Source organism: Myodes glareolus, chromosome 27 (genome assembly GCF_982192425.1).
Source record: "Myodes glareolus chromosome 27, mMyoGla1.1, whole genome shotgun sequence".
In the NCBI taxonomy this organism is placed as follows: domain Eukaryota; kingdom Metazoa; phylum Chordata; class Mammalia; order Rodentia; family Cricetidae; genus Myodes; species Myodes glareolus.
Window position 1 is genome coordinate 44558817 of NC_142052.1, and position 106213 is coordinate 44665029.

General features: G+C 42.5%; 1 protein-coding gene across 1 annotated transcript; it reads left to right on the forward strand.

The window, feature by feature from the left end:
* The first annotated feature begins 18620 nt into the window (after positions 1-18620).
* On the forward strand, positions 18621-97876 carry Fam117b (family with sequence similarity 117 member B). Its single transcript, XM_048428783.3, has 8 exons — positions 18621-19353; positions 54849-55000; positions 61839-61931; positions 66744-66857; positions 84309-84452; positions 85895-86120; positions 89736-89856; positions 94025-97876. The coding sequence occupies exons 1-8, from the start codon at positions 18762-18764 to the stop codon at positions 94341-94343; spliced, it is 1761 nt and encodes a 586-aa protein (XP_048284740.3). The 5' UTR covers positions 18621-18761; the 3' UTR covers positions 94344-97876.
* The last annotated feature ends 8337 nt before the right edge of the window (positions 97877-106213 follow it).

Below are 106213 nucleotides of genomic sequence, written 5' to 3' on the forward strand. Positions count from 1 at the left end.
AAATAATCCAATAAAAAATGGGGTACAGACCTAAACAGAGAACTCTCAATGGAGGAATCTAAAATGGCTGAAAGGCACTTAAGGAAATGCTCAACATCCTTAGTCATCAGAAAAATGCAAATCAAAACAACTCTGAGATTCCATCTTACACCTGTAAGAATGGCCAAGCTCAAAAACACTGACGACAACTTATGCAGGAGAGGTTGTGGGGAAAAGGGAGCACTCCTGCATTGCTGGTGGGAATGCAAGCTGGTACAACCCCTTTGGATGTCAGTATGGCGATTTCTCAGAAAATTAGGAAACAATTTTCCTCAAGACCTAATAATACCACTTTTGGGTATATATCCAAAGGATGCTCAATCGTGCCACAAGGACATGTGCTCAATTTTGTTCATAGCAGCTTTGTTTGTCAGAGCCAGAACCCTAAAACAACCTAAATGCCCCTTAACTGAAGAATGAATAAGGAAAATGTGATACATTTATACAATGGAGTACTACAAAGCAGAAAAAAATATCGACAGTTTGAAATTTGCAGGCAAATGGATGGATCTAGAAAACATCATATTGAGTGAGGTAACCCAGACCCAGAAAGACAATTATCACATGTACTCACTCATAAGTGGCTTTTAGACATAAAGCAAAGAAAACCAGCCTACAATTCACAATCCCAGAGAACCTAGACAACAAAGAGGACCTTAAGAGAGACATACATAGATCTAATCTACATGGGAAGTAGAAAAAGACAAGATCTCCTGAGTAAACTGGGAGCATGGGGACCATGGGGAAGGGTTGAAGGGGAGGGGAGAGAAAGGGAGGGGAGCAGAGAAAAATGTAGAGCTCAATAAAATCAATAAAGCAAATTAAATTAAAAAAGAACATAAAAAAGATGGACAGGCTGAGTTAAAAAAAATAAAAAGGCATAATGATTTAAGAAAGCCCTGTAGTCTAGAAAGACAAATGGCAGAAACTAAAAAAAGTACATGATAAATTAAATGTGAAAAGAGCCGTGAGTGGAGAGAAAGGACAAGGTTGACCCATGGAGGTAATGACGCACACCCGGCCACAGCTAAGGCACATGGATTCGATACTGGGGGCTCCTGAACTTGGATGACATGCATTTATCTATGGAAGGGCCCCTACCTCCTGTGTGGAGACCACCAAGGGAAGATCAGCGTCCCAGCCTAAGTCAGAATAGCAGCTGTGGGGATGAAGCAAGGATCCACGAAGCCTGGGCCAGAGAGGCCAACATCCACAGAGTGCGAACTCTGTGAGGAGCTTAAGGGAATCCTGTGAGAGGCTGAGCAGCTGGCTCCAGATTCTGTGGTAAGTAAGGCAATGGCGTTGAACCCAGGCACTGCGGCTCCAAAGCCGCTTGTTACTATGCCAGACTGCCCATCTGAAGACAAAGGGCATGGGTGGAGAACCACAAGAGCATAGAGGTTGCGACCTCTAGACTCAGGCTTCCTGAAGGTTTCTGACGTATCCTATATACTCATGGACAGTCCAGTTAAAAATAGACCTCTCCTTTTCCACCTCCATAAAAATGGTAAAAACAGTGACCGTGTGGGATTGCTGTGATGCCCAGAGAGTGGAATGCAAGTGTTCAATAAATGTTAACTACCCACGGGACGGTCAGCATCGTCCTGTGTCTTAGAGGCGGGAGTCCGGGCAGGTGTGGTGGTGCTTGTCTGGGCTCCCAGCCCTCAGGAGGCACCAAAGGGCCGGAAGTTCAGGGCCATTCTCAGCTACATGCTGAGTCTGAGAGCAGCCTACCACCTCCCGAAACAAGCACACCCCAAACATATGCATGTGTAACATATCTGTGTGTTATGTATATGTGTACGTATGTATGTATCCAACAGTAAAATGAGCGATCGCCATCATTTATAGGTCGGAGGACCACAAGGTTTCTACTCCATTGGTCTCTCTAAAGAGCTTTAGGAAAGGCCATTATATCCATGCTTAATAACCACTTGGGGGGGGTGCACGCCTCCCAGCACTCGGGAGGCAGAGGCAGGGGAATTTCTGTGAGTTCAAGGCCAGCCTGGTCTACAAGAAATAGTTCCAGGACAGGCTCCAAAACTACAGAGAAACCCTGTCTTGAAAAACCAAAACAACAACAACAACAACAACAACAACAATTACTTAAGGGCTGGATCAAACAAAGTCCTTACTTTAGGTTTCAGTAACAGGGAGGAATCAACAGACTCCAAACTCATAGCAGTCCTCCTGCCTCAGTCTCCTGAGTGCTGGAATCATGGGTGTGGAGCACCACCAGCTTCAGCTGTGTTTTTTATCTCTAACATGCAATCAGTTTTGTTTGCTCTCACATCAGTGATCTGAGTCGCCCCAGTGGGTACCGTGGCTTAGGTAATTCTCTCAGCTGACAATGAGCGGCATAAATGGGAGCTAAGGTATACACTAACCCTAGCTCATCTAACAGGGGGTGGAGATTTGGCACTCTGCCCTTTGAATTCATTCTGCCTTCTGATGAAGTGATATTAAATGAAGACAATCCATGGCCTAGACATGGTGGCATACCTTGTCCTCACAGCAGGGGCAGGAAGATTGCCACAAGATCAAGGCCAGCCTGGTCTATATATCTGGTTCCAAGCCAGCCAGGGCTGCATAGTGAAAGTCTTTTTAAAAAAACAAAACACATAGTTCTAATCATTATCGATGTAATTACATTAGTGCTCTGAATATCACACATACTTATTGATGATGTGAAGAACACGGTATATGATAGAAGCCCAAATGTTGTTGAACCGCACATTTGCTAACACACAGCATTTAACTGCACAGCAAAACATCTACAGGGTAAAAGGATCAGGGAGGAGGGATGAATTAGGTGCTTGCTTTAAGCTTGAATGTGTTTTCTTGCTTCTGCTTCCCACTGTTAAGTGGTCCCAGCTCCCATTTGGCAACGGCGAAACAATTGCTATAGTGCAGCGATGACGGGTGTCTGGGAGCTCTCGTTGAGTGGCTGCTACAGAATTTGAAAGGGCAAGGCGTATTTATTTCACAGACTAGTCCTCAGCTTTCTCCATCAAACTGTCGCCATAGAGACGCAGAACTTAAAGACTGCCTTCTAATCATTTTGGAAGCGAAATGTCTATTTCTGGCTGAGGCTTGGCCTCTCTGGAGTTTATAAAGAATTTCTTACTGTCTGCTATGTGGTGTGGAATTTAAGACAAATCTGGAGCAACCCTTTGGGGGTGAGATGAGTAGCCGTTTTTTAAAAAGGAAAAACCCACTCACTGGTTGGGTGAGGTTGGCCAGGCCAGCTATGGCCTGGATGAAATTCAGCTACAAACTTCCTCAGGCCTGGTGCCTACTTCCCTCTCGTGACCTCCCGGGCAAACATCGCCCTGAGGGCAGATCCCTGGAAGCAGTTCAGTCATAAACTCAGATATCAGTTACCAAAGGTCATGTGGTTTAAGGAACTTTTTTAGTTGTTAATCCCATAGGTCCATACAGATAAATACAACAAAGCACTTCTCTGTAGGTTTCCTTTTTTTATTTTTGCCTCTGCCACAGTACCAATGAAATGTCCTCTTGTTCCGATGATAATCTAATGTTTTCTAGAAAGATAAAGAATTTGGCCTTTCAAATAACTGATGCTAACACTAATTCCAAAGCTAAGCAGGATACATGAAAAAACAGAATTTATTTCAGTCGATTTTTGCCTCTTGGAACTCTGATTCTGTAAGCTAGCACTTCAACCGGGCGGTGGTGGCGCACGCCTTTAATCCCAGCACTCGGGAGGCAGAGGCAGGCGGATCTCTGTGAATTTGAGGCCAGCCTGGTTTACAAGAGCTAGTTCCAGAACAGGCTCCAAAGCCACAGAGAAACCTTGTCTCAAAAAAACCAAAAAGAACAAAAAACAAACAAACAAACAAAAAGTTTATAAATAGTGTTCTTTTGGTTCTCTTCAACCACACTAAACTTTTCCTGTAGATGCTTCCAAAACTGCACTGGAACCCACCAGTTTTGAAAACGCATACCCGTGGGAGCCACAATTTCCTCACAAGGAATTTCTTCCAGAAGAATATTCACATCAAGTTTAGTCCACCTTGAGGGCTTGAGGGGCTCAGCCTAATTCCTGCACTCGGTTCCCAGAACACTAGGCAGGAAGTTGGAAGGAGGGTCCTTTAGTGAAGCAGAGGGATCCTATGACTCCCTGATTCCGAAGCGAAGGCCCAGGAGGCTAAGCACACCTGAGCATTCAGCATTAACACCAGCTATTGTGTGAGTGTCGCTTGACATTTGAGGAATGTGTTTATCAGGGAAGCAGATACCAAAACAAAGGAATTCTGAGAAAGGGACAACAAGGCAGAAAGATCCGTGACAGCAGCGGAATACCAGAAGAGACTAACTGGGAGCTGGGAGCTCCGTGGGGTGGGTAAGGCCACCAAGTCTGACCGCCTGAGTTCATTCCCCAGGTCTCTTGTGGTGGAACTGACATACACACACGTGCACAAAGTAAGTAAATCAACAGACAAATGTAACGACTCCACCCGGTCAAACATTGCAAAAACAAAGTAAATGGGGGTTTTCAGGAGCTGGAGGGAGTGGGATGGGGCGTTTCAGTGTTGCAGTGATTGTTCTGGAGAGGGTTGTATAGATAGATAGTCGTGCAAAACAGCGCGGAACTATGGATAAGGTGTCCTGGGCGTCAAAGCCACAGCCCTACACAGGCTGGGCAAACATTCTCTCACTGAGCTATCTCCTTTGCCCTAATGTAATATATTTTATATTATAAATATATGCATTACAAATATAAACATTACATATATCAAATATACACAACAAATTATGTATATGTGCACACGTATATACATACATACAAATTACACACATACAAACACACACACACACACACACATATATATATATATATATATATATATATATATATATATATATATATTACATGGACATTCCTCAGAAGGGGACTCAAGAGGTAACACATTGCTGGAAAGTAGAGAACACAAAGTCACTGTTATGAACTGGAAAAGAGGCAGCTGGAGAAGATAATGGAGAAGCAGATGACATCAGAGTTCCAGCAGCAGACCCAGTCCCGCCCACATGGCTCAGATAGAGAATTTTGTGAAGGGTCTCCTTACAGAGCTATGAGCTGGAAGGATTGAGGGAACAACCGAGAGTCGTGTAGTGTCCAGCAACTAACGACAAGGGGAAACCATTGCATCTCAGCACTGAAGGGCCAGAGGGGAATGGGTTGTGTAGACCGAGTCCAGTCAGAGGGAAGGGGTTGTGTAGACCGAGTCCAGTCAGAGGGAAGGGGTTGTGTAAACCGAGTCCAGTCAGAGGGAAGGGGTCCTGTAGATCGAGTCCAGTCAGAGGGAAGGGATCCTGTAGATCGAGTTCAGTCAGAGGGAAGGGGCCGTGTAGATCGAGTCCAGTCAGAGGGAAGGGGTCCTGTAGATCGAGTCCAGTCAGAGGGAAGGGGTTGTGTAGACCGAGTCCAGTCAGAGGGAAGGGGTCATGTAGACTGAGTCCAGTCAGAGGGAAGGGATCCTGTAGATCGAGTTCAGTCAGAGGGAAGGGGTCGTGTAGATCGAGTCCAGTCAGAGGGAAGGAATCCTGTAGATCGAGTCCAGTCAGAGGGAAGGAATCCTGTAGATCGAGTCCAGTCAGAGGGAAGGGGTCGTGTAGACCGAGTCCAGTCAGAAGGCAGTCTTTGTATTGGTGACAAAATCTCGGACCAGAAGCAACTGAAGGAAGAAAGGGTTTATTTTGACTCATGACCCAAGGCGACCCGTGCCATCATGGAGGATGACAGCAGAAGCAGGAGGTGGCCAACTGCATTGCATCCACAGTCAGGAAGCAAAGTGTCGTGAACATTACTACTGATTTTAGCTTTCTCCTTTGGACCCAATGTGTGTGGTGCCACACACATTCAGAGTGAACTAAACCTAGGCAATTGCACATGGGCATGCCCAGAGGCTAACCTGATTATATAACCCTCCAAAGGCCTGCTCAAAGGCCATTCTGGAGACTCTCACATTGACCGTATAGGGCTCCCCAGCCTCTTGCTTTGAGATGAAGTTAGGGCCTGTCGATGTGACCGACACCAGGAAGAATGGCTGGACTAGTCAGAAAACAGCAGGCAAGGCAGGGGATATGATAGTCTGTAGTCCACAGGGTCATTTGCAGGACAGGGAAGGGCAGTATGTGACAGGAAATAAATTATCAAAGAATAATACAATAACATTTTCCCACCAGGAAAACATCTGGTGTTCATCCCAGAAAATTAACGAAAAAGAAAGTCATATATAAGGCGTAACATAAATGTCTAAAAAGAGTTAACAAAGGAAAGATACTAAAAACTTGCAGGGAGGACAAAAAAGATTATACATTGATCAGAAATGGGAACAGCATTGGATTAATCAATAGCAACTAAGGATTCTGTGTGGCAGGGGAGCCGTTCCTTCAACTGTCTGAGAAACATTATTTCCAAACCAAATCAATCAGATGCAGGCAGAACAAAGACGTCTGCAAACATTCAGTGCCTTCAAACTTTGACCTGCAAGTTCTTTCTTAGGAATCAATTACAGAACAAAGATGCAAACAGATAGACAAGCAAGGACGGTCCTGGGCTGGGGAAGAACAGGATACAGGCTCAGCCAAGAAACGAAGGGAAGTCCAGGCTGACAGCTGTGCAGATGTCCTAGAACATGGGGTGGGGAGGCTCCGGTAGGATGCCCTGAGGAAAAAACAAGCCACTAATCATTTTCAGAAGGTTCAACAATTCTTGAGGGATTTTGAGGGCAATAAAAACAAAGCATATGTCTATTTTTAAAACTTAGCTATCCTTCCCCCTATGTCCCCTGTGATGGAGGACATGATCCAGGGTTGCTCAGGTGCCAGGCAAGTGTCCTGCTATTTTCCCACATTCCCAGGCCCAAATCAACCTTGTAGCTGTATTTGGTTTTCTTTTTTTCTGAAGATTTATTTCTCTGTGTGTGTGTGCCTGCGTGTGTTGTATGTGTGTTGTGTGTGTCTTTGTGTGTCCGTATGTGTTGTGTGTGTGCGTGTGTGTCTGTGTGTGTGTCTTGCATGCATGCACACGAGTGACGGTATCTGCGGAGGTCAGAAGAGCTGGTAGAGCTGCAGAAGGTTGTGAGCCAGACTCTGCTCTGTTGAGAATCACACTTGTAAGAACGAAAGTGTGTAAGGAGAGGGCAAAGATTGAATTCAAGTTTCAGGCAAGCCCTCCCCCCCCTCCCCCGGCCTAAGAGATGTTAGGCAAGTATTATACCTGAGAATCACAGCTCCACCCCCAGTTTCTTTATGCCACAAGGAGGTCACATGTTTGTCTTGTCAAGTTTTCAAAAAGTGGTTTTTCTGAACTGGGGTAACAGCTCATGGCAAAAACAATTTGGTTTTAGATTCTAACACTTGTGGGTTGGTGTGAGAAGTCCTTTTGTATATGTGTTGCTTTTATTGGTTAATAAATAAGGAAGCTGCTTTCGGCCAATGGCTTAGCAGAATATAGCCAGGCTGGAAAAGATCTATACAGAGAACAGGCAGAGTCAAAGAGGCGCCATGTAGCCACCAGAGGGGAAAGATGTTAGCTGCCAGCTGGAACCTTGCCAGTAGACCACGAGCCTTGTGGTAAAATATAAAATAATGGAAATGGGTTAATTCTAGATGTAAGAGCTAGCTAGCAATATGCTTAAGCTATTGGCCAAACCGTATTGCAAACAGTATAGTTTCTATGTGGTTATTTTGGGGCTGAGCAGCTGGGAACAAAGAAGCGGCCTCCTACAACAGTGGGTTTTGCTGCAGTGAATGACGCATTGCTTAATGCTTCATTCCATTTGCAGGAAACTGAGCACTTGAGCACCAGCCACACACCATGGACGAGGCATGAGGCCGCAGGAGCGAACGAAGCAGACAAGCGCTCACGTTGTAATGTTTCTTAACACTCAGTGTGTGTTGGCCACTGTGCTGAGGCAGGAGAATGGTAGCCGAGCTCGTGAGTGCTCTCAATTGCTCACAGAGCTTCCAATAGGATGCCCAGATGTGAGTTTTCTCCAGTTGTCTTTTCGATGACTTTCTGCTCCTCTGCAAGTCAGGTGGATTCCCAGTATGAAAGTAACAGCAAAGGCACTGATGATAAATACAAAACAGGGGCTGGAGAGATGGCTCAGATGTTAAGAACATTGACTGCTCCTCCTGAGGTCTCAAGTTCAATTCCCAGCAACCACATGGTGGCTCACAGTCATCTATAATGAGATCTGGTGCCCTTTTCTGGCATGCAAACATACATGGAAGGAATGTTGTATACATAATAAATAAATCTTTAAAAAGAATAAATAAATACAAAACAACCGAACAGAAAAGACAGCCAATTCTTTCAGCGTCACAGTTGCTGGTCAGGGTCAGCTGGCAGAGACGTAGAATGGTGAGTGTAGAGAGCCGTGTGATGCCATGCCTTACAGGTGGTGCTGATTCCCACCTTCCACCTTTCCAACGGTGAATGCTCTCAGATGTGTAACAACTCCATATATGGTTAACACTAAGATCTGGCTTGCTTCCGCGTTTCTGGACCTATCTGCGTCTCCCATGTGGCTTGATGGGGTTGGCTACCCAGAGGTTATTTAAGCTGTAGACTGGATTTTCCCCGGTGGGAGAGGTTGAGAAGGGGCGAGAGGTTGCGAGAGGTAACGAAAGGACAGGACGCAGTTAAGAAGAGTCCGGTGTTGCATCTTCATTGCTGATAAGGCGGACGCGACAGTGAGGGCAGAAAGGATGTGTTTAGCAAACACATGAAGTTATTCAGAGAGCAAAATGAACCACTAGAGGAGGGAGCCAATGAAAGAGAAGCCAGGGTCACACGTGGCACAAGGGTTAAAGTTTAAGGAGAGGAGAGATTAGCTGGGCACAGTGGTGCACACCTTTACTTCCAGCACTCAGGAGGCTGAGGCAGGAGGATCTCTGAGAGTTTGGGGCCAACACCTGGTCTACAGAGTGAGTTCCAGGACAGCCCAGGGCCGTTACACAGAGAAACCCTGTCTGGAAAAAAAAACAAACAAACAGACAAGTCTAGGTTGTGATAAGAATGGATAACTTTGAGATATGTATTGTGAGTCATGCAAAGAAATACCCCTTTGTGCTCACACATTTCAGTAAATGTCAGGTTGCTTTTTGTTTCTATTTTTGGTGTCTGTTGTTGCTTTCAACAACAATCTAATAACAGAAATTATATATTCTGCTCATTTAGGCAACAGTTTTATTCCAAAGGAACCACAGTATTTAGAATATAATCTGATTTACTGGCATGTGCCTGTAATCCCAGGACTCTGAGGGCTGAATCAGGAGGATCAAGAGTTTTAGGGCAGTAGGCTTCGGAGTTAGCCCAGTAGTTAAAGCCCTTCCCATGCAAATGTGAGGGCTAGAATTTGGATTCCCAGAACCCACTTAAATACTGGGTGGATGTGTTGACGTGCCTATAATTCCAGAACTCAGAAGGTGGAGATGAGGGATCCTCAGGGCAAACTGGGTAGCTAAACTAGCCTTATCTATCTTGAGTTCTCCACTGAGAGATTCTGCCTCAGTGAATAGGTGGAGAGCTGTTGAGAAGATTCCCAACACCATCCTCTTGCCTCTACACACCTGGGCATAAGCGGACATGAGCTCTCACTTATACTTGCCCACACATATATAAGCAAAAATGTTTATATATATATATATATATATTTTATTTTTTAAAATATTTATTAATTTATTATGTATACAATATTCTGTCTGTGTGTCTACCTGCAGGCCAGAAGAGGGCATCAGATCTCATTTCAGATGGTTGTGAGCCACCATGTGGTTGCTGGGAATTGAACTCAGGACCTTTGGAAGACCAGGCAATGCTCTTAACTGCTGAGCCATCTCTCCAGCCCTATATACACATTTTAAAAAGAATAAAAGGAGCTGGGCAGTGGTGGAACACGCCTTTAATCAGATCTCTGTGAGTTCAAGGCCAGCCTGGTCTACAAGAGCTAGTTCCAGGGCAGGTTCAAAAGCTACAGAGAAACCCTGTCTCTAAAAGTCAAAAACAAAACAAAACAGAACAGAGCACCCCCCCTCAAAGCCTAAAGGCCTGGGTTACATAATGAGTTTGAGGCCAACCTAGACTACATAGCAAGGCCCTGTCTCAAAAGACAAAACAAGCATATTAAAGGAATTAAGTTTGAATTCCTTACTAGGGTATACAAACTTCTTCCCAGTCTTCCCTCTGAAGCACCCTCACCCTCCAGACACTGGCCTTCTTCAGCAGCTTCTGCTGCTGCCTCCTCCTCCTCTTTTTTTTTCCAATTTATTTATTTTCATTTTATGTTTATTGGTGTTTTGCCCTGGGTGTCAGATCTCCTGGAACTGGAGTTACAGACAGTTGTGAGCTGCCATGTGGGTGCTGGGAATTGAACCTAGGTCCTCTGAAAGAGCAGCCAGTGCTCTTAACCGCTGAGCTATTTCTCCTGCTCTTCTTTTGGTTTTTTTTTTTTTTTTTTGAGACAGGGTTTCTCTGAGTAGCCCTGGTTGTCCTGGAACTCACTGTGTGTCCTAGGCTGGCCTCAAACTCAGAGATCAATTAAGACTGGACAGGTGACAAGAGGGTAGAGCATCTCCAAGCAGAGGAAACAGTAAGTGTGAAGGTCTCAGGATGAGGGTACCCAGAATTTGGGGAAATGAAAGAACATCGGTGTGTCTGGAACCTACTGAGGAAGAGTTAGGCAGAGAGGGGCCAGGACAGGTGTGGAATGTCTCAGCATTGGTCGGCATCTGAAGAGAGACAGAAAGCTGTGTGGTGGAGTGAGCTGGTTTTGTATGGGTTTTTTTCTCCTTGTTTTGTGGTGCTGGGCATGAGACCTGGAGTCTGAATATGGGAGACGAGTGCTCTATCTCTGAGCGATTCAACCTCAGCCTCAAGCGTGTATGTGTATGGTGTCATGCTTTGTAGTTCAAGTTGGCCTCAAATTCACGATCCGCCTGCCTTTGCCTCCTTAGCTCTGGGATTGCAGGCTTGCATGCATCACTCTTTTAGGGTTTTCAAAAACCACACTAACAAGCTGGGAATGGTGGCACACGCCCTTAATCTCAGCGCTTGGGAGGCAGAGGTGGGTGGATCTCTGTGAGTTTTCCTCGAATCCTCAAGGCTCAATGGCTTGTCACTCTGCTCCTGAAATAGGGAAAGTACCCCAGGATCCGTGCAGGCTGTCCTACAGAACGGGTTCTTGAACAGTCAAAGCTACACAACAGAGAGATTGCCTCAAACAAACAAAATAAGAAAATGGAAAGGAAGACACACGAACAACGTGGGTAGGTGGAGGGGACAAACTGTGGGAAGGGTAGGAAATTTGGAGAAGCGGGGTGCTTGGAAAAGTAGCCATGGCAGAGATTGTCTAGGAACACTGGCTAGGTGAACTCAGGGTAACAGGTCTATTTAAAGGGGTGGAAGTTTAGAGACTGTCCCTTTCACATGAGTTTCAGGAAGTCAGATAATAAGGCAAAACGGCTTCCTGGTTTTCTCGTAGGCTAGAAACGTAGACCTAAGATGACCGCTGGAGTTTTGTTTCAGACCACCGAGTGTCATTTACTGCAAGGGGAGCTATCTAACGGCGGGCGAGTGTCCAGGAGCAGATGAGCCCTGTGTGGCCTGGGTTGGAGACAGATGCAAGATCTACAGGAGAGGTTGGGCAGGCAGCTAAACAGCTGTCAGTGTGATGAACTGTTTGAATCTAGGCACAGATATCACTGTTCCGACTGAGAGGCCCAATGGACCGGTCCTGAGGTTCTTCCCTTCAGGATCAGAGTGCACAAGCCATTGAGCCCTGAGGATCTAAGAGAAACTACCAGTCAGGATTTCAGTAGAGATCACTGATCAGCAGTTTAAGCTCGATAACCTTCCTCTTAAATAGGAAATCAGAATTCCATATTTCTTGGAGAAAATAACACCCAATAAATCCTACCTTAAAAATTTTATTCTATTATCATGTATGTATGTATGTATGTATTTATGTTTTCAAGACAGGGTTTCTCTGTGTGGTCCTGGCTGTCCTGGAACTTGCACTCTTGACCAGGTTGGCTTTGAACTCATAGAGATCCACCTGCCTCTGCCTTCCGAGTGCTGAGAACAAAGGTGTGCGACACCACCGCCCTGCATATTTTTCCTTCTAGTATTTTATGTGCATATTTTTGCATTGTTGTATATAATGTACAGAAAATTTTCATTTCTTCCATTTTCTTTTATTTTTTTCCCCTTTTATTTATTTCTCCCATTTTAAAATGGAAAGAACCTATGGTCATACTGATCAATTTAGTGGTATATAAGTTCTGTTCAATCACTTTTTAGAAACACTTGTAGAAGGATGGAAATGGTTCTAACGAAATTAAAGGAGTTTTAGAAACTACAGAAAAAAAATAAAACTCATAAAAACCCATTTCGATCTGAAGATTTTTGTGGAGAAACCTAGTATTTTGAGAGTTCTGAGCGACTCTCCCAGGACAGCGTCAGAGGTCCCAGAGACCTCCAAGTGATAGCAGCGGCTTCCAGCAGTGGCTTCCAGAAGCTATCTTAAGAAGTTCCTCTGGGAACAAGCACCTGTGCCCCAGCCAGTATACACCGCCATTCTCGATACAAGATACCTGGCCGCTGCAGCGACCACTGGAACCTTGGCCTCACTATTCCTAGAGGAACAATCACCAGAACCGTGGCACTGCCTCAACCTGGAGGAGTGACCACCGGAGCTGTGGCCCCACCTGCACCTTGAGGCGCAACCATCTGAGCTTTGGGTCATCTTGCTCCTGTAGGAGCCATCATTGGAGGTTGTGTTCTACTTACACCTGAAGGAGCATTCAACAGAGCCACAGCCCCAACTACACCAAGTGGAGGAAGAGAGACTCCCTGAAACACAGGTTCCACCTCTTCCAGTTGGAGGAAGAGATGGGTAGATAACAAGAATACACTCAACAACATAAAAAGCGATATGGCACCACCAGACACTAGTGGTTCTACAACAAGACCTGAACACCCCAACACAGATGAAGCAGAAGAAAACAACCTTAAAAATCACTTTACGAAGATGGTTGAGGCCCTTAAAGAGGAAATGAAAAATTCCCTTAAAGAAGTGGAGGAAAAGACAAACAAAAAAAAATTGAAAGAAATCAACAAATTTCTTAAAACCAAGAAAAAGCAGTCAAACAGGTGAAGGAAATGATTCAAGACTTGAAAACGGAAACAGGGGCAAAAAAGAAAACACAAACCAAGGGAATTCTGAAAGTGAAAAATTTGGGTAAACACTCAGGACGCACAAATGCACGCATAAACATCAGAATACAAGAGATGGAAGAAAGAATCTCAGGCATTGAAGATACTGTTGGGACCATTTGGAGTCCTGGCCTCCAGCTGCTCTTCCCTGCTAGAGATCTTTACTTTCCTTCTGATTTGAGTTACTAAAGGCTGTGTCAAAGTTGTTTACCAGCACATGTTCACGAGCATGTGTTGCCTTGGCCTTGAGGATCAGAGGATAAGGTTTTCACCTGTTGGTCCACCTGACTGTGTTGGGTATTTAAGCCTCCGTGGTGCTATTCAATGAGGGGCTTCTTACCAGTGACTAGAGGTCCCTGTCTCTGTGTCTTTGTGTGTTTCAATCTCTAGCCCCTTGCCCAAGGCTCGTGAACTGTATGGTAACGCATAGAGCACAGACAGGCATTGTGTGTTGCAGATACCATAGAGGAAATAGATTCTTTGGTTAAAGAAAATGTTAAATCCAACAAATGCTTAACACAAAATATCCAGGAAATCTGGGATACCATGAAAAGACCAAACTTAAGAATAATAGGAATAGAAGAAGTCCAACTCAAAGACACAGAAACTATATTCAACAAAAAAAATCATAGAAAAAAAAAACTTTTCCAACCTAAAGAAGGACACACCTATGAAAGTACAAGAAACTTACAGAACACCAAATAGACGAGACCAAAAAAAAGTCCCCTTGTCACATAATAATCAAAACATTAAACATTCAGAATAAAGAAAAAATATTAAGAACTGCAAGGGTAAAAGGCCAAGTAACATAAAGGCAAACCTATTAGAACTACATCCTACTTCTCGATGGAAATAATGAAAAGCCAGGCATTATGTAGATACGAAGAGACCACGGTTGCCAGCCCAGAATACTATACCCAGCAAAACCTTCAATCACCATAGATGGAGAAAATAAGATATTCATGACAAACCAGATTTAAACAATACCTCTCCACAAAGCCAGCCCTACAGAAAGTGCTAGAAGGAAAACTCCAATCCCAATCAAGTCAGCTACATCCACAAAACCACAGGCAATATATGATCTCACAGCAACAAATCCCAAAGAAGGGAAATGCATCACACAATGCCACCACTAACAACAAAAATATAAATAGCAGGGACTAGCAATCACTGGTCATTAATATCCCTTAATATAAATAGACTCAATTGGCCTATAAAAAGACACAGGCTAACAGATTGGATACAAAAATAGTTCCATCCTTCTGCTGCATATAAGAAACACACCTCAACCTTAAAGACCTACATTGTCTGAGAGTAAAGGGTTGGGAAAAGATTTTGCAATCAAATGGACCTAAGAAACAAGCTGTTATAGCTATCCTACTATGTAACAAAATAGACTTCAAACTAAAATCAATCAAAAGAGATAAAGAAGGACATTTCATATTCATCACAGGAAAAAATCTACCAAGAGGAAATCTCAATTTAGAACATCTATTCTCCAAATGTAAGGGTATCCACATGTGTAAAAGAAACATTACTAAAGCTTAAATATCACACATCAAGCCTCACATACTAATAGTGGGAGGCTCCAACACCAACTCTCACTACTGGTCAGGACTGACAGACAGCAACTTAACAGAGAAATAAGGGAACTAACAGATGCCATGACTCAAATGGACTTAACAGACATCTATAGAACATTCCACCCAAACACAAAAGAATATACCTTCTTCTCAGTACCTCATGGAGCCTTCTTAAAAATTGACCATATACTTGGTAATGCTCTTAATGGCTGAGCCATCTATCCAGCTTGATCACATACTCAGTAACAAAGCAAACCTCAGTGGATACAAAAAAAAAAAAAAGAAGAATTGGAATAACCCGCTGTATCTTATTGGATCACCATGGCTTAAAGTTAGAATTCAACAGCAACACTAATTTCAGAAAGCCCACAAACACATGGAAATTGAACAATACTCAACTGAATCAACACTGGGTCAAGGAAGAAATAAAGAAAAATTAAAGACTTCCCAAAATTCAATGAAAATGAAGTTAAAATATACCCAAACTTATGGGTTACAATGAAAGCAGTGCTAAAACGAAAGTTCATAGCATTAAATGCCTCTATACAGAATCTGGAAAAAGTCCACACTAGTGAATTAACAGAACAACTGAAAGATCTAGAACAAAAAGAAGCAGACTCACCCAGAAGGAGTAGATGGTGGGAAACAATCAAATTGAGGACTGAAATCAATAAAATAGAAACAAAGAAAACAATACAAAGAATCAATGAGACAAGGAGTTGGTTCTTTGAGAAAATTAACAAGCTTGACAAACTTTTATCTAAATTAACCAAAAGGCAGAGAAAGAATAGCCAAATTAACAAAATCGGAAATGAAAAGAGGGACATAAGAGCCACTGAGGAAATACAGATAATCATCAGGTCATATTTCAAAAACTTGTACTCCACAAACTTGGAAAATTGAAAGGAAATGGACAATTTCATGGGTAAGTACCACAGACCAAAATTAAATCAAGACCAGATAAACAAATTAAATAGACTATAACCCATAAGGAAATAGAAACCCGGATATCAATCCACATATCTTCGAACACCTGATCTTTGATAAAGAAGCAAAAAATATCAAATGGAAAAAAGAAAGCATATTTAACAAGTGATGCTGGCATAACTGGATATCAACATGTAGAAGAATGAAAATAGACCCATATCTATCACCATGCACAAAACTCAAGTCCAAATGGATCAAAGACCTCAACATAAAGCCAGCCACACTGAACCTTATAGAAGAGAAAGTGGGAAGTCCATTTGAACACATTGGCACAGGGAACCACTTCCTAAATATAACCCCAGTAGCACATTGAGAGAAACAATTAATAAATGGAACCTCCTGAAACTGAAAAGCTTCTGTAAAGCAAAGGACACAGTTAACAAGACAAAACAACAGCCTACAGAATAGGAAAAGATCTTCATCAATCCCACATCAGAAAGAGGACTGATCTCCAAAATATATAAAGAATCCAAGAAACTAGACATCAAACTACCAAATAATCCAATTATAAAGTGGGCTACAGATCTAAACAGAGAACTCTCAACAGAAGAATTTGAAATGGCCAAAAGACACCTAAGAAAATGCTCAACATCCTTAGTCATCAGGGAAATGCAAATCAAAACAACTCTGAGAAACCATCTGACACCTGTCAGAATGGTTAAGATCAAAACCACTGATGACAACTTATGCTGGAGGGGTTGTGGGGTAAAGGGAACACTCCTCCATTGCTGGTGAGAGTGCAAACTGGTACAGCCCCTTGGGATATCAGTGTGGCGATTTCTCAGAAAATTAGGAATCAATCTACCTCAAGACCCAGCAATACCACTTTTGGGTTTCTACCCAAAGGAGGCTCAATCATACCACTAGGATTTGTGCTCGACTATGTTCCTAGCAGCATTATTCGTAATAGCCAGAACCTGGAAACAACCCAAATGCTCCTCACCCTAAGAATGAATAAAGAAAATGTGTTACATTTACACAGTGGAGTATGGCTCAGCGTTAAAAAGCAATGGCATGCCTGATGGTGGTGGCGCACACCTTTAATCCCCACACTCATGAGGCAGAGGCAGGTGGATCTCTGTGAGTTTGAGGCCAGCCTGGTCTACAAGAACTAGTTCTAGGACAGCTGGGGTTGTTATACAGAGAAACCCTGTCTCGAACCCTCCCAACCCAAATCAAACCAAGCAAGCAACCAACCAACCAAACAAACAAAACCCAAAAAAATAATGGTATCTTTAAATTTGCAGGCAAATGGATTGACTAGAAAAAAACCTCCTGAGTGAGGTAACCCAGACCCAGAAAGACAAATATAGTATGTACTCAGTCATAGGTGAAACCAGACAGAAAGCAAAGCATAATCGGCCTACAGTGCACAAACGGAGAGATGCTAGAACTCTCTTCCAGAAACACTGGGCAGAGTTCCTGGCGTACAGAGGAGGTGAGGGAGGAGCGACAATATGAACAAAGGGGACAAGACCATGATGGGGAAACCCACAGATTCAGCTGACCCAAGCTAGTGGGAGATCACTGACTTCAGACTGACAAATGGGGAATCTGCATAGGACCTGCATTTTAGTTTAGACCTTCTTGTCTTTCAGAGCCCTTATGAAAACTATGGAGACTTATTTTCCCCACCAGAATAAACTAAGGGCGGTAGATGGGCCAATGAAACGGCTCAGCCTGATCACATAAGTTTGACCCCCTGGACCGCCATGCTGGAAGAGAACAGGCTGTCCTCTGACCACATGCACGCACGCGCATACACACATACCAAATGCATAAATGTAATAAACAAAACATGGGTGATGGACCTAGCTGTTTCAAATAGTTTGGAGCAAACAGAGGCCTAAGCACTTTATAAACTTGCAGGGTAATAGCCATCTTTTTCAGGTACAAGGGAACTCTGAACTAATTGATTAAATGCTTGATTACTTGAAATCTATATAGGAGGGTAGTTAGCAGCACCATTTGATAACTGAACTCCACAATACCATCTAAAGTGTATTCTAATCTGCAAATGTAATCTTTCTGAGATTTGGATCTTTGTACAGCTAAAAACAAACAAACCAACAAAAAACAGTAAGGATGTAAAATGCCAGTAAGACTAAATTTCTTATATTTTCTAGCCCTGCCTATAGGTAGATGGAATTAGGATAGAACCAAAAAAAAAAAAAAAATTGGGGCCCCAAAGATACGTGCGTACGTGTGAACTCACAGCTCGAACTGCGGTAAGGAAATGAGTTAGACGGGGAAAGGCTCGGATCAGAGCCGACCATCCCCGGGGACGCCGCGGTCCCGGACAGCCCGTCCCTCTGGCCATATTCCAGCCTCGGGTCCCAGGGGCTTCCTCCAGCGGGAAGCAGGGACGCGCGTGTCCGGGCGCGCGCCTACGCGTGCACTCACGTGTGTATACACACACACACACACATATACACACGCGCACGCACACACACACACATACACACACACACGCGCGCGCGCGCGCTCGCACGCACGCAAGCACGCCCGTCCGCCCTCCACCTCCCGCCACGGCCGGCTTCCTCCGCCGCCCGAACCCTCGGGGGCGGGCCTCTTTCTCTTTAAAGAGCCGACGCAGCCTCGGGAGCCGAGCGGCGCGCAGCCAATGAGCGAGGCCGAGCGGCTCGAGCGCGCTGACGCAGCACCAATCAGCGGCGGCGGGGGGCGGGGACGCCGGAGGCGACACTATTGTTGATGAGGAGCCGCGGCGGCGGCTGCACCATCTCGTCGCTGGCCGCTGCTGCCCGCGCGCCCCCCGTCCCCGAAGTCAGGCTTCGTCACCCGCCGGCTCAGGCCTTCCCTCGGGCCCCGCGCAGCCGCTCCCCGCCGCCCAACACCCTCCCCACGGCGCTCGCGGGCCGCTTTCTCCGGGGCGGGGAGGGGGGACCATGTCCCAGCGGGTGAGGCGCAATGGGTCTCCCACGCCCGCGGGCGCCCTCGCGGGTGGCGCGGTCGGCCCGGCCGGGGGCCCCGGGAGCCGCCTGCAGCCCATGAGGGCGACCGTGCCTTTCCAGTTGAAGCAGCAGCAGCAGCAACATGGCAGCCCCACGCGGGGTGGCGGCGGCAACAACGGCGGCAACAACGGCGGCGGCGGAGGCGCTTCAGGCCCCTCGGGTGGCGGCGGCCCGCGCACCGCCTCGCGCAGCACCAGCCCCACGCGCGGCGGCGGCAGCGGGAGCGCGACCGCGCGCACCAGCCCCACCGTGGCCACGCAGACGGGCGCGTCCGCGACGTCCACGCGCGGTACCAGCCCCACGCGCGGCACGGCGCCTGCGGCCCGAAGCAGTCCTCCGCGACCGCAGCCGCCTCCGCCCCTGCTGGGCACCGTGTCGTCGCCCAGCTCCTCGCCCACCCACCTGTGGCCTGGCGAGGTGAGTGCGGCCCCACCCCCCGCCCGCGTCCGCCACCGGAGGAGGTCCCCAGAGCAGGGCCGGCCCTCGGCGGAGAAGAGGAGCCCCAGCGCCCCGGTGTGCAAAGCAGGTACGTGGAGGGCAGGGGTCCCGGGGCGCGGAGCGTGGACTGCAGCAGAGCTCCATCGGGGCGGGGCTGGGCGTGCAGTCCGCCACCCCTGCGTCGTGTCCGCGCGGGTCGCCGCGGTAGAGGTGGTGCTGCCGCTAACCTTGGGCCTGAGCCCATTTGTGGAAATCATAAACCCTGGGATCTGGCCTTGCGCCTTCGCTTCTGCTCACACTCACTCGAGGGTGAGGCTAGGGCTGGTCTGTCACTTTTGTTTTAGTGACGTGGTTAAGGCTTGCAAATAGCCCGTGAGTGCTGCTCAGTGTTTTCTGTTCCAGAAAACAGTTTCGGATCTGGAGGACTGAGTGCCACGGCGAAGGCGGATTTGGACCATTGAAGAGTTGTGCAGCTGGGAGTGGTTTTTGCGTTTCATAAGACTTAATGAGTAGCAAGAAGGGAGAAGTTAAGCAAGATTGCTTTGGGGTGTGTGCATAGGTATATGTATATATATGTATGTGCATATACCTATGCTCACATGCAGTTATATATATATGTAAATGATAAATAGCTAGCCTGAGGGTCTGGGTGTCTTTCTGAGATAATGGTTTTATTTCTCTCGTATTGAAACAGAGTCTCTCTTGCCCTGGCTGGCTTGGAACTCGCTGTGTAGCCTATGCTGGCCTTGATCAGTCTGCCTCTGCCTCTTTAGTGCTGGGATTAAAGGTACCCGTAATGACTGGCCCCGTCTTGTTGATTGTACCTGACAGTTTTCTTGGGGAAGATTCTGGATGGAGGCCTTGGTTTCCAGTGGAGTCAGTTCAGAAAGGGTAATTCAAAGGAATATTTAAAATAATTGGGAGTTTCAGGAGATTAATACCCATTTCCTAACTAAGTCAATAAGATGAAGTGATTTAAGAAATATAGAATAATGTGACTCTTTTGTACTTTTTATCATGAAAGGCTTAAAAGTTTTATTATATTTTATTTTGTGTGTGCATGTGCGCACATTTCCATGGCCTATGAGTGGAGGTCAGAGGATAGTTTAGAGGTGTGGAGTCTTTCCTTCCTTGATGTGGGGTCCAGGGCATCTGACTCTGGTTTCAGGCTTGATGGCAAGCGCCGTCACCTGATGAGCCATTTCACCAGGCCTGTGAAGGATTTTAGACAATACCTCTTTAAGAAAGATTGCCCAGAAAAATGTTAGGTAGTGTTTTCTGATTAGAACCAAAGAAGAGTTCTAAACCTTTGGGAATACAAAATGCTTCCGGGTGTTTTTTTATTTTTGTTTTTGAAACTGGGTCTCCTGTAGGGTCAACCGGCCTGGAACTCACTGTGTAGAGAGGCTGGCCTCACCAACTGCCTCTGCCTCCTGGAAGCTGGGATTAAAGGGGGCACTGCTTTACCTAGCCACAAATTGTTTCAAAAAAACATTGTTAAGAGGACTCTCGCGGTTGCAGTAATGGGCAAGTGGTTTTCATGCAGGACCTCATTTTAGCTTTCTCATTGGCCTCTGTACAAGTTGAGAACAAGTGGTGGCAGATGAGATTTGACTCAGCTTGTACTCCACAAAGAACATGCCTTCAAATTATATCAAGGACCTTCTAATACATAAGAGAACGTCTGGGAAATGCATTGCACACCAAAATTACATGTATGTAGTTATTGAATCTGCTGAACAAGATTCCTGCAGTCTGCCTTTGAGTTTCTGGAGCCAGGATAGCACATCTAGTATGTACTGCTTAAGTGGGCAGTAGATGTGGAGGAAGAGGCAGGGTCCTTCAAACTGATAACAAGATATGTCGCTCTTTCAACAAGTGTATCCTGAGTAGAACTCAGGTCAAATAGTCAAAATGTGAAGGAGAGTGCCCCTTTCTGTTGATTTCTAGGAGGCTTTATTTCTAGGGTTCCAGGCTCTTTATGTGCTCATTCTTATTTTCCAAAGCTCCCCCCCCCACCCAACAACCAAAACCCCAGAAAAACGAGTAGTTAACTCTTTAGGTGTGAGGGATATTGCTTGTTGTTAGGTCTTTCAGTCTTACTCAAGCGTGGATGTCCGATGGCTTCTTTTTGGGATATATTCTTGTTACTCTCTAGTTACATCTGTTCAAAATGGAGAGGATGTTTTCAGTTCAGCTTTTTGTAGCACAGACTGTTATGATTAAATCATTCGATGGTTTATATGACTGAATCTAGAAAGAGACACCGTGGTTACCAGATCCCTTTTTGATAAGAGTACCACCAGTTTGCAGGCTTCATGAAATGTAAAAGTTCTTATTGTAGAAACGAAGATGCCTTCTTTATGTAGGTCGGTCACCCCATGCGACTCAAGTGCTTGAGTTCATCTCCATGAGGTTGCTCGTTTCTGGGTGTTTTACGGGTGAGCAAACTGTCCCATCTGCACCAGAGTTCCTAAGTTGGAGACCTTGGGATCTCCAGCTGGTTGATTCTCTGGAATATCTGATCCAGAATATCTTTCTCTTGACTATGATGAGGGCACCCAAGCACTCATTGATGGTAGCTATTTAAATGGCCGACTCAGGGCCTGCTGTTTTCTTAGCAAAGTGGTTTGTCTGGGTAGGCTACTTTCAGAAGGTAAGTAGGCAGCAGGGCTAATGGTGAAGTTGATTTGTGCTTTCCCTTTTACTTGACTTTATCTTATTTGTCATAGGAACAGTTACGATAAGCTTTGAGTAGACACCGGCTTTTGTATCTGTGTTCAGTCACTTATGATCATGTGGTATGGACAAGTGAATAACATGTTAGTGATAGAGTCCATGTTGTAAAATTTTTTTACATTGTATATGTGTGTTGTGTGTATGTGTTGGTACATACATGATAGGGTCACGTATGTGATGGTCCAGGTGGCATTCTGCTGGAGTATGTCCACTTTTTCTACCCTTGGTTCCAGAGGATTGAACTCGGATCATCAGGCGTGGTTATTTACCTGCTGAGCCATCTCACTAGCTTTAGTTTTATTTAAAAATTTTAATTATATTTTATTTTATTTTATTCTGTGTGTGTTCATCCACATGGATGCCAGGGTTCATGTTGCATTTATCTAATTATTCTTTATCAATAAATAGTCAGAAGTCAGATATTGGGATAAGAACTTGAATGACCAGAGAAGTCACAGAGAAACTACCAGTGACCTATGTCTTCAGTTCATCCAAAAAAGACAGAGATCCTCTCTAAAGATTACTTCCTTAACGTAAAGATGAAAAATAAAAAAAAAAGATTACTTCCTTATTCCTGTCTCTGTCCTCAGTCCTCCAGAACCTTTATGGTTAATTTTGCTCAGCTAGTGGCTTCCTCCACCCTCTGATTCAAAGCAAACTTTATTGTCAGAATGCGATCAAAATATCACGCAACAGGTTCATGTGTGGAGATCAGAGGACAGCCTTCAACCTTCGGGAGCTGATTCTCTATTTCCACCCTGAGGATCTCAGGGATCAAACTCACATTGTTAGGCTTGGTGGCAGGCATCTTTACCTGCTTAGCCATCTCTGTCCCCCTTTTTTATTTTTAATTGACTAATAATTGTTTATGAGATGCAGTTTTCTATACATAGATCCTTTTTTTCCCTGAGACAGGTTTTTTTATTTATTTATTTTTTAAAGCTTTGGAACATGTTCTGGAACTAGCTCCTGAATTCTGGGATTAAAGGCCTGCATCACACTCTGTTTTGGAAACTTAAGCTTACTGTAGTAGCCTTAGAAAGTGTCTGCTGCATTGTCACAGCAATACAATCATGCCATGGTTAACTGTATGTAGTTACGATTTAACACTGCATCCTCATTGTTATTTACATTTCTCTTGAGAATAGAGCCATGCTTGCTTGCTGTTTGCATGTGTAGGCTTTGACAAATGTTACCTTTTAATAATAGGTTTATGTGTGTTTTACAGTGGTGATAAAGCAGACTATTTTAGACACTTTTAGGCAATAGTTAAAATATGGATGCACATATTTTATGCATTTATGATATGAGCTAGCATTTAAACTTTTTCTAGGTTATGCAGTGTTTCTATGTGCTTTTTCAAATTTTTGCAGTCTCCACCAAAATCCTTATGTCAGTGGAGCGGAGCAGTTCAGGCCTGTGCTCCTGCATGTCAGCTGCACAGTACTAATAGCTGTGCCACCTATGAGTCTCTGCCATCTGGCTGTCCTTGTGTCCTTTGTGACAAATTGGTAATAAGTTCTGTAAACACTCTAGACTATTACTAAACCTTAGAAGGTGTTCCTGGGAACTTGTGGTCTGTAGTCGTTTGGTCAGAAGGCCAGGACTTGCATCTGAAGAGGAGGGGACAGTCTTCTGAGGTCAAGCTCTTATTATGCCTTAAATGTTAATGTCCCCATATGCTCCTGAACTTTAGGAGAGAGTTACCTTGAGTGGGTCCTTTGTGTTGTGTCTTACCCTGATCTCCTCCTGTAATCCGTTTTCTCTGCTTGTTGACTGCCATGGTATGGAATACTGTGCTCTGCCATGCCCTCCTTGCCATAATTAGGATTGTTATCTCTGAAACTGGGAGCTAAAACAAGTATTTCCTTCAGTTCTTTCTGTCAGGTATTTTTTTGCTACAATGGTAGGAAAAGAAACTTCGACAGGCCTGAAGCTGTGGCTGGTATCTGTCCTAGCTCAGGGTAGTTAGAATCAGAATTGGACTCTTAAATTTCCATTTGGTGACCAGAGAATTGGTTGGTGCTTGAAAACACCCCAGGGTGCTTGTTAAAAGTCAGTATTGCTGCACACACTCCTTTAATCCCAGCGCACACTCCTTTAATCCCAGCGCTCGGGAGGCAGAAGCCAGAGGATCTCTGTGAGTTCAAGGCCAGCTTGGTCTACAGAGCAAGTTCCAGGATTGACTCCATAGCTACTGAGAAACCCTGTCTTGAAAAACAAACCCAAAAAACAACAACAAGAAAAGAGTCAGCGTCTAGGTCTAATTTTAGGTCTTGAAAGTCCCTCCTAGTATTGCAGAAGTCTTCAGAGATGTGGCTTGAAAACTGGGGAGGGGGGAATCAGTTTAGTATTTATGTGATTTTTGTGCTGTGACTGATATGTTGTTGATAACAAGATGTGTATTGTTTTGTTGTTTTTGTTTTTTGAAACAGGATTTTCTCTGTATAGTCCTGGCTGTCCTGGAACCCCCTCTCTCTGTAGACCAGGCTGGCCTTGAACTCAGAGATCCTCCTGCCTTTGCTTCCTAAGTACTGGGCTTAAAGGCATGAACCACTACACTGGGTTTAAACCATTTTTTTTTAAAGATGTGTATTCTTTTACATTATGTGCCTCATGTGAATATGCCTTGTGTGAGTGTGATCATTAATTGGGGTGGGAAAGTGCCAAGAAAAGATGTACTTCCCTAAAAAGATGCATATTTTAAATTGTGTGTACATATATGTGTGTATGCATTCTTGTGTCAACATGAAGTAGGTGCCTGGGAGGTCAGAATAGGATGTTGGATCCCCCAGAGCTGGCGCTACGTGTGAGTGTGAGCAGCATGGTGTGGGTGCTGGGATCTCAGTGCATCTTCTGGAAGATGTGCTTCTAGTCTTGAGCCGTCTTTGCAGCGCCAGGAGATGCACTTCTTTGCACCAGTAGGCATACTCAAGTAGAACACCAAAGCTCCTTATTTGTGGCAAGTTTGAAGTCTGTTTTGTAGTACTTGGTGTAATAACTCTGAAAATTCAGCATTTCTCTAACATTTGGAGGATAGTTGCTGATTTCACACCTTCAGGGGAATCCTTTTGGCTTGTAATGTATTTTTTATAATTAAAGATGAAGCATCGTAAAACATATTAGTTCGACATTTTGGCTTGTGTAATTTTCACTTAAGTTCAGTTTTGCATATTTGGTTGAACTAACTACTCTGTTACTATGGAGTACAAACATATATATATAAAAAACCAAACTAAAATCCTTTACAGACAACAGCTAAAAACAAAACAAAAACCACAGTGTTCCAGAGATTCAAATTAACCAGGCAGGACAGGAGCATGAAACATAAGTATGTCTGTATAATGATTGCTCTTGTTTAGAGTGAATAATTCTTCAAGCATGGGTGTAGAAGTTCTCTCCGGGGAGGTGGCTTTTGATGACTGGGAAGGGAGAAACTGTACTTGGCAGTTGTCTTAGAGCAGTGACAGCACATGCCATGCTTAGTCTTGTGTCCCTTAAAGTAGACAATCTAGGGGGATATTGGAGTAGGAGAAGAGTAGAAGACGTATTTCAGAATATCCCTGAGTAGAATAATAGGAACTATTTCAATTTGGACTAAAATGAATCAGAATATTTTCCATAGTTAATAATACTTGTTCTGGAGCCAGACTGCCATGGTTCACATCCTGCCATTGAGATTTACTGACTAGCTCTTAAGCTTAGGTTAAGTTCACTGCCTGCAAAAAGGAATGCTCCATAATACTACATAATACTTAACTATAATAGAGGATTGTCATTAGAATACAATTCTTGTAATCTGGGTGTGGTGGTGCCAGCAATCAGGAGGAAGAGGAAGGAGGATCTCTGAGTTCTCATAGGGAGTTCCAGGACAGCCAAGACTACATAGTGAGACTTTGCCTCACAAACAAAAACTTACTAAAAAATCTTGGTTAAATGACAATAGGGTATAAGTCCTCTTAGTGTTAAGTATTTCCGTATAATCTTTGCCATCTTATCAAGGTAAATGTTAATTTATTATTTATGTTCTTAGACTAAGGTATGGGTTATAGTGTAGGTTTAGGATGAATAAAGTAAGATTTGAGATGGGAGACTATGGAGGTTAGTAATTTACAGAGGTATTGAACACCTGAATTGAGATGTGGGACTGGCACCCGTGGGAATGATCAGCGACCATTTGATGTGGTAGCGCATTGGATGTAGGGATTGAGAAAAGGAGTTGAGAATGGTAGTGGAATTGATTCTACGAATTGGTAGACAGTGGGGAAGCAAATTTGGAGTAGAGAAACAAGCTGAACTCTTAGACATCTTTTGTGCCTTCTGGAAATCTATGTACTTTTTTATAATGTGGCTAATAACACTTTTAGAACTCAAGAATGAAGTTTGAAAGAAGGGGGGGTAAAAGGGGGCTGGAGAGATGACCCAGAGGTTAAGAGTACGGACTGCTCTTCCAGAGGTCCGGAGTTCAGTTCCCACATGGTGACTCACAGTCGTCTGTAATGAGATCTGGTGCCCTCTTCTGGCATGCAGGCATACATACAGACAGAACACTGTGTACATAACAAATAAATCTTAAGAAAAAAAGCGCTTGGGAGGCAGGCAGATCTCTGTGAGTTTGAGGCCAGCCTGGTCTACAAGAGCTAGTTCCAGAACAGGCTCCAGAGCTTCAGAGAAACCCTGTCTTGAAAAACACACACACACACACACACAAAGGGAGGGGGTAAGAAATTGGGACTCAACTCATATCAATTCAGAATGCATCCATTAAACACTTTTTGCTAAATGTTTGCATGTGGACACACCTAAAAGGGTCAGTTGCTGGAGTGTATGTGATGATGGAGAAAACAAGCATATCAGGGAGTTTTGTTTTTGTTTGTGACAACTTGGCCTTGAATTACCAACCCTAGGTTCCTCATCACTGGAGATTGCAGGTGTGCCAGAGAGGAACTCTGAGAACTCAATAGGAGGAGAAATAGATTAGTACTGAGAAAGTACAAGAAAGCCTGCCTTTAAGGGAGGAGGCAGTGTTAAAGATTCGTTTAGATTCTGTGAAGAGAACAGTTAGTCTGCGTTGATAGAACAGGCTTTTGAATTGGCATGTCGGTCAGTTGATGATGGCTGAAAGTGTGACTGTCAGCACGCTGGCCACAGATCAGATCAGAGTAGTGTTTGTTATTTTTGTTGTTACTGTGTCAGAACACCACAACATGTTAAGAACAGGTTTATTTTTGTTTTCTTTTTCTGGTTGTATGATCCACCCCCTTGTTTTTTGGTTCATAGTTTGAGGGTACGATTCGTTGTGGTGGGGAAATTTTATGGTCTCAGGAGTATGAGGAAGCCGGTCACCTTGTGTCGTCACGAAGCACAGACAGACAAGAATAGTCCCTGATGCGCAACCCCTTTTCTCCTTTTTATTTAATTCAGGATCCCAGCCTATAGAATGACGATGCTTATATTTAGAGTGGGTCTTTCTACTTCAGTTAACTGGGTCTAGAAACTCCCTCATAGACACGCCCAGAGTTTATTTCCTGAGTGATTCTAGAGCCAAGTCAACTATACTGTCATGAATCTACCCTTTCAGTCTGCTACCCAGATACCACTTTTAAGACATAATCCTCCCACCCCTTATTCCCATAGGCTCATGGCCATCTCATAATGTAAAACAAATTCCACCTCACTTCCAGAGTCCCCATAGTCTTCCAAAAGACTGTCCAGAAGTGTCCAGAAGTGTTAAGTGCAGAACATTTTCTGAGATGCAGCAGCCTCCCCTCCCTCCCTCTCTCCCTCCCTCCCTCTCTCCCTCCCTCCCTCTCTCCCTCTCTCCCTCTTTCCATCTATCCATTTCTTTATTGGCTTTTCGAGACAGGGTTTCTCTGTGTAGCTCTGACTGTCCTGGAACTCGTTCCTCTGCCTCTCAAGTGCTGGAATTAAAGGTGTGCACCTGGCTCCCCACACTCATAAATCTTTAATGTCTGCAAAACCGGTAGCATGTTCATGGCACTCTTGAGTTCTGCTTGAACCCCCTTGCATTAACTTTTGACAGTATCACAGACTGACTCTGGGGAAACACTTCCCAGGACACCTCTTCTTCAGTAGCATTCTCAGTTTAGGCACTCAGTGAACGACGTCACAAGATGGAACCATCAGTGGGTAGAGTCTCTCCGGCAGGGCACCTTTCCTGATATCCCAGGTGGCTAGCATCATTTCTTTTTAGTGGGGCTTAAGCTCTTCAACAAGACAGCTGCTTACAAAACTGCCTTGTCTGTAACTTTGTATGCTCACTCTTTTTCTTGCCAAATTGTGTATTTTCTCATCTTTCCGCTATGCCTGTTGCTCCCTTTCACTGTAGACCTGAATGAGTAGGGAGTAGTGACAGCTGTGGCAGACAGCCTGAATGCCACTCAGGTTCTTAGGACATGGTCAGAGTGCAGCTAGTTTTTTTGCCGACACACCACCTGAACACACTCTAGCCCAAATTCTAGTAGAGTCCTCCCTCTCCTTTGAAACCTTGTGAGCCTGGCCCTCCTTGCCCATGCTTATCTGAGTATTGTCTCTCAGGTTCCCACCAGAATGGCCGATTGGGGCTTTCTGCTTAGAATTTGGAAGTCTTTCGGCCCAAGGTTCTAAACTCTTCCCCATTCCTCCTCAAACAGTTCACAGACCTAAGAGCCAGAGTCAGGTTTACCAAGGACCTTCCACTGCTCCCCGCACCCCTGCCCCAGTCTTTGTGTCACGCCCCTGTCTTAGTCGCTGGCCTGGGACAGAATCCCTGACGGACGCAGTTTAAGGGTGGGGTTGTCTGTCTCACAGTGGAGGTACAGAAGCAGTGCTGGTGGCAGGAGGGTCAAGCGGATGGTGAGATGGGCCTGCTTTAAAGGAGAAAGGTAAGTGGAATGGTGTGGCCCTCAGTTGGGGTCGATCTTCCCACCCCAGTTAACATAGTCTAGACCCTGTCTCATAGTGCGCTCGCTCACTGGCTAGTTAACAGTGGGTATTAACCAGTTAACAGTGGGTATTAACCAGTTAACAGTGGGTATTAACCGTCTTACGTTGCTCTGATGTCAGTGGAAGGAAGCAGCTGAGCAAAGGGTTGTGTTAGGAGGGTCCATTTATTCCAGTATACAGGGAAAAGTGCAGGTTATGGGAAGATGGCCCTGAAAGATGGACAGGTGTTGGCTCCAGCACCTCGTCTGGAAGTCTCAGAAACCACTGACAACGCCTCTTTTTTCTGCTAAAGAGGGAAATGGGTGTGGTTCAAGATGACAGATAGCAATAGAAGGGAAGGAAGTTGAGAAAGGCAGCAACTTCTGTCTTTAAACTACTGGGGTGGGTACCATGCTCGTCTTAATGCTATGTTTTAAAATTAACTTTTTAATCAGACTACTTGTAAATAATTAAAAATTACAAAAGCAGTATACTTGTAATCAATCTCTTATTTGTTCACCCCTGCAGCCCTTAGAACAATAATTTTCAACTCTTAGCACTTTTTCTATGATTAATATTCATATATGCATACAATGTGCTGATCAAGTCTGCCTCCCATTTCCTCTTCTTGCGGCTTGTTTTTGGTACTTATTTATTGCTGCTTTAAGGTTTTTTTTCCCCTCAGTCTTATTTATTGTAATGATTTATTCCTACAGAAATTTCAGGCTTACCAGTGGTCTCAGTTAGGGCTTTATTGCTGTGAAGAGATGCCACGACCACAGCAACTCTTCTAGAGAAAAACGTTTCATTGGGGCTACCTTATATTTCAGAGGTTTAGTGCATTATCATTATGGTGGGAAGCATGTCAGCGTGCAGGCAGACATGGTGTTGGAGAGAAGCTAAGAGTTCTGCATCCAGATCCACAGGCAGCAGGAGAGAGTGCTACACTTGGCTCGTCTTGAACATCTGAGACCTCAAAGCCCACCCCCCTGACACACACTTCTCCAACAATGCCACACCTACACCTACTTCAATAATGACACACCTTCTAATGATGCGACTCCCGCTGAGCCTGTGGGGCCGTTTTCTCTCAAACCACCACACCAGTAGTTGTTACTCATTATTGATGTTTAAATCCGACTATGTAAGTACTGTTTGTATTGGATCCTTGTGGTGTGCTATAGTTGTATTTTCTTCCTTGATAATGTTTTATATTCCTTTTTGCTTGCTTGCTTTTGGGACAAGGTTTCTCTGTAACAATTGCCTTGGCTATCCCAGAACTCACTTTGTAGACCAGGCTGGCCTCAAACTCACAGAGATCCACCTGCCTCTGCCTTCCAAGTGCTGGGATTAAAGGCTAGCGCCACCACAACCCTGCTTTTTGTTAGTTTGTTTTAGGTTTATATTCCTTGAGGTGAAGATTGCTTTGTTTTTTTGTCATTTTCTGTGCATTTTAACATAAATTTATTCTGAGACTTTTGATAATGGAAACTTTCAAATATTTAAAAATATATCAGGTTTGCACCTGTCTTAGTCACTGTTCTGTTGTGAAGTGACATCATGACCAAGGCAACCTATAAAAGAAAGCATTAAATTGGGGCCTTGCTTACAGTTTCAGAGGCTTAGTCCATTGTCATCGTGTCAGGGAGCATGGCAGTAGGCAGGAGGTAGCTGAGAGCTGCATTTGATCTGCAAGAGAGAGAGTCTGGCATGGGCTTTTGAAACCTCAGCACCCACTCCCAGACACACACTTTTTCCAGCAAGGTCACACCTTGCAGTCCTTCTCAAATACTGCCATCCTCTGATGATTAAGCATTCATATGTATGAGCCTGTGGGGGGTCATTCTTATTCAAACCACACCACCACATCACAGCACTCATTCTGTTCTAAGCTGACCTGCGGGTCTGCTCTATGACATGGTTGTTATCCCAGAACTTCCCTGAGAACTCTCATTGTATATTCTGTTTCGATACTCTTAATTTTGGCCAATACTGCAGTTGCAGGTGTCTACCACCAGTCACGGTTTGTACATTGTTGGTGATCAAACTCAGAGCTTTGTGCGTGCTAGCAAGCACTCTCAGTTGATTTACCCTCCGAGCCCTCGAATGCTCTTTCACATTAAAGTTTTGCTGTGCATGCATTGAGCTAAATCTCTATCTCTACCTGTAGCTTATTAAAAGTGTGATTTTTTTTTTTTTTTTGGTGTTTTTTTGAGACAGGGCTTCTCTTTGGAGCCTGTCCTGGAACTAGCTCTTGTAGACCAGGCTGGCCTCAAACTCACAGAGATCCGCCTGCCTTTGCCTCCTGAGTGCGGGATTAAAGGCATGTGTCACCACTGCCTGGCTAGAAGAGTGATATTTTTAGTTGGCCTATTTTTATTTGTGAGCGTAAAGTAATATTTTTGGGTGGGGGGATAAAAAGTGTTTTTGGAGCCCTTGCCTTCCGAGAGCTAACTATAATTGTGCAGTTTAACTGCTTGCCAAAATGTCTCCCTCTCCTTTCTTCCACCCCCTTTCTTTCTTTGCAGTTATATGAGTATGTTAACGTCTAAATAGTAAAGAATACAAGAAGCATTTACTGATGTTTGATTTCCAGATCATATCATAGAAATCCAGTTGACCATTGTTATAAAAAACAACTTTGTGTATTTCTGCATTTGTATAAATGTGATTGCTACATAAATTGATTACAGACTAAAGATGATGGTGAACATTTTCATCATTTTCTACCTTTTTTCTAATTACAAAAAAGGAGTTGCAGTGTAATGTTTTCCTACACGCCATTGTATATGTTCACATTTCACCCTTCTCCCAGATAATTTGCCTTCTGCTTTCACTGTGCATATTTCCCAGTAACACTCACACCCGCGTTTTTGAGACAAGGTCTCAGCATTCCCAGACCTCAGACTTACTGTATGGCTAAGGATGGTCTTGAACTCCTTGTCCTTCGGCCTCCGCCTTCTAGTGCTGGGATTATAGGTGTGTGCACTACGTTTATGTGCTAGGAAGGCCTCCACCAACCGAGCTACACCTCCAGCCCACTCCCCACTTTTAAGACAGGGTCTCAAGTAGCCTAGGCTAGCCTTGAACTTACTAGGTAGCCTTTGCTTCCCAAGTGCTGAGATTACATGTGTGCATCACCATGCCCAGTGTTATTACCCCCTCTTATACGTTCTTCCTGACTCTTTACAGCTTTCTCTTTCTCTAGTCTCCTTTCTGCTTTTGTGTCTTGCATGTATGTATGTGTGTGTATATATGTACCATGTTTGTATGAATAATGTAAGTGTGGTATTTTTTCTGATCTGGTTTTTTTTTTTTTGGCTTAATGTCTTTTCTCTAGTTCAGTCTATTTTCTGAATGTCATAATTTCATTCTTAATAACTGGATGAAATTCCACTTTGCTTATGTGCCACATTTTCTTCATGTCCAAGTGGTGGTGATCATCTAGGCTGATAATACTTAGTTACTGTGAAGATTGTAGCAAAAAAAAGGATGTGCACATCTCTGGGGAGCTGATTTAAAATCCTTTGGTTATGTGTCAAGGAATGGTGTACCTCTGTGATATGGTAGTTTTATTTTTATCATTTTGAGGACTCTCTTTATTTCAATAGTGACCCCACCAGTTCAGGTTTTCAGCCGGCAGTGTGTAAGGGTTCTTCTTTACCCACATCTTTACCAGCTTTTGGAGCCTGTCCAGGCTAGCCTCTGCCTCCTGAGTGATGGGATTAAAGGCGTTCATTGCCATTGCCCTGCTCTGTTCATCAATTCTTATAACTATTTCCTGTGCTATTGAAATCTTTTCCAGAAAGTCTTGCCAATGCTTGTAATCCTTAAATGTCTCCCTGTGTTTTCTTCTAGCCGTTTTGGAGCTTTGGGTCTTCTATTAAGGACTTACTGATTTTGTTGTATGTGTGTTTTATTTCTCTGAATTTTATTAGTGTCTGTCTTTTGATTAGATTGGCTAGTGATTGCAAATTTTATTTTTTTCAAAGAACCAACTCTCATTGGCTCTGTATTCTTTGAGTCTCCATTTTGTTAATTCCCAGCATGGCCTTCCTTTTTTTTGCTGCCTAATGCTCTCAGACTTGGTTTATCATTTTTTTAAACCTAGATAGAGGTACATCTTTATGATATTTGTTTGCATTCTGCTGGATTTTTAGTGTAAGGGCTCATAGTAATAAACGATCCTATTAGAAGTGTATTAGCTATATTCCAAGGGTTCTGCTAAGATGCACTTGTACTTTTTATTTGATTGTAGGAATTTAAAATTTTCATCCTGATTTTCTCAGTAACTCACTGGTCATTCTAGAGTGTATTGTTTAGGCTCTTGAATAGCTGTCTAGTTTTTGTAGTTTGTCCTTTGAGTTTTATCCTACTATGGTCCAGGACTTGTCCATATTGGGTTTCATGGTCTGAGTCGATGGGGATGACTAACTGATGACAGAAGACTGGAACCTTGGGTATGACAGTAACACAAGCATCTAGGACTGCCCAGGATAGGAAGAGCTGGAGAACCGCCATAGACAGGCTGCCCATGCATGCTTGAGCACCGCTGGGGCATAAATGATGATGGTGCTCTAATAAGGTACAAGAAAAAGATGTAGATTCTTTTGTATTTGTTAAAACTTATTTTGTGATCTGAGGTGTGGTCTAGCTTAGAAAAGTTTCCATGGGCTATGGAGAAGAGTGCATTCTACTTTCGTTGAGGGAGTACTACATAGATAGTTAGGTTCATTTGATCTGTGGTGAATTCAACTTTGAAGTTTGTTGATGATTTTGTTTGTTCGAATACCCAGTTGAAGACAACTTGGGTATCAAAATAATTATAAATTACTGCATTAGTATCTGTTAGACTTTTAATGCCCATTAGTGTTTGTTATATTTAATTAGGAGCCCTAGTATCTGGCACATGTAAATTTATATTTTTTTATTTATTATAATATACAGTGACTTTCATCTCTGATTAATTTTGTTTTGAAGTTGCCTTTTCATAGAAGGGTAGTTCTGTCAGGTTGCCTCCACCTCCCAAGTGCTGGGATTAAAGGTGTGTGCCACCATTGCCCAGCTAGATAGTTTTTGATCTTGTCAGGCATTCTACATGCTTTGTTGATGAGTTAAGACTATTTGCTTTTTAAAGCTCTTGGGACATATTTATTTCTGTAATTGGTTTCTTAGCTGGGTTCTTTTCTTTCTCCCTGATTTATAGGGATTTGCTTGTACTATGTTGGAAATGATTATATTAGTTCTCACTTGTTCATCTGTTCCTCTCTCTTCTGTGCTCTTCAAGACTGAGTAGTATTCTTTCCAGGATCTCCAGCAGTACTGGCTTTCATGGTCACGAACTGCTTTAGCTTGTTCTTGTCATGAAATGTCCCTACTCCCAGTTTAAAGATTCGTTTATTGTATGCATCACAGGAAATCAGAGGATAACTTGCAGGAATCTTTCTTTACTTTCATCATAGGGGTCCTAGGGTCAATCTCAGGTTGTCATGTAGGCTCCTTGGTCTACCGTGAGCCTTCTCACCACCTCCCTTCCCTTAATTTTAAAAGACACTTTGCTGGAGGTGAATCATACAAACAAGATAGTTTAGGGAATGGAAGCAAGCTGGGTAATTTAAGTTCTGCTGTCTAGTTTAAAAGATATTCTTGCTGTCATTATAGCTGCTTGTGTTTAGTTTCCAGAGCATCTGGAGGTAATGGCTAGTGACAGCTGAGCCACAGAGAAAGAATATGGGGGACATTTCATAGTGATTGCATGGAGGGGCAAGTAGAGTGTTGTCAGAAGTAAAATTTCTGTCATATCTTCATATGTATGTTCATCAATATGGTTCTATTTTTTCTTTTGGAGAAACATTGTCTATCAGGATTTTCTGAGTTTGAGGCCAGTATGGTCTACAGAGTGAGTTCTAGGACAGCCAGAACTGCAGAGAGAGATTGTGTCTCAGAAAATAAACAAAGCACTGCTTACTCTAGCTGGGGTGGGAAATCTTTTGTCTTCCAAAAATGTATTTGCTGTCTTAGGGTTTCTATTACTATGAAGGAACACCATGACCACGGCAACTCTTAGAAGGAAAACATTTAATTGGGGTGGCTTACAGTTTCAGAGGTTTAGTCCATTAACATCATGGTGGGACTTTGCGGAGTGCAGGCAGACATGGAAAAATAGCTGAGAGTTCTATATCTTGATCCTGTAGGCACAGAAGACTGTCCTACACTGGGCATAGCTTGAGCATATACGACCTCAAAATTTGCCCCCACAGTGACACACTTCCTTCAATAAGGCCACATCTCCTAATAGTACCCCTCCCTATGGGCCAAGCGTTCAAATCCATGATCTGTGGGGGCCATTCTTACACAAACCACTGCATCTGCTTTTCTGTATCAGTTATGTAGTCTACACGCGTGGGTCTTCACTTTCGTGCCACACAGTGGAGAACTGTTCTGCTCTATTCTCAGGAATATTTCATTAAGAAATACTAGGGTCGAAAAAAACCCAAGAGGATAGTTTGCTGCTGCCCAGTGTGTTTCTTGGATAAAAACGGAAGATGTCTTCCTTCTAAATTCTTCAGTTTGTTTTTTCTGGAAGCTCTTCTGTTGACCAAATCAATTTGAACTATAAAAAATTATTCCTGGAGATATTTTGGCAAAGACTGAACATAACTAAGAAAAAAGTTCTTTATATTGTTTTAGATGGAATTTTTAGGTATGTCATTGTGAAAGAATTTCCTTATATCATCCCCCAGAAAGGAAAAAAACCAACCAACCCCAAACTAGATGAACATTGTCTTTTTGCTAGTTGTAGAGAAGCTAGGGTGAGTGGTGGTGTCTAGCTCTGTAGCTCATGCTAGCCTTGACCTCATCATCCTTGTGACTTTCAGGGGAAGGGATCACAAGTGCACGCTGCTTGGTCTACTTCCCTCCCTCCTTAGTCTTTGAAATCTTTAACCATTGGATGCTTTATTGGGCCAAAAACCAGAGCAGTGTTAAAGCAATTGCTTCGTATGATTTCTTTGATTTTTTTTTTTTTCTCCCCTGTTTGCTAAGGTGGTGGTTCTCAAGGTCTGAGGTTGTAAATGCCAGGCCAGCCTTTAAACTCAATAGGATGATAATGGGATTGAAGACATCTTTGAATAGCTAAGAATGAATAGATCTAGTAATAAGATAAAATGCTTTCCAGAATACTATTTCTGAGTTAGTGTTGGCTTCATTCTGGACTCTAAATTCACAGTATTTATTGAGTTCCTGTTAAAGTGACAGTACTCTTAGGTCCCACTTTTGTTGTTGGGAAACAAATAATAAAATAAGACGAAGTTTACTTTCTAACGTAGGGTTTTCTTCCTCCAGAAATGGTTGCAGACAGTTTCTAAACAGTATTTGCCATCATTAGGATGGAATCTGTAAGCCACGAGGCACAAGGGCTTCTTTTTAACCAATTCCAGCCAGAGCGGTTCTAGGGAAGGACTATGGTAGATTGTGTGTCCACCCCAGAGTCAAATCGTATACCTAGAAGAATGAAGTACTATTAGTAACTAAGCCTGATCATGTTCTCAGCCAGTTCAGGGACAAGAGTTTTGTTACCTGACTGGGAAGAGCTCCAGGAGGAGTACTCGGGGTAGATCCACAAAGGTCGGCATTTTTTCCTGTTGTCCCAGCACAGAGCAGGAGTTTCTCTTTAGCAGTTACAGTTCCTACTTCAGCTCCTTGGCTGCATCTTTAAACTCGCTGACTACAGTATTGAAAAACTCTTCCTGCTATACTTGTTGCTCCTTTTCACTAGACCTGAATGAGTAGAGAGCAGTACCCATGATACCACCTGAATTCTATCCTGCCTTGAAATTTTCTCGGCCAGATGCAGTGTATCCAGGGTTAAGCATGCCTTAGAATATGTCACCTGAAGATACAGGACATACTGTAAGTTTGGGTCGTAACTTGTATGTGTGCTTGTATGAGAGTGGGTGCATGGGTATGTGGATGTATGTGGATGTATGTAGGAGCTAGAGGACAGCCTTGGCTTGGGGTGGTGGTGGTTCCCTCACTGTCCTGGAACTCACTTGATGGAATGGGTGGCCGGCCGGTTAATCCCAGGGAGTTAGCTGCCTTTCTCCTTTCCTGATGCTGGGATGACAAGTCCCACCCACACCCAGCAGTTTTATATATAGGTAGATCCTTGTTGCAAAACAAGCATTTTGCCAGTGGAACTCTCCCGCCAGTGCTATAAGAAGAAGAAATCACATTTTTAACTGGGCATGCCTATAACCCCAAGTGTAACAAAGGAGGCTGACGCAGGAAGATCAGGGGTTTGAGGTCAGCCAAGGACCTCACACAAATCTCTGCCCAAACTGAGCAAACAGAAAGATAAAATGACATTTCTTCTTCTTTAGTTGAGAGTGTACAATTTTATTGGGAGATTAATCACAAATAGTAAAAGGCAGTTGTCCTAGTTAGTTGTAGCTATCAACATGACTGTCTAGAGTCACCTGAGAAAGCAGTCTAAATTGAAGGATTGCCTAGATCAGGTTGGCCTGTCTGCTGTCTGGGGCATTGTATTGATTGTTAATTGACCTAGGAAGGTCCAGCCCATTGTGGGTGGCACCATCCCTGAGTTGAGCATGAGATGCATTTTTTCTGTGGAACTTTGATGTGACCACAAGGTCAGATCTTACATTAAATGAAATTTTTTTCTACTCAAAATAAAACATGTTTATATTTGTGTACTGTCAAGATGTATAGTTATGGTTTCTACAGTGTTTAGTTGTAAAGACTCTACAATGAAAACAATAGACGTATTAGTGTAAATAGAAAGTATACATTCGTGCTCTAGAAAATACTTCCCTGCCCCCACTCTGCTTGTAGATTACTAAGATAACAGGAAAACTATTAAAAGACAGAAAGTAGCCATGAGTGATACAGCTGTGTCTGCAGTGCCTCCCAGAGGCACATGGGTGACTACATGTGCACCTTGTGTACACACACAAAAGAAATAAATATTATTTTAAAACTGAAAGGTTTAGCAAGATGTTTCAGTGGGTAAAGGTGCCAGCCACCAAGCCTGGCAACCTGAGTTTGATTCCCCAGGCTGCACATGGTAGAGGGAGAGAAATGCCTCCTGCAAGTTTTCCTCTGACCTTCATACATATGTTGAGGTAAGCATGCACTCTCATGTGCACACACAAATAAATGCATTTAATACTTTTAAGTCCTGTAAAATTTAAATATGATTTGAAACAATGTAAGGTTCTCTATATACACTCTGTAATAGGCAGGTTCCAAACAGCAGTCAAGTCTAGTGAGTCTTAAAGGAGTACAGACTGCCCTGGAAACTCAAGTGTCTTCAAAGCTGAGACTCGAAGAACTGACATGAATAAATTATTTGGGAGGTGAAGCAAAGAGTGTACCAAAGGGTAGAGGCAGAAAAGAGTACCAAATAGATCAAAATATGGGCAGTATGATCATGCCACAGAAAGGAGAAATGTCCATTCCCGTGTTCTGTACCACAGTGCTAACAGTGCAGCCATCTACATCTGAGGCCTCTGGTAGACTTCTTTTTATTTCATCAGTAACAAACACTTTTTCCATTCTGTTCTCATTGGCCAGGTGTAGTGGTCATGCCTATACTTCCAGCTTTAGGAGCAGAGGCAGTAGAATCAGGAGTTGAAGGTTAGCGTTAGCCTTAGCTACATAGCAAGCTAGAGGCCAGCCATAGTCATATGTACTTATTTATGACTGCTTTCTTGCTACAAACAGCAGAGGTAGTTATAGAGACTATAAATTAAATAAAATTAAAAATATTTACTGTTGGGGGCTGGAGAGATGGCTCAGTGGTTAAGAGCACTGACTGCTCTTTGAGAAGAACGAGGTTCAATTCCCAGCACCCATGTGACTGCTATCAACTGTCTGATTCTTTCACACAGACATAAATGCAAGAAAAACATCGATACACATAAAATAAATTAAATATAAATTAAAAATATTTACTATTGAGCTGGAGAGAGTGGTGGTGCATGCCTTTACAGGCAAATCTCTGAGTTCAAGGCCAGCCTGGCCTACAGAGCTAGTTCCAGAACAGCTAGGGCTATTACACAGAAAAGCTGTGTCTTGAACAAAACAAAACCAAAACTCAAAACAAAAAACTCTACTATCATGTCCTTTCCAGGAAAGAGTTTGCTTTTTTTTGTTTGTTTTTCAAGACAGAGTTTCTCTGCTTTCTCCTGGCTGTCCTGGAATTTATTCTGTAAAGGCTGGCCTTGAACTCAGAGATCCAATTTCCTCTGCCTCCTGAGTGCTAAAATTAAAAGCGTTTGCCACTATGCCTGACTGAACTTTTAAAAATTTTAGTAGGATGATCTACTGTTTTCAAAATTGCACACATTTTGATGAATGTTGGTACATGTATTTGTGTATAGGTGCATGTTTGTGTTGATGCTCGTGTGCATGTGTGGAGGATAGAGAACCACCTTCTTCTTCTTCTTCTTCTTCTTCTTCTTCTTCTTCTTCTCCTTCTCCTTCTCCTTCTTCTTCTTCTTCTCCTTCTCCTCCTCCTCCTCCTCTTCCTCCTCCTCCTCCTCCTTCTTTTCTTCCTCTTTTCTTCTTCTTTCTTCTTTTCCTCCTCCTCCTCCTCCTCCTCCTCCTCCTTCTTCCTCCTTCTCCTCCTCCTCCTCCTCCTCCTTCTTCCTCCTCCTCCTCCTCCTCCTCCTCTTCTTCCTCCTCCTCATTCTTTATTGTTTTTCTCTCTTTCTACCCTCTCCCATAGTCCCCATGCTCCCTGTTGCTCAGGAGATCTTGTCTTTTTCTACTTCCCATGTAGATTATGTATGTATGTCTGTCCTCTAGGCTGTGGACTATAGGCTGGTTTTCTTTGCTTTATATCTAAAAGCCATTTATGAGTTAGTACATAATGATATTTGTTTTTCTGGGTCTGGGTTACCTCACTCAATATGATGTTTTCTAGATCCACCCATTTGCAAATTTCAAGATGTCATTGTTTTTTTCTGCTTTGTAGTACTCCATTGTGTAAATGTACCATATTTTTCTTATTTGTTCTTTAGTTGAGGGGCATTTAGGTTGTTTCTAGGTTCTGGCTATGACAAACAATACTACTATGAACATAGTTGAGCACATGTCCTTGTGGCATGATTGAGCATCCTTTGGATATATACCCAAAAGTGATATTGCTGGGTCTTTTGAAAGGTTGTTTCCTAATTTTCTGAGAAATCGCCACACTAATATCCAAAGAGGCTATACCAGTTTGGTGCGGGAGAATTGTCTGTATTCTGTCAATTATATTTTAATAAAACGCTGATTGGCTAGGCAGGAAGTATAGGCGGGAAAGCTAGACAGGAAGTAGAGGTGGAGAAAAGAGACCGGTAATATTCTGGGAAACAGGAAGCTCCCTTCACCATTCCTGCCCAGATCACCGAAGAAGCAACATGTGAGCTGCCCAGCTAGAAAAGGTACTGAGCCATGTGGCTAATGTAGATAAGGATAATGGGGTAATATGTGTTATAAGAGCTAATAAGTAGCCAGAGCTAAGGGCTAATCAGTTTATAATCTTATGGAGTCCTCTGTGTGGGATTTTCTTTGGGACTTGCCGGCTATGGGGTACCGGGCAGGATAGAAACCCCAACAATCTGGCTCCCTCATGTTACACCAGTTTGCACTCCAACCAGCAATGCAGGAGTGTTTCCCCTTACATCTCCAGCATAAGTTGTCATCAGTGTTTTTGACCATGCTTATAGTGTTAAAGTGGAATCTCAGAGTTGTTTTGATTTGCATTTCTCTGATGGCTTAAGGATGTTGAGCTTTTTCTTAAGGATCTTTCAGTCATTTTAGATTCCAGAGAACATTTAGATATGCCATCCAGTGTGGCCTACAGCTCACTAATTAGACTAAGCCAGTGAGTTAACGATCCTCCTCTCTCTGCCTCTCCAGTGATTGGATTACAAGCTGTGCCGCCATGCTCAGCATTTTTACATGGTTACCTAGGGTCCAGCTGAAGCGCTCATGCCCGTAAGGAAAGCCCATTTTTCACCTGAGCTATCTTCCTGTCCCAAGTTAAACACATTTTAGTTGAGTTTGGAGTGCATTGCTTTTATTTTATTTTATCTTTTTAATGTAGAGCTACTTCTTTGGGATGAGTTGTATTTATTTTACTCCCCTCCCCGAGACCCCTTATGTGTGTGCACAAGCCTGCTTGTGGAAGCCAAAAGTTAATGTCAGGAATCATCCATGAAGCAGGGTTTATTTATGAAAACCAGAGCTCTCCAGTATGGCTAGTCTTGCTAACCATGTGCTCTCGGAATTCTGTCTTTACCTTCTGAGGCTGGACCTATGTGGTCATGCCCACTTGCCATTTCCGTGGGTTCTGGGGACACCAGCTCATCCTCATGCTTGCGTGGCAAGTGCTTTAACCACCGAGCCATCTTCCCAGCCTGTTTTACTTGTTGAGATATAAACTTATAAGAGCAAACTTTATTAGTTTTTGATCAAATTATGTTCTCTATATAAGTATCATGATTGAATACATTTTAAATATATAAGAAAGGTGGCAAGAGATGAGAAAGAGGTAGTTTTGTGCTATTGCTATATATATATATATATATACACACACACACACACACACACACATACACATACATGTTTGTAGGCACCCTCAGAGTGTTGAACCCCTTGGTGACAGACTTACAGGTAAGTCGTCTGATTTGGGCGCTGGGAACCGAGCTCCATTCCTCTGAAGTCCAGCATGCCCCTTAACTGCTACATCATCTCTCGTCTTCTAATTGTATTTGTGTGCGCTTAGGGGGACCTGCCGTGGTGTGCTTGTGGAAATCAAAAGACAGTTTTGGAATCTGTTCTCGTCTTCCTTCTTATGGGTTGGAGAGATCAAATAGGTTGTCAGACAAAATGCTTTGACCTGCTGAGCCATCTCCCCAGCACCTAAGTTTTGGTTTAATTTTTTGTATGTCTTAAAAAGACCTCTACCACTTTGCATGGTGGCTCAAAGCTATAGTCTTTTCAAGGCCAGTCTGGTCTACTTAGTGAGTTCCAAGCTAGCTTGTGCTCCAAAGTGAGACCCTGTGTCAAACAATCAAAAAAAAAAAATCCTAAGAATCCAAAAATAAGAACTGCTGTGACACCTTCATTTTATAGAGAAGGAAGTTGATAATGCGGAGATAAGCCACATACCCAAAGCCAGGAACTCGGATTCAGTAATTAGCAGGTTGGGGAATTTCTTTTCTTTTTCTTCCTTCTCTCTTTAATTCTTTTTTGGTTATTATTTTTGAGACATGTCTGACATGTAGCCTAGATTGGCTTTGAGCTCATTCCTCTGGCATGCCCTGCCATGCACAGCCATTTCAGGGATTTTAATTCCTCTGGTGGTGGAGCCTGTGTTCGCACCATTGTGTTCTACTGCCTGTTTGTGGGCATAATGGGGTGAGGTGGGAAAGTTGGTCAAGGTTCAGGTGCTATATTAACATAAATCACTTTTAAAAAGAGAAATACAGGCCGGGTGGTGGTGCTGCTCACTTTTAATCCCAGCACTTGGGAGGCAGAGGCAGGCGGATCTCTGTGAGTTCTGGTCTACAAGAGCTAGTTCCAGGACAGGCCCCAAAGCTACAGAGAAACCCTGTCTTGAAAGGCGAGACAGGGAGGGAAGAAGGGAGGGAGATGTTATTTTCCTATAGTTATTCCACAGCATATAGATTACAAACTATTTCTGTCAGAAAAAAGTGAAACCTGTAAGAGCAACCCATGCTGTGAACCACCGAGCCATCTCTTCAGCCCCACCTTAAATCTTATGGTATTTAATATTCCAGGAGTGCCCTCCCTCAGGCCCCTCGGTTCTCCTCTCTCCAGCTGAGCCAGTCTTCAGTTACTTTAGCCTCTGTTCTGCTCCTCAGCCCTTTTCAGAGGTTACCTTGTCTAAGCTTCTGCAGCACAGAACGCGTCTCCCTTCCCCGTGCTGCTTTGTTTTGTGTGTTAGCACTGGGTGCCTTTGTTGGCTTTGTGTGCCTTACTTGCTCTGTTAAAGCAGAAGCTTTCCAACCTCAGAGAACTTTTTCTTTTCTTCATTTTTGCACCTGTAATAGATGCTCAGTGAATGAATGCCGTGGAGATGAGGCAACCCTGAAGGGCGTTGGGAGGGTTGGTCCAGAGTGGAACTCACTTTTTTCGATTATAAGGCAGGCAGTTCTAAATACAGGTCACATAGAAGTAGGAGAGAGAATTGAAGCGAAAGATGTGGACATTAGCATGCACAGTGTTGTGTGTGTATTGGCTGCCTAATTCTGAAAGTGCCTTCTGAAGTCTGAAACTTAAGTTTGTTTGAAATTGTGCATACTTTTTGTATTTTGTTCCTTTACTATCTCTCTTTGAAAACAAATGTTAACACACAGGTTGTTTTGAGTGCTTATTGATCTGCTAATTTTAGTGTGTGAGGTGCTTTAAATTTTATTTTTAATTCTTTTCTAGCTACACACAGAAAGAGGCCTTGGCATGACCTAGGGTAGCGTACACGCTGATTATAGTTGGCTGAAGCTGTGCCTGTTAGAAGGCTAAGTCCTTGCTTCACCGTAAAGCATTTCCTCTTACTATTTGCTTTGCATTTTAATTTAATGAGAAAATCGTTGCCAATGCTGGTTGTACAGTGATGAATTAAGGGCCAGTCTTTCTAGGTGTGGCATACCGTGGTAATTTCTTCTGTGGCTGAGGCAGGAGGATCACAAGTTAAAGGCCAGTCTGAGCTACATAGTACCTTGGGAGCTAGCACCAGTTTTTTTTTTTTTTTTTTTTTTTTTTTAAGTGAGGTTGGGTAGCTTACATCTGTGAAGCCTAGCACTTGAGAGGCTGAGGCTGGAGGATTGAAGCAAGTAGGCAAAATCTGGCCTACATGTAAATTTCAGACTAGTCAGGCCCGCATAGCTAGACCATAGGTCCAATATATATATATATAAAATCCACTAAGCCGAAACAGTAACAGGGCTGGCCATTGTAGAGTTTTTAAAGTCTTTGCTTCATTTCTTTCTCTTCATAAGCAACCTTAAAAAGATTGTCTTCTTTTTCTTTGCCCTTCAGACTATCTATCCGGTGAGATCTCTACCTGATCACTTTATTTATTACATTTATCGGGAAAGGAAGTATAATGCTCTCTACATGTTAGGTGTTTCTCATCTATTTGTATGTGCACATATGTCACATACATATGTGGAACATCTTTTATTTATTCTTTTGACATGTAAATAGTATATCTTGGTCATATTCATCCCAACTCCTTTCTCTCCCACTCCATTTCCTCCAGAAACGTCCAGCACACCCTTTCCTTCATGTTCTCTCCCTTTTTTGGGGTAACTTACCGAGTGTTGCCTGCTTATGTGCAGGTAACGACAGCTGTAATGAGTTCTTGAGCACAAGGCTGTGTTGTGTCCAGAAGATAGCATTTCACAACTCTCCTAATTTCTGCCCCCTCCCCCAGGATGTTTAGGGTGTGTTCTTGATCAGATGTCCCAGTTAGGGCTGAACACCCAGAAGTCACTTACGCTGGATTCTTGGATCAGTTACAAGTCTCTACATGAGCTGCTGACACTGCAGAATTTTAAATCCTACAAAAGCTTGAGGGCATCTCTAATCTATATTTTGAAGCATAAATATTTAGAAGACAGTTTGACAGCTTGTTCATTTAACAACAGCAGAGGAGACAGAAGCTGAGATGCAGTCTGAGGATTTAGTAGAGGTAAAAGGTCTCTCTTGTAGCACAACTATTAAAAACCCAGAGACAGATATTGGGGTTCAAGCTGAAGATCAGAAAAGCAAAACAGCCAAACAACTTGAGAGTTTTAACCTCTACCAAGGCTCAGACAAAGGGGTGATCCTGTCCTCAGCATGACTGCAGGCTGCAGTGCTCTCCACTAAACCTCAGACTGCAGTGAGCAGTCTCCTCCTGCCTTAAATACTCCCTCCGCCCAGCCATATCACTACTATCTCCAGCTCCCTGGCACTGGGATTAAAGGCGTGTGACTTCTGAGTGTTGGATCACCTTTGTGTGAGGTCTATTTCTCTTTTAGACAGAAGCAATCTCACGTAGCCTAGGGTGGTCTTGAGTCCTGGAATTAAAGGTGTTTGCCACTACTCCCTGGCCTCTAGTGGCTTAGCTCTGCACATTGATCTTCAGGCAAGCTTTATTTATTAAAACACAAATAAAATATTACTATACTCTATAGTGGCTGCCTGCACTGTGTCTCTGATCTCTCAGCTTTTATCTCCTAATACCTGACTCTGTGTTTTTATTATTAAAACAATTAGAATTTGTTCTACAGTTTCTGTTTTGTTTTGTTTTGTTTTATATAGGGTCTCTGTGTGTAGTCCTGTCTGTCCTGGAATTCATTCTGTAGCCCAGGCTGACCTCAAACTTACAAAGATCCTTCTGCCTCTGCCTCCAAATGCTGGAATTAAAGATGTGAGCCACTATGTCCAGTTTCAAGCAGATTTTTAACTGAGGTTCCCTCTTTTCCTGGTGGCTTTAGGTTGTGTCAAGTTGACAATAAAAGCTAAGACGTGAGGTAATCTCTAATTCAAGGTCTCATTGTTAGATTTAAAGGAAGTAATGTATAGAGAACTCAGTCAATGCTCAGCAAATGTTAATTGCTCAGTGTTGGTTGTTTTCACTATTTGTTTTGCTCTTTATTATTTAGCACTTGACTCAACAAATAAAACGATTCCTGGAGAGATTTGTTTAGAGTTTCAGATGACAAATCATAAGTCAGTTGAAGCTGAAGTGTGAGTACTTGGACCTGAAGATACTTTTGTTTCTGGTTCTGGTGCTGAAACTGTCTCTCCTAAGGCAAACGGAGAAAATGGGACAAAATATAGGAAGAGCTATTAGTTTGCAAGTGTACAAAATAGCTTATTGCAGAGAAAAATGGAGCATGCTCAAGTATGAGAGCGAGCAGTGTTTAGAAGGGACTGCCCTCTCTGAAGGGCTGAGAGTGGTGGTGGTGCTTAGGTGGCAGTGCCCAGAGAGACTGCTGTGCCAGTGCACACACTTAGGTAAGCTTACACGGTTGCTTAAAGATGTTGGGACAGACCACCTTTCTGAGGACAGCTGCCTTCAGATAGTACACAGCAAATGTGTGGGACTGTGATTCCTGACAGACTTCCTCCAGAAGGGCACATCCAGACTGTGTGCACGCAGGGGCATTTCAGAACATGGTGCCTGATTAGATTGGTGGGATAGAAATATGCTTGAGGGAGGTTGCATTGACTGGAAAGAGCTAGTTCTGGTTTCACAGAAGGAGTTACATAAAAAAGACAATCTTCAGAAGAGTCTCCTTCAGTCTTTGCTAAAAGAGTTATGTAGAACTTGCTTATCAAGAAGCTCTCTTGAGGCTGGACAAAGGAATGACCTCTACGTTTAAACACTGTTTAAACACTGACCAGACAGAGTGATATTTTGATCATCCACATGTTTAGTAGAGTCTCTAGAAGGACCATGCCTTGATAGTAGTAGGGTTAAATTCTAGAGAAAGGGTTATTTTTGTTATTTTTTTTCTTAAAGTAAGATCAAAACAAACTTTAAAGGATCAAGCTGATCTACAGATTTTGTAAATAAATAAAACCCAATAATCTTCAAAGGACGGTAGAAAAATCCAAGGACGGTAGAAAAATCCAAGTACTTGAACATTGTGATAGTATCTGGAATCTGATAAAGCAATTTATTCAATGCAAGCATATGTGAACTGTATTGAAGAGATGGTAGAATCAAAGAAATAAGTGAAACAAATAGGCAAGTTTTATTTAGGGTTTTGTGTGTGTGTGTGTGTGTGTGTGAGAGAGAGAGAGAGAGAGAGAAAGAGAGAGAATGAATAAATGAATATGAGAAGATTGGGGGGGGCATGTGTGTGGATCTCAGAACAACTTTGTGGGGACTGATTTAGAATTCATTGAACTTGAAAGCATAATGATAGAAACTACCTAAAAAACACATAGTAAAAACTCCAACAATATAGATGGAATGGTACACCAGAAATAAAGGTGGAGAAAAGAGGATTTTAAAGAGGACAGTTGAAAATTTTCACTTTTATAAAAAATCTAACCTAATTGGTTGAAGTTCAGTTAATCCTGAGAAGAATAAACACACAGAAGATCATTTAAGGCAGATTCTAACCAAACAACTGAGAACTTGTGTTGGATAAAAATAGCTAAGAAAATATGTTATTGAGGAACAACATAAGAAGAAAGATTTCTTGGCAAAACCAAAGTACGGCAGAAAACAGAATGGAATATTTTGAAATGCTAGGAGGTAAATTGTAGATCTGTACCAAATACCACACACACAGTCAAAGTGTCCTTTAAAGGCTATGTGTACTTCCCATATATGGGAAATTGTCCTACCGGGAGTAAAGGTGGCTCTCTGTGGGGAAGGGAAATGATAGCAGATGGAAACTTACCTTCCAAAGGAATCAGCGGCACCAGTGGCAGCAGACGAGTGAGGTAAACACATTTTTATTATTATTTGATTTCTTTACAGGATAATTGCTTTATTACAGAATTATAGAATACTGTGGCTCTATAATGTATGCATAAGATCTGTGACCACAGTGATAACAAAGGCCATAGAGCAGTAGTGGAAATACAGTCTTATGTTGTATGTAAAGATGGTATAACTTAATTTGAAAACATACTATGATAAGGTGAATGTGCATATGGTTAAAAGCCCTTAGAATAATTGAGCAGAACTTCAAAGAAAAATATAGTTAGTGTGTCTGTAGATGTTTAACTAGCCAAAATTAGGAAAAGGGGAGAAAGAACAGAAGGATGGGACAGGGAAAAATAAGTAGCAGGATGATAGATTGGTGTGATTGTATTAATTGGTGTAAACATTTCAGTATGTGGTTAAGTGTACTTGCTGTTCTAGCTCTCAGTAGGTAGAGGACTGAGGGTCACATGTTAGGGTCAAGGCCAGCCACTGTTAGATTGTGAGTTTGAAGCCAGCCTGAACTACAGGACCTGTCAAAGGAAGGAAAGAACAGACTTTAAGAATATCACCAAGGAGAAAAAGGATCATTTCTGCTGTGGTATTCCCCCAAATGCCCTATATTAGAGGTTCAGTCCTAGATCCCCTGGGACTGGAGGTAAAGGTGTTTTTGAGCCACCATGTGGTTGCTGGGAATCGAACCCAGGTCCTCTGGAAGAGCAGAAACTTCTGAGCTATCACTAGAGGATGACCTTTGAAAATTTGTAGGAGTAGGGTGGGCTTTGTTAGGTTTGCTTACAGTCTTTTCATTTTTACACTTGAAAAGGACAAGTTTCCCCCTTTCTCAACAAGTGTATCTACCCTTTCTACTTGTTGATTTCGTGGATAGTGGAAGTTCTACAGGTATGCAGATCTAACACAACATAGCAAGGGTCACAGACCTTATATAAAGAAATATCTAGCGGTCATGATTTCAGACGCTCTGCTAGTGTCATTGAAGTTTACAAAGAACCAGTTTGTCTGGAACTGGTAGTTGGAGCTCCGAATTCCAGAGCCCAAGGCATTGATTGAAAATTTCAGTGTTACAACTTGCTGTGCATAGCCTTTTCATAGACTTTGTTTTTTTTAAAGAACAAGTTAAGCATGTTTGAGCTATTGTTTGGATTTACTTTGAATAGAAAATTGTCTGAATTTATTGCACATACCTGTTGTTAATAGAAGACACATTAGAAGATATTTTCTTCTCTACATATAAATCCGCCACATTTGGGATAAGTGATTTTTGCTCTTAACTAGGGACATTAATGTTTCCCCTATTGGCCTTTTACAGAGATGCTTTATTTATTTATTTATTTATTTATTTATTTATTTATTTATTTATTTATTATGTATACAATATTCTGTCTACGTGCATGCCTGAAGAGGGCACCAGGCCTCATTACAAATGGTTGTGAGCCACCATGTGGTTGCTGGGAATTGAACTCAGGACCTTTGGAAGAGCAGACAATGCTCTTAACCGCTGAGCCATCTCTCCAGCCCCCCAGAGATGCTTTTATATGTCAGGTATCTTAACAGTGGAACTAAGCAGAACTGCTGTTTTACCATTTTGCTATGTTTGAGAAGCACAGGACTTTTTCCTTGACTCACGTTGCCTCAGCACATGGGAGTAGGGTGCTTTTGACCTAGCTTTTGTTTCTTGGGTATGGGCGACTGTTGAAGGAAGATTTCTAGAGGAATGACTTCTGAACTGAGATTTTGAAAGGTTGAACATGAATTAGCCAAACTAAAGAAAAAGATATGATGGTGTGGGAGAATTGTCTGTATTCTGTCAATCATATTTTAATAAAACTCTGATTGGCCAGGCAGGCAGTATAGGCGGGAAAGCCAGACAGAAAGTAGGGGTGGAGCAAAGAGACTGGGAGTATTCTGGGAAGCAGGAAGCTCCCTCCGCATTCCTGTCCAGACCACCGAAGAGGCAACATGTGAGCTGTCACACTGAGAAAGGTACTGAGCCGTGTGGCTAACATAGATAATGATAATGGATTAATATAAGTTACAAGGACTAATAAGAAGCCTGACCTAAAGGGCCAATCAGCTTTATAACTTACAGAGATCGAACTTGCCGGTTGTGGAGTACCGGGTGGGATAGAAACCCCAACAAGCCGGCTGTCATGCTACAATATGAGGATGATCTAAACAGAGAAAAACAGACCTGGAGACTTGGCACACACTGGAGATTGCTGTTGACAGGATTCAGAGGGATTGAGACTGAAGATAACCTGCCAGGTCGTAAAGGGCCTTGTCAGCTGTCAGGGGCTCTTCCTCTGGAATTCCTTATAAATACAGCCTTTGTTCACTGAGGCTGGGGATCATTGAGATCCCCCCACCAACCTCTTCATAATTAATTAAAGCAATAAATTTGTCAGTTTTCAAAACTTGGATTGAAAGAGAATAATGCCAGGGTAGGTATATAGATTGTTGTGAGCAGGATGCGACTTTACTCTGGTTTCCAGCGTTGACCATTGCCTTAGGTCATAGGCTTTAGAAAATGTTTATGCGTGGTTTAAGGGAAGGGGTGGGGTTCTACAGACTATGTTCAATATTTTTAAAGTTTTAAAGGAAGATTTATTTTTATCATTTTATGTATATATATTTGTGTGTCTGTGTGGGGTCTGTGCACATACATATGTGCAGGTTTCTGAGGGGTCCAGATCCTCCTGGAGCTAGAGTTAGACTGCCAGAGGTGTTGGTCTCTACAAGACCAGTATGTGCTTTTAACTACTGAGCCACGTTTCCAGTCCCTTTTAAAGTTAGTTTTTTTCATTGTATTTCTTGTGTGTGCGTGTGTGTGTGTGTGTGTGTGCTCGTGCGTGTGCACGCACATGCATGTCAAAGTCAGAGGACAGGTGGGAGTCAGTTCTTGCCTTCTACCTTGTGGGGTCTTGGGATCAAACTCAGATCATTAGACTTGGTAGCAAGCGCCTTTACAGGCTGAGTCATCTCTTTGGCCACAAGGAAATGTTTAGGATTTTACTTGTGACTGTATGTAACTCTTCCTTTCTCTGAGTCATTATAAAAATAATAGTCCCAACGGTCTGAGGGTGGGGTTGGTAGAGGTTACTTCTTGGGTAATTGGAAGTCCTTGACATAAAATCAGGCCCTTTTGTAAGGTTTGTTTGATTAGTGTTCTAACAGGAACTGAAGCAGTGACCGTTGCTGTTGGTGAAGAAGTGTGCCAGACAGCTTTACCTGTTCAACTTTCCACGAGTATACACAGTTTGCTTAAGTGTGGATGTTCTTTTTGTCCCCGGATGAGACGGCTAGCTGTCTTGTAACTATCCCAGGTGGTGATTATTTAGTTAGAACACGCATGATCATGTGTATTGCTTTTCATTTCTCACAATAATTTGGGTACATATTTTCTTGAATTTATGAACTTGACATTTCTACTCTATTAAATCAAAACATGCTGTATGAAGAAGCTGTAGGTACATGGAGAGATAGGGATAGTTCTTTTGTTTTTTGTTTTTTGTTTTTTGTTTTTTTTTTTTTGAGGCCAGGTTTCTCTGATAGCTTTTTACCATGGGCATTGCTTTAATGAAAGCAAATTATTATCTGAGACATATGTGTTGAAGCAACTCTTGGGATGATCACAAACATAGCTGCTGTGTTACATATAGTTATGTTTTGTTAGTGGATATGAGTCTTGTAACTAAACTTTTATACTTAGTATTCTCACACATACATGGCCATAAGAAGAGCAAGACTCTGGCCATTATGTAAAACTAGAATGATAATATTGTTCACACAGTCTTACGTGTTTCTTTGTGCCCGTTTGTATGTGTGCACATGCACATAAGTGCATATAGGGAGGTAGGCTTAGTTACTCTCACCTTATTTTTTGAGACCATGTCTCTCACTAAACCTGGAACTCATTGTTTGGCTAGCGTGGGGCCAGCACTCCATAAAATTCTTCCTGTCTCCTTTGTAGCAGTGGGATTACACGCACATGCCACCATACCAGTTTTTTACGTGGTAATGTGAACTTAGTCTTCATACTTGAATGGCAAGTGCTTTCCTGACAGCCGTCTACCTCACTAGCCCTTTACTTACTATTTTTTTTTTTAGCACAAGTATGGCATGCACCATTGATCTCGATAGTTGAGAATCTGAAGCTGGAGGAGGGTAGCTTGAACCAGAAGTTGAGACCTGCTTGGGCAATATCATAGCAAAAAGAAAAAAAAAAAGCCCATGTTAGAATTAAACTTAAGCATAAATTAACCATGCTTACACTTACCTGACTTCTCCCCACCCCAAATAGAAGCAGTGAATACAGTTTCTTCTAGTGTGTATAGTGAATGCATTTGTATGTGTTTAAGAGTGTGTGTGTATGTGTGCTCACCCACACATGTACAGGTCAGAGGTTGACATTGGTGTCTTTGAGAAAGCTTTTAAAAATAATCAGTTCTGTAGAAAACTCCTAGGCTCACTCTCTAGAGATTTCAATTTGGTAGTTTTAGAGTGGGGTCCAGGAATGTGTATTGGTGGAAAGAACCTAAGAAACCTCAATTCAGATCTCAATATTACAGCAGGTACCTGTCTACTCAGCAACCAGTCACTCACTCTCTCTCGTCCCTCCGCCCCACGCCTACCATGTCCACCATGCCTGGTTTTTCAGATGGGGAGAATGCCTACTTAACTGGTGCTACATAAATGATACACAGATGTGAAGGAAAAAGGTTTAATGATTAAATTAGGGCTGGATTTTTATAATCCCTTTGATACTCTAACTGCTTTGTTTTTACATATTAAAGTGATACTCTTTCCTTCTCTTTCCTCTTTTAGTAGTAAATGTCTCCCTTCTGTGGGGCTCCTTCCCGTTAGCACCTGTCTCAGGTGTGCCCTGTGATGTCATTCTTAGGACCGTCTTCTTCTTGCTCTGAGTCCCTTCAGTTATGGAGCGAGTCTCATGATCCTGAAGAAACCCTAGCTTTGGTCATACCGTGGTCAAGGGCATTTAGGAGATAGAAGCAGCTGAGTTGTTGGGGCCAACAAGCATTGGGGGGAAACTGACCATGAAGTAGAGCTTGAAGCTGAAAGTAAGCACATGCTTACTTTCAGAGCTGGAGACAAGAGTTGAGCTTTCCAGGCTGAATCCTGTTTGTTTTTCTTCATTCCAGTCACTCTCACCCTAATTCTCATATTGTCGTCTAGTGTTTTGGTTTGATTCTGATTTTAAGATCTCTGAATTAGTAGCTGCTGTTGTGTAAATGCCTTTTACTGTATCTTGAATTCTAATTGGTCTTACTAATAAAAACCTGGAGTCAAATTTAGGGGTAAAACCTGAAAGATTAGAGATTCAGAGCAGCTAGCCACTAGAACGACTTCTTACCTCTCCCGGATCTTCTGACTGAATATCCTCTCTCTGCAAGTCCTCAGTCTGGATGCCCTGAGCTCCCATCTCCTCCCGCATATGTTCATTCTTCTCTCAGCCTAGCCATATCCTGTCCTGTTTCCACCACTCTAGTGCTGGAATTAAAGGCGTGTGACTCCTAAATGCTGGGATTAAAGGTGTAGGCCTCCACCACCTGGCTCTGTCTCTCCTTAAGAGTAGATCAATCTACAGTAGTCTAGAGTGGCCTTGAACTCACAGCCGCCCTCTGCCTCCTGAGTGCTGGGATTAAAGGTGTGTGCCAGCACTGCCCGGCCTCTCTGGCTAACTAGTGACTTGGCTGTGCACTCTGACCTTCAGGCCAGCTTTACTTGTTAGACCACAAACAAAATATCACCTCGTTTTACAAAGCTTACTGCTCAGCAGTTCGCTGTGCTGCTGCTTGGACTCCTCGATTTAGTTTCCTTCTTTCCGTTCTGTTTTCCTTAAAAAATAATTTTGTCAGAGGTGGTCATTGGTGAGGTCGTCTTTGTCTGATTATCAGTGTTTCATCGTTCTTTCGTGGGTGTGTGTGTGTGTGAGGTAGGGTGTGAGTGTTGGGTGTTCATGTACCACAACAGATGTTGGAGGTTGGAGAACAACTTTAGGGAGCCAGTTTTCTGTTTCCAGCAGGTGGCCTTGGGAATTGAACAGGTCACACACAGGCTTGGTGACAAATGCTTTACTTGCTAAGCCCTAGGGACCAAAGTTCAAACTGTTGTTTTCTTATTCTATAAGTTATCTCAGTTTCTGCTCTCGCTGACAGAACTATTCATCCTCTTCCTCTTGTGTGATTTTTAAGGGTTTTGTTTTTTGTTTGTTTTTAATCTGCAAGAGTGTATGTAGTTTCACCATGACACTTGTTTTATTCTGAAGACCATACCTTTCATCAGTCCTGGAGAACAAACACTAGCCTTTTGAACATTATCTTTCTTACTGCTTTCTCTTCTTGAATCCATATTTCATGCATATTGCAATAAATATCACATTAATTTCCCTTTTATTTCTTAAGTTCATCTGTGTTTTATTTCATGTTTGTGTTAACCATTTGAGTAATTTCTTTTACATCTCTTAGTTCACTAATTCATTCTTTTAACCCCTCCCCCTTGTTTTTGGTTTTTAGTGTTTGTTTTCAGACAGGAGCTTACTATATAGCCTTTCTAGCCTCGAACTTGCTGTGTTGCAGGTCAGTCTGGCCTAAAACTCCTGCCTCCGCCCATCAGGTTCTGAGATTAAAGACTTGTGCCATTCACCTAGCCTGTGAATTCTTTTAAACTTTAATGTATCTATTGGGTTTTATGTAGTTGGAACAAGATCAAACCTGGGGCCTCATGCATGCTAGGTGTGTGCTTTATTTACTACTGAGCTGTATGTCCAACCCCATATATATTTATTGTGTGTATGTATTGTATGCTAGGTATGTATAGGCACACACATGTCCCACCTGGTGTGCATGTATAGGTCCAATGATAACTTTGTAGAGTTGATTCTTTCCTTCCCCCTTTATGTGGTTTCTGGGAATTGGCTAGTGCCTTTAGCTGGGAATTGGGCTCAGGTCCCTAGGCATTATTGGCGAGTACCTCAGCTGTTGACCCTTTCACTGCAGGGCAGCTGTCTGCCCACACCTCTTCAGTTGAGGAGTTGTGCACTGTGCTTGTTGAGGGTTTTCATTTACGCTTGTCTTAGAGTTAAGCTTAGTATGCACATAGCTAGCTGCTAAAGAGAAATGCTAGGCTGAAGGGTAAAGGTTCTGATCTAAGAGCATTTACTTATTTCAAAACATACCCTGTAAATGAAATTATAGTATACAGCCATTTGGAGTCAACTGTGAGTTGTGTTAGCAATACCTTGTTTTTGTGGTAGTGTTTTGGCTTGAGCCTGGGCTTTGCACATTAGCTTGTTCCTGTTTGTTTACTTTTGCATATTCAAGTTAAAGAACTTTTATAAAATGTAACATGTAGTTTCTTTTTTTCCTCCTAAACTTTTTTTTTTTTTAAAGTAAATACTTTTGCTTTATACCTAGGTGACAAAACACGCCCACCTTCCTCAAGCCCCTCCAGTATTATCCGGCGCACTTCCTCCCTGGATACACTTGCAGCTCCTTATCTTGCTGGGCACTGGCCCCGAGATAGTCGTGGGCAAGCAGCACCCTGCATGAGGGACAAAGCCACACAGGTAGGTTTCTTTTATTTGTTCTATTCTTAAGCACATCAGAAATTCCTCAGAAGTGTATCTGAGGTTCAGGTTCCCTGGCCTAGCTTACAGATAATCTCCTGAGTTGAGTTTCCTTGGAATGTACTTTTCAAAACGGTTTCAGAAATAATTCCCATACAGAAAGATAATGGTGGGTGTACTTTTACTCATTTGTTACTTAGAAGTTAGGTTAGAATTTCACAATATTTTCATATCTGGAATTTGGGTTTGAATGTTTGTAATAGTAGAATTACTCTGCATAGTATAGTATTTAACATTTTTGTGTCAAAAACTTCATATATTGGGGAACTATATTATATTGCTGGTACTCTTTCTTATTTGTGTGTGTGTGTATGTGTGTGCATTTGTGTCTGCATGCGTTTGCCGTAAAGTGTGTTTGGAAATGAGAGCACCACCTTGTGGAGTCAATTCTCCCTTTTCCTGTTACATGAGCTCCGAGCATGAAACACAGGTCGTCAGCAGTGCACCTTCATAAGCTCCGTCACTGGCCCCATTGCTAATGGATCCATGAATGTAAACGTCTCAGAAGTGGAAGTATGAAAGTGAAGTTTCATACTTTTACATTTATAAAACTGAGTAATTAAAGGAATTTTAGAAAGTCATTCATACAGTGATTCATAAATTTATAGTTAAAGAATTGAAGTCCAATAGTGTACAGGCTTTTCTTGATTGCATGCTAGTTTGGAGTTTCTTTTTATAGTATTATCACATATTTGTATAATCTTTTTTTAAAGATTTATTTGTTATGCATTCATTGTTCTGCCTGCGTGGATCCCTCATGGCCAGAAGAGGGCACCAGATCTCATTACGGATGGTTGTGAGTCACTGTGTGTGTGCTGGGACTTGAACTCAGGACCTGAAAGAGCAGCCACTGCTCTTAGCCTCTGAGCCATTCTATTTGTATAATCTTTCTCCATCGTTCATACTTCCTAAGCAGTGAATCCTGGTAAGGTGAAGCTGTGTCTAGCTGCTTGTTGCTGTTTTCTCAGTGCCCACCTGACACAGGAAGTGCTGAAGGAGCATTTGCAAGGCAGTGGATCAGCAGCACAGAATTTCATTCCTGTTGATGGAGAATGAAAGACCTTAAAGACTTAATATTGTTGGGAATCAGCCAGCTGGTGTCTCCATTTTGGATTTCAGATTTACATTATTAGTAGTTGCTAATAAGACATCCAGCTTCTTGAAGAGGATGTTTTTGTTCAGAAACAAACACACACAGTTATTTCAGCGTTTTTGAAGAGGATATCTTTGTTCAGAAGCAAACACACACAGTTTGGGGTTTTTCCCTGACTGCATGGTCCCAAATAAACACACAGAGCAAAATGCTCAGCCAATACCTCAGGCTTATTACTAACTAGCTCTTACATTTAAATTAATTGATTTTCTATTATGTATTGCATGTGGCTCATGGCTTTACCTGTCCTCTAGTATCTTGCTTCTTTAGTGGTTTCCTGCTGTCTTTCCCAACTCTGCCCTTCTTCATCCCAGTCATCAATTTGATTGCCCCACCTAACTTTATCCTGTCTTGCTACAGGCCAATCAGCTTTATTATTAACCATCGAAAGCAATGCATACATATTCACAGTGTACAGAAGGATTATCCCACAGCATAGGGTGGTTTAGAGTTTTCTTGTGCGTATCTGGGATTCTAGGTACTCCTGTGGACTGTGTTTTCTGGTAGGATACTGTAGGTGGAGACTACTCTGTTGTTCCCGAGTGCCCAGATCTGAATAGTCTCACAGAAAGTATATTAATTACAACACTGCTTGGTCTATTAGCTCAGGCTTCTTATTAACTAACTCTTACATCTTAAATTAACCCATTTTTATTAATCTGTGTATCAGCACGAGGCTGTGGCTTACTGGTAAGGATCTGGTGTCTGTCACATTCAGCAGCTACATGGCGTCTCCCTGACTCCGCCTACTCTCTCTCTCTATACCTTCCAGCCTGGCTATATTCTGCCCTGCCATAGCCAAAGCAGCTTTATTCATTAACCAATAAGAGCAACACATATACAGAAGGATATCCCACATCATGCTATTCTTGAAGCTGAGTGCAATTAGGGCAGATGGTTGGGTTTTGGGCTTGGTTTCTCAGGATTCTCTAGGGGCAGCTAAAGGAAAGAAATGGAATGAGTCTGTTCCTCAGAAAGTAGTGCCTTTTGTGAAATAGTTAAAAGACTCCCATAGAACTCCTTATTTAAAACTGTTGTACTTGGAGTAAAACAGCGAGGAAAATTAGTTTGGTTTCCACTTGACTTTTCTATGTAGTAACATGTCACTTGTGTGTGTTTGGGTTTCCTTAACCTGTCTACTATCTCAGGGTCCATGGGCTTAGGTCTCCTGCAGCATTAGTAAGAACACACTATGCTATGAGCCTTGGTGACCTTGCTCTGTGGACGCAATTCAGGAAGGCTTTCAGTTGCTGTCAGGGCTCAGATTAACTGTAAATCTCATTTTCAGTGCCCGTAAATTAGGAACATTAAGGGTACAAACAAGTAAGTATATAACTCTCAACATTGTCAGTACTGATTGTAAAATCTCTAAGAATAGTACAGTGAAAGTTGAATACCTCACTTTTTATTTTTTCAATTTAAACAGAGGCCCATTTTGTTATAGAGGTCCTTTGGAAGGGGAACTAAGAAAAATTCATTACTCCTTTGTGGCAGATATTTCAAGTTAACTATTAGATCAACCTTGTAGAACATTAGTAAACATTCGTGCTGCTTTAATATTATAATAATATTAAATTTTAAAGGGGATATAGAGGACTCAGCAAAGTGTCACACAAGCTTAAGAACCTAAATTCATATTTCCCCAAACCCACTAAGCACAGCTCAGTATAGTATAGCAGCAAGCATCTATAATCTTAGTATTGATGGCAAGGCGGAGTCAGGAGGATCCGTAGACTTGCTGACCATCTACCTGAATCAGCGAGAGAAATCCAGTCTCACAAGAGGTGGAGTGGCAGTGTCCAGCGGCACAGGGGCCCAGCATGGCCTACAGGTGCACATTGCGGATGTGTCTGCAGCACTGCTCACTAAAGCTGCCCAAGACCCACGTTGTCCACAGGTCTGGCTCCTATATCCTCCTTGTCATTAGCCAGACTCAGGAAACCTCAGGAATTGTACAAGGACAAGACGTACAAGCTCTGCACTTGTGGCCCCAGAAGGTGAGAGCCACTCTCCACCAGCTCATCTGACACAAAGAGAAGCTGACAACCAAGATGCAGCAGTGTAGGAAGTGACCGAGCTTGCTCCCCAGTACAGTAGTCAGGTCCTGAGGAGTCTGCAGCGGTCAGCACAGACTGGCACAGAATAGGGCAGAGTGGTGGAGCGTGATACCTGAAGTGAACGTCCGACCTCCACGTGCGCACACGCAAACACGTCCCCCAAAGTTTTAAAATTTCAGTAAACTAATTATAAAATTATATTTTATATTGTTTTACTGTTTGACTATTAAAAAGGATTTTGTTGAGACAACTTTTTTTTGCACTTAAAACTCCCACTGTAATTAGAAGCTATATCCTACATATAGGAATATTCAAGGAAGTTTCATTCCATTGGCTCGGACGGCTTTGAAAATAAGAAGTCTTGGCTCCAGCCACTTGAGGAAGACCCTCTTGTACTTGGAGTGTTTTATGTGCCACAACTGCTGACTTGGGAGTTAACCAACAGTGTGCCTAAGTTGCAGGTCCTGGGATTAGTTAAAAAGTACCTCATTGAACTGGGAAGATGCTGAAGCATTGGAACAGACCATGACCCTTGCAGGCAAGCAGTTTTGAAGCCATTGAGATAACCACATCCAAAACCTGAGGATACAGGCATGGGCCAGCATGATAGTTCCGTGGCTACAGGTGCTTCCCCTAGAGCCTGATTGCTTCAATCCCGCAGACCCTCATGGTGGAGGGAGAGACCCAACTCCTTCATGTTGTCCTCTGACCTCCGCCTCGCTCTGTGACTCCTCACCTGTTCCCACACCCATCCACATATGCTCTCTGTAAATAAATATAGTAAAATTTAAAATATATCAGTTTCTGCAATTCATCTTTTTTCAAAACAGAGAAATTAAATTCATAAGGGTTAAGTAACTTTTCTGAGATGTCACATGCATTTTATAACTGATACAGAATTGAGGCCTGGTGTTTACCATCAACATGCATGTAATAAACCCTGTGAATTATGCTGCTTAAGGGGAATGTACTTTAAGATTTAAAAGTTTTAATATTGACATCATTAATTTTGTTTTTGTTTAGTGTGGATATTTTATGCTCTGTGGTTTCTTTTGTAGGTTGGTCTTTGCAATGGGAATTTTTGTTGTTTTGGTTTTTTTTTTGTTTTTTGCCTAAACCTTCCTACTTAGATCAGGATGTCCTCAGACTCATAGTACACTCCTTTTGTGTGCTGGGATTAAAGGCTTGTACCACTCTGTCAGCCTGGTGTTAGGGTGTTTGACTCTCCTGTGAGAAAGCATACGCACAGCAGGGTTAGTTGGAGGTCCATGGAAAGTGGAGTTTAGAGTGGCGTGGTGGTCCCTGTCTGAACTGCATCTTGAGAGCCAGTGTTTAAGGCCCATTGTTCTCTTGCTGTAGGGAGCGAGGCCTGGACAGATGACTAGTTAGGATCACAGTGGCTTGATTTTGGAAACTCTTTCATTTTTATTTTAAAAGTAGACCATTTTATAATTAATAAGTAGTACATTAAGAATACCCAAATTTGCTGGAGAGATGACTCAGGGGTTAAGAGCCCTGGCTACTCTTCCAGAGGTCCTGAGTTCAATTCCCAGCAACCACATGGTGGTTCACAGCCATCTATAATGAGATGTGGAGACATACAGGCAGAATGCTGTATATATAATATAAAAAAAAGTCTTTAGAGCGGTGGTAGTGCATGCCTTTAATCCCAGGAATCGGGAGGCAGAGGCAGGTGGATCTCTGTGAGTTTGAAGCCAGCCTGGTCTGCAAGAGCTAGTTCTGGGACAGACCCCAAAGCTACAGAGAAACCCTATCTCAAAAAACCAAAACCAAAAAAACAAAACAAACAAAAGGAAATCCCAAATTGCCAAACTGTGAGCAGTAATTTTTAAAAACTTTACTGTTTGAATAAATTCTACATTTATACAGGAAGAATTCAAGAACCACAGAAGAGTACACTGCAGAGTTTTCTTTCCAAGGGAACCATTAATACTCATGAATATTCTTTAAAAACAAAACAAAAGCCATGGGGTACTTCATTACAGGATGGCTTCCTGTAGTGAAGATGACCTTGAGCTTCTAATCCTCCCATCTTTACCTCCTGAAGTCTGAATGGACCACCAGTCCGAGTTAGGCAGTGTTGTGCATGGTAGGTAAGCAAGCACTCTACCACCTGAGCTACAGCGCCCCAGCCCTGTGTCTGTTCTTCAGAGATATTTAGCATGCATGTTCTCTGACAGTTCAGCCAGTAGACAGTTTCCATACACAACATACAGTACATTTAAAGATTGTTATATATATATATATATACATATACATATACACACTATTTTACTATTCCCATATTCATTTTTGTTAAATAGCCAATAGGATTCTGTTGAAAATGTTCTAATTTGTGGAGCCAAGCCTAAATAAATATGGTTTGTGTCTTAGGGTTTTCATTGCTGTGAAGAGATACCATGACCATGGCAACTCTTATAAAGAACATTTAATTGGGGTGGCTCACTTTCAGTTTCAGAGGTTTAGTCTGTTATCATGGCGGGGAGCATGGCGACATGCAGGCAGATGTGATGCTGGAGTAGCCAAAACTCCTACATCTTGCAGGCAACAGGAAGTCAACTAAGACTGGGTGATATGGCGAGCATAGGGAACGTCAAAGTCCTCCCCGACAGCGACATACTTCCTCCAAGGCCACACCAGCAAAGCCACACCTCCCTTTCGTCCCTCCCCTTTGGGGGCCATTTTGTACCATTCAGGTCTTTCACTTGAGAACAGTGCTGTAAGGAGACGTCATTTGAACCTGAAGGCTAATTGCTCAGTGGGTAGTGTGCTTGCTATCCAAATGTGAGAACCTGAATTTGAGCCTCAAACCAAGGTCAAAAAGCTGGTGGCGGCCAGGCAGTGGCGGTGTACTTCTTAATCCTAGTGCTAGGGAGTCAGAGACAGGCAGATCTCTGAGTTTGAGGACAGGCGGGGACTACATTGATCTGTATCGAGGGAAAAAAGATTCCTAGGCACTGTTAATCATTGCATTAATTTTGAAGATAAAGAAACTATGACAGTGAGAGGTTATATAAGGTACCTAGGTTCTCAAGGCTAAGAAGCAGAAAAGTCTTAGAAATAAACTTGACCCCAAAGCATAACCTTAACTTTATACAGGGATTAAAAGTCTGTGCTCCCACACCTCGCCTGAGAGCACAGGAATCCTCACTACTGCTGCTGTTCTTCTCTGTGCTCTGCTCTGTTAACACCAACCTTGTTATAATGGACATGAAAGGGAGGTTAAAGTATAATTAGCTAGTGCTAAGACACCTTTGGAGAATTTGTGGCATTTGAAATGTGCTAGAGAAGTGACTCAGTGCTTAAGATCACTTTTCTTGTACCCACATGGTGACTCACAATCATCTGTAGGCCCACACAAGGTGCACATGCATACATGCAGGCAAAACACTTATACACATGAAACGATAAAATGTTAAAAGACTAAAATTTGTTCTAATATTACTTCTGATTTTTATGTAGCATACATTATTTAATAGAAAAAAGTCTAACGCAATATTGTTAACTACTTCTTATTACAATAACTTTTCTGTCCCCTTTACAATAGACCGAGAGTGCGTGGGCTGAAGAATATGCCGAGAAGAAGAAAGGGTCTCATAAGCGCTCAGCGTCCTGGGGCAGCACAGAGCAGCTTAAAGAGGTCAGCACAGTGTCCTGTGGCTGGTTCCTTCCTGCACAGGGAAGGCGTCCATGTGTCTGTGCTCACGTGTGAAGGGTGTGTGTGTGTGTGTGTGTCTGTGCATGAACATGTGGAGACCAGAGGTCCGTGTCAGGTGTGGACTGCTTTCCCTCTACTTTTGAGAGAGGTCTTTGACTAAACCTCTTGCTGTACAGTTGTTCCGAGCGGCCAGTGAGCCCCAACTGTCCTTCTTACACCTCCTGTTAATCCCATCGAATGAGAGTAAAGACTCGCACCCAGATTCTTTGGTCAAATAAGCAAGTGTTATTTTCTGTCAGACAGGGCTGTCTCTCCTAAGCAGGGTTTGAAAATATAGCGTTGAACATAGAGAAAAGTGGGACTTAAATAGCCCCTCAAAATGGCAACACCTAGGGGGTTTTCAAGAGGAATTTCAGAATTTTTTGATAGATTTTTTTTTAAGATTTACTTATGTATGTATACAGTATCCTACCTGCATATATGGCTGCAGGCCAGAAGAGGGCGCCAGATCTCGTTACAGATGTTGTGAGCCACCATGTGGTTGCTGGGAAATTGAATTGAACTCAGGCCCTCTGGAAGAGCAACCTCTTAACCTCTTAACCTCTGAGCCATCTCTCCAGCCCTAGCCTAGAACATATCTTTATCAGGGTATATTCAAGGTGTGAGTAAAACTCATTAGGGTAGGGAGCATGTCAAATTCCAGAAACAGGTTAAAGTACTTTGCAGCAAACCAAAATGAACTTGATCTGACCTTATAACAAAATGACTTCCATCCTTAAATTAGAGTCATTCCCTCCTTCATTCCCTCCTTGTCTTATGTATTCCTTTAAATCCTTGATAGGAAGCAGTCATTTATGTCTGCTGTATTGTAGTGAGGGAGCTGCGGGCAGGCCTGCTTTTCATCCCTCCCGGCTCCCGCACAGCTAACTTAGCCCCGGAAATAACAACACACAAATTGTATTCATTTAAGCACTGCCTGGCCCATTATCTCTAGAGAGTTACTGACTAACTCTCATATCTTGATATTAACCCATTTCTAATCATCTGGGTGGCTTACCGGGAAAGATTCAGCATGTCTGACCTGGTGGCTGGCTCCATGGCGTCTGCCTCATTGTCTTCTTCCCAGCATTGTTCTGTTTATACCGCCTACCTAATTTTCTGTTCTATCAGAGGGCCAAGGCAGTCTCTTTATTAACCAATGAAAATAACACATAACAGAAGGCCCACCTACATCATGTATGAGCTGATAATGCCAGCAGAAGGAAACAAGTCTTTTATTTGAGGGAAAGTTGTATTATGACTAGCTTTTCTCTAATCATGTCTGGTTGGTTAGCATAGAAAGTATAAACTTTTCTTAAAGCTACCTCTTTGTTTTATATAGATCAGGTTGAGTGTTTTATATTGTAGAACTATTTTAGCTAATGATCTTCCTGTTGATAGATCATGCTCTGTTTGATTTTAACCTGCATCTTTCTGATAATGAGGGGGCCATGTTTGCTGATAGGCATTATATATATGTATAACCATTTTGTTCCCTTTGTCAGAGAATTTCTTTTGGATTTAATATTCTAGCCTTTGTTGAGGACAGTTGTATTTTTTTTCCACAACTACTTCCTGCTGAAATTAGGATGTCATCAGAAGCGTCTAGTTGGTTGACCCAAAAGAAGAGATGAGGACCAGTCATGTTGGCTGAACTGGTTCATATAAGTTTTCAGCAAGTCTAAGGCTATAGTTGTGGCCCTAGCTCTTTAGCTTCTTTAGCTTTTTAATCTTTTATCTACAGTAATACAGATTATTTTCTCTCTGTCTGCCCAAGACCCTGGTTCTATCCTATCTCATGGCATGCTGCTTCTGAGTTATAAATCAGAAGACCCAGCAGGGATGCTGATCCCTGCTAGTGACTGTCAGGCTGACATCAAGATCCGGCCAGAGAGGCAAGCAGCGCCAAGCCAGGAGGTGGCCTGGGCTGATTTTTTTTCCCATGAGACAGTTTTTTTTTAATCTCTTCTTTTACTTGACTTTTGGCAGCATTTTTGTCTTGACTTTCTTAAAATGATTTTTTAAGGTTTAGTTCTCTAAAGTGTAAACTAGAATTGGCAAAATTATTAGACTTTTTGCATATGTTTAATGACAACATCTCTGGTTTGATAAATGGCAGACACGATGAATTTGAGGTCATTTAGGGATAAGCACTTGGTTCAGTCCATGACATTTGAGATAAAGTTATCACCCAGAGGATCTATTATTTAGTTTCTTTTTAAGAGCAAGTAGTTTTTGACCATTATCCAAGTTATATACACAGTATGTTACAGTAAAAAAAATTATCCATGCATAGATTTTAAAATTATCAACCCTTGTTACATAAGTTTTAAGTTAATTATTTATTATAGACTTTATAAATCTTTAAGTATATCCAATAAATTTATAAATCTTGAGGTACAGAAAGTTCATATAATAGTTTCATAAATCTTGAGATAAAGTTATATTTCAGCAAAAGTCTTAGAAAGTCAAGTGAAACCAGGAGTCTTTTCTTTTTGGCTATCTTGTTTTGCTCTTTTTCTTCTCATAACATCAAGTGACTCACCTGTTGTAGGACAGACAGAAAAGTTTTAAAAAAGAAGCAGGAGCCATAACCCAATTACAGCATAAAACAATATTTCAGTATTATCATATTTAGAAGACATGTGAATCCCTGCTAAATTGAATCCAGTGACCAAAGGGAGGGACCAGAGCATTCTGAGAACAGAGAAAACAGCCGTGGCGAGTAGCCAAAGCCACAGCACTACTCGGTTTCCTCTGCCTACCTCCCTTTTGGGGTTTTGATGTTTTTATGTGCCGCTGGGGGCTAGGAAGGAGAGCAGTGGAGGAGGCTTCCCTTTCGTAGAGTTTGTGGGGGAACTGCCAGGGGCAGAGCAAATCCTGGAGCCTGCCCACCCTGCAGCCTGCTTGTTCATGTACAATTGCCTACCTAGGCTATCTAGTCCTTGCTGTCTGACTGTACAATGTAAATATTCTAATAGGAAATACGCTTGTTATTAACCTGATGGTACAAGGCTTGTATTAAATAGAGTATGTGCGTGGAAATACATACAGACATCAGCTTTACACTTACGGTGACTAAGAAACCGATGTTTTCTTCTTATGATCGTGCTTTTTGAGATTTAATAACTCAACATAACCAAATTTTTCTTTTTTTAATTTTGTTTTTCATTTTTTGAGGCAGGGTTTCTTGTGTGTAGCCCTGGCTGTCCTGGAACTTGCTCAGTCTGACCTCAAACACACAGAGGTCTGTCTGCCTTTGCCTCCTGACTGCTGGGAGTAAAGGTGTGAGCCACCTGGCTTCAGTGTAACCATCTTGATTAAAATGGCTCTGTGTTGTGATTATTGTTTTCTGTGTCTGTAATTAATGATATTGCATTTCATCCATAATAGAAGCCAATTAGAAAAATGTAGTCAGAGGATAATAATGAGATAGCCATTGAAACTGTATTTGTAGCCAGACCTGGTGGCAGATGCGTGGAGTCCCAACACTTGGGAGGTGCAAACAGGAGGATCAAGACTTGAAGGCTAGCCTTGGTGTGGTTTGAATGTGGTGTCTGCCCTAATCTTATGCCTTTGAATACTTGGTCCCCAGTTGGTGACACTGTTGGGACTTAGGTGTAGGAGCTTTGAGGCTTCAGAGTCACGTGCCTTTCCCACTTCGCTCTTTGCTTCAGTGCTTGCAATAGACGATGTAAGCGCTCAGCTTCTTGTTCCAGCCGTCACGGACTCTTGCCCCAAATAAACTCCTTCTTCTATGTTGCCTTGGTCATGATATTTTATCACTGCAGTTAATACGCTTGGCTAATGAGATCCTGGCTGAGAAAACAGCAGATTGCATTTGCTGCCTAAAGATTTTATCTTAGGTGTATCACATGGCTAGGTGTTCTGGTTTCCTTCCTGTTGTTCTGATAGACACCTTGACCAAAATCATCTTGATTTTAAAAAAAGGGGAGGAGGGCTTCTGGGCTTAAGGGGAAAGAGAGGAGAGGATGAATATGGAAGCAGAACAGGCTTCATATTTCATCAAAACATAGAAAGCAGAGAGGATAGAAAAGGGGACTAAGCTCAGAGTCTCCCCCGTGAGGTATTTCCTCCAGGAAGACTCACCTCCGAAAGGTTCCCTTACTCCTCAGACAGCATCATCTGGTGAGACCAAGAGTTCAAGCACACGAACCTGTGGAGGACAGTTCTTATTGAAACTAACATCCTTGGCTTGATTTGTAAATATCAGTTAAATTTTGTAGTGGTAAAAAGTTTGAAACTCGTTGGGTGGTGGAGCCTTCCTTTAATCCCAGCTGTCGGGGCAGAGGCAGACTGATTTTGGGACCAACCTGGTCTACAGTAGAGTGAGTTCCAGGATAGCCAGACCGGTTATGCAGAGAAAGTCTATCTCAAAAAAACAAAACAAAGCAAAATTTTTTGAAATTCAATAAAGAAATCTAAATAAAAATTGATAAATGGTAAAAACAACAAGAGAATAAGTTATTTTTAAGCACAATTTAAATGCTGAAAACTGTTTAGAACTTGAGAAGCTTCAAGATTAAGAACAGTGTTGAGTACACTTCCGTTTCTCATTAAAGGAAATATATACATATATGTGTGAATATATATAAATATTGTTCAATTAGATTTTGTAATATGTTTAAAATTTCAAAAGTGTTAAAGGGTGAATTTTACTGGTTCTTATTAAGCAAGAATGTGTTTGTTTGGTGTGGAAAACACTTTGATTCTGCCTGTTTTTCCTCTTTTCAGATTGCAAAATTACGCCAGCAATTGCAGAGAAGCAAACACAGCAGTCGTCATCATCGAGATAAAGAGAGACAGTCTCCATTCCACGGCAACCATGCAGCTATTAACCAGAGCCAGGTAAGAAAAGAAATTGCTTTTCTTGTAACTGGTTTCTAATAGTTTAGGGCAGAATGTCCAAAATCATGTTTGAAACAGTGGTTTAAGTACTAAACCACAGCCTTCCATCTCCCAGGTTTACAAAATGATATTTTGTTTAGGAAACATACTCAGTCACACATTTTTTAAAAGTGTCTTTGTTTATTTGGGACTTTTTCTCCCCCAGACAGGGTCTTTTTACATAGCTCCAGCTGGCCTGGAACTCTATCAAACTCACAGTGATTACCTGCCTCTGTCTCCTGAGTGCTGGGATTAGAGGTGTGTGCCATGCCTGGCTCCAGTTACACATTTGATTTAGCCCACTTGCTGAAGCAGGATTCTTGCAGAGACGTGGCATTGCACAGACCTTATCCTTTTCTAAGTTTTAGTCCTATCATCTGGAGATTGGGAATAACAATTCCTGTATCAGTGTCTCCTGGGAAGGAGAGTAGGTGGCTCATCCGTAGAGCGTTTGTCTGTGTTCAGATGGCCAGGTAGAGTTCTTTGTGTGAAGAGAGCAGGTTTATGTCACATCCTGTGATTTTTTTTCAAGTTCCAAAAGCAAAGTTTTGAGAATACAGGAGCCTGTATTCAGTTTTCTGTCAGAACGGTAGGACATTAGGACAGTGGCAGGAGACTGAAGACCAGTTCTGTGGCGTTCAGATCGTATTTAAAACTTGATTAGCAGGTGGAAGCTGACTTACCCTGCCTCCTGTTTTGTAAGTCAAGTTTTACAAGATGTAGGCCATCTTGTTCTTCATGTGTGTCTTTGGCTCCATTCTTAGTACAACAGTATTATTGAGTAGTAGTGACAGAGACTGATAGAAAACCTAAATTATTTACAGTTTGGTCCTTTATAGAAAAAAGTTTTCTATTTTGAGTTGATAAATTCTCATGATTGTTAGTTTATATAGGTTGTATGCAATAGCAAATATTGGTAAAGAAATATTTTTCAAATATTTTGAGTGTTGTAAACCTATAGTTTGATTCTAGCTTCTAGTAGCTTTTCCCCAAGTATAATACTGTACTTAAAAAACATGATTGAGGGGTTGTGGTTAAAGAGAATGTATTACTCTAGCAGAAGAATGCCCAACTTGTATCTCCAGCTCTGGGGAATCCAATTCTTACCCTCTTCCTAGGCATCTGTATTCATGTGCACAGACACACAGACATACAAATACACAAATAATTAATTATAAAATAAATCTTAAAAAATAGAAATATTTTTGGATGTTATTGTGTTAAAACACAAATAATTTTGTTTTTGAGAATCTGAAATGTTAACTGTCAACAAAGAGATGTAAAAGTTAATATGGAATAACTGTCATCATTGGAATAGTAATCAAAAATCACCATCTTTGCATTCAAAGGGCTTAGAAACTCATGATTTTACTGTTCTCATCCTTTCTAATTAACTATAATAACTGTTAATTTCTTTAAAAGTAAGACTGCTCTGTATTCCCCATTATATTTTTTTTCCAGGTCAATTTAGGGTTAAGATTGAATTTTACCAAATTAAATGGTGCATTATAATAGCTGATCAGGCTTTGAAATGATTTTTGAATACCATTTTATTAAGCTGGGCGGTGGTGGTGCACACCTTTAATCCCAGCACTCAGGATGCAGAGGCAGGCGGATCTCTGTGAGTTCGAGGCCAGCCTGGTCTTCAAGAGCTAGTTCCAGGACAGACTCCAAAGATACAGAGAAACCCTGTCTCAAAAGAATACCATTTTATTAATGTGAAAAATTTTAGCTAGGTATACTGACAGAAACCTGTAATCTTAGTATTTGGGGAGGCTGAGACATTTACATGTAGCAAGAGTTTCTCCTAAAAACCAAAAAAAGCAACAACAATAACAAAATTACGAACAATTTTTTTTTTTTTCCTGGGAGACAGGGTCTCTCTAATTTAGTCCTTGCTGTTCTGGAACTCGCTCTGTAGAAGGCTGGCATTGAACTCTGAGATCCTCCTACCTCTGCATCCTGAGTGTTGGGTTCATTGAAGTGTACCACCACCATCTTAATAAAAGTTACCAAACTTAGTCTTGTAAAATGGCTCAGAGTACAGAATGTTCCCAAGCCTGACAAAACCCTTATTCAGTAACAGAGCCCACATGGTAGAAGACAGTTGACTCTCCGTAAGTTCTCTGCTCTTCACTCGTGAGTGGTACATGTGCACATGCACACCACACACACACACACACACACACACAAACACACACAAACACATGCACACATACGCGCGCACACACACACATGCACACACACACGTGCATACCACACACACACACACACACACACACACTGTTAAAAAAGAAAAAAAGATGAGTTTGGTGGTGCATGCCTTTAATTCCAGCACTCAGGAGGCAAGAGGATATCTGAGTTGAAAGACAGCCAGGCTGTCTAGGGAGTTCCAGACCACCCAGGTCTGGGTGAGACCTTGTCTCAAAAAGCCACACCCACACAACCCAAAAAAGAAAATTTATCTAGCTTGAGTATGTATACTTAACAAATAAAATACTTGTCTTGTGTATTAGCCAACCCCAAATTAGACAGACATAATCCTGATTGTTATATTGGTCATAATGTTGTTTAATTGAAACTCTCACACTATAAACATATTAAGTTATTGATATGGTGTTGCTTAGGTAGGTTCTTTCTCTAGAGGAAAAAATACATTATTGAAGCCATTCAAACTTCCGAATAGTTTATTAAATGCTTCCCATTGCTCATTAGGAAAAGTGACAATAAAGAAATAATCTCATGTCCCCACCAAATCTCATTTTCAGGTGATGTAAGTAAATAATCCTAATACTGTACAGTGAGTATGCAGATAGGATGAGGTCACCGTGCTGGGGTATCTCTCTTTCTGACGGTGAGCCCTTCAGAAGGCATCTTAGAGAAAGTGTTGTCTGGTTGACCCCTGAAGTACAGTTGTAGCTAGCCCATCTTCTGGAGGTGGATAAAATCATGGCCACAGTAGGGAAAGCAGGAAGACTGGAAGTTTTCAGGTTCGTTATTAGCACAGGGGCTTCATCCTACTGTACCAGAGAACATTGTTTTCTAATGTGGGAAATAAAGCTCATGATCTCAGGTGCATTTTGTAGTGATCATTATAGACTTAGAGTATATTATGGTTTAGGAGAAGACAAATACTCAAGTTGGGAAATCATTTAAAGAACTCACAATGTGAGTAAGGAATCACAGTTGGCCTCAATGTGAACCTGATGAGATAGCATTATGATTTAATAACTACCGTTTCATAGACTGGGAAATTGAGACCCTGAGAGGGCAGTTGTTTTAGAGCTTATGGGACAAGCTTGGGTTCTAACCTAGACATTCTGACATGAGATTCTGAGTTTTTATGTTTTGCTGACTGATGGCTGCTAATAGGTAATATGAGAGATGAATAAAAGATGAAGCCAATTTTAGCCTCTGAAGTACAATTTAAGTCAGGATGATGTCTACCAAAAAGATATCTTCTGGGCATGGCATAGGTCTTGGCTTCTGAATTCAGTACATTGGTTATGAGCAGAAAGCCTGCATGAGGCTGTTGCCCATCAACATTTCGTTATCAGTGTGGAGGGGCCCATGAGGCACTATTGGCAGTTAATGGTTATGGTGTCGCCACTGATAGATAAACTGTGGGTCGTACACAAAAGAACATGGATGCAGGGATGGGGACTTGCTGAGTAGGAAGGGTTGCGGTAGAGAGGGGAGTGGGTGAGAGAGAAGATGGGGGAGGCATGAGGACCTCTAAAACTCATTGTATGAATGTATGAGACCATCAGACAGGGGTGGAGGCAAGTCAGAATGGATGGGAGACCTACAGGAGCCACAGCTGAGAGTGGATAGAAGAAACGGCCACAGTGCAGTATGGGGTTGGCTGTGGCTCCCAGGACACGACAGCAGAAGCCACTAATTAGAAGATTTTTTTCATTTAGTTGTGAATGGTTTTAATCACAATAAGAAAATAAGTCTCCCAAGATTGTTTTCTGTAGTTCTGTCCCTGAGGATCCAAGGAATATTGTTTGTTGGGAAGAATGACTCTTGTAAGTTTCTTAGATGAAAAATTTTCACATCCTTGATTTTGAAAAATGATAAAGTCCTCAGGTACTTAGAATAATATTCATTGAGAGTAGTTCAGAAAATAGTCTGGCTAGGAAATAGGGCAGCGTCCTTCAGAACTGAGTACTGGAGTAGCTGTCAGGAGGAAGAGAGGGCAGGTGACCCAGCGTCTCCATAGCTACACCAACCCCGCGGTTGTTCCCTGGCTGCCATTGTGGTCTTCAGCAAGAAAGCTCTTCCCAGGGACTGAGGACACTGTAGTGTGAGGGCAAAGAGAGTGAGATAGAGCAGAAAAATTGTTAAACCTTTACTTCTGAGGAATGAGTGTTCCATTACACGCAGATGAATTTATGTGCCTGTCCGAGACGTGACTGCTGTCTAGTTTTTAGGGTTGAAGAGTCTGTACTGCTGTGGTCCCTGTTACAGAGGATAGCTGAAATGTAAGAGCACTCAACACAGTAATGGTGACGGACCAGGAAGACTCAGGGTGCCATGGAGGCCTGAGTGACACCTTTGGGTACTTTCTGTCTGTGGTCAGCATAAACATCACTTTTCACTTGCCTTTGGTTGTATTTTTCTGAATAGCCTTTTCAACATTCTCACCTATCAAAATAGATTTGTATTTCCCTTTTGTTTTGTTTGAGATAATGTTTCATTATGTTGAACAGACTGGGGCCTGGAAATTATTGTGCAGCCTCGCTTGGCCTCAAAAATAGGCAAATTTCTCTCTCCTTGGGATGAGTAGTATTGGCTCAGACCAGCACATGCAGACTGTAGCATGTGGGTAGAAACCTTAGTGGGTCAAAGTATGGTAGTGTTTGGTTTGAGGAAAGATCAGGAAAACACAGTGAAGAACATTTTAGCCTTTCTCAGATGTCTAGAGCTCTCACTAGGCAGTGTTGGTGCACACCCTTACTCCCAGCACTCAGGAGTCCTGAGGCCAGCCTGGTCTCAGCATTTCAACCTGTTTTGGGTAGGTAGCATGGAATGGCATGCGTTTTTCTGTAACTACTTCGTGCTGACATTGGGGAGTTGTTTCAGGGCTCAAGAAGGCTGAAAGGCTAGTCAAAGGTAAGGAGGGAATTCAGACAGTGGAGCATTCCTAAGAAGCATCTGGCTCGCTGGATGGTTGGCTGTGCTAGAGACGGAGCATTTACATAGGCTGGACTGGTCCACATCAGTTTTAAGCAAGTCTAGGGCTCGTAGTGCTTTGCGGCAAGTTGTAGTCAGCAGCTGATGCGTGGATGTGTCTGCCAGCCAAGTGGAAACCTGTTGAGACAAGTTTAAGCTAGGAACAGAAGTTAAGGTTTATAAATTTAGAGGAAAGTATTACATTTGGAACTTTCAGGCCCATAGTCTTAGTAAGTGGGAAGGGGAGGAGTCCCAAAACCAGGAGAGAGAAAATATCATCCTCAGAAATAGACAGGTGGGGAAAACTTAGGCTCTATTTATTTGGAATCTTTTTTTAAAATATTTATTATGTATACAGTATTCTGTCTACAATGTATGCCTGCAGACCAGACCTCATTACAGATGGTTGTGAGCCACCATGTGGTTGCTGGGAATTGAACTCAGGACCTTTGGAAGAGCAGGCAAATGCTCTTAACCTCTGAGCTATCTCTCCAGCCCTCTGGAATCTTTTTGACCTGTGAAAAGTGGATCCAGTTTTTTTCTGAAGCCTATATAATTTTTTTTTATAAAAGGTTGTAAAAGTTTTAGATATAGTAGTATTACCAATCTGTACTGAAATCCATATTGTAGAAAAAGCAGGTAATGGTAATGGGAATCCGTAAAACAGCAGAGATAAACTCGTACCTCTGAGTCCTAGCAAAACCTACAGATTTGGGTTAGAATTATATGTATTTTTCTTCTGTCCTGAGAGCTAGGTATAGATTGGATAGGGATTCTTTGATCTGATGAGAAGCACCTTTAAGTTATTTATTATATTTAGATGGCAACCAAAATAAATCCAAATCCTGAGCTTGTGACTGAGCAGTAGATACTACTCTTCCAGCTTATCTCAGTCCTAAAATGGTGATACTGTCTCCAGGAATCTCAGAATGAGACTGAGCCTGGGAGCTGTGTCCTCCCGTTTTATATTCCTTTCTAGTTCTGGGATTAAAGGCGCACCACTACCACCTGGTTTCAATGGCAAGCTAGTGTGGCTACTGGGATTAAAGGTGTGTGTCATTGCTTCCTGGTCTGTAAGGCTGGCCGGTGTGGCTGTTTTACTTTCCCGATCTCCAGGCAGGCTTTATTTATTAAAATACAGATGAAATGCCACTATAATTTTTTATATTTTAAATTATTTATCTGTATTTTTATAACTTGCATTTATATTTCAAATCATTTTAAAGACCCTTGAAGCATATAAGTGTTTATATCTTCAGTTTTTTTTAGACCCATATCAAGCTTGATTTTTACATATAAAATGAGCTAACAAGCCATCTGTAGTATTGGGGAAGAATCTGATTGCTTGCTGCTAAACTAACAAAGTTATAGCTTGTTAGAGCCTGTCTTCCAGTGGATAACCACACCCGATTCAGGCGCGCGCCTTTCCGAACTCGGGCCCACGAGAATGGACGGCTGTCCTGAGGGTTAAAAACAGACACACACAAAAAAGAGACCTTTGCTCATTTACCAAGAGTAAATGGCCACTTTATTAAACTCAAGTCGGGTATTTATACCAGTGGGCAACCAGGATCCAAAAGGGCAAGGCCTCCTCCCAACAAAAGCAGGAAGGAGAATAAAGGCCCCAGTAAAGGAAAACTCCTCCCACCCAGAGGGGGCTGGGGAACTGGCCTCTGTGGGAGTTTTTCCCCAGGCAGGTGGTCGAGGGTACAAGGCAATGTCAGACAGGTTAGATGGGCCTTGGCGCCTGAGCTTCTTTGAGGCAGGTTGAGAAATTACCATTTTAAAGTAAAATAGATCCCTCAGGCTAATGTACCAGGCTGTAGCAGAACCAAGGACGGAACTAGCAGGAAGCTTAGCTGGTTAGCGTAAACATTATTTGCATCCAGTATTTTGGTCTCAAGGATCAGGGAGGACAGGGTCCCACAATAGCTAGCCCAGCCGTCAGTACTATCAGAGAGCCAAGAAGGATCAATTATACCTGAGTGTAGACCAGGCAACTTCCTAATCAATTAAAAATGTCAGGGACCAGTCCATATCCAGTTAGCCCATACGCAGGTCTCCCTAGCATTGGAGGCAGAAGTATCAGAACAGCAGTCTCTGCCAGGTCTATAAAAGGTGAGGGAGGTCAGGGACATGGGAAAGACTAACCTCTTAGGCAAAAGTGGCACACTCAGTTCTCCAGTGTCCTGCTGCTTGTCCACAGCCTGGGGCAGGTCCCGGCAGCAGATGTTGCATTGGGGCATCTTGCTCAGTGATCAGCGTTGTCCAAATCCAGGTGGAGACATCGAGGTGCCCCATAATCTTCTTTGGAGACTATGGTTTGGGAGTTGCTGTCTGATACAATAAGCTTTTAATCAACATTTTACATAACTATATTCTTCAGATCTCTGAAGTATTTTGAGGGCTGTTCAGATATGTCTGAAATAGATAACTTTGTTTTTAGTTACTTGTTTTAAGCTTAAGTTTCGAAAACATATACAGGGAATTAAGTGAGGTTTCTCTCTGTAATTATATCAGTAGTACTTAGCATGCCTCAATTAACCAACTTAATCATTTGTAAGGATAGGTATTAACATTCTGTAATAGGTCAGCAAGCCTTTTTGTTTGTTTGTTTGTTTTGTTTTACGAGACAGGGCTTTGGAGCCTGTCCTGAAACACACTCTGTAGACCAGGCTGGCCTAGAACTCACGGAGATCTGCCTGCCTCTGCCTCCAAAGTGCTGGGATTAAAGACATGCACCACTACCACCACCCGGCTTTAAGACTAAGACTTTACATTTTTGTCAGGTTTAGCTTTAAAAATAATGATTTGAATTGAAGCTCTTTTTAGTGAAACAAAACATTTATATGACTCAGTTTATCCAAATAGCTTAAACTTAGCAAAGTTAGCAAAGACAAGGAGGCTAGAGTTACATTCTCAAGCCGGAGTAGACCTTGAGGAAGGAGAGGTTTTTTTTTTTTTTTTTTTTCCCCTCTCTACTGGCTTTTACTTTTTTAAGTTTTGGCCTTTTAATATAGTTTTCCATGTTGTGGTGCCCCCTCCCCAGTATAAAATTTCCCCTGTTGCTATTTCCCAACTGCAGTTTGTTATTATGAGTCTTAATTCAAACATCTGACATGCAGGTGGTCCTAGCCTGCCCCTGTGAGGAGGTTTTTTAATCCCCAAAGGGTCGAGACTATGAGAAATTGTTTCAAAGCCTCCATCAGACTCCTTAGGTGAGTGTCTTGCTGCATCACAAGAAATGAACATCCCAGTTTCTGGGTAGCGTTGGGTGCTTATGGCAGTGATTCTAATTTTTAGCCTTTTGTTTTAAGTCCAAAAAATAACAGTGTAAAACATTTCATAAATGTCCCATAGCCTTGTAATTTAAATGTTTTAGAAAACAGGTCTTAAAAAATTTAAAGCCCTGGGCTGGAGAGATGGCTCAGTGGTTAAGAGCACTGACTGCTCTTCCAGAGGTCCTGAGTTCAATTCCCAGCAACCACATGGTGGCTCACAGCCATCTATAATGAGATCTGGTGCCCTCTTCTGGTGTGCAGGCATACATGGAAGGAATGCTGTCTACATAATAAATAAATCTTTAAAAAAAAATTTAAAGCCCTTAAATGTTTTTCTGCAGTATCAAAAGTAAAGTACATTTTTTTATTTTTGAGAGGCTTGGGTCATTTTTTTGGCCTCACCCTTGGCAGCATATACATAGCCTGTCTTTTACTCTCAGACATTTCACTGTAGCTGGTGCTTCTGGTGACTATAACCTATGCTGGCATTTCTAAAACTGTTAAGGTCCTTCCTTGTAGCTTGACTCTCCTTGGTTGCAACCTCAACTGGTTCCTGTGATCCCTTCATGTCTTTAAAACCATTATCACCTGGGTGACTTTTAAATTACAAAGTTTAGCTGGCAGAACAAAGTACATTTTGAGTATAAAAGTGTTGAGGTATAGCTTTAATATTTTAAATCTTTTTTTTTCCTTTTATAAACCTTGTTTTTAGGACAGGACATGAATTGTAAAAATCTATCCCAATCTAAACTATCTAGGAGATCTGTTGTCTCATAGGTGGACCCATCTCACATGGGCCCCCCTAATCAAGGTGGCAGTGAAATCCTGTGCAATCCATCTTTTTTTTTTAAAAAAAAAAAACTCTAACAAATTTGCAACCAGCCATGTGACTTATTAAAATTGGTGACAATCGAAATTGGAACCATGTCATATTGTTCCTTTAAAAGTATCCATGCATAGATTTTAAATTACCAGTTTCCAGTTTTCCAGTGTTACTAGTTTTAACTTTTTAATTTTTACAGATTTTTGACCATATGTAACAAAATAAACATAAATATCAAGGTACAGATTGTTCATATAAACCAAGTCCAGTTTTTTTGGCTATTCTGCTTTTCCCACTCCCCTTTCACCTTGTCAGGGGCTCAGGCTGACAGTGAGATGCCGAGGAAATTTTTAGATAAGTTTTCTGGGTCTAGCAATTATGGGAAGAGCCATAATTCAACTTTAGAGCCAGCTTTTTAGTAAAGAACAGCATAAAACAATTTTAACATTTTCTGCTTCAAAAAGATATATGAATTCCTGCTAACTGGAATCCAGTGATCTGAACTCAGAGATAAATTCTGAGCTGTGCCCATAAATGTGGCCTCAGCAGCAGTGGGTGGCAGAGACAGCAAAAATATCCCATGGACACACCAGAAAACACAGACAAAACTTTACAACAAAGCAAGCATATGTAATTTTCTCAGGAAATAGACAAAATATTTTATTTTTTTAAATTATTTTAAGTAATTTTATTAAATTATAAAAGTTTCCATTTCCGCCCCTCCTCCCACCACCCTCCCACTCCCCCCACTCCCTCTCCTCCTCCCTCTCCATCCCTAAGAGCAGTCAGGGTTTCCTGCCCAGTGGGAAGTTCAAGTTCCTCCCGCCTCCCTTAGACAAAATATTTTAATAAGACAATCAAGACTTTCTAACCAGAATTAACCTAATATGGTCAAATTTTTAACTTATTTTATCCCCCCTCCCCTACAGCAAACATCATTCACCTCCCCTCTGGCCTTCTTCAGCTTTCTGTATCTTCAGTCCATTCTCGTTTCCTTCCCTCTTTTATTTCAGTCTCCTGCCTCCTCTTGCTTTCCAGACAACATAAACACTTTTACCAGTTTTCCTTGTGGTTTCTCTCAGGAGTTTAAAATATATTGTATGGCTACAATATTTTAAACAAGAACAGAAACATGCATATACCACAACAAAAATAGTTGTAAATTTGCATAATCACACAAAAACCTGTACCAGCTGAAACATCTGAAGCTAACAGTAGATTTTTCCTGCCCTAACCAACCCCTCTAAATGATGACAGATACAACAACCCATTGGATCTCAATGACCAAAGCAGCCCTGGTGGAGAAAAGTCTGGCTACAGCATCACAACACAGCTGCTGTAGCTTAGCAACCATAGGCAGTGACTCCCCACCCTTGGCACACGGAGCCAAACCGTGGCCAGTTAGCACAGAAGTTGAGGTGGGTAACCCCCAGGACTGGCTGTAGGAGCCCCATTCCGCAACGCCACCCTTGCTTGTGTGACATACCCTGGCAAGCCCGGTCCTGACCGTCTGCGTTCCTCCTTTGCTGTGGACTGAGGCTGCCTCTTTTCAATGAAATGTTTAAGGCAGGTAGGTGGAGGTTGTTTGTCTCATCCCTTTCAGGAAAATATACTTCGTTTTTAATCTCAAACCCACACTATGGCCCTATGTCTAAAGTCTTGTAAATGATCCAATATCAAAGTCAAAGGAGTCATGCTTTGAGTCTGTCCCATTTTCTCAGTCTCAGTCAGAAAGAGAACGGTCAAGAGACTAAAACAAAACAGTACACAGAGCATGCACACAGCACATGCCCAGTCCTCCTGGTGCCTGGAGGCAAAGACGTTGGCTCCGTGTCAGAATGCAGGTACGACCTGCTCTGTCTTTTTACAGAAACCAGAGGGATTTGATCCCATCCAGAAGGGTCCTGGGACCCACATTAATCGCATGGGGATCCATTTCCATACGGATGGGCCCTGGAACATCTTCTCAGGTGGCCCTCTGTGGTTACCTTTGCACTTCTGCTCAGACTATATAAAGGCTCATCCAGATTCTGGGACCACTTACAGAAGGACACAAAACAAAACGTGTAAAGACAGAAAACTTTTCAGCCAGCCGAATGCTCTACAATCCTTCGACATACTAATGGAACTAAGAAAAGTATTCACACAGAGACAGAGGAGTTCAGAGCAGAAGCTCCCCCCCCCCCCCATTGGATCATGAAACTGAAGGGGAGCAGCCCAAGGCTATTAGAAAATCATCTGTAGTTTGTCTTGAGTTAACACCAGATAACGTACATCCCCAGGGCTCTTCAGAAGTTGTTAGATTTGAAGAGCCCAGGAAGCAGTAGTTTCGTATGGTGTGCATTCACCTTTGTGAGTCAGTTGTGGAATTCACGGGCCACTCAGAATACTGGTCCATTCCACAAGATTGTAGATTAGTTCCGGCAGTATTGGAAGCTGGTCCTTGGTTACGGTGGAGGACCTGGTGGAGGGATCGGTTACAGTGGAGGACCTGGATGCACTAGGGCCGTTGATCAGCAGGGTGGGGATGGAGGCTATGAGCTTCTCCAAGATCAGATGCTTGGTGAGGAGTATTTGCTGGTGTGGAAAGACAGGTTATCTTTGATTATCAACCTTGGCCTTCTTTTGTATAGCAGCTTTGAATACTTAGGACAAGATTGAAGAATCAGGAAATAGGGCTGAGCCATTTACTAAAATTATACAGGACCCAAAAGAAAGCCTTCATCGATTTTTTTTTTACAATTAACTTCAGCTGTAAATAGAATAATATCAGATCCAGAAGTTAGATGAATATTAATAAAATCTTGGGCTTTTGAAAATGCTAATTCAGAATATAAAAGGCTGATCAGGCCTTTAAAGGCAAGATCAGCATCCATAGATTAACAGATTAGAAAGACAGCTGATATTGGATCATCATGCTTATGATTATAATTGGATAGGACTTCTATAAATTTTAAGAAAAAAAATTAAAATATTAGATGTTTTAATTTTGGTAAGCCAGGTCATCTGAGACAGGGATTGTAGGCAAGGCATTCCTAGGAACAGTGTTTTTTCTAGAGAGAATCTAAACAGAATGCCCCAACTTTCTGAAATATGCAGAGGGTGTGAGTGGCAAAGGCAGACATTGGAGTAGTGACTGTACATCAACATGGGCCAGGAAAGGTAACCCTTTGCCATTGGGAATCACCATAGGGGCCTCTCTCAGGCCCCCATATCAAATTTGGTTCAGTCATTGCCTGTCATTATTGGGGAAATTCCTCCACAGAGCAATTAAAAGGCTTAATGCCTGTTAGACAGAAGACCATACTGCTCTGGATAACAAAACAGTTTTAGAAGATAAAACAAAATTTTTCAAAATATCTTGGCAGACTTCTATAAACAATCAAAGACCATTACAAATAAATGGCATTGTAATTGAGGGATTGGTAGACATGGGCAGATGTAACAATAATTGCATCAAATTTTTAGCATCTAAATTGACTTTTTCAGCAGGTAAAATGTTCAGCATTTAGGGATTGGAACTTTATCTCAGGAAAAGCAAAGCACAAAATGGGTTAAACTTACAGGGCCAGAAGCACAGAGAGGAAAAGTAAAGACTTAAGTGGCTGACAGCGATAAGTTTATGGGGACTTTGTTACAGCAATGGAATACCCAGGATAACATTCCTCCAGTCTCATAAACAAACCGTAAACTAACATGTTTCTGAGAAAAGTATTAAAAGGTATTATAAAGAACAGTCACCAACTAGTCAGCTTGTACATAAACAGGTCACAGCAGGTGCTGATCTTTCAAAGATACCAACAGTTCTGCCTTTAAAATTGTTAGCTGACAAAATCTTTGATGCTAAGGCGAAGTTAAGAAAATATATTAAATTTCATTTCCTGCCTTAAAATGCAGTAGAAAATATCAGTAAGCCAGATGTGTGGAGCCAGTCACTGTGCTGCGTGTTCCTGCATGTGTGCCTTCCTCAACATGGCAGCCAGAAAGTCTTATCTTTCTTTGCCAAACAAGCTTACTAATAATGCGTCTTCATGCTTCTCAAACCAGAGTCAACATTTTGCAAGCACTGTGACGCTTCATCTTTCCCTTTCCTGTTTCTGTAACTTAGCAGTTACAAGTGCGTGCCTGAAAGCATCCTGCAAATCCAGCATAAAGTCCTTTTGTTGTGTGAATCTAGAAGAAGAAATTGTCTAGAGCTGAGTGTCATCAGACAGTGGAGAGCTAGAACTCTCACCTCTGTGATCTGTATCCTCAGCCTGCCCTGTGTTATTACTTTGTCATCTCATTGTGCATGAGAGGAACCCAGCCACACAGGAAAGCTGGGTGATGCGTGACAAAAATGTGGTCTGTACTTCACTCCAGGTTTCTTTTCTCTCTGTGCCTTCACTGTTTTCCTGTTCAGGTCTGTTCCCTTTACCTTCAGAAAGATTGACATCGCCCATCAGAAGCAAAATAGTGTTAATTTTGTTCTTCCGCTGCCTTATTCCTGAAATACATATGTCTGAGAGCTTTTAAAACCTTTTATTTAGGGCTGAAAGAATGCTTAGTGGTTAAGAGTGCTTGCCTTTCTTCCAGAGTACCTGAGTTCAGTTCCTAATCTTGTGGACTTTGGAATACCTGCATTCATACATGTGCATGCACAGATGCACCATACACGTAATTTTTAAATATGATAGAAATAAATCCAAAACAACACACACACACACACACACACACACACACACACACACACACACTTTTGCTTGGTCTTTGGAATTTACAGCTGATGGAAAGGAGATAGGGTAGTGAGTTGTTTAGCAGAAAGTCTTAGGTGTTATGACCGTGCTTAGGAATCTAAGATACACAGTAGATAGCCAGCTCAGTGACCAGCTTTCATACTGCCTCACTGCAGTTACAAGGAGACAGTTAACAAGGCTCAGTGGTTAAGAGTGTTTCCAGTTCAGGGGATTAGACTTGATAACTGCTCCGTGAACTATAACAGGTCTGCAGAATATTTGGAGTAGTTCCCAAAGTTTTTATACCCCACATCATTTTTGTACAGGAATTGAATCTGGGGCCTTGTGCATGTTAGGCAAATTTTCTACCACAGAGCTGCATCCTGTAGGAATATTGTGCATATATGTATATTACCCAGTATAATCCTCTCTGCTTTCTCCTTTAATTAAAGTGACATCCTCTCTCCCTCCCCCCTCTTTCTGTAGTGCTAAAAATCAAACCCAGGCCTTAGGCATGCTAGGCAAGAACTTTAACAACTAAATATTCTCATTTAAACAGTTCCCAGTTACATGTTTTAGCAGTTTTGACGTTGATATATAAGAAGCTCAGGCCCTCACCTATGTTAGATGAAATCCCTACTCCCCACTTGTATAAATTTTAACACACTCTGCCTTCTTTCCCTCATCCCACCCTGTTCCTGGTGATCTGATTTCCATCCTCTGGTTTTCTCTTATTGAGGATGTCACATGAATGGAATCACTTGGGATGTGTCTTTTGAGATTGTCTTTATTCAGCAGTGCTCTACATCCATTTGAGATGATGTGTGTATCAACAGTTGCCTTTTGTTCGTTACCAGATGGAATTCTACTTCATAGATTTGCCATAGCTTATTTACACTCATTCAGTCTTCTTGAAGCACATACCAGATTTATGTGCATTGCCGTTTTGTGTTTGTTTTTTTTATCAGTATGTTATGCTTAGTGAAATACCTTTTCAAATCTTGAGACTTTAAGGTAGTTCATTCTTATGGAATTTTGAGAGATTATTATATAGTGTGAATAGAAGATAGAAGTCTTGTGGGATAAGTGAGTTGTAAATATTTCCCCCAGTTTTGACTTACCTATCCATTCATCCTTTTAATGTCTCTCACAGAGCCAAAAACTTTTTTTTTCCCCCCTGGTCAAGTTTAGTGTGTCATGTTTTTCATTCACTTGGGATCATTTTTAGTGCCATGTCTAAGATATTTTTGGTTTGATTTGGTTTTTCGAGACAGGGTTTCTCTCTGTTGCTTTGTAGACAAGGCTGGTCTCAAACTCACAGGGGTCCACCTGCCTCCGCCTCTCCATTGCTGAGATTAAAAGCATGCACCACCACTGCCAGGCCGATATTTTTGTTTTTAAAGATAACTTTGAGACTCGAATTAGAACAACCTTATCCCAATGCAGAGGTTTACCTTTTCTCTCTATAAGTACTGTGAGAGTAAGGACTTCTTGAAAGGGAAAGAAAAGGGTAGCAGCTCTAGGTATCTTGGACGCTTTCCCCCTGGATAGGTTAGTGAAGGTTGGTCTCACAGTGAAGAGAAACTGTCGGGGCCATTCTTAAATCACTATAATGGGAGATAAAATTTGCTATTCTGTTTGGCATTGGGAATCAAAGTCTTGGATTTTTTTTTCTAGTCCTTGTACCAATAATACTCCCTATTACAGGAATTGATATTAAGAAAATATATATAAAAATATATTCTGTAAACACTTAAGAAGCAGCTTGCCTGTTGTGGGCTCTGTTCTTGTCAGTGACTCAGAGAATGTCACCTACAAGTCCTCCATCTGTGGCAGGATGCGGTGACATAGACTCTCATCTCAGCACCAAGATCAGTTGAGGCAGGAGGATCATGAATTTTAGACCTACCAATTTACATAGCCTAATGTCTCAATTGTCCCCCACCTCATCCCTCCCAAAAATAACCCAGTACAAGGACCAACAAAACCCACCTGTTGAACATCTAAACATAAGATACTCGGAAGCTGGAGAGGTGGCTTGGTGATTAAGAGCCCTAACTGCTCTTGCAGAGGACCTGCATGTGGTTCCCAACACCCACGTGGTGACTTAGAGCAGGCTATAACTTTAGTTCCGGGGCTCTGATGTCTCTTCTGGCCTCTGGCTGTTTCTCCTTGTACTAAAAATAAAATTTAAGAGACTTCATGTTTTCCTTTGATAGTGGATGTTGAGATTGGAAGAGGTAGTAGAAAAGGGGGTAAGAAATTAAAAAAAAATGAGGGGTAGAGGGATGGTTCAGTGGTTAAGAGCACTAGCTGGTCTACCATAGGATCTGGGTTCAGTTCCTGATGGTCTGACGCCCTCTAGTGGCCTCTATGGGCACTGCAGAAATGCGGTTCACAGACACACATGCAAACAGCATACACTTAAAAATTAGAAGTAAATAAAATATTTTAAGAAATAAATTTAAAATGAGTAAATAATATGAGAACCTTGGGGTGTAGTGAAAAGAAGATAGGTTAACAGAGGGATTAAAAATAGGAAGGACTTTTTTTTGTTTACGTTAAAGATGATCAGAAGTAAAAGATAAGAAATAAAATCTCATTCTAAGTTGTGTCAGACAGTAAGATAGTTCATTGAGTAAAATGAGGTGACGGGAGACCGGCTAGCGTTGGCCGACTCCCTATCAGAAAGGTATAATTATTTAATGTTACCTGTTTTTTAAAAAGTTACAGTGTGACAATAAAAACACTACTAGTAAGAGAAAATTAGAGATGAATTTCATTGAAAAGAAAATTTTATTCATTTGTTAATTTATTGATTTTTAAAGACAGGAATCTCAGTGTAGCCCTGGCTGTCCTAGAACTCGCTTTGTAGACCAGGGTGGCCTCAAACTCACAGTGATCTGCCTGCCTCTGCCTCCTGAGTGCTGGAATTAAAGGCCTGCACCATTACTACCCGGCTTGAATTTTATTTTTTTGTTTCCTGAGCAGAACATATTAAAGCCTTTACAGTAATGGTATAAAGAAAGTTATTTGCAGTTTATATACTCCTATTGTATGTGCAGACTTGGGAAGGGGCTCTGCCATGCACATCCTGAATGTCAAACTTCTTGTCAGGCTTGGTGGCAGCACCTTTGCACACTCAGCCACCTCACTGGCCCATGGAAGTGCTTCTGAGGTTGATATTATTGCAGTGTTTGCCATTTTCATAATGGCCTTTCTAGTGTATGACAGGTGTGGGTAAGTCTCTGAGAGTCTGTTTTCACTGCCTGGGGTTTGAGCTGTAAAGACATCTTATATATCCTCAGATGCAAATCTGGTTACTTTCAGGTTCTGGAGGCCCATGGGTGTTGTTTGCACTGATTCTGAGTTACAGCCCCTTGAAAATTCTTTGTCCCTCTTCACCCTTGCCTAGGCTCCTGCTCCAAAGAGCACGCTTGTTCCCGCCGGCCCCATCACCAAGTCCACAGGCTCTCGGTTCCGGAACAGCGTGGAAGGACTGAATCAGGAGATCGAGATCATAATTAAGGAAACCGGGGAGAAGGAAGAGCAGCTTGTTGTAAGTAGTCTTCATCCTCAGAGGGGCCTTGCTGTGAGCGCCAGAGCACTGAGACAGGTGCCATTTTTGCTCCAGTTTTATGGAGGGTGGGAAATTGTTTCTAAGGAGCCCTTGTGCTCCTCGATTGTCATGACCTCTGGTTTTGAGTTGCTAGTCTGCATCTTCACAAAGTGCACTTAGAAATAAGCTACTTGGCCATTTCACACAGAAAAATTGCTATTTAAACTTAAAAAAATATCGATCAGAGTGTATTTATCCCAGCACCTGTTCTTTAGTGAGGAAGGAATTAGTTTGAAGAAATACTTCACTGTTGCAGAATACTATTTTAACTGTGTGAAGATATATTACATTCTTTTATGTTGCATTTGTTTAACTCTGTGAAGCTGTGTTACTTTGCCTGTCTAAAGCTCCTGATTGGTCTAATAAAGAGCGGAATGGCCAATAGCTAGACAGGAGAAAGGGTAGGTGGGGCTGCCAGACAAGGAGAATAGATAGGAGGGAGGCACAGAGCGAAGAGTCAGAAGAGGGGATGAGAGCGCTGCAGCTGCAGCCACCAAGTTAGAAACGCTGCCTGGAAACAAGCCAAGCTAAGGCCGGGCATCCATAAGTAAGAATAAGTCTGCATGTATTTGTTTGGGACCTGGGTGGTGGGCCCCGAATGAGTTAAAAAACACCAACTACACTTCACAGACATAAAATTCTCTCCCTGAAGGTGAAGACAGCTGGGTGTGGTGGGTCCCCTGTAGTCCCAGTTACAAAGTCTCCAGCTGGCTTATATAACTGAAATCATATCTTGAACAAACAGAAAGGTAAAAGCTTGAGGTTTGAAAATACTGAACTCTGCCTTTGCTGTCCTCCATTCTGTAGGATGGAGCACGCCTTTCCTCACTAACTTTCCCTCACACGTAGAGAGGGCTGGTTTGCCTGATTGAGCTGCTGTGATTAACCTTTCACTCATGAGGAAGGTGGCTTTGGGGGGAATTAGCCAAGGGCCCACCTAGTGTGGCTGATTCTCACTTTTACCTTTGTCTCTACTAGGAACCTGTGGCACACCTAAATTTCTCCTCTACTGTGATAAATTTTTATAGCAGTTTTAGAAGTAACAGTGCATGATATCCTTTAGTGCAGTACGTTTATTCAGCAAACGCTGACCTTGTGTGCCATGTCCTCAGAAGACAAGTATGTCACAGTAGGTTTGGCATGGAAGCCACTAATGAGCAAGGAAAAGGCCCAGTAATAGAAGGGTGGATGCTTGCTTGCTTGTTTTTGAAATGTTGTTTTGCTGTGTAGCCCCACTATCCCGAGAATCAGAACCCTCCCGTTTCAGCCTCCCAAGTGCTGGGCACATTTGTGGCTTAGAATTTGATTGTTGAGTTTCTGACCGCAGAGGAATGTGACATTGGGTACATCTCAAAAACATCTATTTTTAAATTTCGTAACAGCCCCAGGATATTCCCGATGGTCACCGTGCTCCCCCGCCCCTGGCCCAGAGGAGCAGCAGCACCCGCAGCATTGACACACAGACCCCGGGGGGCGCAGACAAGGGGAGCAACAGCAGCAGCCGCTCGCAGTCCGTGTCCCCCACATCCTTCCTCACCATCTCTAATGAGGGCAGCGAGGAGAGCCCCTGCTCCGCTGACGACCTGCTTGCTGATCCCAGGGATAAAGGTATGATGGGGTGCCGTTGCCTCGGGGAGTGACAACGGGGTACCCCTTGTCTGAGCATATGCTCTGTTCCTTCTCTGTGGGATACACGTGTCATTCTCTATGGGATACACATGTCATTCTCTGTGGGACATACATGTTCTCTGTGGGATACACGTCAGAGGAATTGGGGTCAGAGCAGGAACTCAGGACAATTGGAGCACAATGTGCCTTTGCTGAGGTGCTCAGATGGTGGTCTAGTTAGACTTTTGTTTGTATCTTTATTTTGCAGCATTTATAGTGAATATGGCTTCCTTATTATTGTGTAACCCAGTGGTTCTCAACCTTCCTAACACTGTGACCCTTTAATACAGTTCCTCATGCTCTGATGACTTCCAACCATAAAATTATTTTCCTTGCTTCTTTATAACTGTAATTTTACTACTGTTAGGAATCATAATGTAAATATTTTTGAAGCTAGAGGTTTATTAGGGGTTGTGACCCACAGGTTGAGAACTGCGGGACTAGAGGATTATTTTCCTGAAAAAAACTTTGTTCTTGAGCATTTGACTCATTTAAATTTTATTACCTTAATATTTTTTAAGTAAATGTGAGACCTTCAATTTAGTGCTTTTTAGGATTCTTCTAGCAAGGGTTTACTCGCTTTATCTCAAAACAAAATGAATGTTAAAAGCAAACTGTCAGTCAAGGTTGAAGGATCCTGAGGCTGGAAAGGTGGTCCAGTGGTTCAGAGCGCTTGCGTGCAGAGGACCACAGTTCAGTTCCCAGCACCCACACCAGGTTGCTCACACCCATCTCTAATAACTCCCCTTGCAGGGCGTGTAGGTACACAGGCAAGCAGTTGGGCAACCCATACATGTGAGAATTTTTAAAAAAAATTAAAATAGGAGGTACTAATACACAAAAATAACCAAAAATCAGAAGCAATTTGAATATTAAGTACAAAACAAAATTTTACCTTTTAAAAGAAACATGAGCCGGGTGGTAGGGGCTCATGCCTTTAATCCCAGCACCTGAGAGGTAGAGGTAGGTGGATCTCCAACTTCCAGGACTGCCCAGGTTACACAGAGAAACTGAGTCTCAAAAAAAAAAAAAACAAAAAAGAAGAAAGAAATATGACTATTTTTGATCTGCCTGTATCAGAGAAGGACATTGTGCTAACCTAATCCTAGTTCTTCTGAGTACTTAAAAGCATTGTTGTAGCAGTTAATTTGTGAAGTGTCGAGCTCAGTTTGGTAGTGAGGGTTTGAATCCTAGGCCAGCCAGGGCTGCATAGTTAGATCCTGTTTCAAAACACTTTTAAAAAAGGTGGTGCTCAATTGTGGAAGGCATTTGACGCCCTCTGGCCTCCACATGCACCGCGTACACACAGTTTAAGACAAAAACAAATCTTGGGCTAAGAGGGTGACTCAGGGTGCTGGAGAGATGACTCTGAGGTTAAGAGCACTGGCTGCCTTTCCAGAGGTCCTGAGTTCAATCCCCAGCAAACCACATGGTGGCTCACAACCATCTGTAATGAGATCTGGCGCCCTCTTCTGGCCTGCAGTCATATATGCAGGCAGAACACTGTATACATAATTTTAAAAAGGCTCTGTCGATAATGCACCTAGTATGCAAACAGGAAAACCCAGTTTGGATCCAGAGTGCCCATGTAAAATGCTGCACCTCTGTTAATATGTGCATTCACATCCCACACATGTGTGCAAGGATCAACCTTGCTAAATTTCTTCTGTTGAAGATGATGTAAAGCATCTCCATCATTTTTGAGAGTGATTGATATCCCAAGTATATAATTGTCAATGCTTTGCATAAGTGCATAGTATACAAGAGTAGAAATGTGTGTATGGCCATTTCAGAAATAGTTGAAGTTGGGGCTGGAGAGATGGCTTAGTGGTTAAGAGCACTTGGCTGTTGTTCTAGAGGATCTGGGTTCAATTCCCAGCATCCACATGGCAGCTCACAGCTGCCTGCAACTCCACTTCCAGGGGATCTGATACCTTCACACTGTGCACATAAATAAAATTTTTTAAAAAGAAACCTTCAACCAGTGTCATTTAGTTACTTTTTAAAGTGAAACTGAATTCAGAGACACAAACATCACTTTTCAAAATCAAACACTTAAACACAGTACTTAAAAAGGGGTACTTTTGAATACTGTATCTTGAGGAATTGTAAAAAATGTTTGTAAACATCTTTTCCACAGTAGAAACACTAGTTCATACCTGAGAGTCATGACTCTAAGCTGGAGGGTTCATGTGGTGTCACGGCATGTGCAATGCGGAGTGCGCGTGTGGTCTGACAGCATGTGCAATGCAGAGTGCGCGTGTGGTCTGACGGCATGTGCAATGCGGAGTGCGCGTGTGGTCTGACGGCATGTGCAATGCAGAGTGCATGTGCTGTGCTCCAAGCACATGGTCAGGGACTGCGACTCCTGGGATTCCTTATGTGCTTGATGTTTTGGGTTGTTCTGCACTAAGAAACCTTTTATTCTTGCCAGCTTTTTGGTTATGGGGCACCCTATGGGGTCACATAGTTTCATCAGCTGAGTTGTAAAACAGGCTATGATGGCCAACACCTACAATCTCGGCACTTGGGAGGTGGAAGATAAGGGCAGTTTAAGGTCATCTTTTGCTGTATGTTGAGTTCAAGGCCAGTCTGAAGTATTTGAGGCCCTGTGTCAAGAAAAAAGGCAGGCTGGATTTTAAACTGCAGTTGTAGACTGTTGCTAATTAAGACTTAAAACAATTTTGTTAAACCAGGTGGTGGTGGTGGTGCAGGCCTTTGATCCCAGCACTCAGGAGACAGAGGCAGGAGGATCTCTGAGTTTGAGGCCAGCCTGGTCTACAGAGTGAGTTCCAGGATAGCCAGGGCTACACAGAGAAACCCTGTCTCCAAAAAAAAGTTGATTCTAGGTTGGATCGATAATAGATGCTAAATCTGCCCCTTAGGCCCACCTTTCCTCCTCACCTGTCCTAGGGGTCATTGTGCTTCCTGGTGCTCTGGTTTTAGAAAGGACTGACTGATTGCTCCTGTGAGTCTCTCTTATTAAAAATAGGGGCGCAGCGTTATTTCCAGTAAGAATTTATAGATGACAGATTGAAATTTCAGAACACTATATAACATACCAAGAAATTTAAATGACTGTGGTACGAATCGAGGACATGAGCACTGAGCACAGGTGTCAGCAAAGAAATGTTCCTTCTCTTGGCGTGAACTAGGTATGAGTTCGGAAAATGAGTAGAAGTTATTTCTTGTAGGTGATGGAAGGCTGTGTCTGGTGTGCTCAGCTTTGAGCACAGGCAGAGACCCACCAGAGTTATTTCACATACAGTGCTGGGGAAGCAGATACTGTTTGAGTGGATTTACAGAGCATGTAGCATATACATAAGGCAGCCAGATGGTGTGTGTGCAGTCCAAGGGTGGAGTGGGAGGCCTACGCTGGGACCATCCTAAACAGGAAGTCAGGAGTGCAGTAGATGCCAGGGTGGTGGTAGTGAGGAAAGCACTGCCTGCCTTCAGACAGTTCCTGTGCACAAGTCCAGGATTACTAATTATGGTATCAGGATGCATTTTATAATAGTGTTTTTAATAACTCAGTGTCATTTTTTTTCTTTACAGAGAATGGAAACAACTCTCCTTTGCCAAAATATGCAACCTCACCAAAACCTAATAACAGTTACATGTTCAAAAGGGAACCTCCAGAGGGCTGTGAAAGGGTCAAAGTCTTTGAGGAGTGCTCGTAAGTACCTCACACAAACACACTCTCTTAAGTTAGTAGTGTGGCAATCACAGGTCTGCCACAGATCGCATAATTGTTAGCATTCTGAAATGTTTGCTGAAAATAGCTTCAGAATTCCAGTAACGTGTGTATCTTTCTCTGTGTGTGTTCACATGCACACGTGCTCTCTCTCAGCAGTGGGTCCTGGGGGTTGAGCTCAGGTTGTCAGGCATGGCTGAGTCGGCTCCTCTGACTCCCTAGAGTCCCTTCTGTGACTTTGTGCATCTCTATTCAATCATGTATCTGTCTACTTAAGATTTCACCCAGGTTGGTCCTCTTTTTTTAAGTCCATGTAACCCTCAGGTTTTGCCTCCTTCTGGTCTTCAGTAATTCCACACTGTTAAAAATACTTTATCTGCCAGTATACTTTAGGATCAGTCATACTACTGTGAGAAGATAATTTAAGAAGTGGGAGATTACGTCTGCATGGTACCGAGAGACTTGAACCCAGGGCTTCCTTCACACATGCTACATAAGCAGTCTACCCATGGGTTATTCCCCTAATTTCTAGAAGCAGAATTGTATTTATTTTTATTATTTTTTATGTATATGGGTGCTGTATCTCCACCACTTGGGTGCAAGGTGCCCAGAAGAAAAGGGCTGGGTCCTACTGAACTGGAGTTACAGAAGATGGTGGGCCAACATATAGGTGCTGAGAACTGAGTCTGTGTCCTCTCTAATAACAGCTGTTCTTTTAATGGCTTATGCAGCCTTTCAACCCCAAGAAGTAGAATTTTAAACTATCAGGTCTTGGTATTTGACCTCCTTCTCCCCATTTCTGGTGTCTGGGCTACCCTTTTCCATCTCCTTCTACCTCTCCAGTGCTGGGAGTAGAGGTGTGCACTGCCATGCCAGCTCGGTGCACTGCATCTCTTTGTGCACTCATCAGTCTAAGCTGAAGCATACTAACTACCGAGGTGTTCTCTGCTTCGCTGGTTAGAGCTGGTCATGAATGGTACTGTTTAGTTCTTTGATTGTGGCTCCCTTAATTTACCTTCCCACGAGCCCTAGGTAAAAGTCAGCCTGGCCTCTTGGCCAGCACTCATTTGTTTTCTTAGGAGTGAGCTTTCTATCTGGAGTAAAATAAAATATTACTGAAGTTTTGATTTGTCATTTCCATGCTGGCTTTTAAATTTCTGCCATTTTAAAGATATATTTTCCAGCCGGGCAGTGGTGGTGCATGCCTTTAATCCCAGCACTTGAGAGGCAGAGAGAGGCAGGTGGATCTCTGTGAGTTCGAGGCCAGCCTGGTCTACAAAGCAGGTACCAGAACAGCCAGAGCTGTTTGTTACACAGAAAAACCCCGTGAGAGAGAGAGGGAGGGAAGGAATGAATATCTTTCTTTGACAATCCCATCCTTGTAGACAGCCTGTCTTGATCACATCCACCCACCCCTGGCACCTCAGTGCTGCCCCTGTACCCTTCTAGCTCCTCCGTTTTTAGAACCTTTTTTTTTTTTTTGTATTTTGGAAATAACAAGCTTCATCCTTGGGAACCATGTGTCTTAAGCCACTTATTTCTTTTAAACTAGAGGCAGCACAAACTTCCCTTACCCTGTCTTAAATAATTTTAGATAAGATAAAACCAGGCAAGTAAAATTGGTGAGAAGCCAAGTCCTCTGTGCTGGCTCAGTTACCAGGATGCTTTCCCAGTGTGTGAAGCCTTGGGTGCCTGGGGGCCCAGACTGTAATCCCAGCGCTCAGGCTGGAAGCAGAAGGGCCAGAAGTTGAAGGTTAGCTTTAGCTACATCGTGAGTTCAAGGACAGCCTAATAGACTGTCCAAAAAAACCCAAACTTTATTTTGATGGAGGCATAAAAATTTATCTAATAAATCTTCCTTCAAAGGTAATTTAAGCATTATTATTTTATTATAGAAATGTGACGTTGGCTTTATTATAAACGATATTCTAGGTAAATATTAAGTGTGTTTTATCATAAAACACCCAGAAACATTGTGGCACTGCTCCTGCTTGACCTGTTGTTCCATTGACTTAAGTTCTGTGCTTGCTTTTGTTCTTTGGCTGTAGTGGCAAAGCGTCTTGGGTAGGGGGTGTTTCATGTCAGTCAACGGAGTCTACACGCCGTTCATTATTAGGAATATCTGTGTTGTTGGAAATGTGTGTGGGTGTTCCGTGTCAGTCAGCGGAGTCTACACAACTGTGCATTATTAGGAATATCCGTGTTGTTGGAAATGTGTGTGTGTGTGTGGGGGGGTGTTTTCTGTCAGTCAGCGGAGTCTACACAACCGTGCATTATTAGGAACATCCGTGTTGTTGGACATGTGTGTGTGTGTGTGTGGGGTTCCGTGTCAATCAGCGAAATCTACACAACCGTGCATTATTAGGAACATCTGTGTTGTTGGAAATGTATGTGTGTGTGGGGGGGTGTTCCCTGTCAGTCAGCGGAGTCTGCACAGTGTGCATTATTAGGAGCATCCGTGTTGTTAGAACTCAATCACCACGTCTGCTCTTCACTCCTTTAAAGTCTGGCTCACAGGGTTGAGGAAGCCTCTTCTTCCAGCCTCCTGACTCCTACTATAGATTCGCTCTCCTTGTGACATATTTACCATGTTTGTCAAACTCTCCTGCAGGTTACCCATGCAGTAATACAAGAATTCCTTCTCTAAATAACTTTAACTTCATAAGCAGGTTACATTACAAAGGAGACGAACTATATTGACATGTTTGTCTGCCGAGCCCCCCCCTCCAAGAATTCTTCAATCTTGTGTCTGCTTGTAGAGAATTTGGACTTTGTTCTTAGTCTCTATGCCTTAGCATACTGCCTCCTTTATAGAACTAGGCTGTCCTTGAGAGAGACGAGTACCTGACTTTAGAACTATGTAGTGGTTGGTTCTGTGCTTTTGCAGAAGTGAAAATGTGTAGACGAGCGTGCCACAGTGTTTCTGTACAGAAAGTGAGGCACAGTTTGCAGGAACCGCTTCTCGTCTGTCATTTGGATTCCAGGGACTGAACTCGAGTTGTCAGACTTGGGAGCAATCACCTTCATCCATCTTTTCAGCTGAGAACAATATTGTTACTAAACTTAACTCCTGCAATTTTTAAATTTTTATGGAATGTCATCAAGACCAAAAGTATTTGTGGGTGGTGGAATAATTTTTGGAGGACTTGGCAACAAGGAAGAATTTTGCTTCAGTTATAACTTTAAAGACGAACTGCAAAGATGTCTCAGAGGTTAAGAGCACTGGCTGCTCTTCCAGAGGTCCTGAGTTCAATTCCCAGCAACCACATGGCGGTTCATAACCATCTGTAATGAGATCTGGTGCCCTCTTCTGGTATGCAAGCAAACATGCAAGCAGAACACTGTGTACATAATAAATCTTTTGTTGTTGTTTTTTGAGACAGGGTTTCTCAGTGTAGCCTTGGCTGTCCTGGAACTCACAGAGATCCGCCTGCCTCTGCCTCCCGAGTGCTGGGATTAAAGGCACAAGTCACTACTGCACAGCTATAACAGATCTTGAACAAGAGAGCACTGGCTGACTGTTCTTCCAAATGACCCGGGTTCAGTTCCCACCACCCACGTGGCAACTCACAACTGTCTATAATTCCAGACCCGACACCCATGGCAAAACACCAGTGCACATTTAAAAAACAAAACAAACAACAACAACAAAAATTGGAAGACTGAGATAGAGCTAACAGGTTAAGGCTCCTAGGTGGTTCCATCCCCAACATCACAGAAAACTGAAGCAAGATATCTGTTGTTTTGATTTCACATTTACCTTCTTTTCTCTAAAAAATGTTAATAGTTGATTCAGAAGAATACCTTTTAAATTTTTAATTATACTTGAAAAAGCTGGTGTGGAAGTGCATGCTTTAAGCCTAGCACTGTAGAGGCAGAAACAAAAATCCCCAGAACAAGCAGGCAGAAAAGAACACTTGGAAACTGCTGCTCATCACGGTGTAGTCCTGCAGGTGTTACGGGTCTCTCTTCAGAGTCTTGGAACAATCATGTTGGAAAACATATTTGTCTCTATGCATGTGGGCTTTCTTTTGCTTAAGAAAATGCTTATCTTATTGACCCGTTTTTTAAAAATGTGTCTGTATTTAAAAAATGATATTATTTCCAGTATTCAGTGGCTTACAGGATTGGTTGTCTGTTTTGTATCCAGGCCAAAACAACTTCATGAAATTCCAGCCTTTTACTGTCCTGACAAAAACAAGGTGAATTTTATCCCTAAGAGTGGCTCTGCTTTCTGCCTGGTGAGCATCCTCAAGCCGCTGCTTCCAACCCCAGACCTTACCCTCAAGGGCTCTGGCCACAGCCTGACAGTCACCACCGGCATGACAACTACTCTGCTTCAGCCCATCTCCATGGCCTCCCTGTCAGCAAACACAGAGCAGGACAGGGTGTCTCGAGGAACCAGTACAGTCCTGCCCTCGGCCTCCCTCCATGCACCCCCAGAACCCATTGAAGAAGCCGAGGGATAGGTCCTGCGAACTGAGCCTGCGGATCGCGTGACTGTGATGATGTTGTGTCCTCCCGGCTGGCTGTGAAGTGCTTTGGCTTTCCAGTGATGTGTGACCACGAGGCCACTGGAGAATGCGTCCCCTGTGAGTGCCCTGCCCCACGCATGAAGGCCGCCGACAGTACTCGCCTCTGTTCTTGAAGCACTGGCTGAAACATGGAAGGAACAGATCACATTTTCATTTGTTTTCAAATTAGACTTGTTTAAAAACAAAACAGACACAAAACCTAATCCCTACAAACACGATTTCTGAAGGGAGATGTGATTGATGCTGCAAGAAAACCATCTTTTATATAAAAATGACTATTTTATAATACCAATGTTACATTTTCTGAGTATCAAACAGGATGTTCAAAAGAGTCTTTGGTGGCCTCTGTTTCTTCTTCCCCTTTTCTAGGTGTTGCTTTTCTCGGCTGTTTTCAGCTTTGGGACCAAAGGGATTGTTGACGTTTCCCCAGCAATGTCAGTCTCATGACTGTTCTTCCAGATATGAATTGATAGGTAAAAGCATTGAACCAAGTATATATAAAAAGATAAAAAGCAATATCCGTACATTATGTGATTTATGTTTTTTGATGTCAGAAGTCTGTGCTTTGGGTGAAGTATTTGTGAAACTGCTGTTTTCTGCACTGTCCTGCCCACATCCTCGTGTGTGGGCAGCAAAGTGAGTGGAGACAGATGCTTTAACACGAGAACGTGGTCTAACAGTCAGCGAGCCAAAAGAAACTGAAGTGTGGGTCGTTAGCTAGGAGTGTGGCGCTCTCTGGTCTTCTGTGAACTGTGTGTCACGTGGTTCCCTCCTTTGCCGGGTGTCACTACCTTGAATCATCCCTGTATCATAGCCCCAAGAGACCCTGAAATGGCTGTGCATGGATTTCCTCCTCTGCTTTTGTGGTGGTGTTGTCTTGTGGATTTGGTCAGGGTTAGTAGTTTGCCAGGAGTAATCCATTGAGTAGCATTGGTAGCTGAAGAATCCTGAGGAGCAACTTTTTCTTTATGGTGGTTGTTGGCACTGAGATTTATTTGCCTACACATTTTGCCAGTCTCTTCTCCGACATTCTACACACTGGAGAAATAGACAAGAGGTTTGGCGCTTAAACAGCGGCTACCTTCAGGAAATTTTACACAGTTTTGGATTTAGGCTCCTCTGATAACCATTGCCAGTGTCCTATGACAGTATTTAATTTCTGGGGTGTGGTACTAAAATGAAGGAGTCACTCTTTGGAAGTGAATCCCGTCAGTGTTGGTGAAGCACTGTTTGAACAAACACCATCACACACTACAGAGTTTTAAAGCCTGCAAGAGTGGGCCGCCATGTGGAAGGCCAACTCCACACACCGGTCCAGTTGTTCCAGAAAGACCTCGGGGCACTAGCAGTGCATTTCCTGCCGGGTGTCAGTCACCTCAGCACGCCTGGCACTTTAGTCTCTCCTTAATTTTAAATGAGGATATTTTAGGTTCATCAGATAAATTTCAGCATCTATGTGAATCCATCAATTTTTGGTTAGGAAGACTGATAAATTTCGTTGCTTTTGCCATTCAAAACTTAACTTTCTGAGCACTAGCAAATTGTAGTTTCTAAGTCAAAGTACCTCAGTTGTTTGGGGTATAGACTTTCCGGTTGGTTGGGTTTTGTTTTTCGCCTTGTCATGCCTGTTGACTTTACTATTTTATCAGTATCAGAAGTTCGGAAGAAAGGCACATGGCATTCAGTTGAGTTGATCTGAAGGGAAAACGAGGTGTTTAAAAGCAAGAGCTTTGTTTGTTTTATGTAGCCCTAGCTGGCCTGGAACTCAGATCCACCAACCTCTCTGCCTCCTGAGTGCTGGGATTCGAGGTGTGTGCCACCACGCCCTGCGTGTCATCTTTTCAATCCTGTGGGTTTCCCCACTGGAATTTTATGACATTTGTGTTTTATTTGGTTGCTGTGCACCACCGCTGTCACTTTTCAAAGAGTGTTAGTGTGTAATCGGTTTCTCCCTGCCGTGCCGTGCTTGTCGGGCAGGTGAGCCCTGTGGTTGTGCGTGCCCTTCCGTATCACAGTGGGCACAGGTCTCAGGTCAGTCTACTCTTGGAACTCTAATCTGAAGTTTGGCTGGAAGAATATTGCAAATTTACAAGTAAATGAATTGTACGGCAACCAAACGCTTTGAGTTTCAGAGAAATAGAACCTGAGATCTGAAGAAAAAAAAAGTCTAGGTCCCCCCAAAAACTCTCAACTGCCAGGGCCAAAGGGCTAATTTTTAAGCATATGAGCTTTATTGAAGTCTTAAAATATATTAACCATAGGTCAACCTAGCTATTTTATTTAATTCTTAATTTCCAGGTGGTTGGTCTTAAAAATGGGTCTACTCTCCGTAGAGTGGGTGTGATTACATTCACAGACCGTACTCCATAATTAGGGTTATTCTGTAGAAACTGTACAGCCGTAGAGTAGCGTCAGTGGAAATACAGTTTTTTCCAGTGCTGGGGATTAAACCCAGGGCCTCGTGCATGCTAAGCAAATGCTGTCACTGGCTTATGTCCCCAGTCCCTAATTTAAATTTTTAACTAAAAAAGTTTACTTCCATTGCAGTAAAAGTGGGTGGCATGTATCCCCCCCTTGGCCAAAGGAGCTGTTCCCTAGTTATTTGTCCTACCTACCCACCCCCAAGCAGTTTCTGCCCCGCCATGAAAACACAAGTTTACTGCCTCTGAGGTGGTAAGTCTGTTACTTACCGTTGCTTTGTGGGCAATCGTGTTTATTAAAATAATAGTTTTGCTTTCTTTGGTTAAATATGATCTGAATGTCAGAATTCTTTCTAGACCAGATTCTTCCTTTTGTTTACGGTGGTTCTTAGACCCTAGGACCATAGCCAGATCTGCCTCTGAGAAGACGCTGTTGGGGTGTATCTGGCAACAGGGAAAGGCTGCTTGTTTTTATTTTTTTATTGTTTATGTTTTGATTAAAGAAACAGTTGGCTTTTCCTAAAAGTTGTTCTAAAAGAAGAAAATGGCAGAGTGTATAACCTTCTCTACATCTGGGATTAGAATGGAGACGCTGAGGTTTTCCTTCAAGGAAACTAAATTCAAATTGTCATTACTAAATTTGTAAAGTTGAGATTCATTCCGTAATGTTGGGTTTGGAGTGTGTCAAAACTGGACCAATGGAAGTGCTGAATTTGCAAAACAAAGCCAAGATACGTAACTGCACTTTAAGGTTTCTGGGTAGCTCTGCCTTCATTCGCGACCCGCAGAGCGGCTCTGAACAGTATTTTGTTTATACAGTCCTGTTGGAGATATATAATTTATGTTTTCTAAACTCCGCATCTTTGTCTCTGTTGATGTAAATCTTTTTTAATGCAATTTTTTAAAGTTATAACAAAATTCTCCCCCGAAAACAGCATTTCCAGCTATAGTAAGTATTGTTGTGGACTGTGTCCCTGCAGCTGAGCGCTTCCTGCTGCCTCACAGGGAATAGAACTCCTATGTCCAAATAAAGTCTGTTGTTCTTGAGTTTTTTCCCGTGTGTTTTTTATGAATATTGCCACAAATTCACATTTCATTTGTTTATTTATTTTTTTGTGACACATACTCAAATAGTTCTTACTAAGAACCCGGAGTCAGATATTAGGGGGTGAAAGCTGAGAGATCAGAGAAGCAGAGCAGCCAGCCACGAGAGAGACCTTTTACTCCCTCAGACCAAAAGGGGCAATCCTGTCCTCAGACTGCATCCTCTAACTGGACTGAACTCCTGTCTCCTCCTGCCTTATATTCCTCTCTCCACCCAGCCATATTGCTCTTGTCTCCACCTCCCTAGTACTGGGATCACCTTTGTGTGAGCTCTGTTTCTCTTTTAGACAGATCCCTCTGCCTCCTGAGTCTTGGGATTAAAGGTGTGAGCCACCACTCCCTCATGGCTTAGCTCTGTACTCTGATCTACAGTCAAGCTTTATTTATTAAAACAATATCACAATTTTTAGCATTTCTAGCCTGATAAGAGCATTTGTATAGTATGTTCTCGTCCACAGGTTGGTGACCAATAACACATACACAAGGCTGTTCTTGGCCACTCCTCCCTGCTCTAGAAATGAATGTAACCTATCCTCATAGTAAGTGCAAAGCAGACGTGGCCACACAAATGCATACTGACATGGATTCTGTCACAAGCAACCCACTAATTATATGTTTGTTGCAGCGTATTTAGCTGAGGAAGTCAGTAGTCTGTAGTACATGGAGAAGGCTTTTTCTTTTGTTTAATTACTGCAAGATTGTTTGTTCTCAGGGGTGTTGAGTCTGTGTCTACGGAGTAGAGCTGGCCAGGTTCAACCAGTGAAGGAGGAGGCGTGTTTATAAGTGAGAGATTTGTTAAAATTAGTAAAGCACATATTTCTGAGCCAGGCGTGGTGGTGCACGCCACAAAGATTGGAAGATTACAAGTTCAAAGCCAGCCTCTGCTGTGTTGTGGGATTGTTTTGAAAGATAACTGGAGAAAAGCCTCGGTGGTTAGCACCAGCTGCTCTTCCAGAAGACCTGGGTTGGTTTCCCAGCCCCACACTGTGCAGCTTCCAACCATACTAAAACCTCTTAAACCTATTACAGACCTATCACTAAAATTCCAGTACTTGGGAGGCAGAGGCAGGTGGATCCCTTTGAGTTTGAGGCCAGCCTGGTCTATAGATGGAGTTCCAGGACAGCCAGGGCTACACAGAGAAACCCTGTCTTGAGGCACAACAAAAAGGTAAGTACAAAATAAATGTGCTGTCTGTGTATGTTGTGTTTACCACACACACATCCACATATACTACCTCTTAACTGTAACTCTCACCCCCCACCTCCATACCTGCTTCTTTGAGACAGTACTTACTCCTAAATTGCCCAAGCTAGCCTCAGACTCATTATGCAGATTAGGTTGACCTCAAACTCATGATCCTCCTGCCTCAGCTTCCTGTATGTTTGGGATTACATATGTGTGTTGCTATACCCATGTTAAATTATCGTTTAATTTTCTAATGCAGTGTGATAGTATTGGGCCAATGGATAGCCTTTGTATCTCATTAGTTCAGTGTTTTTAAACAATGGTCTAGACTTGAATTAAATAATTGAGCCTAGCAGAATAGAAAAGTTTTCCCCAGTGTAGACAGTTGAGCTCTGGCTGTGTGGGTGCTAGGGGAGCTATCTAACCACCTCATAAAACTGTTAGAGACACACAGCAGGGTACAATGCAGAACTGTTTCTTACTGAAGATTAGGATAAAAATGAAGCAAAAACTGCATTAGATGCAACTTCTGTGTGTGTTTTGGGTATTGCTGATGATAACTGAAAGCATTTAATTGAGGGCTTAGGATGTTGGAGAGTCGGTCCGTGATCATTGCTGCGGGAACAGACGGGTCTGGCACTGGAGCATAGTAGCCGAGTGCTTCACATCCTGATCTGCTGGCAGCAGGCAGATACCGGCCTGCCATGGGCTTTTGAAACCTTAAACCCACCACAGTGACACATCTCTGACAAGATCACACCTCCTAATCCTTCCCAGACAGTGCTACTGCCTGGTGATTAAGCATTTTCATTCAAACCACAGTTGGTTTGATTTTTAGTCCTTTTGAAACACATAGGATTGGAGAGGTGGCTCAGTGGTTGAGAGCACTGGCTGTTCTTAGGCCCTGAGTTCAATTTCCAGCACCCACATGGTGGCTCACAGTCATCTGTGAAGAGATCTGGTACCCTCGTCAGGCCTGCAGGCATACATGCAGGCAAAACACTGCATACGTAATAAATCTGAAACACAAACACACACAGTAGAAAGATTTGTTGTAGCCAGGTGGTGGTGGCACACGCCTTTAATCCCAGCACTTGGAGGCAGAGTGGATCTCTCTGAGTTCAAGGTTAGCCTAGTCTACAGAGTGAATTCCAGGTCAGGCTCCAAAAACTACAGAAAAACCATCTTGAAAACAAACAAAAAACGATGTGTCATGAACGTTCTGATCAGTAAAAGATGAGTGTTTGTCTCCATCTGCCTGGGGCAGCCTTGCTGGAGAGGCCTCAGGTGGCTGGGGGTGAGCTCTGCCTCTGCTGCTGAAGTCACTGTTCTGAACCTCGATTTTCACTTGTACAACTAAGGGGATGCTGTCCGTTGAAGAGGTTATTAAGAGACGAGAGAACTGGAAGAGAGCATCTTCCCTTTTTTGTCAGGTAAGTTCAATCATAAGGAAGAAGGATGAGGAGTCGGTAATGGAAATGATCTCAAATTCACTGTAGTGCCTCAGGTATAACCTAGTCAAAAGACGCAGCTGAAAAGTGACGTATTTACCAGCCCAAACCTGTTGTCAGACACTGTTACTTCACCCTTTGTGGTCTCCCCAAGAAGCAAGGGACTGTTGACGCAGATAAAAAAAAAAATTGGAATCAAGTAGCCAACCCAGGTCATGTCTGGGAAATGTCTGTTCTTCTCTGGAACATGCAGCCTGGTGGCAGGCACTCAACGCTGCTAAGTCATCTGGCTGTGGTAGCTGGTCACCACCTTGTCCTTATGGGCTCCGCTGCTTCAGCTGCGCACCAAAGAAAGGACGCTGCTGAGACACCAGTTCGTGACCTAAGAAGTTGGTGACACATTCACTCTGGTTTTTGATTTTGCTAGATCTGCAGAAATGAAAAGTGTTCTTCTCTAATCTGGGTAACTTTCCTTTTAGAGAATCTGTAATTAGCTTCTGTCGTGTGTAATCTTTACTTGTTGAGATAATGCTGCTTGCTGACACCGTTCTGCGGAGGGGATGCAGCCCCTGAGTGCTCTAGACAAGTATTCAACAATGAGCTATATTCCCCAGCACCAAAAAGGTAACAAATCAGCCAGGCGTGGTGTCTCATGCCTGCAATCCCAGCATCCGGGAGACAGGCAGGTGGATCTCTTGTGAGTTCAGGGACAGCCAGGGCTGTACAGAAACCCTGCCTCAGAAACCCAATTATAATAAACACTTCAAAAGCTTGACTATTGGCATCAAGCAGGCCTTTTACTTTGAAATTTTTTTTTTAAAAAAAATTATTTTGTATACAACATCTGCCTGCAGGCCAGAAGAGGGCACCAGATCTCACTATAGATGGTTGTGAGCCACCATGTGTGCTGGGAATTGAACTCAGGTTCTCTGGAAGGGCAACCAGAGCTCTTAACCTCTGAACCATCTCTCCAGTCCCATTTTGACTTTGTGTTTACTCTTTGGCCAATGAGTGATGGAGTGTGTGCTGACTGAATGCCTCAGTGGCCCCATCCACGGCACATGGCATGTTTTCATTGCGCTCTGTAGCCTTCGGAATGGTGCAGAGGCCATGGAGAGGTATATTCCACTTTAACCACCATTTCCTCCTCGGCCTGGGCATGGCACTTTTAAACTTCTGTCTCTGATATGTGTTAATGCATTATTGCTAGTACGATTGAACTAATATTTTTAGTTTAATTTTCCCCCTAGTTTCTTCATCCCAAGAATCAAGTCTATTTCATTGCTCAAAGTATATCCCTGCCACTTTATCCTTTGTTTTTGTTTTTTTATCGAAAAAAGTTTATAGATAGATAGATAGATAGATTGATTTAATTCCTTGGTCTTCTACTTGTTTTGATTTTCATTTTTGTGTTTTGGGAGGTCTTGTTGGTATTGTTGTTTGATACAGGGTTTTTCTGTGTAGCCCTGACTCTCCTGGAACTCACTCTATAGACTAGGTTGGTCTTGAACTCACAGAGATCCGCCTGCCTCTGCCTCCCAAGTACAGGGATTAAAGGCGTGTACCACCACTGCCCAGCTTGTGCTTGGGAATTTTGTGTACCTTTCTGCTCTTCAACAAATCAGGCTAAATGCCATGGCATTTCATGGATTATTTCTAGTTCTATTTCAGATTTTGATATTTGAGTTCATTATGGAAAACGGATCATTCTTTTCTTGTACCTCGGATTGAGCTCTTCTGTGTAAATTGTTCCCTTTTTTCTTTTTCTTTTCTTAATTGGTTTTGGTTAAGATTTTATTAGCTTTTGCTTTTTTATTTTTTTTAAAAAAAGATTTATTTATTGTATATACCATATTTTGCCTACATTCAGGCCTGCAGGTCAGAAGAGGGCACCGGACCCCATTACAGAAGGTTGTGAACCACCATGTGGTTGCTGGAAATTGAACTCAGGACCTTTGGAAGAGCAGCCAGTGCTCTTAACCACTGAGCCATCTCTCCAGCCCCCCTTTTTTCTTTGATTTTTTTTGAGACAGGGTTTATTTGTGTAGCTCTAGCTGTCCTGGAACTTACTTTGTAGATGGGGTTGGCCTCGACCATATGGCAGAAGGTTGAGACCAAAGGTCCGCATGGCGTGTCTACCTGTGTGGCTCTCCATCTTTATTTCAGCGTGTGTTCGTGCAGATGTTCGTGGATTCTGGAAGAGGGTGTCAGATCTCCGTGAAGCTATAATCAGAGGCTGTTATGAGTCATCTGACGTGGATGTTATGAGCCAAAATGAAACAGAACTTAGCATTGGACTGTCTCTCCAACACCTCTGCCTTAATTTTTAAGATGGTGTCTCTCACTGAGCCTAGAGCTCACTGGACTGGCTAGTCAGTGAGTCCCCAGGATTTGCCGTCTCCACATCCAAATGCTGGGTGACACATGAACAACCATCACTTTACCCATGAGCCAGCTAGTCCTTGGGGCATCTTCACCAGCATCTCGTGTTCTTTGACAGAGGGAGGTCCAGAAGTAAAACTCAGATTTTTAAATAGAAAGATAGTGTGTACTTGGATTGAACACTTTAGAAAGCACATTGCTTTATGCCACCTGTAATCTTCATTAAAAGCAGCTCAGAAAGAGAGCACGTTTAACTTTGTCCTAATACTGTAAGCCTTGTATATTTCTAGATCTATAAAATAGGGAATATGACTGTGTATGGTGGTGCACACCCTTAAATCCCAGCGCTCAAGGGACAAAGGGAGATGGATCTCTGTGAGTTCAAGGCCAGCCTGGTCTACAGACTGAGTTCAGGACAGCCATGTATGTTACACAGAGAAACCCTGTCTCAAAAAACAAAATGGGGGGGGGAGGGTATGAAATAAATATCCAGAGTGAGAAGAAATATATTTCATCTTGAAGTGCAAATGCTGAAGTTTGTTCTGTTGAAATGCAGTTTGTCTCTGGTGATATTAGAGCTATATTCTACAATTAAAAATCTCAGAAATACAAATTACACCAACCTGATTTTATGACCTGGCATTTGTGCATCTTCTGAGAAGGCAAACGTGGCTCCACTGGGGCTTTTCTAACTTCCAATGACGTCTTATCGGCAATAAAATAAGGTGGAATATGGGCATTTCCTCCATTCGATAAAAGATACCCATTTTGACAAAGATGTTCCCAGGTTTCCTTTGGTCAGGATAATTTGTGCCATCCCTGGCAACTGCCTTCCCTTTTTCTTTTTTTTTTTTAACTTCCTTTTTATGTATAAGTGCTTTGTCTGCATGTATACCTGCAGGCCAGAAGAGGAAATTAAATCCCATTATAGATGATGGTTGTGAGCCACCTTGTGTTTGCTGGAAACTGAACCTGGGTCCTCTGGAAGAGCATCCAGCTCTTAACCACTGAGCCATCTCTCCAGCCCTTCTTTTCTTACCATGTTGGTTCAATACAGCAAAATGTCTTTTTCTTTTTTAATAATTTTTTATCTCATGTGCATTGGTGCTTTGCCATGGGTGTCCAGTCCCCTGGACCTGGAGTTACAGACAGTTGTGAGCTGGTTGCTGGGAATTGAACTCAGGTCCTCTGGAAGAGCAGCCAGTGCTCTTAACTGCTAACCCATCTCTCCAGCCCTGCAAAAATGTCTTTTTCAACCACAAGATTGTTAATGATTGAGCCTCAGATTACTTAATCATGAGAAAATAGAATATCTTTCATGATTAGAATAACTATCAAATGGAATTGTTTGAGCTGAAGTTATAACACAACTTGGTAAGTTATTTCAAAGTTATGTATTGTGGGTCTGGAGAGATGGCTCGGAGGTTAAGAGCACTGGCTACACTTCCAAAGGTCCTGAGTTCAATTCCCAGCAACCACATGGTGGCTTACAACCATCTGTAATGAAATATGCTGCCCTCTTCTGGCCTGCAGGGACATATGCAGGCAGACCACTGTATACTTAATAAATAAATCTTAAAAAAAAGTTATGTATTGTGCTATTTCCCGATTAAGCAGGAAATAAGCCATACACTGTACTAAAGGGTGACCTAAAAGTGAGTAGTGATAATTGTATGTGTATTGATTTATGGTGACTTTGATCTGGGAAAATGGAAGGTATTGGCCCTTTGATAGTTGAGGGTCCAGGTTTTGCGTGGAGAGGGCATTGATCTTCTACTCACTGAGTTTGATTTTATGCCTGATCACAGGCTGCTTCAGATGCCTGTGAGGAAAATAGATACTGTGAAGTAACTCATTGGGAAGAATACCTTTGCAAAGAAAAATAGCACAGACCCAAGATGTAGGTTTTTGTCCCTTGAGGTTGAGGGAGAACTACCTTCACATTAAAGGGTGAGCAGGAAAGGACAGGGAGCATGAGCTGCTACGCTTTCACCAGCTTGCCCAGCTGCCACCGATAGCTTCTGCTTAGTGATCAGATGCCACCTCAGGAGGCAGAACACAGGCCGCTCCTCACTCTGTGGATGTTTCCATGTCTGTCAGAAAGTCCTCTGGATTAAACCATGTGGAGAAATGAGATGATACAAATATATATCAAGATAAGGTGTTTGGAACTGTCCCTCCTGTTCACGTGGAAGTTCCTGGAGGTTTCGGGAAGACTGTGTTACTTCACACCACTGCTGCAGTCTGTGGGTCTGTCTTTGCTCCATTTCTATAGAAGATAAAGTTTCCATCCTGCTATGTAATGACAGAACGAGGTGTCTCCATGATTGTGTGTGAGCGAAACGTAACATTGCATTTAGCTTCCAAATACAGAAAAGCAAGTACAAGTTTCTATAATTTCAGTAAAGCGGAGTGAATTCTCTTGTTCTATGTTGTAATCAGGGAAAAAGCTTTCTATTCTATTGCTATTCCCCCAAACAGAAAACACCTCCAGTATCAAAAAACTAACTCCAGACTGTAACATGAAAAGGCCGGGCCTGTTTGGGTTTTCTGTCTCGCCCAGTACCCCACAGCCGGCAAACCCAAAGAAAACCATACAAAGATCTCTATTAGTTATAATGCTGATTGGCCCACTAGGTCAGGCTTCTTACTGGCTAACTCTCACATCTTGATTAACCCATTTTTTTTGATCTATTTTAGCCATGTGGCTCAGTACCTTTTTCAGAGGGGCAGCTCACATCCTGCTGCTTCGGTGATCTGGGCAGGAGAGGGAAGAATCAACTTCCTCCTCCCCAGAATTCTCCTGCTCTCGCACCATTTCCACTTCCTGTCTAGTTTTCCCGCCTACACCTCCTGCCTGGCCAATCAGCATTTATTTAAAACATGATTGACAGAATACAGACAATTCTCCCGCACCATTTCCCCCTCTTTTTTTAAGAAGTAAAGGAAAATATCCATAGTCCATTTTTTGGGAATGTGGGCATAGTATTCCAGGCTACTTCCTGCTGGTTGGGGGCGCTGATAATCTTATGGGGACCTAAAAAAAATTTAGAGTTATGATCAAGTCTTGACTGAAGTATCCTGTGAGTCTTGATCATCTCAGGCAGCGGTCTTGAACCTGTTTTGGATGAAGAACTCAGACATCTGGGCCATCTGTTTTTACCAGAGATTTTTTAGGTGGCCTTCCTTGGTCAAAGATGATTTTTATTAACTCTGAATAAATCCACAGCCTCTCATTTTCTGTGGAAACAAAAGTAAAAT

Bases quoted from the DNA above. Each gene is read 5' to 3' on its own strand.
- Fam117b (XM_048428783.3), top strand. From the start codon at position 18,762: ATGTCCCAGCGGGTGAGGCGCAATGGGTCTCCCACGCCCGCGGGCGCC. The intron at 19,354-54,848 runs GTACGTGGAGGG...CTTTATACCTAG, and splicing joins CGCCCCGGTGTGCAAAGCAG to GTGACAAAACACGCCCACCT. The intron at 84,453-85,894 runs GTAAGTAGTCTT...ATTTCGTAACAG, and splicing joins AGAAGGAAGAGCAGCTTGTT to CCCCAGGATATTCCCGATGG.